Source organism: Bos grunniens, chromosome 11, assembly GCF_055505025.1.
Source record: "Bos grunniens cultivar Pamir isolate PY7600 chromosome 11, Bosgru_T2T1.0, whole genome shotgun sequence".
NCBI classification, from domain to species: Eukaryota; Metazoa; Chordata; class Mammalia; order Artiodactyla; family Bovidae; genus Bos; species Bos grunniens.
This window is the reverse complement of record NC_141175.1, coordinates 47,435,034-47,569,630: the sequence shown is the minus strand read 5'-3', so window position 1 is coordinate 47,569,630 and position 134,597 is coordinate 47,435,034. Positions and strand designations below refer to the sequence as shown.

Below are 134,597 nucleotides of genomic sequence, written 5' to 3'. Positions count from 1 at the left end.
GATTCTTTACCAGCTGAGCAATAAGGAAAGCCCAAGAATAGTGGAGTGGGTAGCCTATCCCTTCTCCAGAAGATCTTCCCAACCCAGGAATCGAATTGGGGTCTCCTGCAATGCAGGCAGATTCTTTACCAACTGAGGTATCAGGAAAGCCCTTTAGAAGACTTAATATTGTTAAGATGGCAATATTACCCAAAGAACTCTACAGATTCAATGCAATTCCTATAAAAATCCCAATGGCAGAAATGGAAAAGTTAATTCTTAACTTTGTGTATAATTGCAAGAAACCCTGAAATGACAAAACAATCTTGAAAAGCAAAACTGTTTTGTTTTTGTTTAAACAAAAACTTACATATAAATGTTAATAGTAACCCTATTCAAAATAACCAAAAGGTGTAAATGACCCAAATGTCCACTATCTGATAAATTGGATAATTCAGCCTTAAAAGAATAAAGAAGAATAAAGTAGTACTGGTACATGCTACAACATGGATGAAACTTAAAAAAGTTATGCTAAGTGAAAGGGGCCAGACACAAAAGATCATATATTATATGATTCCATTATATAAAATATCCAGAAGAGGCAAATCCATAGAAACAGAAAGCAGATTAGTGGTTGTTAGAGGCAGGAGGAAGGGAGATGGGGAGTGCCTAATAGATACAGCTTTGGGTGTAAACATTCTGTAATTAGATAGTGGTGATGGTTGAGGGTGATAAATTTAACATAAAATGTTCATGACTTGTACACCAAAAACTACAAAATATTGCTAACAGAAATTAAAGACTTAAGGAAGTAGAGAGAAATACTGTCTTATGGGTCAAAAGATTCCATTTACGATGTCGTTTCTCCTAAAATGACCTATATATTCAATGTAAGTTTTCTTAGCCGCAGAACAATTGACATGTGTTGTAAGAGGCTATCCTGTGCACTGTAAGATATTTAATAGCTCTACTGGATTCCAATAGCACCTCCTAGATGAGACAACCAAAAATGTCTCCAGACACTTCAGTTAGGACCCAATGATTCAATACAATTCCAATCAAAATCCCAATTGTGGAAATTGGCAAGGTGATTCCAAAGTTTTTATGAAAATGCAAAAGACCTAGAAAACCCAAAACAGTTTTTGTTTTAGTTGAATAGTTGAAGGACTTACAGTATCTATTTTCAAGACTTATCATAAGGTTGTGGAAGTCAGGACATTGTGATATCAGTAGAATGATGATTTGTTCAGTTGCTAATTCATGTCCGACTCTTTGCAACCCTGTGGATTACAGCACGCCACACTTCCCCGTCCTTCACTATCTCCTGGGGTTTACTCAAACTCATGTCCATTGTGTCAATGATGCCATCCAATCATCCTCTGTTGCCCCCTTCTCTTCTTGTTCTCAATCTTTCCCAGCATCAGAGTCTTTTCCAATGAGTTGGCTTTTCACATCAAGTGGCCAAAGTATCTTGCACTGTTGTAAAGGTTCTAGGCCTTGTATTGGACTCTCCAGGGATCCAGCAAAGGGACTGGGGATCCCCAGGGAATCTGACCTTGAAGGCCAGTGGGATTTGATTATAGAATTTCCATAGAACTAGGGGAAACAGAGACTCTTAGCGGGCACAAATAAAACCTTGTGTGCATCAGAATTCAGGAGAAAGAAGCAGAGTCCACAGGAGACTGAGCCAGACCTGCCTCTGAATGTTTGAGGGTTTCCTGTGGAAGCATGGGTCGACAGTGGTCTGCCTCAGAGACCGGGGCACAGGCAGCAACAGTCCTGGAAGGCACATGTTGCCATAAGATTTCTTGGAAATTGTCTACCATAGACCCTGTAGACTCCAGGACTGGGTCACCTCAGGACAAACAACAGGGAGGGAGCAGAGCCCCACCCATCAGCAGAGAATTGGATTAAAGAATGACGATTAATGGAATAGAATAAAGAGTCCAGACATAGGCCTACAGAAATATGGCTAATTAGTTTTTGACCAAGATTCCTAGATAATTCAATGGCAAATGGATAAATTGTTTTAACAAATGGTGCTAGAATAATTGGATATGTACATGAGAAAAAAATTAACCCAATTCTTACTTCATAGCATAAAAAGTATCAATGTGAAATTGATCATAATGTAAGAATTAAAACTATAAAAATTTAGAAAAAAAAAAGAGAATCTTAGTGACCTTGTATAAGGCAAAATTTCTTAAGTAGAACACAAAAAGGCAGAACTATAAAAGAAAAGAATGATAAATTAGGCTGTATTAGATTTCTAAGGCTGCCAAACAGGATGGCTCACAACAATAGAAGTGTGTTTTCTCACACTTCTGGTGGCCAGAAGTCCAAAATAAATGTGTGGCAGGGTCATACATAGTCTTTGAAGTCTCCAAAGAACACTCCTTCCTTGGTTCGTCTAGCTTCTGGTGGCACCCAGCTTGTGGCAGCATATGATATCGTGATTTATAATAAGAAATATATATTTGGTTTCTCTGCCATTTTTGGCATGAAGCTCCTAATGCCCTTGGAATTTCTTTCCTGAAAAGAGAGGGACAAAGGTATCTTTTGTTATGTTAATGAAGTGGCTTTTGAATGCCGCCTCCCCCTCAATGGGGCTGGTTGCCAGGAGAACCAATGATTTGAGGGTTAGATCTTTCAATCCCACTTGTCTGACCTCCAAGGAGAGAAGAGCAGCTTGAGGTTAAATCAATTGCCAATGGCCAATGAGTTAATCAATCATGTCTGTGTAATGAAACCTCCACAAAAAAAAACCAGACATCTTCTAGGTAGGAGAACCAGAATGCCTCCACAAGCCACCGTGCTGGGCCCAAAATCCTTTGTTTGGGACCTCGTCCTATGTATCTCTTCATCTGGCTATTGATCCTTATCCTTTAATATCCTTTGAGACAAACCAGTCATTTAGTGAATAAATGGGTTTTCTGAGTTCTATGAGCTGTTCTAACAAATTAATCAAACCCAAGGAGGGGGTTGTGGGGACCTCAGATTTATAGCCAGTCATAGAAATGCAGGTTATAACCTGGGCGTGTAATTAGCATCTGAGGTGGAGGGCAGTCTTGTGGTACTGAGCCCTTAACTGGTGGAATCTGATGTTATCTCTGGGTAGACAGTGTCAGAATTGAGTTATTGTAGGACACCCAGCAGGCGTGGGACCCCTCCCTCAATGGATTGGTACCAGAAACTATTTACAGCATAATCACAGTCTCTATCTTCATCTACACATGGCTTCTTCTCTGAGTCTTTGGTGCTTTTCTGTATCTTACAAGGACAAGTATCATTGGACTTCGGGCCTATCCCAATCCAATAGGATCTCATCTCAATCCTCACCTTGATTAAATTTGCAAAGATCCTATTTCCAAATAGGATCATTTTCTCAAGTTCTGGGTGGACATAAATTTTGGGGAAACAGTATTCAATCCCCTACATGAAACTCAACAAAATTGAAACTTTTGCTCTTCAAAAGACACTTTTAAGAAAAATAGCAATCCAGAGACTGGGAGAAAATATTTACGAAACGAAGGACTTGAATCCAAAATACATAAAGAACTCTTACAATCCTATAATAACAAGACAAACAGCCCAATAAAAACTGGGGGTAAAAGATTTGAATACTTTACCAAAGAAGATATACAGATGACAAGTAATGCTCATGAAAAGCTACTCAGTGTTAGTCAATAGGGAAATGCAAATTAAAACTGCAGTGAGATACCACTACACACCCACTAAAATGGCTAAAACTTAAAAGATTGCAACATCACGTATTAGTGAGGATGCACAACATCTGGAACCTTCAAATGATACTGCTGAGGATGCAAAACAGTATAACTACTTTGGAAAACAGTTTGGCAGTCTCTTATAAAGTTAAACACACACTTATCAGAGACCTGGAAACTCCACTTGTAAGTATTTATCCAAGAGAAATGAAAACAGAGTCACACAAAGATTTGTACATGCATGTTAATAGCAGTTTTATTCATAATAGCCAATAGTTGGAAATACCCCAAGTGTCCATCTTTTGGTGAATGGATAAAAATTTGTAGTATTTGATATAATGGAATACTACTCAACAACAAAAGAAACTACTGATATACACAACCAAATGGATGAATCCCAAGAGAATTAATGCCAAGGGAAAGAAGCCAGACACCAAAGACCACATGCGGTATGATTCTATTTATATGGAATTCTAGTAAAGGCAAAACTACAGTGATGGAAAGCTAATCAGTGGTTTCCAGGCACCAGGAGTTGGGAGCAGTGGGTTAACTGCAAAGGTGGACCTTTTTGGAATGCTGGAAATATTTTATATCATGATGTGGTAGAGATTATATGACTATACATGATACTGTGCAGGGCACCGTGGGGCTCCTCAGCACAAGGCTTTGTGTCCCCCATTTCTTTGATTATAGGAAACAGCCTTCATTCAGTCCCCATGACCTTCCCGGAGTTCCAATGGGCAGATTCAAGCAGTTGTTAATTAGGGAAAGGAGGGGATGGGAGAACAGGGGTAGCTGTTGGACAAGGTCCTGTTTCCCCATCAAAGGATACACACTGAAACCCCCTCCAGGTGGGAGAAGTTAACAATTAACAATGGTTATGCTGCCCCAAAGCATGTAGATCCCAGACTAGTTGTACCTGAAGGCTGATGATGCTGACTTCTACTTACCTTACCACCAGCCTCAGAAGAATGTCTACCAGCTGATCACAGCCTCTTTGGGCAATTAATATAAAACTTGTCTTTATATACTCCCCAAGTTGGGACACATGGTTTTGAGGGCATGAGCCCTTTATGTCCTCCTTTGCCTGGCAAAGCGATAAAGCTATCTTTTTCTACTTCACCCAAAATTCTGTCTCTGAGATTCAATTTTAGCACGGGTATGGTGGCTCAGACGGTAAACCATCTGCCTACAATGCAGGAGACCGGGGTTCGATCCCTGGGTTGGGAACATCCTCTGGAGAAAGAAATGGCAACCCACTCCAGTACTCTTGCCTGGAAAATCCCATGGATGGAGGAGCGTGATAAGCTACCCTTATGGCAGAAAGTGAAGAGGAACTAAAAAGCCTCTTGATGAAAGTGAAAGGGGAGAGTGAAAATGAAGATTCATTTTCATTCAGAAAATGAAGATCATGGTATCTGGTCCCATCACTTCATTGGCAAATAGATGTCAGACTTTATTTTTTTGGGCTCCAAAATCACTGCACATGGTGATTGCAGCCATGAAATTAAAAGACGCTTACTCCTTGGAAGGAAAGTTATGACCAACCTAGATAGCATATTCAAAAGCAGAGACATTACTTTGCCAACAAAGGTCCATCTAGTCAAGGCTGTGGTTTTACCTAGTGGTCATGTATGGATGTGAGAGTTGGACTGTGAAGAAAGCTGAGTGCCAAAGAATTGATGCTTTTGAACTGTGGTGTTGGAGAAGACCCTTGAGAGTCCCTTGGACTGCAAGGAGATCCAACCAGTCCATTCTAAAGGAGATCGGTCCTGGGTGTTCTTTGGAAGGAATGATGCTAAAGTTGAAACTCCAGTACTTTGGCCACCTCATGCGAAAAGTTGACTCTTTGGAAAAGACTCTGATGCTGGGATGAATTGGAGGCAGGAGGAGAAGGGGACGACAGAGGATGAGATGGCTGGATGGCATCACCGACTCGATGGACATGAGTTTGGGTGAACTCTGGGAGTTGGTGATGGACTGGGAGGCCTGGTGTGCTGCAATTCATGGGGTCGCAAAGAGTTGGACACAACTGAGTGACTTCACTATAGAGAGTAGCTGAGGTTTCAGCATCATATACATGTATTAAAACTCATCTAACTATATACTTAAAATGGGGTATATTTTACAATATGTAAATTACATCTCAATAAAACAAGACCCATCATTCTGAAACTTTAGAACCCTGGGGCTTCCATAGAGAAAACAGATAATCTCTAAAGGCTTGAGAATCAGGACAGCATCTGACTTTTTAAGAGTCATACTGGAATCTAGAAGGCAATTGAGAAAGGCAATCAAAATTATGAACAATTTTATAGTCAGCTAAACTATTAACTAAGTTTGAGGGTAAAATACAGCTGTTTTCACACATAGAAAGCTACAAATAAGTTACCTCCCACTTATCATTTCTCAGGAAGTTATTAGAGAATGTGTCCCACCAAACTGAGGGATTAAACCAAGAAAGAGAAGGAATCCAAGGAGCTAAACGCAGAAGACAAAATAATGTGTAGGAAAGTAGTGATGAAAAGTACCAGGAGGACAGATGAGTCTCAGGTGTACAGAGGAACTGTCCAGACTGAAGCAGGAGAATGAAAGGCTCCAGAAGGATGACTCCAAGAAAAAAATGTACCTGAAGTATCAATATGTGACTACATGAGAAGTTATTTTCCTGTAATGTCAGAGCTTGAGAATTAATCAGTAATAGGTATCTGGAAAACTAGTAATAGAGAAAATGAGGCAATTATTACTTCCAGGGAAAACAGTAAGTTGCCCAAGGTAAATAACTGTGTACTGAGTGACTCAGCAGAGATATTTACAGTGATAATGTTGACATTAAATATTAATTTAATTAAAAACAGCAATATAAGGTAGGGTTTTTAGCACCTTCACTAAAACTGTTCCAGTTTTCATCTTGAGGATTGCTTTCTAAGCTATTGTTGACTATCAATTCTCACTAGTGTCAAAATGTCTGTCCCTCCAAGATTCTGCTCTCCATTCCAGTTTCCTTCTTTTCTGCTGTGAACTTGGAAATCAGATAATCAAGCTTATTTTATTGTGTAACGGTGGACATGTAAAGTTTAACTTGCCCGAGTTTTACTGCACAGTCACGGTGACATTCATACTGGCTTTCTTGGAGCCTTTCTTGGTCTTTGTGACTGTGGATAAATTACCTAACCTCTCTGTGAGGGAAATGATAGGGCGTGTTTCAAGGGTTGCTGTAAAGATTAAAAGTGGTCGAGACTGGGACTTCCCTAGTGGTCTGGTGGCTAGGATTTTGTGCTCCCAGTGCAGGGTATCTGGATTTGATCTCTGGTTGGGGGATTAGATCCCACATGCTGCAGCTGAAGATCCCACATGCCTCAACGAAGACTTGCTGCAGCCAAAAATAAATAAATAAATAATAACATTGGTCAAGATTAATTGAAGGTAGATTTAATATAATTCTTTTTTTATTAATCAATTTTTAAAGTTAGGAAATCAAAGTAATAAATTAATATGCTATTCTTTATTACCTAATGTGTAATAATGCAATGTCATGAATAGCCAAATTATAAGCTATTTATAAAGATGTGTGTTTTGATGTCTGTTTCAAATTCTGAGGTTTGGCTTTGACAATAAATAAGTCTCAAATATAAAAAGTAGTGCCATTATTTCATTAGACATTATGACAAATTTTTTCCCATGATTTAATGAAATGGAAAGATATAGACTGTAAAAGTTATTTAATCTGGCAAGTAACATACAATTTCATTTTTGTTAATGAGAAATAGGCAATATTAAATAAAATAAGATGAAATAAAGATGAGAATTGATTAAAACTGGAATAAATATTTTATTATGATTTTATAAAAAAGTTTTAAACCATCTTATTGAATAACATATCAAATCTGAAATTTGATCATGTAAAAACTTGATTTATTTAGCTAGTGTATCATGAAAAATTTGGTGATCCTAGAAAATACTGTAATCGATCTAAAATGATCAACTACTTTGGCCATTTCAACATATTTCTTTTTTTTTTTTTCATTTCAACATATTTCTTTCCTGCTAATGACATGACTTTGGGATTGAGAATAGGTCAAAATAATTAAAGTATTTGAAAAACTGCTGTTTAGCATTTTAAAAAAGGTGCATTCTGTGCTTTTTTCCTTTAAAATAAATGCTTTCTTTGATAATTCTTAGAAGACAGAAGAAGGCTTAATCCCACCACCCCACTATACCACAAATTACATTCAGACCGTAAAAGCATGAGCCAAAATTCCCTACTTCTAAAGCCGTTTCATTCTTCACAGAGGTATGTAAAAGATAGGGAAAGATTGGTTCCTAGTTAATCATTGACAGAGACTTCCTCTTTGATGCTCTAGAGGATATTATTCACCTGGTGGTGCCATAAAATCAGATTTAGGAAGAATAATGTGTATGCCTTTCTTTTTGAAAAGTTAGAGAAGGACTATTGTGAACACAGATACTTTCCTAAGCAGGTTAGTTTTAGGAAAGAGGTCACATGCAAGTTGAGGATGGGAAAATTGATTTCCTCAAGGCTATCCATAATTAAGCATGTCTTGGAAAGCGTTTTGAACTCCCAGTGGTATGAGAATCCTCAGTTTGAAGGCCCATTAGGGTAACTGAAAAATCGTTCAATGTGCCTTAAGAAAACATTGCCATCTAGTGGCAACTATTTCTAGTCATAGACACAAGGACCTAAAGGTTCCCTTGACCCTTTGAAGGACACCTCTGATTCAGCCCCATGTTGCAAAATACCTTGCATGTATATTGTGCTGTATCATTCATTGTGTTACTTAACATTTCAAACAAGCCCTTAAGGTGGTGATGCTATTTTCTTTTGCAGATGAGGCCACTGAGAATCAGAGAGAGTAATTTATCCAAGATCATGCTTTCATTTGTTCATTCAAGATCCATTTATCAAGCATGAGTACGTGATTAACATTATTCCTGGCTTGGAGCAGGGGCATAGATTGTGAGTGAATTCAGAGATGACTAAGACACAGTGTCCTTATGGTCATTCTAGAGGAAACATGGAAATGTGAATGCTGGAGTCAGGATTCGCATCTAGGACTGTTGTGTATCGGTGTTCTCGCCACTGATCATGGTACACGGGAAATGAGTTGTAAGGGTGTTCTGAGGAATCCTGAAGTCCTTACAGTACAGGATGAAGACAGTCACCAGGAAAGGTGATTTCCAAGCAAAATGACTCACTGAATTAAAATGTCAGCTGAACAGAGTGCCTGCCCTTCCCTTTCCTTCTAATCTGAGGCTTGTAATCTGCTATGGGCTTGAAAACCAGCTAAGGAAACTTATTTACAGGGTATTTAACATGAAAGCAAAGGACCTGAGAGAAAATCCCAGAAGTTCCCTGAAGGGTGTTGTGTGAGCTTTAGAGCATAGACTTTATTACATCTGTTCTGGCCACTCTTGGGAGTTTCTTAAGATGTCCTCTCTCTGAATCAAAGCCAGGCAGCTGAGTTACCCAGTGAGTTCTGAGTGGGCTTCGTTACAGTAGAATAGATAATTGTGCCATAATGAGCACAGTGAGGTAGGAAAAAGCCACATCCTTTATCAAGGCATGCCCGCCTCCCCAGCTTTGTGTTTAGGATCTCTCCCCTAGCTTAGTGGACTGCAGAAATGGACCTTCTTTCTTCTTTTTGAACATTCCAAGATCTTGCCTAACTCAGGCCTCTTTTTCTCTCTCTCTCTCCCTCACTCTTCACAAGGCTGGCTCCTCATCTTTCATGATTCAGCTTAAATGTCACCTTCTCAGAAAGCTGTTCCATAATCACTCTACATAATACCTAATATAATAACTAATATCCACCTTACCTATGCCCTCTACCAACACCCACTTGTGTCCTAAAAATGTCCTAGACAATTTTCTACACTAAATGAAGCTGTAGCACTTACCACCCTCTAGTATTTACATATTTTGTCTCTTATCTTTATTGTCTATCTCCTGCCATTAGAATGTCAGCTTTTCATGGACGAGTTTTTCATCTAGTTGGCTCTTTTCCGTATACCCACTATCTAGAACAAGACTTGGCCGATGGTAGGCACTCAATAAATATCCGTGAATGGATGGAATGAAAACTCTTTTCCTCTTTGTCTCATGTAGCTATTCTCAATAAACACAGCCAGACTGGCCTGGTTTTCTTAAATAGATTCTGACAGTTTTACTTGGCAGCTCATGAAGCAGGACTGCTGTGGGGCTTTGTTCAGTAAATGGACTTCAAGTTACCTTCCCAGGGCCCAAGCTTCTCTGGGACGTTTATTTTCTGGGAAATCAGGCATCAGTCAGATATGTTAAATAGCGTTTCCTAGTGGTTTGTTCGTTAACCCTCTTGGCCAGGACACAGGGGCAATGGGGTCAGGGTCTTGTTCAACTATCAGGTTGGCTTTCCCCCACTCTTCACCATAAGCCACACCCTCGGGATAAACTGGCTTTCAGGCCAGCGTGCCGCAGATCTCACCGTGGGAGGATAGGCCTGGATAGAGTAGAGGTTTTAACCCTGTTCCATTCCTGGATTGCCAGGTTCATCCCTTGCTGTTATTAAGTCAAGTCCAGGGATGTCTTGAGAAAAGAACAGTATATGTAGTGAAGGACGGAAAACTGCACTGCAAAGTCACCAACTTCCAGGAAGAGCCTGGGAATGAAAAAGGAGCAGGTTTCCCAGCCCAGTGATCTCAAGAGGCATTTACGGAGGTCTGGTTTGCATACAGCACCACTCTGAAGGTAACAGTGGAGAATCCCTGTACCGCCCTTTGACTTAGAGAGAAACAGGTGGGGGCTGAATACTTCCTTGGAGAAGGAAACAGCACCAGCCCTCTTGAGCAGCCAGTCTTCCTGACAGAGTTGCTTGCATCCCTGGTCTCCACTGCCTCACTCTCTAGTCACCCTTCTGGACTCACTATCTTTCCAGCTTCCCATGCTCTCTCATTCTCCCTCAGTCCGCCGTGTGAAGGTCTTTCTGTTCTTGAATGCTACAGGTATTTGGAGCCCCAGACCTTTGCACGTGATGTGCCATCTGTACTCCCATAAAAAAGACACTCAGTTAATGTTATCTACTTCTCTTTTGCATTTCAGCCTCTCACTACCTTCTGGCTTCTGTTTTCACATATTGAGTTGACCCAAACTATGTTTGCCAATGTGATCAAAGATGTACTTGTTTCTAAATGCAGAGATTAATGTAGAGAGAATTGATACCTTGTGATTGAGTCCTCTGACTCCCTGTCTAAGAACACCATTGTCCTTTCCATTTCTTAAGTCTTCTTTTGTGTCCTTGAGGAACATTTTAAACTTTTCATCATATAGGTCTTGGGTATTTCTTAGTAAATTTGTTCTTGGGAATTTATCTGTTTTCGTTGCCCCTATAAATAGTGTTTTTCCCACTATACCTAATTGATTGCTATTTGTGTACAAAAAAGCTATTAATTTGTATACAATACTTGCATTCTTATTTTATTTCTCATGGATTTGTCATTTGATACTCTTGGGGTTTCCAGATACATGATCTTATCTACCAACAGTGATACTTTATAACTCCTCCTTTCCAGTTTTGACATCACTAACTCCCTCCCAATGCACTGACTAACACTTCTAGAACAATATTAGGTGTGTCGGCGGTGGACATCTTGTCTTGCTCTTACATCTAGTAAGAATGCTTCCATTGTTTCCCCACTGAGGGGGAAGTTGGCTTTTTGGTTGTCCATAAATTTCTGGAATCTGTCTACTTCCCTCTATTTCTACTGTCTATCTTGGTCCAAGACACTGTCATTTTCACCTGTAATAACCCCCAATTTCCATTTTCATTCTTGCTTTGACCACTTCACTCTCCACACAACACCTAGAGTTGAAATATAAAAACCTGATTGTGTTGTTTCTCTCTTAAAACACTCCAGTGGCTTCCTATCACTTTTAGGAGAAAGCCTAAAGTCCTGAACGAGACCCATAAGGCTCTGTGTGATTTGACCTCCAGTCATGCATTTCCATCTTCACTGTGTACCTTCTCTTCCTGACCACCGCCCTGCTCACACAGACCTTTCAGTTCCTTGAATGTGGTAAGTATTTTCACCTGCAGACTCTGCACATCCTGCTCTGTCTCTACTCCTCTGCTTCCATCATCCTACTTACTCTCTGAATTTGCACTTCTCACTGACTTGCTCAGGAAAGCCTTCCCTAACATGTTAGACCTAACATACTGTCACCGCACCGCTCCTTTTCTTCTACAATCCTTTTCACTGGAGCATATTTACATATAACTATTTATAGAACCTTTATCGTCAGTCTTTCCTGCTGGATTGAGAATTACCTTAGTGCCTAATGCACTGCCACTTCTCAACAATTATTTGTTAGGTAAATAAATGAATATAAATTATTCAAAATGTATTAAAGATATAAGGATTGCCTCTCTCTGTTCTTATATAAGAAATATCTCAGGTTCTGAGACTGGTGTATTTGCAGGAGAATATGGGATAATATCAAAGCAAACAGATTAGAAAGTGAGTACATAGTACATATGGTTATACTAGAGAGTAAAGAAATTATCAAAGACCACTGAGATCATGACTAAAGGGCTCCAGAATCAAGTTTGAAGATTTTCCCAATGGCTAAAGACGGAATAACTTGTGTAAAAAAAATAACTACAATAGATTAAAACACATCAGATATGTTTACCTCTTCTGATACTAAGAAAATAAAAATTAAAACTCACAGTTAATTTCGCGGACAATGGAAAGGAATCAGTTCACTCTTTGAAAACTGGTAATAAAGAGAGAAAAAAAGTTAAGCATTTATTCTGCCTTTCCTTTACCTATGGATAACTGAATAGTTAATGAGAGGTAATATCATTTTTCAATGCATATATTCCAACTAGTAAGAAGAAAATGATAGAATATCAGTTTTATAGCCTAAAATGAATTAATGGTTCTAGGCAATTATTAGCATCATTCTCTGATACTTCAACTAAATAGAAGGATACAATACAACATCTAAAAATATCTTTGGGGCTTCCCTGGTGCCTCAGTGGTAAAGAATCTCCCTACTAAAGGAGGAGGCAGATTCAGTCCTGATCCAGGAAGATCCATGTGCCATGGGGCAACTAATCCCGTGCACCACAACTATTGAGCCTGCGCTCTAGAGCTGGGGAGCCGCAACTTCTGAAACCCACATGCCTAGATCCTGTGCTCCACAACGAGAAAAGCCACCACAGTGAGAAGCCCTTGTACCACAACTAGAGAAAAGCCCTCACGGCAATGAAGACCAAGAAGAGCCATAAATAAATAAATAAAATTATTTTTTTTAAATGTCCCACAAGCCTCTAGGTCCAACTACCCAACCACAGGAGGTAAAGGTGACAGAGTAACATGTTAAATTTGCCAGGGGTATGCAATGAACAAAGTCCAGGCTCTGGAAGACTTTTCAGAACAGAAGACTTGATTTCCTCTACAAAAAGTTGTGAGGAATAAAAAGAGAGATGCAAGAGCACTTACAGATTTAGAGACTTCAAGGATACATCAACCAATGCATTGTACGGACCTTGTTTGGATGACTGTGTATTTGAAGATATTAAGGAATTGTTGGGGATTTGTTTAGACATTATAATGATATTGTGGTTAATATTAGTTTTTAAAAACATCATCTTTTAGAGATACATAGGAAAATATTTACAGATGATGTGGTGTCTGGAGTTTGTTTCAAGTTAATCCTGATGGAGAGAGTGAGTAGTGAAATAAATGAAACAAGACACGATCATTATTAAGACTGCTTGGTGAGTACTTGGGAATTCATTATATGAATCTGCTACTTTTGTATATGTTCAAAAACTTCAATAACAAAAACAGGTAAAAAAAATGATAAAGAAAGGGACATTACATCTGGGTTAATCCCTAGATTGTAGGAGGCATTTTAATGAATGAATGAATAAAGAGATTAATTTGGCTGCACCAGGCCTTATTTGCAGCACATGTGATCTTTGTTCTTTGTTGTGGCATGTGGGGTCTTTAGCTGCAGCTTGTGGGATCTAGTTCCCAGATCAGAATCGAACCCAGGCCCCCTGCATAGAGTGTGGAGTTTTAACCACTGGACCACCAAGGGAGTCCCAGAGGTATCTTACAAAGAACACAAGTCTGGTTATTGAATGTCTAAATCTTGACAGTTTGAGGCTTAAAAGAGCAGTTGTGCCTCGCTGCCTGGGGGAAACTAGGGGCAGAGCTCACTTCAGAAGCCCAGAGCCTTCCGTCCTGCTTACAACCAGACGATCCAGCTGGCAGGAACAGTATGAAATGACAACAAATATTTATTCCATTTTAGGATTGTCCTGTACTACTTGGATTTCCAAGAAGAAACTTGGATACGGGGCAATCCCCTTCACCCAAGCCTTTAAAACTTTTGGCTCCCTTTCCGGCACTGTCAGAATAATGAGCAGCAAAATTCATGAGAGTAAAATAGATTTTTATTGAATGGAGGAAAAGAAAACAACTATTCAGTGTAGACCAGTGATGTTCAATAGAACTTTCTACTATGATGAAAGTTTTGTATTGCCGCAGTTTAATGTGCTGGCCAATAGCCACAGATGGCTACAGAGCACTTGAAATGTAACTAGTGTGACTGAAGAAACAAATTTTATTTTTTATAAATTTTCTTTTATTAGTTTTTCCAATATTTATTTATTTTTATTTATTTGGCTGTATTGGATCTTAGTTGTGGCTCGTGGGGTGTTCTGTCTTTGTTGCAACATGTGGGATCTTTTTTTTTTTCCAGTTGCAGCATGTGGGATCTAGTTCCCTGACCAGGAATTGAACCCAAGCCCCCTGAATTGGGAGCATGAAGTCTTAGCCACTGCACCACCAGAGAAGTCCCAGGAAACAAATTTTAAATTTCCTGTGACTAGCAGCTACTGTATTAGAAGGCACAATTTGACTCTATGTTATGTCTGTATATAGAGGGATCTAAACTCATCTTTATTAAAAAAATATTTATTTATTTATATTTTTGACTGTGCTGGGTCTTTGTTGTTGCCTCAGGCTAGTTGCAGTGAGTGGGGCTACTCTCCACTTGGGGTGTGCAGGTTGCCCATTGTGGTAGCTTCTCTCGTTGTGGATTCCAGGCTCTAGGCGCACAGGCTTCAGAAGTTGCCCGACACGGGTTCAGTAGTTGTGGCACATGGGCTTATTTGCTCTGTGACATGTGGGATCTTCCCAGGTCAGGAATCAAACCTATGTCGCCAGCACTGGCAGGCAGATTCTCATCCACTGTACCACCAGGGAAGTCCTAAACTCCTTTTTAGGGAGATGAAGATTTTATTTTGGAAAGAATCTGAGAGAAAAGAGACCTCCCTGCAGAGAGAAGTGAGGACAGAAGCAGACAAAGTCCTGACTGCAATTTGTGTCTCTCTTTCAAGATATCCCTTGCCATCTCTGTACTACCCAAGGCTTGGTTACTGGAGCCAATGAATTTTTTCCTTTTTGATTAATCCAGTTTATGATGGATTTCTATCCTACTTTCTTACCATCCTAGCAAACTGATTCCACTTTTCCATTTAATCTTATCGTTTGTGTTTTGCATACCCATTTTTATATAGATTGTATTCTTCAGTGTACAACTTTGTATTCTGCCTTTTCACTTGTCAATACTTCATATTTCTCCACAGCTGACAGAATGGCTGCAAGTTAATAATTCTAAGTTAATATACCACAGCCCCACAGTTTACCAACTGTAGAATATTTAGATTATTTGCTTCCCCTCCCCTTTTTATTGTATTTAACATGACAGTGACCAAATTGGTGTATGTAGTCTTATTCTTCTGTTGAATTAATTCTCAAGTTGAATTCCCGGGAAGGGGATTGTTGAATCAAAGATCATGAATACTTTCATGGTTTTTGGTACAAAAATATGTATATTTTACATTTCAGAAAAAGTTTACTTAGTTGTCAAGTTTAAAGGAAATGTCAGTGTCTTTAATGGCGAGAGGCTTGAGTCACTTCCTCCTGACTAAATTTCTATCTCTTGGTTCTGTTTTCAGGGCAAGTGGGGCTTGTTGCTCATCTAGAACTTCTAGGGAGGGAGGAAGAGCCTGAGGCCACAGTACCTGGCTGTGTGGGGTTTTTCTCTGCCCAGGAATGGAGCTCTGAGGTATGGTATAGGGTTCTCATGAAAGAAAGAGAGGGTAATGGAAGGGACTGGAAGCATCAGGAGGGGATTTCAACATACCAAGTTTTCCCTACCCAAAGCCAGATTCAGAATCTCATCAAGGTGAGCAACCCTCCACAAGAGATTCTGGTGCCAAGTTCCTAATAAATCCTCTTATTTTTACCTTCCTATAGCACTTTGGATTTTTTCTTCATAGTGCTTATTATTATTGCAAATTATTAATTATGCAATTCATTGTCCCATTCCTGGTAATTTAACTTAAGAATTAATTCTTAAGAGGGAATTCACCTAAGAGTTAGGCTTCCCTGGTGGCCCAGCGGTAAAGAAGCTACCTATGATGCAGGAGGTACGGGTTGTTGGAAGATCCACTGGAGAAGGAAATGGCAACCACTCCAGTATTCTTGCCTGGGAAATACCATGGAGAGAGGGGCCTGGTGGTCTATAGTCCAAGGGGTTGCAAAGAATCAGACACGACTTTAGCAACTGGATAACAACAACAGCAAACCTAAGAATTAATTCAACAGGAGAAAGCTACATTCATTGCATTGTCTATAAGTTCCACGAGAGCACAGATATGTGACTTTGTTCACCCACGTATCCTAAGCCGCCAAAATGGTGCCTGACACATAGGTACTGATAAAAAAATTTTTAATGAATAATTGAATTAGCATAATAAAAGAAACCAGGTGAACTATGTTCCTTAAATTTAATTGACCATGGAACCATTTTTTTTCAAATCCAAGTTAACAGTCTAAGGTACACACTTGGGAAATGCCAGGTCCATGTATTAGAGAAAAGTATCAAGAGGAGGCGAGGAGAAGTAGCCCTGTGTATTCCACGGGAATTCTGTGCCCCTCTGAACTCCATTGAGCTGCTGCAAGCACTAGGAGCACAACAGAGACAAACCCTCATGATTTGACTGACTTGAAGGGAATTTTGTTGAAGTAAGTTGATCACCACAGCACTTTGATGATCAGGTGGAAGTTTAATAGTTCTGGTTAGTGTTCTCTTGAAAATTCGTAGCTTGTGGATCATTGAGCAGTTTTACAAGCCAGTCCGTTGAACTATTTTAGAAGACATCTCCAAGATGCTTTGTAGGGAAGTTTCTTTGTAAGCATGTTCCCAGTACTGATGTATACCGAAGTTAAATGAGTCTTCTGCATATTTTAAAAGATTAACATATCCAAATAAAAAGATTAATTAATTCATAGAAACTTTCTCTGACTATAAAAGTGAGAAATTATTCTGGCGTTGAGTCACTGTGAGTATAAAGAACTCTAGATTAGGGATCTAGATTAGTTGAGACACCTGGTTCTAATTTCAGCTCTGCTCCTAAAGAACCTGCTTGATCTTTCTGAGCCTCAGGGAACTCTCCTATAAAGCGATAGATTGAATTTAAAAGACTGTAATTTGCTTTCCTGCTCAGATAGTCCATGGTGCTTATCTGAAAGCACATTCGGTCTCTAGGAATGGCATAAGTAGCTGTGAACAGGAAGAACTGGTTAATACAGGCATTGCTTTGGCAACTACAGTCTCCAGAGCCATTACAGAGAAGTAGATGCTAACATACAATGTTCAGATTTCACGACTTAAATCACAGTTGCTCTTCAGCTGAGGGATTCCAATGGCTCTCACAGAATAGATCTGAGTAAGGCCCACCTGTGGTTAATGCTGGCTGAGAAGAAAAGTGAAATGTGATGAAAGATACACTGAAATTAACCTGAAGCAGTGTTGCTATTTGCAGGTCTCTAGTAGGACCACTTCACTTAGCAGCTTTGTTCTGTGACCTTATAAGTGTCTCTTGAGCTTCCAGCACTGGATTTTCCCCTCAGATACATTTCCCCTGTACTGCTTATCTTGTAAAATTAACTACTGTGTTACAGATGCATGAGCCAAAGCTAATTTTATAAGAAACTTGAGTGAGACGAAATCAATCTTTCAAGGTCCCTGAAGTCCTGAGATCACAAAGAAAGGGCTGAAGAAGTAGTTTCTGGCTTTTAGCTTTCGATTTCCTTTTTAGTTTCAGTTTTCTTTTTCTGAAACTCTCTCCCCAGAACTTCCATGGCATATATAGACGCTTATAAACAAAACAATGACGAATACTATGCTGTTAGAAAGGTCACAGCCCTCGCAGCCAGCAACCACTGCCAGGCTGGCTTGTTAGTGGAAATTTACAAATGATAATGGGGCTGCCACTTTAGCTTTAAGAGCTACTCCCCCTTGGGGACCTGAAACTATGTAGTCACCAAAACAGCAAAAAGTGGTAAATTCTTTGATTTACTGCAAGGAGCCCTATTATCAAGTTCATTTAAGGTAATCAGTTTATTTTACACATAATCATGGTTTGGCAACCATACACACTTCAGCACTTACAAGTGGTCAGATTTAATTATTGTTGAGTTATGAAATCATGGAGTATGCCCCTCACTGTAAGCCCAATCTTACAGCATGTACAAGCTTAAAATTCTAAGAATTGTTTTCAGTATCTCTCCTAGTTATGAGATTTTATGTGCATGTTTTTGTTATGTAAAACTCAAGTCTAACGACTGTTTTGAAAAGATCTAGGCAAAGGGTCATGACAACAATTCAGCTATTTAGCACAACTCTGTAAACAAATCACCAGAGAAAGGCTTAAAGTGAGGTAATAATTCCGGCTCATTGTCAATGAATAAACACCAGGCATCCATAGACATGTTTAATTAATTCTTGCACTCTTTTCAAATACAAATTAATACAAAATAACATTTTGTGACTTTGAGGTAATTGTTCACATGGCTGAGCTGTGTATCTTCAAGAGATGTGTAATTTAAGTGTGGATTTAGGTATGGAACATACAAGACTCTCAACAAATATTTTGAAATGAACATTTATTTCACAGAAAAAGCAGATGAAGTTGAGAATAAATGATGGCAAGGCAGACACCAGAAACAAGTAACAGCAACGCATGGCAACTGTGCCCTGCTAGAAGTATAAACAAAATCCCCTCTTAGCATCAGGGAGGGGCAATGTAAACCAGATGAGAGGACAAGCTTCACACAGACGGGGAGATGATCCTGAGTTCTTCTAGGAAGATGAGTACTGTTCTGATTAATAGAAGAGGTGGAAGGCAGAGGAAGCATTACAGTTAGAGGAACGTCAGAGGCAGAGAGGAGTAAAAAGCACTACCTGGGTGAACAGAAATGGTAGAAGGTGGGGCTGAAACTGAGCTAGGGACTCATTTTGAGCAGTCTTGAATGTTAACCTAAAAGTGTGAATCTATCAGAAAAAGATGATTTTTTTTCCTCCCATTTTGGGGTCTTCACTTTTTCAAATTGAAAAATAAAAAATAAATCATTATAAATATTAAATCTGTGAAAAGTAGTGAACAACACTGTGAAAAATAGAAAGTTAGCCTCTCATAATTCCACAGCCCCAGAGAGAACCATTGTTAGGGCAAATGGGTATTATTAAAGTCTTGACAAGTATTGCTAAGTTGCCCTCTGAGGTCTCTATCTATGAATACTTGCACCAATAATGGATGCAGACGCTTGTTTTCTCACATATTTGCCAACACTGGTTATTGCGAATCTCGTAGGGGAAAAAAAAACACAACATTTCGTTCTTGAGCATTGTTTTGTTTTGGCCATTTGATTTTTTCCCCTCCTGATTTGAAATGCTTCCTTTATCGTAACTCACCAGTGCATCTCCTGTACCTAGCCATATGAAGCACTGAATAAATGAAGACATGTAATAAATAAGAATGATGCATTTCTGCTCTTTTGAAGAGAAAAACAGTATGATCATACCTAGGCTTTAAGACCACAGTTCTGGTGGGATTATGGAGAAGGGACTGAGAGCAAAAAGCTAATAAATTCAGAGTATAGTTAGAAAATCATTAAAACATTCCAGGTAAGAAAATGATGAACACCTTACCTAGGGTAGTGCCAATGGGGATGAAAAATGGAAATGGATCTATGGAGTATTTCAAGAGTGGAACCAAGGACTTTGTATCCATTTAGGACTTCCCAGGTGGCACTAGTAGTAAAGAATGTGTCTGCCAATGCAGGAGACGCAAGAGATGAAGGTTCGATCCCTGGGCGGGGAAAATACCCACTCCAGTGTTCTTCCTGGGAAATCCCATGGACAGAAGAGCCTGGTGAGCTATGGTCCATGGGGCCACAAAAAGTTGAACATGACTGAGTGAATGAGCATACACACAAGCAGGAAAGGAGATGGAAGACGAGGCGGTAATAAAGAAGACTGGAATTTCTAGCTTGGGTGCTTGAGTGGATTTACATACAGTTAATGGGAATATGGATCCAATAATGAGGAGTAACTTTTTTGAAGAGAGTTGTGAATGAGTTAATTTTATATACTAAGTGGGACCTGCTTCCTTCTATTTTATCTATGACTCTATTCTCATCCTCATAATTGCCAGTTATGTAAGTGTTCCACCAGTTTCCACTATTTTTGCACTTTTGATTTCCACTGGAGTTCTATACCTAAAAGCATGTTAAGTTGCCCCTTTCCTCAACTATACCATTATTATAGTCTCTCCTTTATTACCCCCACTGACCTGACCTTTCCTTTGTAACCACCCTTATGCATGCATTAATTTATTCACTTATGTAATTAATATTTATGGAGAGCTTTCATACACCAGGCATGGTTCTACATGATGGGAAAGATCAGTAAATAAAAGAGACAAAAATCCTTGCTTCCTTGGAGGTCACATACTTATTCTACTTACTCATTATTTCCTTCTTATCTGCTTCCATCATTGTCCTGGAATTGTTCTGAAAGTTGACACCGATTTCAATGCTGTGAAACCCAAGTGCCATTTCTTGGTTTCTTTGATCTCTCTGCAGCACTTGACATTGTTGGCAGCTCTCTATTTAGTTTAACTCTTGTTATCTTTACCTCTTCTGCTTTTCTATTTCTTGAAATGCTTCATTTATGTTTCCTTCTCTGCCTTTCTTCCATTCTTTCCTCCACCCCTTCCTACTCATGTTTTAAGGACTTGCTCTTAAATATGACATTCTAACTTGTGCTATGCCATATACCCAAGTTTATGTTTTTTAAAAAAAATAAATGTATTTGTTTTTGAATGTGTTGGGTCTTGTTGCTATGCAGGCTTTTCTCTAGTTGCAGCAAGCGGGGCTATTCTCAAGCTACAGCGTGCAGGCTTCTCATTGCAGTAGTTTTTCTTGTTGTGGAGCACGGGCTCTAGGGTGCACTGGCTTTGATAGTTACAGCACATGGGTGCAGTGGTTGTGGTTCATGGGCCCTAGAGCATAGGCTCAGTACTTGTGGGGCATGAGCTTAGTTGCTCAGTGGCATGCAGGATCTTCCAGGCCCAGGGATCGAACCCTGTCTCCTGCTTGGCTGGCAGATTCTTTACCAATGAGCCACCAGGGAAGCCTGGGTATACGTCTTATCTAGACCACTGTTTCCTAAAATGTGTTCCATGGAACAGAAGTTCTTTGGGTTGTTAACAGATGTTGAAAGGTCCTGTGGTAAAATACTTTTGGGAAAACTTTGGGGTAAACACTGGGCTTCTCCATAGTGGTACTTCTTGGAGCAATTAATATGCCAATGAGAATTATGAATCACCTACGGAATGAATGTGTCTCCCTCATGTCTTGGAGCATAGAACATTATTTTTGAGTTGCATCTTGTAGGACTTCTGAAGAATACACTTTAGGAAATATTATGTTAGACAATAAGCTCTTTGAATGCCAAGACCTTATCATATATATTTGTTCATGCACTCCCCAGAGGGGATTCTCCCAATGGCTCCGTGGGTAAAGAACCCACCTACAACGCAGAAGACACAGGAGACACAGGTTCAATCCCTGGGTTGGGAAGATCCTGTGGAGAAGGAAATGGCAACTCACTCCAGTATCCTTGCCTGGAGAATCCTATGGATGGAGAAGCCTACAGTCCATAGGGTTGAAAAGAGTCAAACATAACTGAAGAGACTGAGCATGCACACGTGCACTGAATTCTACCAAGCATAGGTACGATAGGTACAGCCAAGCCTGATGTTGGAGGAGTTCAGACTTTACCTGATCAGTAATGGACAATTGAAGGTTAAGGACAGTTGCGTAATCTAGTAAGGACAGGATTAAATTCCTTTTTCCAAACAGAGATACTGCTGAACCACCTGTGTCATCCACACTCCTAAGCTGAGAGAGAACCAGGTTGGCTCTGAATCTACTCTGCACAGGTTCTATGACATTTACTACATGGTTGCATACGAATATTAAGGCTGTGGGGTAATCCAATAGTTCTGAGCTGGAATAAATATCCTAAATCCAAGAATCACCAGCAATAGACATTCACCTGTCTAGAAATTAGTGAAAGTAGGTTATGAAGTGGGCAGCTTACTATAGCCTCAGAAAATTTGGCTAAACCGGGCCAAACTTGCTTTTACAATCTTTAGTAAGGAATCAAAGCTACTCAGAAAAAATGACCAAAATTCATGTCACATCATGGCCATAACCATCACCCCAAATTGCCTTATATAAGATCCCAAAATGAACTTCCTCTCCATCCCTTTCTATTTTTAATTCCATATAAATACTTATTAAAAACATGAATACAGGTACTTTTCTCACAAAATTATCTTACTTCTGTACATTGTCTTACTTCTTTTAAAGATATTATAAGGCTGGGATTCCAGATCTTCAGCAGAGCAGGAACAAGACTCTGATACACAGCCAGCAGTAGACTCCCTTAGAGCACATTCAGTGCCTGTCAGTATGATTTTTCCTTCATATTATTCTTACTTATAGCTTTCTACTTGGCAATCACTAAGGAAAATCTAGTGTTAAATTTCCTCTATTATCTTAATTCATTCATTTGCCAAATATTTATTGAGCATCTACTTGAGAAGACTCTTGAGACTGCAAGGAGATCAAACCAGTCAATCCTAAAGGAAATCAACCCTGAATCTTCTTTGGAAGGACTGATGCTGAAGCTGAAGCTCTAATACTTTGGCTACCTGATGTGAATAGCCAATTTGTTGGAAAAGACCCTAATGCTGGGAAAGACTGAAGACAAAAGGAGAAGGGGGCGGCAGAGGATGAGATGGTTAGATAGCATTACTGATGCAATGGACATGAATTTGAGCAAATTCCAGAAGATACTAAAGGACAGAGGAGCCTGGTGTGCTGCAGTCCATGGGGTCGCAAGGAACTGGACATGACTTAGCAAATGAACAACAACAAAATGTTCCAAATGCTGACCTAGACTCTGGGGATTAAGCAATGAACAGAGTCCCTGCCCTCATGGAGCTTATATTCTAGTTCAGTTCAATCACCCAGTCATGTCCGGCTCTTTTTGAACCCATGGACTGCAGCACTCCAGGCTTCCCTGTCCATCACCAACTCTGGGAGCTTATTCAAACTCATGTCCATCGAGTTGGTGATGCCATCCAACCATCTCATCCTCTGTCGTCCGCTTCTCCTCCTGCCTTCTATCTTTCCAAGCATCAGGGACTTTTCTAGTGAGTCAGTTCTTTGCATCAGGTGGCCAAAGTATTGGAATTTCAGCTTCAGCATCAGTCCTTCCAATGAATATTCAGGACTGATTTCCTTTAGTATAGACTGGTTTGATCTTCTTGTAGTCCAAGGGACTCTCAAGAGTCTTCTCCAACACCACAGTTCAAAAGCATCAATTCTTCGGCTCTCAGCTTTCTTTATAGTCCAACTCTCACATCCATACATGACTACTGAAAAAAACCATAGCTTTGACTACATGGATCTCTGTTGGCAAAGTAATGTCTCTGCTTTTTAATATGCTGGCTAGATTGATCATAGCTTTCCTTCCAAGGAGCAAGTGTCTTTTAATTTCATGGCTGCAGTCACCATCTGCAGTGATTTTGGAGCCCCCAAAAATAAAGTTTGCCACTGTTTCCACTGTTTCCCCATGTATTTGCCATGAAGTGATGGGATCAGATGCCATGATCTTAGTTTTCTGAATGTTGAGTTTTAAGCCAACTTTTTCACTCTCCCCTTTCACTTTCATCAAGAGGTTCTTTAGTTCTTCTTTGCTTTCTGCCATAAGGGTGGTGTCATCTGTGTATCTGAGGTTATTGATGCATTCTGCATGATTTTTCAATTTGGAGACAAATTAAACCTGAGTTCAATCTTAAACTGGTTACTTATTGGTCATGTGACCATGGGCAGGTCACCTTAACTTCTCAAAGCCTAGATTCTTCTCTCTGTGAAATGAGGATAGTGGTAATTTCAGAGTTGTGAAAGTTCTCTGAAATAATGAGCAAGTGTCCAGCATACAGCCTATTCTTAATTCACCTTTCACTACTAGGTAGGATTTTTATTTGTTTTTTCTTCTTCCTTTAATTTTTTTTAAATCTTTTTTTTCTTGTTTTTAGGTAAGATTTTTTTTTTAACTTCATATTTATAAATTTCTATCTGGGTCTTCAAAATAGACATTTATGAATTCATTTCTTCCTCACTTCTGACTGTTAACCATATTCACTTATTCTTTGTCAGAGGCAGAAGAAACACTGGAGAAACACCCTGAACTTACATCTCGTTTGACCACTCAGAATTTTCAGTATGTCCTGGTCAGCAATGGCAGACATATATAATTGTGTGTACCTTTCACTCTGCTACCAACCACAGCTAAATAATTTCTAAAGGACAAAGTTTCACTGGGACTATGTGGTGACAAAGTATGTCTCACAACTACATATTTCCTTAGGCAAAAATTCACAGAAGTCAAGTGATGGCTTCTATAATTGTTCAAGTACAATGCTAAGCACTTGAAGCCTTCCCGACCCCCCTTTAAACTCCTTACAAGAGTGAAAAGCAACGTTCTTCAGTGTCTGAGAACACAGGCAAACAACTGTATGTGCTCAGTCACCTGACTTTACTTGAATCACAAGGGTTTACACCAGCCAGTGAATAACTCCCTGACTACAATCTGCTGTCAGACACAAAGAAATCCAGAAGGCAGACTTTAAATCATTCTTGATAATGTTGTTGATATATATTCATTGGATAGATCTTTCAGGCTTCCCTGGTGGCTCAGAGGGAAGTGTCTGTCTGCAATGCAGGAGACCTGGGTTCGATCCCTGGGTCAGGAATATCTTCTGGAGGAGGAAACGGCAACCCACTCCAGTATTCCTGCCTGGAAAATTCCATGGACAGAGAAGCCTGGTGAGCTACAGTCCATGGGATCACAAAGAGTCGGACACAACTGAGAGACTTCAGATAGATACTCTACTATTTTTCAGATATCTGGTGGGAACTCTGGAAGCACCAAGACCCCATTTTTGTGCCTTCATTTCTCTAAATATTGCCATCTGCACTTCATTTGCAAACATTAGGTCAGGCATCTCCTATAGTTAACAGACATCCTGTGAACTGTAATTAATTAGAAGGTAGTCTGAAATTAGTGATACTTTGATGGTGATTCTAGCCATTGGTATTTTCTTTAACAATAAATTCGATGCCCTGAATTTTAGTACTCTCGTGTCCTTGCCCGCGATTTTTCTTTGGCCAGTCACTTGGTAACTCGGTTGCATTCTTCACCTTTCAACAATCCACCTACTCCCCTTCCTATCACTTTCACTTGTGAGGCTTGGGACCGGTGAGCCAGGAGGAAGAAAAGCACAAGTAGGTCTTCAGGATACACCCTCCCCAACAGGGTCTCACTGCAGAGAAGCTCCTGAAAGAAGACTCAGCCTCAAGGCCTTCTGCCACGGCGGGATCCCCAGGGCTGGCCAGAGCCCTAAGCAGAAAACACCCTGGCCTCGCCTCGGCCCAGTCTCTGCCAGGACTTCTGGATGCTAAGACCCAAGGCAGCGCGGAGAAGGAGGAGGGACTAGAAAGAGGAGGAAGAGCAGGAGAGGAAAACGAAACTCTTTCTTTGAGGCTGACCCAGCCTAGTGGAACCTCAGGGGCTTGGGGTCCCAGGAGGCGTGGCCTTAGGGATGGAAGGAGGGCGGGGCTTCATGGGGCGGAGACTCATGGAAGAGAGCGAGAGAGGAGGGGCGGGGCAGCAGAGACTCCTCCAAGTGGGCGGTCGGGCTGCACTAGTCCGTCCGCGGTAGGAAAGGAGGGCACACCCTCTCCCCCCCGCACCCCTCTCCCCTACTCCCCCCTAGTGGAGAAGGCAAACTCTTAACAGGGTCGCCAGCCGCGATGTCGCGGCTCGTCCCATCCTCTCTTACAGCCTACGTGACCAGCGCAGGTCGTCAGCCCGAGAGCAGGCAATCTTTGCAGTTTCTGTTTTCATTTTCCGTTTCCCGCTCTGGTCGCAGTCTTGGAGGGAAGAGGCGGGGAGGCGGGGGCGGCTGGGGGGCGGGAAAGGGGGGCAGCTCCAGTGTCACCGCCCCCCACCCCAGGCAGGGAGTTAGGTAGTCTGCAGGGCTACACCATTCAGAACGTTATGATGCCCAGAGATTCCCACCATAGACGCAATCTAGGATAAAATGCTGCTGTACTGGGGTCATGATAAGAACTGACGTGTTTCTGGCCCACAACTATCTAAAACTATTCTATTGATTACGAGATTAACTGCTTTTTCTTCTATTTTTAAAGTAGAAAACCGGACCCTTAAAAACACCAGGTGTGGCGCCCTAGCTACTCTGCGAGCAACTGAGCACAGAGCACCTCAGGGGAAACAAAAGATTCTCCCTTCCTCCCAGTTGTTAATATGTGACATAGCTCCACTCTCAACTCCTTGCAAATGATTCGTGTTTTCGGAGAACTCAGTTTTCCTAGTTTTGCAATAACTTAACTGGAACTCCGGGAGTTGGTAATGGACAGGGAGGCCTGGTGTGCTGCGATTCATGGGGTCGCAGAGAGTCGGACAGGACTGAGCGACTGATCTGATCTGACTCTTGATTGTGTCATCTACTCCAGTGCTAGACCAAAGAGTTAAAAGACAAAAAGAAAGTAAGCTTCTTACAGAAAGGAAAAGCTGTAATACTTGCCTAAGCCAAACATACTTAAGCTTCCATAGCTGCAAAATATGTTTGGTTTAACCAGCCAAATTCTGTGCTGGACCCTGGGGAAAGTCATATATAACACAGATACTCTAATAGGGAAGATAACTGAATAGAAAAACAACTATAATTCAGTGTCACACAATTAATAAAAACATATACTAGATCCAAAAGTAGCATCATTGAAGAAGTGACTGATTCTATGGGACACATGGGGATGAGGGCATAAAAGGTTTCACCCAGGAATTACAACCATCTGAGCATAAGTAAGAATGTTTAAAACAAAAAAAAAGCTTATGAGATAGATATTAATAAATTACTACAAAACGCTGATTGAGTGGTGCAGAATTCTCTTAATTTTAAAATGTCGGCAAAGAAATTAGCTGGAAAATGGGGTTGAAGGGGGAAAACTCCTTTTACTCAAACCTTAAATGTTACAGAAATAACAGCCCTCCATAATTCCCATTCCAGGAAAGATCAGTGTTGTTGTACATTGTATACTCCTCCAGGTTATATATTAACAATGACACTGTATTCTACAGAAATGGAATCTCCAGAACCTGGCGGTGGTATAGGAAAGTGGTTAGTATGCTGGCTTTGGCAGGGTGGTGTCACCTGGGCTGGAATGCAGCATCTATCAGTTCCCAGTTCTGTCACCTTGGAAAGTTATTTCTCTTCCCCCCAGTTTCCCCTTTTGCAAACAGGACTACAATTATATCAGTTATCAGCTGAGATTTTAAATGTCAGAGGGGATTCTTTGTGCATGCAACCCATAAAGTTGCTTGTTTTATTTTTTTCAAATTAATTTATTTTTTATTGGAGTATAGTTACTCATTGGAAAAAGACTCTGATGCTGGGAGGGATTGGGGGCAGGAGGAGAAGGGGACGACAGAGGATGAGATAGCGGATAGCATCACTGACTTGATGGACATGAGTCTGGGTGAACTCCGGGAGTTGGTGATGGACAGGGAGGCCTGGCATGCTGCGATTCATGGGGTCGCAAAGAGTCGGACACGACTGAGTGACTGAACTGAACTGATCTGATAGTTACTTTACAATGTTGTGTTAGTTTCTTCTGTACAGCAAAGTGAATTAGCCATATGTTTACATATATCCCCTCTTTTTTTGGATTTCCTTCCCATTTAGGTCAACACAAAGCACTGAGCACAGCTCCCTGTGCTACACAGTAGGTTCTCATTAGTTATCTATTTTATGCATAGTATCAATAGTGTATACATGTCAATCCCAATCTCCCAATTCATCCTTTTCCCCCTTGGTATTCATATGTTTGTTCTCTACAAATTTCTTGTGTTTTAAATAATATTTACTTGAGTTGTAAAATTTAAATCTAGTCATTATTAAACACAAATTTCAAATTCATTTACAAATCTGTCAATTTCATGTTAAAATAAAACACTTTCACTGTTCTTTGATTAATGCCCAGTAAGCATATTAATTTGATATATTAAACTTCCCGTTTAAATGCATTTATCAATGGGATAGAATTTTCTTAGGCCATATTAACATCACAAAGCATGCAAATCTAACAAATCAAATTCTCTTGTACATTTACACAGTTTATAAATCTCATTTATTAAGTTCCCTTAAATATGTCAAATTCACATATTGCTGTACCTTATTGCCTCACATACTTCACACTCCTAACAAGGCAGATTTACACTCTGTAAATCATCTCAACCCATTCTCAGCCCAGTCCTGAGCACTTACAGAGTACTCTGTGAGTCTTCCTGAGCACTGAGGGGGGCAATGGTTAGGTTGCTGTGCTAATAACTGGCTGTGTGATCTTGGTTAAGCCACATAACTCTTTGTACCTCTGTTTTATCATCTGAATGGGGAGTAGCAATAATACCAAACTCATAGGGTTGTTATGAGCTTTACCTGAGTTAGTGCATGCAAAGCACTTAATACAGTCCTGCTAAGTAATAAGCACTCAACAAATGTGTTATTGTAAATCTAGTAAGTCATATTCTCTCAGGCATCTAGGCAGCATAAAAATCAAACCTATATATTAAATCAAATTCACAAGTGTAAAAATATTCACTGTATCCTTAGTCGGTCAAATCCTAAGTATTTCAACAAAAAATTACTTAAAAATGTCAATTTTTAGTACAACTTGCAAGATTCTTTAAAACATCTCAAATATCTTAAAAACAAAGAACACATACACAAACAGCACAGTGAGTTAAAAAATCTGTTAATATACCTTGTAAATATATCATTCAAATGATATTATCAGTTCAGTTCAGTTCAGTTCAGTCCCTCAGTCACGTCTGACTGTCTTGGACCCCATGGACTGCAGCATGCTAGGCTTCCCTGTCCACCACCAACTCCCGGAGCTGGCTCAAACTCATCTCCATTGAGTCAGTGATGCCATCCAACCATCTTGTCCTCTGTTGTCCCCTTCTCCTCCTGCCTTCAATCTTTCCTAGCATCACAGTCTTTTCCAATGAGTCAGTTCTTCACATCAGGTAGCCAAAGTATAGGAGTTTCAACATCAGTCTTTCCAATGAATATTCAAGACTGATTTCCTTTAGGATGGACTGGTTGGATCTCCTTGCTGTCCAAGGGACTCTCAAGAGTCTTCTCCAACACCACAGTTCAAAAGCATCAGTTCTTTGGTGCTCAGCTTTCTTCATGGTCCAGCTCTCACATCCATACACAACTACTGGAAAAACTACAGCTTTGACTAGACAGAGTAAAGTCTCTGCCTTTTAATATGCTGTCTATATTGATCATAGCTTTTCTTCCCAGGAGCAAGCATCTTTTAACTTCATGACTGCAGTCACCATCTGCAGTGATTTTGAAGCCCAAAAAGATAAAGTCTGTCACTGTTTTCCCATTTATTTGCCATGAAATGATGGGACCCAATGCGATGATCTTAGTTTTATGAATGTTGAGTTTTAAGCCAGCTTTTTCACTCTTCCCTTTCATCAAGAAGCTCTTGAGTTCTTCGTTTTCTGCCATAAGGGTGGTGTCATCTGCATATCTGAGGTTATTGATATTTCTCCCGGCAATCTTGATTCCAGCTTGTGCTTCATCCAGCCTGGCATTTTGCATGAGGTACTCTGAATATAAGTTAAATAAGCAGGGTGACAATATACAGCCTTGATGAACTCCTTTCTCGATTTGGAACCAGTCTCTTGTTCCATGTTCAGTTCTAACTATTGCTTCTTGACCTGCATACAGATTTCTCAGGAGGCAGGTCAGGTGGTCTGGTATTCCCATCTCTTTCAGAATTTTCCACAGTTTGTTGTGATCCACACAGTCAAAGGCTTTGGCATAGTCAGTAAAGCAGATGTTTTTCTGGAACTCTCTTGCTTTTTCCATGATCCAGCGGATGTTGGCAATTTGATCTCTGGTTCCTCTGCCTTTTCTAAATCCAGCTTGAACATCTGGAATTTCACAGTTCACATACTGTTGAAGCCTGGCTTGGAGAATTTTGAGCATTTCTTTACTAGTGTGTGAGACGAGTGCAATTGTGCAGTAGTTTTGCATAACCTTTCTTTGGGATTGGAATGAAAACTGACCTTTTCTAGTCCTATGGCCAGTGCTGAGTCCTCCAAATTTGCTGGCATATTGAGTGCAGCACTTTCACAGCATCATCTGTCAGGATTTGAAATAGCTCAACTGGAATTCCATCACCTCCACTAGCTTTGTTCATAGTGATGCTTCCTAAGGCCCACTTGACTTCACATTCCAGGATGTCTGGCTCTAGCTGAGTGATCACACCAACATGATTATCTGGGTTGTGAAGATCTTTTTTGTACAGTTCTTCTGTGTATTCTTGCCACTTCTTAATATCTTCTGCTTCTGTTGGGTCCATACCATTTCTGTCCTTTACTGTGCCCATCTTTGCATGAAATGTTCCCTTGGTATCTCTAATTTTCTTGAAAAGATCTCTAGTCTTTCCCATTCTATTGTTTACCTCTATTTCTTTGCATTGATCATTGAGGAAGGCTTTCTTATCTCTTCTTGCTATTCTTTGGAACTCTGAATTCAAATGTGTATATCTTTCCTTTTCTTCTTTGCCTTTAGCTTCATCATGTGTATATTATGTGGGACTGCAGTTATTATCCAATGACATTTTTATGGAGGGGAACAGATGTAGTTTGGGATTGGTAATATGATGTCAGGTATTCAGTCAAAGACAAGATTGGGGTTATGAATTCAAAATTCACTTTTGCCTAATTTTTATAGTACCTGCATGTGCTAAATTGCTTCAGTGGTGTTTGACTCTTTGAGACCCTATGGATTGCAGCCCACCAGGCTCCTCTGTCCATGGGATTCTCCAGGAAAGAATACTGGGGTGGGTTGCCATGCCCTTCTCCAGGGGATCTTCCTGACCAGGGATTCAACTCGCATCTCCTGCAGCTCCTGCAGCTCCTGCATTGCAAGTGGACTCTTTACCGCTGAGCCAATGGGGAACCAGTTTTTACAGTAACTACCTTCAAGTTTTCCCTGCTTGATTTGAGAGGATGGTATTATGCACCTCAGCACAGCAGAATTCAGCTAATTTCTTTGCTTATTAAATTCTTCACCTTTTTTGTATTTGCTTTGTTAGCTAATAAACAGATTATAGCTCTACATCATAGCTTTAAATGAAATTATGTAAATCACAACATCTGGTATATAGTTAGTGCTCAATTGGTGTTAACTATTACTATTATTATGTGGTTGCTTTTTCAGATTTTTTAAAAAAAATATTTCACATTCTTTAAATACTTGATTAAAATGCACAAAAACAATTGTCCTTCAAACAAAACTCAAACTTACACTGCCTTCTGGTAAGACACTGTTAGCTTCCTATTGCTGTTATAACAAATTACCATACATTTAGTGACTTAACACAAATTTGTTTTCTTACAGTTCTGGAGAGAAATCTAAAATGGTCTCTCTGGACTAGGATCAAAGTGTCAGCCGTGGGCTGCTTTCCTTTCTGAAGACTCTAAGGCAGAATCTGTTTCCTGGCCTTTTCCAGCCTCTAGAGGCTGCATGCGTTCCTTGGCTCATGCTTGTTCCTCAAACAACTGAATCACTCTGACCTCTGCCCTTGTTGTCATATCTCCTTCTCTGACTCTCTTGCCTCCCTCTTTTGCTTTTAAGGAGCTTTGTAATTACGTTGGGCCCATCTGGATGAGCCAGGCTAATCTCACTATCTCAGGATCATTAATTTAAACATATCTGCAAAGTCCCTTTTGCCATGTAAGGTAACATACTCACAGGTTTCAGGAATTATGATGTGGACATCTTTGGGCAGCGGTTGCTCTGCCTGCCCCAGAAACTTCCTGAAATTACTAATGATAAGACCAAAGTTGGCATTATATATCAGCAAAGGGAGGAAGAAAGGATACTTATTTCACTGTCCTTTAAATAGACCTTAGCCAAATGTTGATGGCATACCAAAGACAAACCCTTTGACTATTTGTTTCCTTAGAATTGGGCAATTTTTTTAATCTAATAGGTTCTGAATACCTTCCAGGATTTCAGTCTTAGCAATATTTTATATACAGTTGACCTTTGAACAATAGGAATTGAATTGTGCAGGTCCACCTATTTATTTTCAATAAATACTACTACAATACTGTACAATCTGAGGTTGGTAGCATCTGAAGATGCAGAACTACAGATTCCAAGGGCAGACTGTAAAGTTATACTCAGATTTTCGACTGTGAGGAGAGTTGATCAATGCCCCTAACTTCTGCATTGTTCAAAGATCAACTGCATATGTGTATATATATATACATACACACACACATCTGTATATTTACATGTATAGGATCCTCTCATCTACCCACAACATGGCAACATGTTCCTAAGCTAAAGCTTCGGAAATGCATATGTACCCACACATACACATACACAAAGTCACACACAAGCTGTCCTGAGTAGCCAAAATAGCTGATGAAAAATTATTAAGACTATTGTGTTTCACTAATAGGAAAATCTTAGACTCATTCTCAGATCCTATCGCTTGATGTATAGTTCTAATAAAATTGGCTATCTTGTTTTCAAACCTTGGCCAACTTCAAGTAGAAAATTAGAAGAGCAAGAAGGAAAGCTCTAGGCAGGTAAATTGACAAAACTAAGCAGACCTGAAGACCAATATCTCAGTCAACCATGTGCCTTGTTTATATAATATAGTCAAATGAAAAAAAATATTAATAAATCTGGGCATTCAAGAAAGGAAAGTGAGAAATAAGAGGTGTTTTCAGGAGAATCTATTAATTATCAAACCTTTGGATAATCACTAACTTTCTGGGCTTTCACTTCTTCATATAAAAAAAAATGCAGACTATTTGATGTCTAGGTTCCTGTCTACTCTAGAATTCTATGATTTCAAATGACAATAATATCTTGTCACAGAGGAGAAAATCAGAAGTGCTATGTATTATGGTATATATTATTATTTTTTAGTGTATTTACAATATGAACCTAATATGTTACCACACTTAAGGGATAACTTAAGTGTGTCTAGGATGATTAAGAGTGAGGCAGGCAGGGCAACGAACTTCAGTAGTGTCACAACCAGAACAATAAGTAATATTTATGATGCTTTAATCTAACTAGCAATTAACAGTTACTATGTGCCAGGCATTGTGCTTGCTGCTAAGTCTTCATGAGAAATTAATTTATTTTTGTGTTTCCTGGAAACAGGTGGAGAGCAATTTGGTAGTAACCAAATTAAAACTTTAGGGAATTCCCTGGCAGTCCAGTGGTTAGGACTTTTACTGCCGAACCACATGGTGCAGCCAAAACACAAAGCAAAACAAAACAAAACAAAAATCTCCAAAAATATGTAAATGTTTTGATCTAGAAATTCTTCTCAGATATTGTTCAACAGAAACTTTCTTTTTTTTTTTTTCGAACAGAAACTTTCATGCAAGTGCTCAACATATCTGTTCAAAGATGCTTACTTATGCATTGTTTGTAATAATAAAACCAAGGAAATGACCTCAATGTCCATTAATAGAATGAGACAGACCTATATATACCAACATGAAAACATGCCACAGACACAATACGAAATGACAAATAAATTTATGACAGTATGTTTTTCTGTTGTTGATATATAGATATAAGAATATGCATTAAAAAAGAATATGCATAAAAATACCTGGAGGATACACAACAAACAAGGGACAGGATGATGGAGGTTTTTTCTTTCTACATTTTTTATAATATTCACTTAAAAATAATAAACACATTACATAGGAAAAACAATACAGATAAAACAAATGTAATAATACAAAATAAGAGGTGAGACAAAAAACAAAATATTTTAGAAATATTTTCATGAGGGATTATTGAAACTTCATTTAAAACAACATGTTTTCCAAGAATTTGAAACAGGTAAGTTGTTTCACCTGCAGTTCTCTAACCCAGTAGCTAGAAGCTGTGAACTTTGACTCAGTTTACCCCTTTCTTCATCCTGGTTGGTTCCAGCTTTAAGTAAAGCTTTTCACCTGAACTTGCTCTTTAAGAGCCCTGGATTCAGAACAGGGGAGAATAGTGAGCCTGTGCATGCGAATTTGTTTACGGTGAGTCTCTCAGAGGAAATCATGTGCATGTCTGTTTACTTTTCCTTGGAACCTAGAAGGTCACCTCTAAAAATAATCTCGCTCAGTGTCAGAGCTTCCGTGACACAGAGGTACATGCCTCACATGCTCTCTGCAGTTAGTGCCCCATGCCAGGCCTATCCAGTTCCCCAAAGGACATAGACCAGAGAGGAGGGGAAAGCAAATGCCAGCTAAACTGTCCAGCTAATAATGGATAAGCTCTTTAAAAAAAACGGCCCATACTTATTCTCATGGCTGACATTCTAACTAATGACATTGAACTTTTAAATATTTATTGGCTGTTTGCATTATTCTTTTGTGAACTTCCAAAGGAAATACTAAGAGAATTTCTGAACCAGAGCACATGATTCTGGTTACTGGGCTTTGCAATAGACACATCTGAGATGGTTAACCAGCCTTTACTTCTTCCAGGGTTGCAAAGACTTGGACACAACTTAGCCACTGAACAACAACAACAACCTCTTCCAGAAGGGCTCTGAAGCTCATGTTAAATTGGTGGGCCTGAGAAACTATGCCTTACTTGGGAATATGTTCCCTTTGCCTCCGACCTCCACTTCACTCCTAACTGATTGAATATTCCCTTAACTCATGTTGGGCAGAGATCACATTGTGGAAGACTTTGAAAGCCAGACTATGCATTCTGAAGAAGGCAGCAAGATGATGAGAGCTCTGCTTTAAGATTAATCGGCATTAGTGTAAAACAGACTTGCAAGAGAAAAGTGAGAAGAAAGAGAGATCGGTTAGAGGTCTATTGTTTAAGTCAGAAACAATGAAAGTCTGAACTAAAGTCATGTGCAGGAGAGAAAAGGATAAAAAGATGGTAACTGAAGAAGCAGAATCTATGGAATTTTATGCCTGATTGGATCCAGGGTGCAAAAGGAATTCCACATGTTCTAGAAGACTCCAAGGCTTCTGTTAGGAAACTGGTGGTACCATTACGGAGATGTCCCACACGGGGCTCTGAACTCATCTTCTCACACCAACAACTGTTTTGTCATCTATCTTCAATTGTTCACGTTCATTTAAGCCTACTCAAGAGTCTCCCATATTTTAAAAACAAAATAAAGCAAACAGAAACAGACCTTTCCCCTTGAGAGGCAGAGGGAAAAGTAGGCTATTGACATCCTCACCTTAAATGTAAGGAGCCAAGACAAGCTATCTATGATTAAAGGAATGAAAAATAGAGCATAAGTATGTTGCGAAGGTGGCCAGCAGAGAAATAGAATGGTGATACAACCACTTTGGCTGAGAGAGGTATAAGAGAAACAAATTTTTATTTAGCATATCAGGAAATTAATAGATAATGTCTACTTCCTTGGTGGCTCAGATGGTAAAGTGTCTGCCTACAATGTGGGAGACCTGGGTTCAATCCCTGGGTCCTGAAGATCTCCTGGAGAAGGAAATGGCAACCCACTCCAGTATTCTTGCCTGGAAAATCCCATGGACGGAGGAACCTGGTAGGCTATAGCCCATGGGGTCGCAAAGAGTCAGACATGACTGAGCGACTTCATTTCTCCACTTCAAGGTAAATCAAGAAATAGTCATATTATGAGTTTAATTAGCCATATGGAGGTTACCACAACACAGAAGTAGTTCAAAGTAGTTGCCTCTGGGCAGGGGAGGGTAACTCAGAGGATTGTTGCTTTTTGAACCAACTGTATGTAATTCTTCAGTGTGGTTTTCTTTCTTTTCTTAAAATTTTTTGACCACACCATACAGCATGTGGGATCTTAGGTCCCTGACCAGGGATTGAACCTGCACCCCCTGTATTGGAGAGAGAAGTCTTAACCACTGGACTGGTGGGGATTTCCTTGATATGGTTTTTGAAGTTTTTTCCTTTTTTTCTTCATTATGACAAAGATAGAGGTCTTTTAAAAATCCTCCCTAAATTCACATTTTGTTATAATTACCATTAGCTCTTTTCATCCTTAAAATATATTCCTTAATATGTAGTAATAAAAGCCAACATTTATTGAATCATTGTTATGTGCCATCATTCTTAGCACTGCTTTATTTTCATCATCTCATTTAATCTTCACAGGTAACTTATTGTAACTAGACATCTTGAAAAAGTTGTCTGTGTTCACTATCCACATTTGTTTACCATCCAATCTCTCTTCAACCCACTCCAGACTGATTTTTGCCACCCAAACTCAGCTGAGACTGCTCTCAGTAAGTTCAGTTCAGTTGATCAGTCATGTCCGACTCTTTGTGACCCCATGAACTGCAGCACACCAGGCTTCCCTGTTCATCACCAACTCTCAGAGCTTGCTCAAACTCATGCCCATCAAGTCGGTGATGCCATCCAACCATCTCATCCTCTGTCATCCCCTTCTCATCCTGCCTTCAGTCCTTCCCAGCATCAAGGTCTTTTCCAGTGAGTCAGTTCTTCATATCAGGTAGCCAAAGTATTGGAGTTTCAGCTTCAGCATCAGCCCTTCCAATGAATATACAGGACTTATTTCCTTTAGAATTGACTGGTTTGATCTTTTTGCAGTCCAAGGGACTCTCGAGAGTCTTCTCCAACACCGCAGTTCAAAAGCATCAATTCTTCAGCTTTCTTTATGGTTCAGCTGTCACATCCATACATGACTACTGGAAAAACCATAGCTTTGACTAGACAGACCTTTGTTGGTAAAGTAATGTCTCTGCTTTTTTAATATGCTGTCCAGGTTGGTGATAGCTTTTCTTCCAAGGAGCAAACGTCTTTCAATTTCATGGCTGCAGTCACCATCTGCAGTGATTTTGGAGCCCAAGAAAATAATGTCTCATTGTTTCCATTGTTTCCCCATCTATTTGCCATGAAGTGATGAGACTGGATGCCATGATCTTAGTTTTTTGAACGTTGAATATTCAGCCAGCTTTTTCACTCTCTTCTTTCACCCTCATCAGAGGCTCTTAAGTTCCTCTTCACTTTCTGCCATAAGGGTAGTATTATCTGCATATCTGAGGTTATTGATATTTCTCCCAGCAATCTTGATTCCGGCTTGTGCTTCATCCAGTCCAGGGTTTCTCATGATGTACTCTGCATATGAGATAAATAAGCAAGGTGACAATATACAGCCTGATGTACTCCTTTCCCAATTTGGAAACAGTCTGTTGTTCCATGTCTGGTTCTAACTGTTGCTTCTTGATCTGCATACAGATTTCTCAGGAGGCAGGTTAAGGTGGTCTGATGTTTCCACCTCTTTGAGAATTCTCCACAGTTTGTTGTGATCCACAGTCAAAGGCTCTCCGTAAGGACACCCATGATTTCCCTATTGCTGAAACCGGTTACACTTTCAGTGTCTTAAATGTCACTTCTTTCCTCCTTTGCTTCCACAAGATCACACTGTTTTGGTTTTCTTCCTGCTTCTCTGGTTTCTTGTCAGCCTCCTTTAAGGTACTTTCTTCTACTTAGCTCCTAAATGTTGGTTATGCCTCAGAATTCTTTCTTCAGTCTGCTTTTCCTCTCACTTTATATTCCTTTGGAGTATTCATAGACTTATATTGCTTAAGTTACCACTGATGACACTCAAACCTCCATTTCTATCCCAACAGTTCTTTCTCCTGAACTACAACCACTGTGTACCTGACATCCTGTTTTGTGTGTCCCACTAGGACCTCAACTCAACATGTCCCAGGTGAAATACATCACATTCTCCCATCTCGCCCCTTATTCTGTGTTTCTCAATGACTCTACCACTATCCACATAGCTGCCCACTTCCAAATGTGAACATCATCCTTGATTCCTTAGCTGCCCTCCACATCTAACAACATCTAAGCATCCATTAAGTTCTATGCAGTCTCCATTTTGGATTTCTATTTATCCTCATCTAGGGGGCCACTACCTTAATTTGCTCCACGCCATCTTTTATTTGGACTATGGCAATGGTCTGCTGATTGGTCTCTCTGCCCTCCTGCTTTGGGCCCTTCCTGAGTGCATTCTTGATTTTGCAGCCAGAGAGATTCTTTTTCGTATGCAAATCTGAACCAGCCTCTTCTCTGCTAAAAATGTTCAATGCACCCTCAACCTGGATTCTTGCTGGCTGCTCACCTCTATCTCAGGCTATTTCCCGCTGGCTCCTGCCACACTGAACAGCTTGCAGCCTCCCCACTCTTTCTCCTGTTTCCAGGCATTTGCAGCCACTGCTCGCTCGGCCTGAGATCACCCCTCTCACCCGCTTCTCTCCTTTGCAGTTCCCATTAGTGCTTCTTGATTCAGCTTCCTCCTTGATTCAGCTTCCTCCTTGGTAGAGGTGTTTTCTGACCACAAAGGCTGTATTGGGTGCTCATTCTGTGCGTTTGCACAGGGCCCTATCATAGCACTTACCACACCACCATTTCTACCTGTATCTTCCCTGTTTCTCTCACTAAAATTGCAAACCTGTAGGGGGTAGATAGTAGATGATTCTTCCTGGCTGACAGCATCCACCCATTGAATGGATTATGGGAGGTGGTACTATGCATTAGAAAGAACATGGAGTCTGGATTCAGACCGACTAGATTTTGGCTTCTTCCTCTTGGTTTTTTCAGTTGTAAGATGCAGATCACAGAGCAGCTCACAGAGCTGCTAGGGAGATGAAATGAGGTACCTAGCACAAGATGTAGCACATTGGAGCCTGGAGTCAAGTGTGTGCTCCCTTACCCAACTCAGAGCAACCTGAGAACCCGGTTTGAGGGGAACAGGATGAATTCAGGGTAGGTCATGAAGAAGGAGAAGCCAGTGGGGAGCAGTGAGTGAGTCGGGCCTGAAGCTGGAGTGGGAGCTGGAGGTACAGGTTTAGGAGTCATCAGCACTCAATCCTGAGGCCTAGGAGTAAATGAGACTGTACATTGGGGAAGGCTTGGGCCTAGGTTTGCCTTCCCAAAAGAAGGAAGAAGTGTTCTGAGGAATGTTAGAGAAGAACTGGAATAATGAGAGAGAAGCAACAGTGTCACACACTGCAGAGAGGCTGAGGAGAATGTGTCCGTGGGCTTGAACTTAATGAGGTCATTGACGTCCTTGGAAAGACTGTCAGTGTCTGTTTTGTGTGGTTAATCATGTGGGACTTGGAGTTCCACAGCAAAAGCCATCGAACTGATAAGCAGGGAAGGAAGAGCTGAAGACAACAATAGCAGCAAAAACTGTTCATAAAGGCTGAGTTGGGGCACAAGCCAATGCCCAGATGCCAGGGCTCTTCCCCACCTCTCTTAGTCAATAGTCCTTTAAAATATCATTGGTTCATTAATATGAAAACTAAGGCTTAAAGAAGTTAATTAACTTTTTGGAAGTAAGTGACTTCACAGCCCTTGCTCTTAATTGGCCTGCTGGGGGTGGGACAGTTTGGGGGAGGGGACCTGGAGAAATCAGTCTGGGAGTCAATGGAGAGGTGTGGCAAGGCTTCTGGATAGTTAGGGGATGTTTTATATATATAACATAGCTTCCCTGGTGGCTCAGAGGTTAAAGCATCTGCCTCCAATGTGGGAGACCCGGGTTCAATCCCTGGGTCGGGAAGATCCCCTGGAGAAGGAAATGGCAACCCACACCAGTATTCTTGCCTGGAGAATCCCAGGGACAGAGGAGCCTGGTGGGCTACAGTCCATGGGGTCGCAGAGCTGGACACGACCGAGTGACTTCACTTCACTTCACTTATATATATAATATACTTCCCTGACACTGTGGGCCAAGTCGTGAGTGAAGTTTGCATGCACGCATGCGTGCTAAGTTGCTTACTGTACACCAAAGGCTACATCTAGAGCTGCACAGCTCCACAACATTTCTGCACTCATAGAATGTTCTCCATCTGTGCTGTTGAATACAGTAGCCATTAACCACATGTAGCTACTGAGCACTTGAAATGAGGCTGCTGTGACCAAGGAATCGAACTTTTAATTGTATTTAGTTTATTAGTTAATTTTAATTAGTTTATTTTTAAACATTTTTATTTATTTTCTATTTTTTAGCCACACCACGTGGCATGCAGGATCTTAGTTCCCTGACCAGGGATGGAACTGGCATCCCCTGCAGTGGATGTGCAGCTCCTTAACCACTGGACCACCATGGTAGGCCCTAATTTTAATTAAATTTTAAAACAACTCATGAATTTATTGGAAAATTATAAGTATATTTTGAAAAATAGTATTTGTTGCTGTTCAGTCACTAAGTCGTGTCCAACTCTTTGCAACCCCATGAACTGTAGCATGCCAGGCTCCTCTCTCCTTCAGTATCTCCTGGAGTTTGCTCAAATTCATGTCCATTGAGTTGATGATGCTATCTAACCATCTCATCCTCTGCTGCCTTCTTCTCCTTTTGCCTTCAATCTTTCCCAACATCAGGGTCTTTTTCACTGAGTTGGCTCTTCACATCAGGTGGCTAAATTACTGGAGCTTCAGCTTCAGCTTCAGTCCTTCCAATGAATATTCAGGGTTGACTTTCTTTAGGATTGACTGGTTTGATCTCCCTGCAGTCCAAGGGACTCTCAAGAGTCTTCTCCAGCACCACAGTTCAAAAGCATCAATTCTTTGGATAAAACTACTTTTTCAATTAAAATTTTTATTAACATTCAAACTGATATTTGTTGTACATGTAATAATATACACTAGATTTCTAAGACATATGAAAGAAATGAATGTGAAATAGCTCATTAATACTTTTTAATTGGCTACATGTTGAAATGTTAATGTTTTCAATTGTGCTGTGCTTAGTTGCTCAGTTGGGTCCGACTCTTTTCGACCCTTTGGACTGTAGCCTACCAGGCTCCTCTGTCCATGGGATTTTTCAGGCAAGAATACTGGAGTGGATTGCCATTTTCCTCCTCCAGAGGATCTTCCTGATCCAGGGGTCAAACTTGCATCTCCTATATTTCCTGCATTGGCAGGCGGATTCTTTACCTGCTGAGCCATCAGGGAAGCCCCAAAATTTTTGATGTGTTTATTTAAATAAGTATATTATTAAAATTAATTTCACCTGGTTGTAGAAAAAAATTTAATGTGGCTACTAGAAAAATGTTAATTGAACCTATGGTAGGTATTATATTTCCACTGGATAGCTTTGCTCTGAAGGTAGGGTCCTGGTACTAACAGAAGTTTCAGTCAAGTGGTGGGGTTGGAAGGCCTTTCCCCACCTTTTACTACGCTAGTTGTCTCCATTTGTTCTTTCTCTCCATCTTTATTTCTCAGACCCCTGAGGTAGGGAAGGGATTAGGTACCTAATCATACCTCTATAGGGTATTTAATTTTAAAAGACAGCAGAGGTCATGTAGCTGCTTCACATAAAGAAGTGGCTCACTGTAACTGGATTTAAGGCCTCTGAGGCGGGGTATTTGGCCTTCTAAAAGTCTCTGTTGATAGGTGTTGGTGGCATCCTTCTTAGATTTCCAAGATTGTCCCGATTTACAGGTTCTGACCATGTAAGTATTCACACTTGTCAAACTTTGAATCCCAGTTTAAAATTCCAAAATGTGTATCTATGGGAAATTATATGTTCTGCTTATCTATAATACCACTTTATTATTAAAAATGGGCTTTTCTGAGGAGTTGAAGGATACGTGTACTTGCAAACCTGTTTCGCTAAAGCCCCAAATCAGAGCTGGCATTTCTGGGTGACAGAATAAAACACTGACAATTGTACATCTCCAAAGTTGGCTCTTTGGAGCCTCTATTAAAAGGACATGGAGTAGAATCTCTTATTTATTTTTGATTTTAAAACAATGTAGCCTTGGGGAAAACAACAGAGAGAGGGCATTTGGGTACACTCACATTGTTGCTGAGAGGACTAAATGAACTCATATATGTAAGATGCTTGGACCAGTGTCTGAAATATAATGAACCCTCAACTCAGTCAATGTTAACTATTAATATAAAATAGGCACAGGATACTGCTAGCACACACACATTGTTAGAAAACATAAGGTTAGAACAGTCAGACTCCAGGGGGCTGGGTACAGCTGGACCTCAAGAACTTTGGATGCTGCAGGCACTCTCTGTCTCTCGTCTGTGCCTCTGTGTGTGCTGATTTCAGTCTTGCTCACTGAAGATGAGCTTCCTCACGTGGCCAGAAACCAACAACTCCCAAAACTATCTCTTACAATTTCTTCCAACTGGAGAGAGCTTCTTCTGAGTTATAGCTGGAAAAAAAAAAAAAAAATCCAAGGGAAAGGCTACAGGTGACTTTAGCTTAGCTCAGGTACACATCCTTAGACCAGCCTACTTTGGTGGTGGGAGTGAGGACATACAAGAGCCTGGTTGCTCCCATGGAAAACCAATGGTTGGAGTTTGGGTAGAGAAATTCCCCAACATAAAGGAGACTGTTGAGCACACCCCTGCCAGACTCAGACGTGTGCTGGGGACTGCCAGAGAAAAGCCTAGCCCCAGCTCAAAAACTGCAGCAAATTGAGCCTGTCATTTAACTGCTTCCATTGCAGCTCATCACTAAGTCCTTTCTTAAAGGGACATTCAAGCAACCTATCTCTCCATGGTTGCCAAGGTTTACCCTTTGTGCCATGGATTTACTTCTCCACATAACAGGTTCAGGGAGTAGCTCCTCCATGTTCCTCCATCCTGTAGGGTCTGAGCTTTTGTTAACCATACCCTTCTCTGGCTGGGATTACTGCACTTGTGCTGACCTTGGAACACCGGGTCGGAGTTAGGTATGAACACTGCCTATGCACTTGCTTATTGCTCTGGAGACTATCTCAGAAGGAACAGCCTGGGGGAAAACAAGGAGATCTGGACTATGTCATTGTGGTGTCTTGGGAAAGATAGATCAAAGAAAGTTTTGTAGTATGCAATCAGAAATAAAAGCTGGACTCAGAGTGGACTCTGCACCTCAGCCCAGTAGAGGCTGCAGGTCCCCTGACCCATTGCGCCAAATTTCGTGTTTCTGTTCCCATTCTTGTTGCTCACTCCCGGACCTTTAGGGCAACAGTTGGCGCCCAACATGGGGCTGGAGCGAAAGTGAAAATACAGCGACGCAGAACCTGGGACGGTTGAAAGGCCTCTGAAAATTCTCGCTGGTAAGTCTTCAGGCATTCAGGGTTAAAGTGGGAAATGTTGAGAGTGCAGAACACTATCGCCCATATATTTGTTTATTAAGACAGCTCTTGAAAGCGTGAGGAGCTTCTATTAGTGAAGGGCGATTATTAGAATTGTTACAAGCAGTGGATAAATATTGCTGCTGTTTCCCGTCAATAGGGACCTTAGATTTAAAAGTCTGGAAAAAAAAATTAATAAAAGTCTGGAAAAACGTTGGAGCCAAGTTAAAGAAAGAACATACAAAAGGAACTCTGCTCCCTGTTTATATTTGGAGTACATGGGCATTAATTAAGTCAGTACTGGGACCTTTGCAGACTTCTGATTCTTTTGATGAAAGACATGACAATTCTTTTGAAAAACCTCAAAATCAATATAGGGAGGCCAGTCACTAAATTATGTCCAATCAAGGTTATATACCAAGATTGGGACTGGGCAAAAAATCAACAAGGAAGAATTTATGCTTTGAATGCTCAAGATTTCAAACCTCCCCACCCCCTTTTTAATTGGTGGCTCAGATGGTAAGGCGTCTGCCTGCAATGCAGGAGACCTGGGTTCGATCCCTGGGTCAGGAAGATCCCCTGGAGAAGGAAATAGCAACCCACTCCAGCATTCTTGCCTGAAAATCCCATGGTCGATGGAGCCTCACAGGTTACAGTCCATGGGGTCACAAAGAATCAGACACGACTAAGTGACTTTACTTTCTTTCATTTTTCCTTTTCACTAGCGGTCACTGCTCCTATTAATCTTCCTCCACCCACACCTATATCTCTTAATTGGAAAATTGATCAACCTGTGTGGATAGAGCTACTGCTGCTAAGTCACTTCAGTCGTGTCCGACTCTGTGAGACCCCATAGACGGCAGCCCACCCGGCTCCCCTGTCCCTGGGATTCTCTAGGCAAGAGCACTGGAGTGGGCTGCCATTTCCTTCTCCAATGCATGAAAGTGAAAAGTGAAAGTGAAGTCGCTCAGTCTTGTCCGACCCTCAGCGACCCCATGGACTGCAACCTTCCAGGCTCCTCTGTCCATGGGATTTTCCAGGCAAGAGTACTAGAGTGGGGTGCCATTGCCTTCTTTGGTGGATAGAGCAGTGGCTTCTAAAACAAGAAAAATTGGATGCTTTACATAAATTAATTAATGAACAGCTTAGCAAGGGACATATTATTGAGTCCTTTAGCCCTTGGAATTCTCCAGTGTTCGTTATACAAAAGAAATCTGGTAAATAAAAAATGCCTACTGATTTGAGAGCTGTTAATGCTGTTATTGTTCCAATGGGTACTTTACAACCTGGTCTACCTAATCCTAGTATGATTCCAAGAAATTGGCATTTGTTTGTTACTGATCCCAAAGATTGTTTTTTCACTATTCCTTTATACCCTGATGATCAACCTACATTTGCCTTTTCAATTCCTTCCATTAATTTAAAGGAGTCACATAAAATATTTCAATGGACTGTGTTACCTCAAGGTATGCTTAACAGTCCCACTATTTGTTGAAATGTTGTAGCCAAGGCTTTACACCCAGATAGCAATTTCCTCATGTATATATCATTAATGATATACTGTGACTACAAAAAAGAGAAATGACATTTTTGACACTGAATGGCCATGATATTCTTTAGACTCTGAAGAAAACTGGTTAAAATAAAATCTTTTTTGAAATTGCAAAACTGGTTCTTCTTACACATGCAGTTAGGAAAAAGTTGACTTGTTAAAATACTTTTTTGGAGCTCCAATTCTGCCTGGGAAACAAAAACAGGCTAGGGAAAAAACCTGAAGTTAGCTCTTATCATGTCCTTGGGATACACAGCCCACTCTATCTGGGATTCCAGCCATAAACAAATTGGTAGAACTCAAACCAAAAAAAAAAAAAGATGGGGCAAAAAGATATTTTAAATTTCAAGCGAAAAACTGTGTCTGTCTGTCTAAATTTATCTGTGTCTCAGTGTGTGTCTTTGTTTTTGGATAATATGAAGTTAATTTATATATGAGCATTATTTAAATTCAGGTTCACATGAGCTGAAAAATATTCAATATTAAATATCTAACATTGATGTTTGTTTGCTAATCTAATTAAGACATGTCTTATGTCATCAACATTGTGTAATACTTTTATTGTCCCTAGGTTTAAGGTAAACTAAATTTGTCAACAAAAAAGTAATTCTTTATATATATAAACATATATAAGTGAGATGAAAACTTTTAGATAAACTCTATTAAAAATAATTATATTTTAGAAATGTCTATCTAAAATAATCTCTGAGGATTGAGGTAACTTAAATTTCTAGAGTTGTACTAAACTAAATGATAAAAGTTTATTGAATAGCTAGGTCATTTCCAAATAAAGTAAGATTTTAAAACATTAATTACTGAACACTAACTTCCTCTTACAGAAAGTTTCTCTTACAGAAAAACTAAAGAGATTTTGGACTACTAATAAATATGTTCGGTGCCTCCTGAGATGTTCTCTATTAAAAAAAAAAAAAGCAAAAAAGCAAATGTTAAAAAAAAATTAAAACTGGTATTTATGTTCACCAATCTATAAAATGCTAATATACAAGACAGTTCACGGTTGCTAAAGAAAAGTAAGATGTGTGTTTTTAATAAAAAGTTATAAGGAATGGAGTTACATTCTATTAAGGAAAAAGGAAGTACATCTAAACTGACAAGTGGCTGTTCTCTGAAAGGGCAAATGGAGTGATGAATACAAAAGTGTAAAAGAAGTTTGTGCAAGTGGAAGAGAGTTTTATGCATGATACAAGTTTCTTAAGACATTAAACTGCCTTTGAAATATTTTATTGTTACTTTGACTAAGTTAATAACTATTGTTTCACAATGAATATAAGCTGTTACCAATCTGAAATTTGATTTTTTCTTCCTTTGAAAAAAAAACCAAAATCTTCTTGGAATATGACTTTTGATAATAGACCATATAAATTTCCATCTAAGTGATTCCTAAATTGATGCTTTTGAACTGTGGTGTTGGAGAAGACTCTTGAGAGTCCCTTGGACTGCAAGGAGATCCAACCAGTCCATCCTAAAGGAGATCAGTCCTGGGTGTTCATTGGAAGGATTAATGTTAAAGCTGAAACTCCAATACTTTGGCCACCTGATGCGAAGAGCTGACTTATTTGAAAAGACTCTGATGCTGGGAGGGATTTATATGCTTGTTTTGCTGTTGTGTACCAAAAACTATTAAAAAACTGATAATGGCCCTGTTTATACCAGTAGAACATTCCAACAATTTCTTAAAATTTGATCTATAAAACATTCTACTGACATTCCCTATAATCCACAAAGTCAGGCCATAATGGAGAGGGCTAATTAATCACTTAAATATATAATCCAAAACCAAAAAGGGGGAAATGACATAGGATAATAAACAATATCAAATAAAGCTTTATTTACTCTCAGTTTTTGAATATTTCAACACAAGCTATGGAAACTGCAGCTGAGCGACATTTTCAGGCTAGATCCACAAATACAATTAAGACTGTGATTTGGTGGCAAGATCCACTAACAAATGCTTGGTCAGCAAGAAAGTTAATTACATGGGAAGGAGGGTTTGCTTGTATCCTCCCAGGAGAAGATCTAGAACCTGTGTGGATTCCAGCTCGTAGAGTAAAACTGAGCAGAAACAACCAGTGACTCCAGACAACCTCATCATGGTTATGTTTGCCCTGATAACCATCGCAGTGAGTATACCCCCGGTTTTAGCAAAAGCAAAGAATTATACTTATTGGACATATATACTTAACCCCCCATTACTAAAACCCATTGATTGGGGGGAGTCTATGATCCCCATTTATGTTAATGATTCTTCCTGGATACCAGGACCTGAAGATACACGCCTTCCTCTTGTTTAAAAAGAGGAAGGGGCTCCCTTCAGTGTTACTTATGGGTATGAATCCTGGCCAATTTGTGTAGGACCAGCTACAGGATGTGTTAAATTATCTATGCAAGCCTGGCTGTCCACTAATTCTTTAAATCATAACTACACTAGTGTTCAACTACATCTTCTCGCTGGTCTGAGTTTTGCTTACAACGACTTAGAACCCAGTAATGACACCAAATCAGACAGACCTTTCTGTGAGCATCGCAAGCTGTGGACTGAAAAACAAGATTGTATTCCGTGGGATAATTGCCGCGGGACTGAAGGAGTAATTTTGATTAATGGTTCCTATGGAATTGTATGGGACTGTCCTCTAAGGGGTATGCAGTCTCTAATTGCTCTCATCAAAATCAGTCCTACAATCCTCACAAAAGGCTGTGTTCAGTTCAGTTCAGTTCAGTTCAGTCGCTCAGTCGTGTCCGACTCTGCGACCCCATGAATCGCAGCATGCCAGGCCTCCCTGTCCATCACAAACTCCTGGAGTTCACTCAGACTCACGTCCATCGAGTCAGTGATGCCATCCAGCCATCTCATCCTCTGTCGTCCCCTTTTCTTCCTGCTCCCAGTCCCTCCCAGCATCACAGTCTTTTCCAATGAGTCAACTCTTCGCATGAGGTGGCCAAAGCACTGGAGTTTCAGCTTTAGCATCATTCCTTCCAAAGAAATCCCAGGGCTGATCTCCTTCAGAATGGACTGGTTGGATTTCCTTGCAGTCCAAGGGACTCTCAAGAGTCTTCTCCAACACCACAGTTCAAAAGCATCAATTCTTCGGCGCTCAGCCTTCTTCACAGTCCAACTCTCAAGGTGCATAAAGTCTTTGACCATACTAACATTACCACTCATTCAGATCATCCAATTATATGGCATGGTAATGACATGTCACCCCCCTTTTCCACAATTGAATCAAGAAGAGGGCAAAGGGAGATTTGGAAATTGACTTTAAGTCTTAAAAAATTCCAAGTTTGGGATGGACATTATTCCAATAAAACTAATTATTCATTGACATTTAATACCAGTACAAACTGGACATTTTCTATTCAGGCTTGTGTGAGAGATCTTATGTGCTCTTGAAAGGAACAGTTTCTATCAATGAAAGTGTACAGAAACTTTCTTGCCAGGATTGCAAATTATATACTTGCTTATATTCTTCACTTTATAATTCTAATCACTCATTTGTTGTATTAAAAAGGAGACTGGGAATATGGCTTCCAGGAAATCAAACCAGACCTTGGGAAGGCTCCCCTGAAATACATGCTCTTTTAAAGGTTATAAGGAAAGTACTGCAACATTCCAAAAGGTTTACTGGACTCCTTATAGCACTATTGTGGGAATTATTGCTATAGCCACAACCGTAGCAGTAGCCAGGGTGGCACTGCATCAAACTATACAAACGACTACATTTGTATAGTAGTGGCACCAAAATGCAAGTTCTGCCTGGGGAAGTCAAACGCACATCGACCAAAAAATTAATGGACGATTGACTGATTTAGAAAATACAGTTCTACTAGGGGACAAAGTGCAAAATTTCAAATTACAGATTCATCTTCAGTGTGATTGAAATATCTCTTCATTTTGTGTCACACATAAGTATAATCAAAGTACATATACTTGGGATCAATTATCTAAACTTTGAGAGGAAACATTCGTAATAATCTATCCACTTGCAGCTGTCTCAGACAGTAAAGAATCCACCTACAATGCAGGAGACCTGGGTTCGATCCCTGGGTTGGGAAAATCGATAGATTATTACAAATGTTTCCTCTCAAAGTTTAGATAATTGATCCCAAGTATATGTACTTTGATTATACTTATGTGTGACACAAAATGAAGAGATATTTCAATCACACTGAAGATGAATCTGTAATTTGAAATTTTGCACTTTGTCCCCTAGTAGAACTGTATCTTCTAAATCAGTCAATCGTCCATTAATTTTTTGGTCGATGTGCGTTTGACTTCCCCAGGCAGAACTTGCATTTTGGTGCCACTACTATACAAATGTAGTCGTATATATAGTTTGATGCAGTGCCACCCTGGCTACTGCTGCGGTTGTGGCTATAGCAATAATTCCCACAATAGCTGCTATAGAGTGCCTGATGAACTATGGAATGAGGTTAGTGACATTGTACAGGAGACAGGGATCAAGATCATCCCCATGGAAAAGAAATGCAAAAAAGCAAAATGGCTGTCTGGGGAGGCCTTACAAATAGCTGTGAAAAGAAGAGAAGTGAAAGGCAAAGGAGAAAAGGAAAGATATAAACATCTGAATGCAGAGTTCCAAAGAATAGCAAGAAGAGATAAGAAAGCCTTCCTCAGTGATCAATGCAAACAAATAGAGGAAAACAACAGAATGGGAAAGACTAGGGATCTCTTCAAGAAAATCAGAGATACCAAGGGGACATTTCATGCAGAGATGGGCTCGAGAAAGGAAATGGTATGGACCTAACAGAAGCAGAAGATATTAAGAAGAGATGGCAAGAATACGCAGAAGAACTGTACAAAAAAGATCTTCATGACCCGGATAATCATGATGGTGTGAACACTCATCTAGAGCCAGACATCCTGGAATGTGAAGTCAAGTGGGCCTTAGAAAGCATCACTATGAACAAAGCTAGTGGAGGTAATGGAATTCCAGTTGAGCTATTCCAAATCCTGAAAGATGATGCTGTGGAAGTGCTGCACTCAATATGCCAGCAAATTTGGAAAACTCAGCAGTGGCCACAGGACTGGAAAAGGTCAGTTTTCATTCCAATCCCAAAGAAAGGCAATACCAAAGAATGCTCAAACTACCGCACAATTGCACTCATCTCACACGCTAGTAAAGTAATGCTCAAAATTCTCCAAGCCAGGCTTCAGCAATATGTGAACTGTGAACTTCCTGATGTTCAAGCTGGTTTTAGAAAAGGCAGAGGAACCAGAGATGAAATTGCCAACATCCGCTGGATCATCGAAAAAGCAAGAGAGTTCCAGAAAAGCATCTATTTCTGCTTTATTGACTATGCCAAAGCCTTTGACTGTGTGGATCACAATAAACTGTGGAAAATTCTGAAAGAGATGGGAATACCAGACCACCTGATCTGCCTCTTGAGAACTTTGTATGCAGGTCAGGAAGCAACAGTTAGAACTGGACATGGAACAACAGACTGGTTCCAAATAGGAAAAGGAGTCCGTCAAGGCTGTATATTGTCACCCTGCTTATTTAATTTCTGTGCAGAGTACATCATGAGAAACGCTGGACTGGAAGAAATACAAGCTGGAATTAAGATTGCCGGGAGAAATATCAATAACCTCAGATATGCAGATGACACCACCCTTATGGCAGAAAGTGAAGAGGAACTAAAAAGCCTCTTGATGAAAGTGAAAGAGGAGAGTGAAAAAGTTGGCTTAAAGCTCAACATTCAGAAAACGAAGATCATGGCATACGGTCCCATCACTTCATGGGAAATAGATGGGGAAACAGTGGAAACAGTGTCAGACTTTATTTTTCTGGGCTCCCAAATCACTGCAGATGGTGACTGCAGCCATGAAATTAAAAGACACTGACTCCTTGGAAGGTAAGTTATAACCAACCTAGATAGCATATTCAAAAGCAGAGACATTACTTTGCCAACAAAGGTTCGTCTAGTCAAGGCTATGGTTTTTCCTGTGGTCATGTATGGATGTGAGAGTTGGACTGTGAAGAAGGCTGAGCGCCAAAGAATTGATGCTTTTGAACTGTGGTGTTGGAGAAGACTCTTGAGAGTCCCTTGGACTGCAAGGAGATCCAACCAGTCCATTCTGAAGGAGATCAGCCCTGGGATTTCTTTGGAAGGAATGATGCTAAAGCTGAAACTCCAGTGCTTTGGCCACCTCATGCGAAGAGTTGACTCATTGGAAAAGACTCTGATGCTGGGAGGGATTGGGGGCAGGAGGAGAAGGGGACGACAGAGGATGAGATGGCTGGATGGCATCACTGACTCGATGGACGTGAGTCTCAGTGAACTCTGGGAGTTTGTGATGGACAGGGAGGCCTGGTGTGCTGCGATTCATGGGGTCGAAAAGAGTCGGACACGACTGAGCGACTGATCTGATCTTATCCTTAGATATTACAAGGCTACTATTTCTATTATGCAAAACGTTCACTTTACAATTACTCCCAGAAACTGCTTTATTTAAAGAAATTGAGGAAAGCTTACATAAACTTAACCCCATGATGTGGATTAAAACTTTAGGGGGAGGATTACTTGGTACTATAATATCAGGATGTATATTTTTAACTGTTTTGTGTCTAGTCCTCAGATGCACAAGAAAAACCATCCGAGAACTGATGAAGAAAAAAGTTGTTCAGACAGCGTAAATACTCCTGCAAAAACAAGAAGGGGGAGATGTAGTGGGAATTCCTAATAATGTACTTTCACAGCCTTGAGAAATTTCACAGAAATAGCACCTAGAAAAACAGCATATATTAAGAAACTGTGTTGATGATTACTTTTCATGTTTTTCTTAGAATAATAGCCTTGTTACAAACCCCAAGGCCAGACCAGAAGGGAGTATGACTGGGATCATGAAATCATGGACCATGGAACACCAGGTTGGCGTTAGGTATGAACACTGCCTACACACTTGCTGACTGTTCCCAAGACTATCCCAGAAGGGAACGGCCTGGGGTAAAAACAAGGAGATCTGGACTATGTCAATGCAGTGTCTTGGGAAAGATAGATCAAAGAAAGTTTTGTAGTCTGCAATCAGGAATAAAAGCTGGACTTAGACTGGACTCTGCACCTCAGTCCAATAGAGGCTGCAGAGACCCATTGTACCAGATTTCGTGTTCTGTTTCCATTCTCGTCGCTCGCTCCCGGACCTTTAGGGCAACACTTACGGTTGCAGTTCAGTGACAGATTGCCAAGAGGCACCCATGTGGGTCCCCTGATTTCCACACATAGTCTTCCTCTCTACCATTGTATAGCGGCAGCCCTGCCTCCACTTGCTGATCAGGGACAATGACCACTCCCAAGATTGTGACTCTTCTTCCAGTCTGTTGCTCCTCAGACGCAAGAATCCAAAGTGCCCAGGCAGCAGCCATAGTTGGTCATTTGCTATGTTCAATGGCAATCGTACACTCCCTGACCAGGCCCTCCAACCCTGCAGAGTCCAGAGCTGCTGGAATAGGAAACAGAAAATCCTCCAGTGAGGTGAAGGTAAGTGGAGCTACTTCTGCTTCCACTTCTTGGTTCCTAGGCACAGATTTCCTTCCTACTGGGGACACAGCACTATATAGAGACCTCTGATTCAGTGCATATACTGCATCCAGGAGCAATGCCCAGTTCTTAAAAGTCTTGCCTCCAATATAGCATTTCAGCTATGCTTTCATCAGGTCATTCCTTCACTCTATCAGGTCAGCAGCTTCTGGTGCTGCCATGAATCACAAGGTCCTGGCCCAAATACCCACAGCTCATTTATTCAGAACAGGGTCCTCTGGTCATATCTTAGGTTGTGTGGGATACTATGCTTGTGGATCAAATACTCTGTAAGCCCCTGGATACCTGTGCAGTGGTAATGGCTGCAACTCTGATGTTAGGAAAAGCAAATCCATATTCAAATAAATGTCCATTTATGTGAGAATGAACTTGTCTTCTGGGATGCCAGGGACCCAATTATTCTACTTATAACTGGTCGGCCTCCTCAAGGAAGAAAGCCATATGAGAGGCTGGGCTTTGGTCTCTGACAGGTTGGATATTCAGAGGCAGTAACTATGAGGTCGTCCTTTGTGTGCATGCTAAGTCCCTTCAGTCGTGTCCAACTCTTTATGACTGCATGGACTGTAGCCCATGAGGCCATTGGGTCCATATGTAGCTTCTGTCTCTGCCATCGTGGCCACTCTGTTCATGCGCCCATTGTGCCAATTCCAGTGACAAAGCTTGCACCTACAATCAAGCTGATTCATCTGTAACAAGATTGGCCTTTTTCCTCCTCCTTTAGCTGATCATACTGGATGTCCCCCTGGCCACAGAGGTGAGCTAAGGGAGGAACACTATTGCTCTTAGCAGGTCCAGTATATCCCAGTCAAGTTATTTAACCACAAGTATCAATTTGGCAGCCAGAAGAGGAGGTGGCATAGCACCAGAGGAGGGATTGGTTGCCTGTGCCATCCTACACAGGGAGGGGCAGGCCACAGGAGGGGGCTCAGGAGAGTCTGCAGAGCCACTGTCTTTGAGGGTATCCACTGAGATGTTATCATTCCATGTTTCAGGACTGCACATTTTCTCAACCAGAGTATAATGGACCTGCGATGTCTGAGCATTCAACTGTTTGGGGGGCTCCTAACTATCAGATCCTGAGTTTACTCCTCGGTGTGCTAACTCTTCTACTTTCTAAGCTACCAAAGAGATCTTCTGGCTCTTGTATTTACCTGTAACTGTTTGTTAATTGCCCTCCATTTCCAATTATTCCTCTGTAAGATGTCAATGCAACTTTTTAATGCCCGACCAATTCCATTACCCTTATGCTTAATCACATGCATTTAAAAAGGCTTGAATCATCTCACCAGCCAGGGCATTCCGCACTGGGATGGCACTCTCTCAAGTCACTACTGGTGATATTTTTAGCAACTGGGCTACCACTTGTGGCTGAGACTATCCATGACCACATACCACTTGGACGGGGGAATCCTCCTTGACAGCAGGGAGGTATGTGGTCTAGTCCTCAAACTGAGTTTGTCATTTTAGTCCACTTCCAGAACCACTTGTGTCAGTGGGTCCTCTGGGCAGCAGATATCAAGGCAGGGTTAGAAACTCAAGAGGTTTATTGCTGATAACACCTATTAAAGGACAAAAGGGAAAAGGAGCAGGAGTAGTCAGGATAAATCTTTAGAGCGTGATACAGGTCTGACACCTGGAAAGGAGAAGGGAAAGGAAGAAAGACAGAATAGTAAGAGCCTTAAACTGAAGTATGGCTTTGACAAAATCTTGGCCATGCTTAGTTACCTATCTATCACCTCCCAGCCTATTTCAGGTGAAATAGACTGGGCGCTTCCTGGAGATGGTGGCTCTGGTGCGTAGTAACTGGAGGACAGAGGAGGGCTTCTGAGGTTTCGGTAATGATCTGTTTCTTAGTCTGGGTTTCATGTGTGTGGTCATTTTATAAAATTTTATCAAGCCCAGCTTTTATTTGTGAACTTTCATGAATATATGGTATATTTCTATTTTTTTTAAGTATTTTTTCTTAGGAAACTTAAGTTTCCATCGGTGTAGGACCTGTTACATAAATTATAGGACAGTCATACAATGGAATGATGAAATGGTTTTAAAATGATGATGAAAATCTATATTTACTGGTACTAAAGTATGTTTGTGATATAGCATTTTTAAATTTAAAAAAGTGACAAAAAATATGTTCAATATGAAGCCTTTTACCAAAAATGTAATAAGGCATATTTTTGTACTTAAAGGATTATGGGTATTTTACATAAAATATTAATAGTGGTTACTTTGGACAGTATATTAATGATTATTATTTTATCTTTTTAATGTAGTTTTTAAATTTTTATAATGAAAATTTAATACTTTTCTAGTCAGATCTCTTCCCCAAAAAGCATTTAAAAATAAATAAATTGGCCTATGTTTTAAAATAAGTAATGAATCTATCTTTCAAGGCTCACACTGAGCATCTACAATGAACAGAACTTTGTGCTAGATTTTTACAGAAATTAAAAAAAAATTTTTTTAAATTTTTTTATGAGGATAAACTTTGGGAGTTTATCGTCTTCTTAGAGACGTGACAGACACACACAGAATTAGAGAGTTAGTTTACAGTCAACAGCCAGGTTGTGAGATCCTATCCTTTAGGGTAGGGAACAAAAGCTTTTTTTTATTGGGACTTCCCTAGTGGTCCAGTGGCTAAGACTCCACACTCTGAGCGCAGGGGGCTGGGTTTGATCCCTGGTCAGGGAACTAGATCCCATATGCCACAACTAAGACCTGATGCAGCCAAATAGATAAGCTTTTTTTTTTTTTAAAAGCTTATTTATCTATGTGCACCCAGGGTCTTTTGGCATCACCTGGAATATGATATTGAAGTTCCATATGTATTGAAGATATTAATGAATAATAGATTAATTTAAAAAAAAGAATGTCAGATGAGTAAAAGGCATTTGGGACTAGGGAATTGTATGGGATGGCTACAGAACTGGCAATGTCATCCATAATCATGCTTCAGCCTGAATCCTTACCTCCTACCCTTACTTCTTTCATGAGTTTTAGACAAATATTTATAACAGCACACCTGATGCTGATACCTGGCTGTTACAAAGACTCCTGCAATGTTCAAGGTTGAACTCATTTCCCCACCAATCCTGTTCTTCCTTCTCCTGCTGCTAATGCCACTCAGACCAGAATCCATAGAAGTCATCTTGGACTTCATCTTCTCCCTCAGTTTTCACATTCAGTTTGTTATTAAAATGTTATTTCTACTTCTTGGATCACTTTGGAATTTCGACTTTCCTCCCCTCCAGTTTCTTCCCTCTGGTCATTCTACCTTATTATCTGTTGTCTCTGTCATTGCTAAGTTGATTTTTCTATAATAAAATGCAAATTTAATCATAATTCTCTTGCTTAGGGTTGTCTAATACCTCTTTGCTTCTGTTGTAAAACCCACACTCTTTGATTAGCTTGGCTTACACTGTCTTCCACAATTGGTCCTTTCTACCTTGTCCATCTCCCTGCAAGGCTGGGAGCTTCTGGTGTTGGGGATTATATTCTCTTCATCTTCATCATTCCAGTGCCTAACACAGCTTTAAGAACCCAATAAAGTTTTCCTAAATGAGTGGATGAAGAGGTAAGCCCTGAAGTAGGCTTTGAAGTTTGGGCTAAGTGGATAAAATATAGATAGAGGATCTAATCTGGATCCTTTACACAATTATTGAGTTCCTAAGGTGAGCTTATTGATGAAAGACATTCCTTGTCATTAATTTTTGTATCTCCATAACCTTGCAATGTTTAGCATATAATAGATGTTCAATACATATTGGATTAATTAATCAATAAATTGATGAATGTTATTGTGTATTTAGCCAAGTGAGTATTTCTTTTGGGAAATGTAATGCTTAATTAACTACAGAGCAACTTATTTGGGGAACAGATGAAAACTCCATTAATACTTTGTGACAAGGCTACTATGCTGGCCAGATATCTGAGCAAACAGATGGCCCTGAAGGCAATTTAATAGGGCATATTTTTTATTGACCAGAATAGGGACCTGCTGTTGAAGAGGACACCTGCCTTCCTGAGGTCAGCAGCTCCAGCATTAGATTTAATAACTGTAACCAGATCTGGCTACAGGTGCTGCCAGCACAGGGCTATCCCAAGGTGTCATTCAGTTCAGTTTAGTTCAGTTGCTTGGCCGTGTCGGACTCTTTGCAACCCCATGGACTGCAGCACGCCAGACCTTCCTGTCCATCTCCAACTCCCAGAGTTCACTCAAACTCATGTCCATTGAGTTGGTGATGCCATCCAACCATCTCATCCTCTGTCATCCCCTTCTCCTCCTGCCTTCAGTCTTTTCCAGCATCAGGGTCTTTTCAGTGAGTCAGTTCTTCGCATAAGGAGGCTAATTTTGGATAAATACCTCCTGGAGGCTTTTAGTATTTCAAAATGAAGACTGTATGCTCTAAGAAGTCATAAAAATTACTGGAGTTTCCATTTTCAGTAGATAGTTAAACTCATATCTTTTATAGTTTGGACATGTAATGGACATGTTGACATTAATACTTATATTGAGGTTTAGAAGTCAAATATTTTACTAAGAACTTGTAAAGGTCCTAGGAACTTGCTTCCAAAATACCGTGTTATAAAAAGTGACCCTGGTGCAATATAATCACTCCTTTCGGAGAACTTGCAAGTAAATTTAGTTAGTTAAAGCTTCTGCCAGCATGATTCTAGCCCAGGGAATAACAAGGATATCTTCGGTTGCCAGTTGATCTTATCTGCTGCTTCTCCTGCTGCCTAATTTGGAGAAACTCCATTTTGCTGCATGTTCAAGTCTCTGGATTATTGTACCCTTGGACTTTTTTTCTCCATGTATTTGTTTCTCTGGAGCTTTTGAGGAAACTTCGTGGTCTGTGATATAGTGCCTTTTACTCAAACTACAACAGGGTAAGCTGGTTAAAATATCAACAGTCAAGACTTTGTAAAGATTTTTTTTTTCTTGACAGAAAGGGTATTAATCAACTCATTAGTTAAATGAAGAGATTAAAACTTAATAACAGCCTTGGCTAATCTTCCATCATTAAGTTGGAATGTGGCTAAAGGCTTTCTATTGTCATGCCAACACAAAACGCTTTTCTTGCTTCCGGTTTAACTAGCTAGTAACTTCAACAAATAAAGCTTAAATCTTAAATTGAGATGGTTTTCTTTTGGCCCTCTAGGGCAGAAAATGGAGAAACAAAAAGGAAGAAGACCAATTTATTCATCCTGGTCACCAAGAGGCTTAGAGCTTTAGGGAAATATTTCCCCAGAGATGATATGATGGAAGGAAAGTTATGACTAACCTAGATAGCATATTCAAAAGCAGAGACATTACTTTGCCAACAAAGGTCTGTCTAGTCAAGGCTATGGTTTTTCCAGTAATCATGTATGGATGTGAGAGTTGGACTGTGAAGAAAGCTGAGCACTGAAGAAGTGATGCTTTTGAACTGTGGTGTTGGAGAAGACTCTTGAGAGTCCCTTGGACTGCAAGGAGATCCAACCAGTCCATTTTAAAGGAGATCAGTCCTGGGTGTTCTTTGGAAGGAATGATGCTAAAGCTGAAACTCCAGTACTTTGGCCACCTCATGCGAAAGAGTTGACTCATTGGAAAAGACTCTGATGCTGGGAGGGATTGGGGGCAGGAGGAGAAGGGGACGACAGAGGATGAGATGGCTGGATGGCATCACTGACTTGATGGACATGAGTTTGAGTGAACTCCAGGAGTTGGTGATGGACAGGGAGGCCTGGCGTGCTGCAATTCATGGGGTCGCAAAGAGTCGGACATGACTGAGTGACTGAACTGAACTGAACAGTCCTCTAGAAAATTAATAAGGCTAAGGCAACTTGATTTTTAATGCTTCTGCAGTCTTAGCATAGTGGCTTTGTATAGCCCTGAGCTATGTGTTTAAGTGCAAATTAAAATGTCAAAGTGGACCTCTACACATCACCCCTTCCTGCTGTTTTAAAAATCGTTTCTTTCTTAATGTGGCTAAAGGCTTTCTACTGTCATGCCAACACAAAATGCTTTTCTTGCTTCCGGTTTAACTAGCTAGTAACTTCAACAAATAAAGCTTAAATCTTAAATTGAGATGGTTTTCTTTTGGCCCTCTAGGGCAGAAAATGGAGAAGTTTCCAGACTAACAACTTTATTTGAAAACAATTTGAAATGCCTCTGAGTAATTATGAGCAAGGGCTTCTCAGGGGTAAAGGGGTTCAGTGGTAAAGAATCTGCCTGTCAATTCAAGAAGATGCAAGAGATGCGAGTTTGATCCCTAGGTTGGGAAGATCCCCTGGAGGAGGAAATGGCAATCCACTCCAGTATTCTTGTCTGGAAAATACCAAGGACAGAGGAGCCTGGTGGGCTACAGTTCCTGGGGTCACAAAGAGTTGGTCACGACTGAGTGACTAAGACTGCAGGCATGCAATTATGAGCAAAGCTGGTCATCTGGTACTCTCTCAACGTTAGTCAGGAGCAAATGCAGCCTTCTTGGAGTTTGATACCTATGAATATTCATGAGGAGCAAGGTATCCTAGTGGTTAAAAGCACCAGTTCTGAAATCTGATGTACTGGGTTTGAGTCCTAGGTCCACTGCTCACTAGTTATGACTTGTGTAAGTTAATTAAAATCTCATTGGTTAAGTAGTGAAAGTTTCTCAGTCGTGTCGACTCTTTGCAACCCCATGGACTATACAGTCCGTCGAATTCTCCAGGCCAGAATACTGGAATGGGTAGACTTTCCCTTCTCCAGGGGATCTTCCCACCTAGGGATTGAACCCAGGTTGGTGGATTCTTTACCAGATGAGCCACAAGGAAAGCCCAAGAACACTGGAGTGGGTAGCCTATCCCTTCTTCCCAACCCAGGAACCGAATCAGGGTCTCCTGCATTGCAGGCAGATTCTTTACCAACTGAGCTATCAGAGAAGCCCATTGTGTTAAAAGGGAACAATAATAGCACCTACTAGCCTAACACAGTGCTTGGCACAATAGCAAGTGCTTGGTAAATCTAATTAGCAATAATAATAATAAGCCATGGCAGCAGAAAAACCTTTCACCTACAAGATTTTGTACTAAGTTTCGAGAATACAAAAGTATGTAAGATACGTGTTCCATCCTTCTCAGGCTGATTAGAGAGAAAGGATACATATACACATATGTTTATTAGACATATATATTAATAATAAGTTGAGCGTCACAGCTGTGAGTGGGTGAAGGGAAGGTTTGTTGAGGAAGAAAGACAGGAGCTTGACCTTGGAGGAAGGGCAGGATCCAGATATGTTGACTACAAGACTGGGTGCATTCTCAGAGCTGTCAAAATTGCATAACTGACTCTTCTTGTCAATCTCCTTGAACATCTCAGGCACTTCAAAGGCTAAGAATAAATGGGGCAGGGAGGTAGGGGCAGTTAAAAGGTCTTTGGCTGTTTTTGTTTTTAAACTGGATGTTTTCAGTTTGGTCATTTGAAAACAAAGATTTGTTGCTAGCTTAAAAATACTACTTTTCCTTAAGTAAATATTTTCTAGAATGAAGAATGGAAATAATCCTCTGCCACAAGAAAAAAATATGCTATATTTTTGCTCTCTCGCCTCCCCGCTTCCAAGATGACCAAGAAAAGAAGGAACAATGGTCATGCCAAAAAGGGCCACGGCCACATGCAGCCTATTCACTGCACCAACTGTGCCCAATGCACGCCCAAGGATAAGGCCATTAAGAAGTTCATCATTAAGAACACTGTAGAAGCTGCAGCCATTAGGGACATTTCTTTCTTTTTTTTTTTAACTTTAAAATGTTTAATTTCATATTGGAGTATAGTGCCTTTACATTGTTGTGTTAGTTTCAGGTGTATAGCAAAGTCATTCAGTTATATATATATACATACATCTATTCTTTTTCAGATTCTTTTCCCATATAGGTTATTACAGAGTATTGAATAGAGTTCCTTGTGCTATACAGTAGGTCCTTGTTGATTATCTATTATATTTATTAGTGTATATATGTTAATCCCAACCTCCTAATTTATCCCTCCCCCTGCCTTTCCTCTTTGGTAACCATAAGTTTGTTTTCTAAGTCCGTGAGTCGTTTCTGTTTTGTAAATAAGTTCATTTGCATTATTTTTTAGATTCTACGTGTAAGTGATATCATATTGTATTTGTCTTTCTCTGTCTGACTGACTTCACTTAGTATGATAATCTCTAGGTCCATCCTTGTTGCTGCGTGCGTGCGTGCTAAGTCACTTCAGTGGTGTCTGACTCTTTGCAACCTTATGAGCTGTAACCTGCCAGCTCGTCTGTCCATGAGATTCTCTAGGCAAGTATGCTGGAGTGGGTTGCTGTGCACTCCTCCAGGGGATCCCCCGACCCAGAATCAATATAGTGAAAATGAGTATACTACCCAAAGCAATCTCCCTATCAAGCTACCAACGGTATTTTTCACAGAACTAGAACAAATAATTTCACAATTTGTATGGAAATACAAAAAACCTCGAATAGCCAAAGCAATCTTGAGAAAGAAGAATGGAACTGGAGGAATCAACCTGCCTGACTTCAGGCTGTACTACAAAGCTACAGTCATCAAGACAGTATGGTACTGGCACAAAGACAGAAATATAGATCAATGGAACAAAATAGAAAGCCCAGAGATAAATCCATGCACCTATGGACACCTTATCTTTGACAAAGGAGGCAAGAATATACAATGGATTAAAGACAATCTCTTTAACAAGTGGTGCTGGGAAAACTGGTAAAAGAATGAAATCACTTGTAAAAGAATGAAACTAGAACACTTTCTAAAACTATACACAAAAATAAACTCAAAATGGATTAAAGATCTAAACATAAGACCAGAAACTATAAAACTCCTAGAGGAAAACACAAGCAAAACACCCTCCAACATAAATCAAAGCAGGATCCTCTATGACCCACCTCCCAGTGTATTGGAAATAAAAGCAAAAATAAACAAATGGGACCTAATTAAACCTAAAAGCTTTTGCACAACAAAGGAAACTGTAAGCAAGGTGAAAAAGAGCCGTCAGGGACATTTCTGAAGCGAGTGTTTTCGATGCCTATGTGCTTCCCAAACTATATGTGAAAATACATTATTGAGTGAGTTGTGCCATTCACAGCAAGGTAGTCAGGAATCGCTCTCAGGAAGCCTGGAAGGACCGAACACCTCCACCCCGATTTAGACCTGTGGGTGCTGCCCCACATCCTCCACCAAAGCCCATGTAAGGATCCAAGTCCTTAAAGACTGAAGAAATACTGGTTTCTCTGAAAAGACAATAAAATGGAAATTATACTTTATGTAGCATGTTGAATATATGTTGCCAGATGGAGTGGGGGTTGTGTACATCTTATTTCGGTCTTTGGTCTCCCCAGTTTGCATAGCTTAGGGTGGGGGTGAGGAATTAGGGCATCTATGTTTGATTAATTTAGCCTGGCAAATGGCTTAACCTGGTGTCTTAAAAATGAGGAGGAAACTAGCAGAGTGAGGAGTGCATCAGGAAGTGACTTAGACTAAGGTGTACATTCCTCTTGTGGCAACATGTTCAAATCAGTCGCTCAGTCGTGTCTGACTCTTTGCGACCCCATGAATCGCAGCACGCCAGGCCTCCCTGTCCATCACCAAATCCTGAAGTTCACCCAAACTCATGTGCATCAAGTCGGTAATGCCCATCCAGCCATCTCATCCTCTGTCGTCCCCTTCTCCTCCTGCCCCCAATCCCTCCCAGCATCAGGGTCTTTTCCAATGAGTCAACTCTTCACATGAGGTGGTCAAAGTATTGGAGTTTCAGCCTCAGCATCAGTCCTTCCAATGAACACCCAGGACTAGTCTCCTTTAGGATGGACTGGTTGGATCTCCTTGCAGTCCAAAAGTCTTCTCCAGCACCACAGTTCAAAGGCATCAATTCTTCGGCACTCAGCTTTCTTCACAGTCCAACTCTCACATCCATACATGACCACTGGAAAACATGAAGACTTTAATAAAAGTCCACAACTTGAATAGCATAAGGGGATCTGTATTCAGGTCCTTAACCTCGTCAAGTTTACCTGCTTACCTTGATCTGCTGCTAAGCCAATCACTCAGCCTTCATCTTTCTGTGGTGCATTGCTCTATGGGGTGACAATGCCCTGAATGCCAGGCATTTGGAGAAATTTGTGGAAGTCCCACAAGAGGGGAAAGAGAGGAGTTGGTGCAAAAAGTCTGGTAAAAGGCTGGAGTCTGTGTGACAACCGCTCATTTGTTCCAGAATTCAGAAATTAGAGGGTTCCCAGCTAGGAACACACAGTTGACCCTTTAACAACATGGGTTTAACTGCAGGGGGTGGGGGTTGTTTTGTTTTCAGTAAATACATACTACACGATCCACAGTTGGTTGAATCCTCAAGTGTGAAAGTACAAACAGATACAAAAGGCTAACTCTAAAATTAATCATATGAGGATTTTTGAAGAGATGGTGCCCCTAACCAATGCTTTGTTTAAGGGTCAAATGTACGTGTATATTTGAAAAATTAATATGTAAATAGTTTGCTAAGGACTTTGCTGGTTAGGTTATATGATTTTTTCCTTAAGGTAAACGAGTAGCTTGGAAGTTTTGATTAAAGTACATATTGATCTGGGAAAGAAAGCTGAGTGCCAAAGAATTGATGCTTTTGAACTTCGGTGTTGGAGAAGACTCTTGAGAGTCCCTTGGACTGCAAGGAGATCCAACCAGTCCATTCTAAAGGAGATCAGTCCTGGGTGTTCATTGGAAGGACTGATGCTAAAGCTGAAACTCCAATACTTTGGCCACCTTATGCGAAGAGTTGACTCACTGGAAAAGACTCTGATGCTGGGAGGGATTGTGGGCAGGAGGAGAAGGGGACGACAGAGGATGAGATGGCTGGATGGCGTCACCGACTTGATGGACATAAGTTTGGGTGAACTCTGGGATTTGGTGATGGACAGGGAGGCCTGGCGTGCTGTGATTCATGGGGTCATAAAGAGTCAGACACGACTGAGCGACTGAATTGAACTGAACTGAACTGTTCTGGGGGAAAAAAATTATGCTATATTTTATAGTAAAAGTATAAACATGCCTACCTTTCTTTGAGATAACATAAGCAGATATATCCTTGGTCCTGAGATATAATAAAAACTCTGGACTATTCAAGTTTATGAACAGCTTAATAAATCATGCTTAAGGAAAAGTGTGTGGTCCAATTTAGTCCAGGGGAAATATGATAGTGTGTGATGAGGGTGACAGCAGTGAAGAGGGGGAGAAGTGTATAGATTCATTTTTACAGACAGCCTATTTTAGACATGATATATTGAAGCTAATAGATAATATTTTCCAAAAAGACTCTTCTCTAGAGACAATAAAGATATTTGGTGCTCTATCATAACCAGAAACTTAATCAAAAGATAGTAAAAAAAAAAAAAAAAAAAACAAATAATGACATGCTGCTGGTGGAGCTACTAAAATATCTTATCTTGAAACCATACTCATTCATTTATTCTTTTATTCATTAAAAAATTAATATATTATGTTTCCTTCTATGTGCCATGCAGTATGTGTTAGGTATTGCATATCCAATTGTGAATAAAATAGATGTTTCCTTCTCTCATGGAACTGGAAGAAGACAGACAATAAAATATCACTATATAATTGTATATTCATCCGTTTATTCCAAGAACTAATTCTTTTAAGACTTTTTCTGATGTGGATCATTTTTAAAGTCTTTGTTGAACTTGCTACAATATTACTTCTGTTTTCTATTTTTTGGTTTTTTGGCCCCAAGGCATGTGGGATCTTAGTTCCCTGACCAGGGATCAAACCCGTATCCCCTGCATTGAGAGGCAAAGTCTTTTTTTTTTTTTTTTTTCACACTATAGCATGTTTAATGAACTTGCAAAAGAGAAAACAGGTCAAAGGAAGGTGGAGAAAGTTTCCCTTTTCATTAGAACCGAGGGGCTCCGTAATCATCTGGCATCCGCTCAATGTTGTGCCTATGGTTAGAAATGTACATGATGGGAACTCCAGGGATCTTCCAGATTCTTCATTTAAGGTCCCGGTCAACTGTGGCCACAATGTAACACTTGTGCTGAGTTACTCTTTGTACTAAGCAGTCATCTGCATAGGTTCCTTTTTGTGTACACGGTAATCGTTCAAATCTTGGATCCTTGGCAATCCTTAAAGCCACTCTATATTTCTGCCCTAATTTCTCAGTTTCAGCCATTACACAGTCAGTTATACAAGGGATACACTTGGCATACAGACAGTCCATCATTGACTGCACTAAGTCCAGTTTGGCCTTAATGGAAAAGTTGATAAAGTTGGTATCGACCAGGATGTGGTAAGGTGGGCCCAGCTGTGTGTTATATTGGAAGCATAAGCAGGAAGGGTGTTGGGGGACTTCTCTTTCCTTGAGTGCACTGGGATCTTTCTTTTCTTTCTTTTTCGGTTTTAATCTATCCTTTTCTTTAAGCCTCTGATCTCTGAGACTAAGCATTCGCTTCATGGTCGCATACTTCCATGTTTTCTTTTGCTTCCCCATGTTCACGCCGCGCTCTTGTTTCTTCCCGGAAGACAAAGTCTTAACCACTGGACCACCAGGGAAGTACCAAGAACTAATTCTTGAGCACATATTCTGTGTTGGGGAATATTTAGGGTTCTGGAGATAAAATGATGAGCAAAAATAGACTTGTTTCTGCCATCATGGGGCCTACATTCTGAAGAAAAAGGCAACTTAGGGTTACACTAAGATAGTAAAGTTATAACTATGTAAGAGCTAAGAAGGAATACAGAATAAGGAAATCTGACCTCACGAGGAGGTCAAGGGAGGCCTTCCTGAAAAAGTGAAGAATGGATGGAGAACTCAAGGATGAGGAAGAGTTAGCTGGCAAGAGGGGGGAGGGAAGAACATTTCAGATAGAAGGAAAAGCATGTTGCTGAGGCCATGGTATGTTATAGAGGCTGAAAGATGTTAAATTTGGCTAGAAGATAAACATTAATCCACGCAAGAGACAGGGAGGGAAGTTAGAGGTGAAGGAACTAACCCACAGAAGCTGTGAGAAGACAGTGTTTCAAAAAGGAAGTCATGGACAACAGAGTCAAATGTTGCTGAGAGGTTAAGTAATATGAGAACTAAGAATGTCTCCTGGATGTCACAACTTGCAGGTCATTGGTGAGTCCAGTGGAATGATGGGCCAGAAGCCAGAATGGAATGGTTTGAGAGTGAGTCAAAGGTGAGTGAGGAAATGTAGGGAGCAAGAGTATAGATTAGGAATCATATTTGGTCACATGTAATGGAACCTGATGACAGTAGCTTAACTAAATAGAGTTATTTTTCTCACATAGCAAGAATGACAGAGGGTGACATTCAGGCTGGTGCATGGTTCCGTGATGTCATTAATGTCCTAGAACCTTTCTTTCTGTTCTGTCATCCTCAGTGGATGGCTTTTTTGTTTTTTGGTTTTTTTCCAATCAGGAATTCAAAATGGCTACTCACTATCAAGCCAGTGCTACAGACAGAAGGAAGAAAGAAACATCAGGGAAAAGGTCTGGTACCTATACCAGGAAAGCAAACATCTTCTATAAATCCACAGCTGACTTCACGTCATCTGTCAGAGCTGTGCCATGTGGACATTGCTAGCTGCAAGGGAGATTAGGAAATAAAACTCTTTAGTTTGACCCATGTACTTATACATACTTATATGCAGAGTACATCACGAGAAACTCTGGGCTGGATGAAGCACAAACTGGAATCAAGATTGCCAGGAGAAATATCAATAACCTCAGATATACAGACAACACCACCCTTATGGCAGAAAGTGAAGAAGAACTAAAGAGCCTCTTGATGAAAGTGAAAGAGGAGAGTGAAAAAGTTGGCTTAAAACTCAGCATTCAAAAAACTAAGATCATGTCATCTGGTCCCATCACTTCATGGAAAATAGATGGGAAAACAATGGAAACAGTGGCTGACTTTATTTTGGGGGGCTCCAAAATCACTGCAGATGGTGACTGCAGCCATGAAATTAAAAGACGCTTACTCCTTGGAAGAAAAATTATGACCAACCTTGACAGCATATTAAAAAGTAGAGACATTACTTTGCCAACAAAGGTCCATCTAGTCAAAGCTATAGTTTTTTCAGTAGTCATGTATGGATGTGGGAGTTGGACTATAAAGAAAACTGAGCACCAAAGAATTGATTCTCTTGAACAACAGTGTTGGAGAAGAGTCCTGAGAGTCCCTTGGACTGCAGGAAGATCCAACCAGTCCATCCTAAAGGAAATCAGTCCTGAATATTCATTGGAAGGACTGATGCTAAAGCTGAAACTCCAATACTTTGGCCACCTGATGCAAAGAACTGACTCATTGGAAAAGACCCTGATGCTGGGAAACGTTGAAGGTGGGAGGAGAAGGGGACAACAGAGGATGAGATGGTTGGATGGCATCAAGTTGGTGATGGACAGGGAGGCCTGGCGTGCTGCAGTCCATGGGGTTGCAAAGAGTCGGACACGACTGAGCGACTGAACTGAACTGAGTTTGACCCATTGCTGCCATGAGAGAATCAGCTTCTGTGGGAAGAATGGGAGATGGAGGTTGAGAAGGCAACCACTGCAGCTACACAGCATGTATGAATCACATGTTCAAAAAGTGTGTCACAGAGGGAAGGAGATAATAAGATGATAGGATGATAGTTGGAGGGGGAATGTGGGATTGAGTGACTTTTTCTTTTTAAATGGGAATGACTGGAATGTATTTAAAACTTGATAAGAAGGGTCTAATCAAGAAAGAGAAAGTTTAAACATACAAGAACAAAAAACTATAACTGACAGTGTAATGTTCCTTAGAAGGAGGGAATGGAATCTAAATGAGAAGTGCTGTCCTGTGCTTAATTGCTCAGTCATGTCCGACTCTCTGTGACCCAGTGGACTGTAGCCCACCAGGCTCCTCTGTCCATGGAGATTCTCCACACAAGAATACTGCCATGCCCTCCTCCAGGGGGTCTTCCCAACCCAGGGATCAAACTCAGGTCTCCCACATTACAGGCATATTCTTTACCGCCTGAGCCACCAGGGAAGGACAGGCTCTCAGTTTTAACAACAGGAATGAAGAATGGTTTACATGCTTTATATTCAGAAATGGTGCTCCTATTTCCTCTATAATGTTGGAGGTGAGGTTTGCTATTGCCAATGAGAAGATAGAAAGAAGTGACCAGGGTTTTGAGAAATTTGAGATGTTAAAGTTTGAAATACCTGTTTTAGAGCAAAACTGACTCAAGTATAAAGGGCACAAATAAACTGCTATCAGGGAAATGTTGTTCCCAGTGACTTTCCTGAGAAATATATTACAGAATGAGCTTTAGACAATCAGAATGAATAGAAAGACATCAACAAAAGGCCCAGCGTTGAGTATTAAATATACAATGATTTACAGAACTACCCACACTCATGCCTATGCTCAACTGAATATTGTCCCATTTCCATGATTAAACATCATTTATTCAAAAAAATATTGACTGAATATCCTCTACACACTAGATACTTATGCATGTTATGCAGCAAGCTAGGAAGAGTTGGGGTGGGTGAGAAATAGAGCCAGGGAGAGGGCAGCAGTGAGAAAGCAACTGTTTAAAAAGGTGGACACACTCTTAACTGGGGAGGAACATAGAAGCCTTAACATCCAGGCCTAGGGTGGGTGGTTAAACTTCACCCATGCAATGGCATGCAAGGGGTGGTCTGATCTGAGGATGAGATAGGCAATCGTCATGGTGCCAGGGGCAGACCTAGAGTCAGATCAATTGGAAATAAGGGTACCTGGAAGAGAGGGCTAGCTGTGAAGACAGTGGGTGCAAAGTTAGAGGGTGAAACAGGTTTTAGCAGGCCTGTTTCTTCTTGGTTGATGCTTCAAAATATCAGCTGAAAGGTGGCAAGAAACATAGATGTTAGATCCCCTTAAGTAAAGGAGCCTGAGAGACTGATACAAGAAAATTTCATCTGAATAATGTTGCCCATATCAAGAGCTAGGCTACCCTGCATATGTCTATCTTATACTGTATAGTGCAGTAAGATATTTCTACCTCTATATTCTACTTACCACTAAAAATATCTCTATTAATATATTCTACTATCACTATGGAGAGACTACATCATACTCAACAGAGCAGACAGTAATAATAACAACCACTGTTTACTGTACATATATCAGACACTGTTCTAGATACATAATGGGCTATATTTCATCTTATCCTTAAAACAACCTTCTCAGTTAGCTATTATTGTTACTGTTTACAGAGAAGAGGATGCTGAACCTGGTCCAGTAAGTTTAAGTTATTTTGCCCAGCATCAAATGGCTGTAAATGGCCAAACCAGGATTCTAGCCCATGTGTGACTCCAAACTTACCACTATCCCACAACTGTTACATCACGCTGTTCTGGTACCGTGCTGAACACTACATGTCACTTAATGATGTTAATGATTAATGATTTAATTGGTCTACATCTTTAGTAAGCAAAACTGGGATCTTAGCCCATTTCTCTGTTGCTAAAAATCACAAGACCATGCTGCCCTCTATCAGCTTCAGTGACATTGGCCACTGGTAATTTTCAGAATGAATTTGACTTACAAAAATACAAAAAACATTTTACTCAGCCTTACCACATATATTGGGCTTTGCTGGTGGCTCAGCTGGTAAAGAATCAGCCTGCAAGGTGTCTGAGGGAGACCTGGGTTCGATCCCTGGGTTGGGAAGATCCCCTGGAGAAGGGAAATGCTACCCACTCAAGTATTCTGGCTACCAACTCCAGTAGTCTGGTCGCAAAGAGTTGGCCACAACTGAACGACTTCATTTTCACTTTTACCACATATATTATGAGCACTGAAGCTGACACATTTATACACACAAAAATCAATGCAAAAATTTTAAATGACTATTAATTCAATTTATGGTTCAGTTCAGTTCAGTTCACTCGCTCAGTTGTGTCCGACTTTTTGCAACCCCATGAACCACAGCACGCCAGGCCTTCCTGTCTATCACCAACTCCCAGAGTTTACCCAAACTCATGTCCATTGGGTCGGTGATGCCATCCAACTATCTAATCCTCTGTCATCCCTTCTCCTCCTGCCCTCAATCTTTCCCAGCATCAGGGTCTTTTCAAATGAGTCAGCCCTTCAGTTTGTGGTAAGGTCTAGTTATACTCATTGCAGCACTCACTTTTTCCATAACCTGTCACTTAAAACTTTATTTTCACTTCTAGAGGAGTTAAAAAAAAAGTGATTCAGGTTCTTTTACACTTTTGTTTCCTTATCGCTTATTTAATGGAAATCTTCAAAGATATACAAAAGTAGAGAAAATAGAGCCTCCAAGTATAACTCAGTTTCAACAATGATTATTTTTCCAATAAGTTTGATAACATGATTTCCAATGAGAGTTATCTTTTAAATCCTTTCTAATCTAATTACTACTTCATTCAGATAGTATCTCAGTGTTTCCACATTAATAGTATAATTGCTACTGCTGCTGCTGCGGCGCTTCAGTCATGTCCGACTCTGTGCGACCCCATAGACGGCAGCCCACCAGGCTCCGCCATCCCTGGGATTCTCCAGGCAAGAACACTGAAGTGGATTGCCATTTCCTTCTCCAATGCATGAAAGTGAAAAGTGAAAGTGAAGTCACTCAGTCATGTCTGACTCTATGCGACCCCATGGACTGCAGCCTACCAGGCTCCTCCGTCCATGGGATTTTCCAGGCAAGAGTACTGGAGTGGGTTGCCATTGCCTTCTCCAAGTATAATTGCTACCTCATACTAATTAACTATGGCTGATGTAAGGGAGCTCTGATACATTGTCAAATGCTGTTGTTGAAATTAGGTAACTATAGCCCACAAAGTACTTCTGTCTTACCTGAGAAAATGATTGTTTTAAGTTTTAGCTTAGGTTGGCAGTGAAACTGATTCTGCTTGATACCTGTTGGCCCTGTTGGGTTAGTCCATGTTTACCACACTAACCATCCAATCTTAACCCTCTTTCTGTTAACACAGAAACTGAGAAGAAATTTATCCTATGCAAAGATGATCAGAACAGAAAATGCCACCACCTGAATAATGGCAGCATGCCTAATGTACTTCACAGCTATTTATAGTAGGTCCACTCAGAGAGTTACCAGATGCTCATAATCCTGAAAGTTTGATGCCAGTGTGGGCAGGTTGACTTTCCTGTTCTGATCCTTTGCCAGTCTTCTTCTTTTTTTTTTTTTTATTCTGAAGGAACAGAAAGAGCAAGAGCCACAGTGATGTAATGACCAAGGGTAGAAGAAAAAAACTAAGATCTGAGACAGAGAAGGTTTTGTTGTCTATGAACAAGGATTAAGTGAATGTGACCAGGACAGACAGACAATGAAAACAGGGTCAGCTTCCAGGATGAGGCTGGAGACACTGGCAGAGACCTGAGGATGACAAAGGGCTGTAGAGCCACCTGAGGAGTCAGGATGCTGCCCTGAGGACACGGGGAAGCAAGTGGAGGTGGGAGGCATCGCTTCATATTGACCTTTATTCACAGAAGACAGCTCACGATTGTCTCTCTGACTCTGAGCCTATGTTCCTGCTTCCATCCTACTGTTGTCCTTGCTTCATTGTGGAAAACTGATGTATTTCAAATTCTAAGGACAAGCGGCAACTCCCTCCAAGAACTGCCACACACAGTCACACACCCAATTTGGCCATCATTTCAGGGGTCACTGCTGCTCACCTTCTGGACTTGAGGAAACAGCATCAGATCAACTCATAGCTCACTAGTCACCAGACCACATAAAAGAGAGGAAAATGGAGCATTATACTGCCTGCTGAAACTAGGTCTTGATTCAATAAAAATTATCACTGACATCCTTACTAAGCGCTCATCAAAATAGTCTATAACTATTTATTAGTTACCAAAAAACATTTCCAAAATATAACATAAAGAGAAGACAGCAAAAGGGCCTCAAATAAACATGAAACAAACCTAAAGTTAATCAGCTTATTAAAAATTTTTCCTTGAATAATTCTGGTGCAAAGTGAAAAAACAACTGTTAATATAGCATATATTTAGAAAAGAATGATTCGAACTAATTATAGGAGACCACGAAATCTTATCAGAAGCAAATAGCTGTTGAAAAGAAAGTAGGTACCAAATGAACTAATTGTTAACCCAAGCTACAAAAAGAATTAAATGTAAACAAAGGAGAAAGCAAAAAGGAAAACCATCACTAAGAGCATGTTTAAAATTCCTTGAAAAGGTACCATGTAGTAACAGAGTCTGTCAATCCTTAGACCACTTTTCCTCTCCCACAACCTCTACTCCACACCAGGAAAAGGGTGGTTTTTGCCAGTCTTTGCCAGTCTTCTTTATGACATAATAAAGTAAATCAGGTAAAAGAGCATAAACATTTCAACCAAAACTTATCCTGGTACTGGATAACATAGATGAAAACAATAACAAAACTATACTCAACTCCTGGAATTCTTGACAGTGGAGCCATTATACTGTATTTTTATATAAATATAATAAACATGGTTCAAGTATTTTTCCCAGAAATTTTAAGACTAAAGTATTTTTTTACTCTTCTAGCTAGAAGACAAATATCTTGTTAAGATGTAGATTTATTGATATTAGAGATTTTTTCTTATATAAAAATTTCAAGCTAAATTTTGACCTTTTCCCAAGGCCTCAAATGACTTTTAAAATAGATTAAGCACATATCTTTCTTAAAATCATTTTTTAATTTCCACAATAGCTGTATTTCAAATCCCAAATAATCTGGAATTGGTCAATATGATCTGATAGTACTATTTGCTCCCACCTCTCTTTTTCTTCTGGTCACTTACAAGTAATCACAATTTTACAGATTCAGATTTAGTGAGCTGTATTTCAAGCTACTTGGTGAACTATTTGTTTTAACCCATCCAGTTATATAGTTAATATTTTTTAGTATTTTCTTATAATTGCTTCTTTAACATGCTAGAATCTTGACAGTTACTCATCTTCCTAATCAAAACACTGTTTTACATTTTGATATGTTCTCAAATCAAAATAACTATTTTCTATTTACAGGAGACACACGTGAATGTGAAACAACTTGTCACAGTTAAAAATAAAGGAATGGGAAAAGATTCAGTAGGGAAATGCTAATAAAAAGGTGAATATAACACTTTTATACTCATTATTCTACTTGGATATTATTTGGTATAGCATTTCAGTATTATAAGTATTTAACTTTTGTGTATAAGGAGTCTGAATGACATAGGCAGCAGTGATGACATCTTAATCCTATTGTATAGGTCTGGCCTACCCCACCCCACTGCCTCTAGGGTCCCCCACAATTCAGTAGGTGCCCAGTGTGCCAGATTCTCCAGTGCTTTTTCACTCACTCCCAATAAACTCCAGGTATAGCCTTTCATACCTTCAAAATCTAGGACTGAATAAACCTGGAGCTCAATTGACTACAAAGTCAACAACCTTGAAATTCTCCCAAGCCCAGTGACCTCTGCTTTCACTTGGCCTCTTGTAAGCCTGTCCACATCAGATTCCATCACAGGTTCAAGCTCACGTTGAATCTCCATTCAGTGAGAGACTTTTCAGGGCCCTGGGTCTCCCACCCATTCTGTGGAGACCTCCAGGCCTCAACTTCTGGCATTACAACCCAGGCTCTGAGCTTTTCCTCCTCTGTGCGTCATGTAAGGGCTGGCCCAACTGTGGTAGTCCTCCTCTTTCCTTTTCCCCTCAATCGAAAACAGTTACATTTCTGCCCCTAGGTTTATGCCCTCTAAATACATACTATGCTGAATGTTTTACTCTTATTCTGTTCTAGGCACTTGGTCACCAACCCTAGTTTAAAAAAAAAAAATGCTAGGGGGAGGGACAATATAGGGGTAGAGCATTAAGAGGTACAAGCTATTCAGTTCAGTTCAGTTGAGTTCAGTCACTCAGTCGTGTCTGACTCTTTGCGACCCCATGAATCGTAGCACACCAGGCCTCCCTGTCCATCACCAACTGCCGGAGTTCACTCAAACTCATGTCCATCAAGTCAGTGATGCCATCCAGCCATCTCATCCTCTGTCGTCCCCTTCTCCTCCTGCCCCCAATCCCTCCCAGCATCAGAGTCTTTTCCAATGAGTCAACTCTTCCCATGAGGTGGCCAAAGTACTGGAGTTTCAGCTTGAGCATCATTCCTTCCAAAGAAATCCCAGGGCTGATCTCCTTCAGAATGGACTGGTTGGATCTCCTTGCAGTCCAAGCTATTAGGTATAAAATAAACAACAAGGATATATAGTACAACACAGGGAATACAGTCAAGGTTTTATATTAATTATAAACAGTATGACCTTTAAAAATTTTGATTCACTATATTATACACCTATAACTTAAATAATATTGTGTATCAACTATACTTTAATTAAAAATATAATTAATTAATTAATTTTAAAAATCCTGACCACAATCCACCTTAAAAAATATAGATATTATGACAAGGTCTATCAAAGTTTTACCTAAGCAATACTTACTTCCCTTATCATGTGGCAATGCAATCTGATATTTTCTTTTTTATTATTCAGCCACTAAATTGATTTCACTAATCACTAATGGGTCAAGACTCTCAGTTTGAAAACCCTTGATCTAAAGAGTCTCTCCCGGGTTCCCTGGTGGGTCAGTGGTAAAGAATCCATCTGCCAATGCAGTCAAGACGCAGGTTTAATCCCTGGGTTGGAGAGATCCCCTGAAGAAGGAAATGGCAATGCATTCCAGTGTTCTTGCTTGGGAAATCCTATGGACAGAGGAGTCTGGTGGGCTATAGTACATGGAATTGCAAAGAGTTGGACATTCCTGCCTGCTAAGTCGCTTTAGTCATGTACAACTCTTTGTGATGCTATGGACTGTAGCCCACCAGGCTCCTCGGTCCAAGGGATTCTCCAGGCAAGAATACTGGAGTGGGTTGCCATGCCCTTCTCCAGGGGATCTTGCCGACCCAGGGGCTGAACCCACATCTCTTACGTTTCCAGTAGTTGGACATGACTTAGCGACTAAACAATAACAGAGAATCTCCCACCCCCAACTCCCCACCTCATCCCACCTCTGCAAGACTCTTCTGGCTTGTCTATCAGAACCAGGTCAGATAACATGAAGTCATATTTAAAACAATCACTGCCTTATTTCCTTGATATTCTAAAAAGGAATTCTTTTCCACAGAAGGACAGCAGTCTCTAGGCTATTAAAGGAGGTACTTTTTAGTGGTTAGAAATGATGAAGATTTATTTAAAGCCTTCTAGAAAATATCCATGATCTGAAATCTTATTAAAGAGCACATGAATGAAAGTTAGGCAACCTGAGTCCTTGTTTCACTCAGCCATTGAGTGTTGTGTGTGTTTGCACAGTCACTCAGTTGTGTCCAACTCTTTGTGACCCCATGGACTGTAGCCCACTAAGCTCCTTTGCCCATGGGATTTTCCAGGCAAGAATACTGGAGCAGGTTGCCATTTCCTACTCCAGGGGATCTTTCTGACCCGGGAATGAACCAGCGTCTCTTGTGTCTCCTGCACTGGCAGGCAGATTCTTTACCACTAGCAGCACCGCTTGGGAAGCCATGGAGTGTTAGGAGGTACATCACTCAGCCTCTCTGAACCAAGGGATCTCAATCTAGAGAATACTATGTAAATCTGATAATATATAAACCCTATACATCTAATGATTCGTTCATGTATTCATTTGCTCATTCTCCAGACAAATGCTTCATTGATTATGTCCCAGGTAGACCTCTCACTGCTCATCTGACAACTCAAGCTGGGCAGGCCAATGTTATAAATTTATCACACACCACATGTGATCATATGCCAGGACTCCTTCTCATCAAATTTGTGCATCATCAGGCACCACAGGGGAATGAGTTGCTTCATATAAGCACATTATCCAGAAAAAATGATGAACATTCATATAAACCACTTAATAAAATGTCTCCAAAATACTGTACCTAATTTCATTAATGGTTTAATTAGCTAATTCTAATAGTAAGGAGCTTTAAGATTTTTGAATTCTTAAACAAGTTTAATTTAAAATGTCAAAAATGTAATATTTGCTCTAATCCCCTCTCTGTTCTTTTTCCTTCCCACCACCTTTTAACTCTCGGTTTAACTGTCACAACACCTCGTGAGTTGGCACAATCAGTGGTAAGAGAATTACTAAAAGCCATTCCTACGCCAACATAGATAGCAGTTGGTTAACTGTACACAAAAGTGACTGTAAACTACATAAAATATCACATAGAACTCAAACTAAATATAGTCTCCAACTCCCAATTCAGCATGATCCCAAAAATGTCCACAGCCGCTCCAATGCCCCATGACGTGAGGAGGAGTTGGATTGAGAGACAGCAGTTTTAACTGATTGTTAATTTTACAAAGACATATCTTTGGAAGGCGCTCATACAAATGAAAAGGCCTGAAAGCTAAGCTTCACTAGATCATGGTAAATCTGCTTCCATCAAGTACCAATGACTGAGTGAAAATGTGAATATGGTGAGCCAGTTACGAGCCTGACAGTGGGGTTAAATGGGTTGGCATTTGATTTTTAACTTCACTGTTTACTAGTTTGTGACTGTGAGTGGGTTACTTAATTTCTCTGTGCCTCTGGTTTTCAATATTGGAAAGGGGATAATATCTAACACATAGGTCTGTTCTGAGATATTGAAAGATATTACATACAAAGCATGTGCTTTGGTGCCTGGAAGATGGTTAATGCTAATCATTAAGACTCAACATTCTTAACTATTAACTCAACATTAAAAAAGCTAAGATCATGACATCCAGTCCCATCATTTCATGGCAAATAGATGGGGAAACAATGGAAACAGTGACAGACTTTATTTTCTTAGGCTCCAAAAATCACTGCAGATAATGACTGCAGCCATGAAATTAAAAGACGCTTGCTTCTTAGAAGAAAATTATGACCAACCTAGACAGCATATTAAAAAGCAGAGACGTTACTTTACTGACAAAGGTCCATCTACTCAAAGCTATGGTTTTCCCAGTAGTCATGTATGGATGTGAGAGCTGGACCATAAAGAAAGCTGAGTGCCAAAGAATAGGTGCTTTTGAACTGTGGTGTTGGAGAAGACTCTTGAGAGTCCCTTGGACTGCAAGGAGATCCAACCAGTCCATCCTAAAGGAAATCAGTCCTGAATATTCATTGGAAGGACTGATTTTGAAGCTGAAGCTCCAACACTTTGGCCACCTATTGTCAAGAACTGACTCACTGGAAAAAACCCTAATGCTGGGAAAGGTTGAAGGCAGGAGGAGAAGGGGACGACAGAGGGTGAGATGGTTGGAAGGCATCACCAACTCGATGGACATGAGTTTGAACAAGCTCTAGGAGTTGGTAATGGACAGGGAACACTGGTGTGCTGCAGTCCACGGGGTTGCAAAGAGTCCGACACAACTGAGCGCCTGAACTGAACTGAATAATTAAGACAATAGTTATATAAAGATGATGATGACTATATTGACTATGATAAGGTGGTCAGAGGATGTTGAGGGGTATAATGCTCTTTGATGCAATAATAAATGCTTTCCAAACAACTGTGATTTTTAAAAAATTCCTTTGGTTGACTTGGTTTTAGTTTCCAAAATTTTGCAAGATTCTGCAATAAAATCTGATGAAAGATGACTTAAGGAATTTTCTCATTTAAACCAAGAAGCAGCATAAACAAAAAGGGAGTTAAGGTAGAAAAATGGTAAAACTTTGGGAAATATTTTCATATTCCTGGTATCCAGAGATACAACCAGTTTTAATACTACTGCCAATTTTTTCCAAGACTCCTGACTTCCCTCAGCTCCTCTTCTGCTCTGTGGCTTCCAATCAGTTTTAGCTGACCTACAGCTGTTCTTGCTCAATTTTAGCTCTAATTTCCATGTGGTTTAATATTCTGTGCCCCTCTATAAAATCTTTGTTTTTGTATAACTAAAGGTTATAGTAGCAGGGAAAAGTTCTTGGCTCCATTTAAGGTCACACTCTCACTCTTCTGTCAGTTTTACCAGTATTTGGAAATGACTAGATGCTAGGCTCACACATCTGGGAGCATCAATTCAGTTCAATTCAGTCACTCAGTCCTGTCTGACTCTTTGTGACCCCATGAATTGCAGCACGCCAGGCCTCCCTATCCATCACCAACTCCCGGAGTTCACCCAGACTCACGTCTATCGAGTCAGTGATGCCATCCAGCCATCTCATCCTCTGTCGTCCCCTTTTCCTCCTGCCCCAAATCCCTCCCAGCATCAGAGTCTTTTCCAAAGAGTCAACTCTTCTCATGAGGTGGCCAAAGTACTGGAGTTTCAGCTTCAGCATCATTCCTTCCAAAGAAATCCCAGGGCTGATCTCCTTCAGAATGGACTGGTTGGATCTCCTTGCAGTCCAAGGGACTCTCAAGAGTCTTCTCCAACACCACAATTCAAAAGCATCAATTCTTCAATGCTCAGCTTCCTTCACAGTCCAACTCTCACATCTATACATGACCAAAGGAAAAACCATAGCCATGACTAGACGAACCTTTGTTGGCAAAGTAATGTCTCTGCTTTTGAATATGCTATCTAGGTTGATCATAACTTTCCTTCCAAGGAGTAAGCGTCTTTTAATTTCATGGCTGCAGTCACCATCTGCAGTGATTTTGGAGCCCAGAAAAATAAAGTCTGACACTGTTTCCCCGTCTATTTGCCATGAAGTGATGGGCCCAGATGCCATGATCTTTGTTTTCTGAATGTATAGCTTTAAGCCAACTTTTTCACTCTCCACTTTCACTTTCATCAAGAGGCTTTTTAGTTCCTCTTTACTTTCTGCCATAAGGATGGTGTCATCTGCATATCTGAGGTGATTGATATTTCTCCCAGCAATCTTGATTCCAGCTTGTGCTTCTTCCAGTCCAGCGTTTCTCATGATGTACTCTGCATAGAAGTTAAATAAGCAGGGTGACAATATACAGCCTTGACGCACTCCTTTTCCTATTTGGAACCAGTCTGTTGTTCCATGTCCAGTTCTAACTGTTGCTTCCTGACCTGCATACAGATTTCTCAAGAGGCAGATCAGGTGGTCTGGTATTCCCATCTCTTTCAGAATTTTCCACAGTTTATTGTGATCCACACAGTCAAAGGCTTTGGCGTAGTCAATAAAGCAGAAATAGATGCTTTTCTGGAACTCTCTTGCTTTTTCCATGATCCAGCAGATGTTGGCAATTTGATCTCTGGTTCCTCTGCCTTTTCTAAAACCAGCTTGAACATCAGGAAGTTCACGGTTCACATATTGCTGAAGCCTGGCTTGGAGAATTTTGAGCATTACTTTACTAGCATGTGAGATGACTGCAATTGTGCGGTAGTTTGAGCATTCTTTGGCATTGTCTTTCTTTGGGATTGGAATGAAAACTGACCTTTTCCAGTCCTGTGGCCACTGCTGAGTTTTCCAAATTTGCTGGCATATTGAGTGCAGCACTTTCACAGCATCATCTTTCAGGATTTGGAATAGCTCAACTGGAATTCCATCACCTCCACTAGCTTTGTTCGTAGTGACGCTTTCTAAGGCCCACTTGACTTCACATTCCAGGATGTCTGGAATCACACCAGTGATCACACCATCATGATTATCTGGGTCATGAAGATCTTTTTTGTACAGTTCTTCTGCGTATTCTTGCCATCTCTTCTTAATATCTTCTGCTTTTGTTAGGTCCATACCATTTCCTTTCTCGAGCCCATCTCTGCATGAAATATCCCCTTGGTATCTCTGATTTTCTTGAAGAGATCCCTAGTCTTTCCCATTCTGTTGTTTTCCTCTATTTGTTTGCATTGATCACTGAGGAAGGCTTTCTTATCTCTTCTTGCTATTCTTTGGAACTCTGAATTCAGATGTTTATCTTTCCTTTTCTCCTTTGCTTTTCGCTTCTCTTCTTTTCACAGCTATTTGTAAGGCCTCCCCAGACAACCATTTTGCTTTGTTGCATTTCCTTTCCATGGGGATGGTCTTGATCACTGTCTCCTGTACAATGTCATGAACCTCATTCCATAGTTCATCAGGCACTCTATCTATCAGATCTAGGCCCTTAAATCTATTTCTCACTTCTACTGTATAATCATAAGGGATTTGATTTAGGTCATACCTGAATAGTCTAGTGGTTTTCCCTACTTTCTTAATTTAAGTATGAATTTGGAAATAAGGAGTTCATGATCTGAGCCACAGTCAGCTCCTGGTCTTGTTTTTGCTGACTGTATAGAGCTGCTCCATCTTTGGCTGCAAAGAATATAATCAGTGTGATTTCGGTGTTGACCATCTCGTGATGTCCATGTATAGAGTCTTCTCTTGTGCTGTTGGAAGAGGGTGTTTGTTATGACCAGTGAATTTTCTTGGCAAAACTCTATTAGTCCTTGCCCTGCTTCATTCCGTAATCCAAGGCCAAATTTGCCTGTTACTCCAGGTGTTTCTTGACTTCCTACTTTTGCATTCCAGTCCCCTATAATGAAAAGGACATCTTTTTTGGGTGTTAGTTCTAAAAGGTCTTGGAGGTCTTCATAGAACCATTGAACTTCAGCTTCTTCAGCGTTACTGGTTGGGGCATAGAGTTGGATTACTGTGATATTGAGTGGTTTGCCTTGGAAACGAACAGAGATCATTCTGTCGTTTTTGAGATTGCATCCAAGTACTGCATTTCGGACTCTTCTGTTGACCATGATGGCTACTCCATTTCTTCTGAGGGATTCCTGCCCGCAGTAGTAGATATATTGGTCATCTGAGTTAAATTCAGCCATTTCAGTCCATTTTAGTTCACTGATTTCTAGAATGTCAACATTCACTTTTGCCATCTCTTGTTTGACCACTTCCAATTTGCCTTGATTCATAGACCTGACATCTGGGAGCATCAGGAACCTTCAAAATGCTTATTCATTGATCCAGAGACTCCTCACCCCCCACCATAATAGAAATTCTGTAAAAGGGAGAGTTGCTTTGTGGAAAAGCTGTCAAAATGGGAATGACAAGCAGGAATCCATCAATTTTTGTTAGAGATGCTGTGAAGACAAACTGCTTGCAATTGTAAAGCATCTGAAAGCTTCAAATGTTAAGTCTTTCATTCAGGGATACAAATGTTAGTTAGCAGGACTATATGCCTTCCAGTAAAAGAACTGGTTTTGTTTTTTGTTTTTCTAATTACAGCAACTGATGATTCTTTTGTATTTTTGTTAAAGCATTCGCTTTCGGGAGATTGTAAGGCTAGACCGCAGGCACGTTACTGTGCGGGTTTGAACTTGTCTTCTCATGCTAGAAAAAGAGCCATGAAAAGAACTCAGAGTGCATGAAATAATAGAAGATGTACTTATTGGTCTCTGCCCCGGCTCCCTGCACAAAGCTCCTAAAACTCTTGCAATTTTCTAAGTGATAGGAGTGTCTATGTTCTAATGAGACAGTGGCTGGTGGGCTCCTGGATGGGGGCTGGTCATCAGAAAGACCAAACCATGATTAGAAACTTGGAACTTTCAGCTCCACCCCCTAACCCTTCAGGAAGGGGAGAGAGGCTAGAAAATGAGTTAATGATTAGTCTTCACTATGTGATGAAGCTGCCACAGAAATTCCCAAAGTACTGGGAACTTCCAGGTTGTCAACACATGGAGGATGGAGGTACCAGGAGGGTGGCATGCCTGACAAGGACAGAGAAACTCTGTGCCTTTCCCCCCGTACACTGCCTTATACATCTCTATCACACGGATATTCATCTGCATCCTTTATTGTATTCTTTTATAATAAATAGTAAATATGAGTTAAATGTCTCCTTTAGTTCTGAGAACCATTCTGGCAAACAATAAAACCTAAAGAGTAGGTTCTAAGTGTTTTAGCTGATCAGTCAGAACCACAGATGACACTCTGGGACTTGCGACTGGCACCTGAAGCTGTGTGTGTTGGCAGCGGGGGTGGGGGGTGGTCTTGTGGGACTGAGCCCTTAACCTATGAGATATGATACTATCTCCAAATAGATAGTGTCAGAATTGAGTTAAATTATGGGACACCCAGCTGGTGTCAAAGAACTGTTAGATGTGTGGAAAAGCTACACACCTGGTGGCAGAAGTAAAGTGTGGCACTAGTGTGACAGGAAAGGAGACACAGCAAATGTTTTTCCCCTACAGAGTGGTTGGGCCCAGTACTGCAAAGACTACATTGCAGGGTGGAGTAGAACATGTCTCACATGTGGCATTATTTAAGACTCAGTAATCAGCTTGGGAAATATTCTGTCATCCATAGTGATTGGTTTATCCTAGTTATATGGAACCAGACCACATCTGAGACTATCTAGAATCCATAAAGACTCTCTCAAAACTCAATAATAAGAAAACAAACAACAAATATTTAAACAAACAAATATTTTTAAAATGGGCAAAAGACTTGAAAAGATACTTCACAGAGAAGCTAAAAAGATGGCAAGTAAGCACATAAAAAGATACTTACATCATTAGCTATTAAAGTAAATCATAGTGAGATTTCACTATCCTTATTAGAATGGCTAAAAAAAAGGCTGACCATAATAAGTATTAGCAAGGATATAGACCAACTGGAACATTCATACATTGCTAGTGGGAATGTAAAATGATACAACCACTTGGGAAGACTTGGCAATTTCTTAAAAATTAAATATATACCTACCATCTGACACAGTAATTCTATTCTCAGGTATTCAGCCAAGAAAAATGAAAGCATATGTTCATACAAAGACTTATACGTAAATGTTCAGTGCAGCTTTGTAACACCCCCAAACTGGAAACAATCCAAATGTCTCTCAACAGTAGAATGGATAAGAGAATTGCAGCAGATCCATAAAATTGAGTACTATTTTATTTATACACACAACATGGATGAATCCTAAAATAACTGGGTTGAGTGAAAAAAGCCAGACAAAAAGTACATACTGTATGATTCCACTTATAGAAAAATTACAGAAAATGCAAACTAATTTATACTGACAGAAGGCAGATCAGTGGTTTCCTGGGGATGGGAGTGAAGGCAGGAGGGAGGAATTACAAAGAGGCAGGAGGAAACATTTAAAGGTGATGGGTTTGTCCATTATCTTGATTTGGTGATCGTTTTTCAGACTATCCATAAGTCAAAACTTACAAACTGTACACTTTAAAAATGTGCCTTTAGGGTATGTCAATAATATCTGACATTAAATCTGCTAATATCTGCAGAAGATATTAAGAAGAGGTGGCAAGAATACACAGAAGAACTGTACAAAAAAGATCTTCAAGACTAAGATAATCACAATGGTGTGATCACTACCCTAGAGCCAGACATCCTGGAATGTTAAGATTTCAAATCCTGGAAGATGATGCTGTGAAAGTGCTGCACTCAGTATGCCAGCAAATTTGGAAAACTCAGCAATGGCCATAGGACTGGAAAAGGTCAGTTTTCATTCCAATCCCAAAGAAAAGCAATGCCAAAGAATGCTCAAACTACCGCACAATTGCACTCATCTCACACGCTAGTAAAGTAATGCTCAAAATTCTCCAAGCCGGGCTTCAGCAATACATGAACCATGAACTTCCAGATGCTCAAGCTGGTTTTAAAAAAGGCAGAGGAACCAGAAATCAAATTGGCAACATCCGCTGGATCATCGAAAAAGCAAGAGAGTTCCAGAAAAACATTTATTTCTGCTTTATTGACTACGCCAAAGCCTTTGACTGTGTGGATCACAATAAACTGTGGAAAATTCTGAAAGAGATGGGAATACCAGACCACCTGATCTGCCTCTTGAGAAATCTGTATGCAGGTCAGGAAGCAACAGTTAGAACTGGACATGGAACAACAGACTGGTTCCAAATAGGAAAAGGAGTCCGTCAAGGCTGTATATTGTCACCCTGTTTATTTCACTTCTATGCAGAGTACATCATGAGAAACGCTGGGCTGGAAGAAGCACAGGCTGCAATCAAGATTGCCGGGAGAAATATCAATAACCTCAGATATGCAGATGACACCACCCTTATGGCAGAAAGTGAAGAGGAATTAAAAAGCCTCTTGATGAAAGTGAAAATGGAGAGGGAAAAAGTTAGCTTAAAGCTCAACATTCAGAAGACGAAGATCATGGCATCCAATTCCATCACTTCATGGGACATAGTTGGGGAAACAGTGGAAACAGTGTCAGACTTTATTTTTCTGGGCTCCAAAATCACTGCAGATGGTGACTGCAGCCATGAAATTAAAAGACGCTGACTCCTTGGAAGGAAAGTTATGACCAACCTAGATAGCATATTCAAAGCAGAGAGATTACTTTGCCAACAAAGGTCCGTCTAGTTAAGACTATGGTTTTTCCAGTGGTCATGTATGGATGCGAGAGTTGAACTGTGAAGGAAGCTGAGAGCCAAAGAATTGATGCTTTTGAATTGTGGTGTTGGAGAAGACTCTTGAGAGTCCCTTGGTCTGCAAGGAGATCCAACCAGTCCATTCTAAAGGAGATCAGCCCTGGGTGTTCTTTGGAAGGAATGATGCTAAAGCTGAAACTCCAGGACTTTGGCCACCTCATGCGAAGAGTTGACTCATTGGAAAAGACTCTGATGCTGGGAGGGATTGGGGGCAGGAGGAGAAGGGGACGACAGAGGATGAGATGGCTGGATGGTATCACCGACTCGATGGACATGAATTTGGGTGAACTCCGGGAGTTGGTGATGGATAGGGAGGCCTGGCGTGCTGCAATTCATGGGGTCGCAAAGAGTTGGATATGACTGAGTGACTGAACTGAACTGAACTGAAATCTGCTAAAAATAGCATACTTCCAACTTATCTTTCTTTTTAAAAAATGTTTTTGAAGAACCTATGTGTATAATATAGTATTTAGCCTCCTCTTAGCCAGATCCTATAAAAAGGCCCACAGCTGCTCTAGTACCACCATAAACAGGAGAATGTAAAGGAATGGAAACAGTAGAAAGAGACAGAAGTCAACTGGCTGCTATAAAAATATTTACAGATTTTATAAAAACATACACCCATTTCGAAAACACTGCCAGGGCTTCTCCCAGGGCCCTGGAGGAAGCTCATGCAAGTGAGGGACTGATGGAGATGAAAAGTAACTCCTAAATACTCCTTGGATTTGGGGGGAGGTGGGGAGGAACATGTGGATCCAGCAGAACACCACACTTTCCAACTTCAGGGGCTCACATCTGCAGTATGGATATTAAGCTGTGTGACCTAGTTCTGAGGTCACAAGGTGGTAAGGCCTGAGGACATATCAATTACTAAAGGAATGCGGCAAGTGTTGCAAGGTCAGTGGCACTATCCTCAGGAGTTTCTGCATGATCACCCAGCACAAACCTGTATAACTGCCCAAGAGATATACCAGTGTGCTGAGACACAGGAGTGTAAGACAAGACTTGGGGATTCTATTAGTATGCCGCTGTGGCTATTATTTGCTGATTTGTGACTTGAGGAGGTCATATAATATCTGGATGTTGATTTCAACACTAGTAAAACAGAACAACAGGAATTATCTTCTTGTGGAGTATACTGAGATCTTTCCATGGAAATACTTTTTACCCTTGTTCTGAAATCTGGCTGCTCTCTTCTAATATCTAAAATAGCCTTTGTAATGGGAAGAAGGAGAAATAAAGAGGTGAAAGAGAATTAGATAGCCTAGGCAGGTGACTCCAGGTAAGGCAGCATTCCTGCACTGGGCTGGGGCTGCTAACATCCTCCCCTTACTCTAAGAAGCCTGACTGAGCCTTTAGGAGCCTTGTCACTGAAGGTTCTAAAACTTAAGCCTTATTTGCTTGAAGTCCACCTCTATCTGGAACTTTTCTGTTACATCTCCCCCAACCCCAATTTTTTGAAGTTACTATTTATTGGATATTTATAGCCAACAAAATTTATGATTATATTTCTTTAAGAGAAGCCTGTTGGTGATGAAAATCTGAAGTACCATCTAGAATTGGAATGGGTCCTATTTGGTGTGGTGTTGGAGGTCCAGGATACAAGATCATTAGTAGTAGTCCAGAACACACTGTACCCCAAGCCTACCGAGTCTCCCCCTCACTTTAGTTACTAAATCTTACATTTTCCTTTTTCTTGGATTATTGTTCATTTTGCTATAGTACATACCCAAATGTTTATCTCAATAATGATCTGGGGGGCAAGGGATAAAAGTCCTGAATCTTTGGATATGAAAAAATATTCTATACTCTCACTCAAAAGCTAGTTGGTCTTATTTTTTTCTCGGATCGTAGAGGACACTGTTATGTCTTCCAGCAGTGCTGCCAATGAGGAATCTGATGCCACACTGATTCTCATTCCTTTGAGCTTAACCTGTTTGTCCCTTTGGAAGCTTTTAGGACTTTATCTTTATCCCTAGTGTTCTAAAATTTCACCATGACAAGTTTAAGTTTTGGTTCTGTTTTGTTCATCTTGGCTAATACTTTAAATTTAAAGACTTGAATCTTTCTTAAACTCCGAAAAATACACTTTTATCACTATTTTTTCCTCTGCATTTTCTTTTTCTCTCTTCTTAAACTGAAGAAAATAGGGAAAACCAATAGACCATTCAGTTCAGTTCAGTTCAGTTGCTCAGTCGTGTCTGACTCTTTGCGACCCCATGAATCGCAGCACGCCAGGCCTCCCTGTCCATCACCAACTCCCGGAGTTCACTCAGACCCATGTCCATAGAGTCGGTGATGCCATCCAGCCATCTCATCCTCTGTCATCCCCTTCTCCTCCTGCCCCCAATCCCTCCCAGCATCAGAGTCTTTTCCAATGAGTCAACTCTTCACATGAGGTGGCCAAAGTACTGGAGTTTCAGCTTTAGCATCATTCCTTCCAAAGAAATCCCAGGGCTGATCTCCTTCAGAATGGACTGGTTGGATCTCCTTGCAGTCTAAGGGACTCTCAAGAGTCTTCTCCAACACCACAGTTCAAAAGCATCAATTCTTTGGCTCTCAGCCTTCTTCACAGTCCAACTCTCACATCCATACATGATCACAGGAAAAACCATAGCCTTGACTAGACGGACCTTTGTTGGCAAAGTAATGTCTCTGCTTTTGAATATGCTATCTAGTTTGGTCATAACTTTCTTTCAAGAGTAAGCGTCTTTTAATTTCATGGCTGCAGTCACCATCTGCAGTGATTTGGGAGCCCAGAAAAATAAAGCCTGACACTGTTTCCACTGTTTCCCCATCTATTTGCCATGAAGTGATGAGACTGGATGCCATGATCTTCGTTTTCTGAATGTTGAGTTTTAGGCCAATTTTTTCCCTCTCCATTTTCACTTTCATCAAGAGGCTTTTTAGTTCCTCTTCACTTTCTGCCATAAGGGTGGTGTCATCTGCATATCTGAGGTTATTGATACTTCTCCCGGCAATCTTGATTCCAGCTTGTGCTTCTTCCAGTCCAGCACTTCTCATGATGTACTCTGTATATAAGTTAAATAAGCAGGGTGACAATATACAGCCTTGACGGACTCCTTTTCCTATTTGGAACCAGTCTGTTGTTCCATGTCCAGTTCTAACTGTTGCTTCCTGACCTGCATACAGATTTCTCAAGAGGCAGGTCAGGTGGTCTGGTATTCCCATCTCTTTCAGAATTTTCCACAGTTTATTGTGATCCAACAGTCAAAGGCTTAGGCATAGTCAATAAAGCAGAAATAGATTTTTTTTGGAACTCTCTTGCTTTTTCCATGATCCAGCGGATGTTGGCAATTTGATCTCTGGTTCCTCTGCCTTTTCTAAAACCAGCTTGAACATCTGGAAGTTCACGGTTCATGTATTGCCAAAGCCCGGCTTGGAGAATTTTGAGCATTACTTTACTAGCATGTGTAAGACCTAAATCAAATCCCTTATGATTATACAGTGGAAGTGACAAATAGATTCAAGGGATTAGATCTGATAGACAGAGTGCCTGAAGAACTATGGATGGAGGTTCATGATATTGTACAGGAGGCAGTGATCAAGACCATCCCCAAGAAAAAGAAATGCAAAATGGCAAAGTGGTGGTCAGAGGAGGCCTTACAAATGGCTATGAAAAGCAGAGAAATGAAAGGCAAAGGAGAAAAAGAAAGATAAACCCATTTGAATGAAGAGTTCCAAAGAACAGCAAGGAGAGATAAGAAAGCCTTCCTCAGTGATCAATGCAAAGAAATAGAGGAAAACAATAGAATGGGAAAGACTAGATATCTCTTCAAGAAAATTAGAAATACCAAGGGAACTTTTCATGCCAAAATGGGCACAATAAAAGACAGAAATGATATGGACCTAACAGAAGCAGAAGATATTAAGAAGAGGTGGCAAGAATACACAGAAGAACTATATAAAAAAGATTTTCATGACCTAGGTAATCACAATGGTGTGATCACTCAGCTAGAGCCAGACATTCTGGAATGTGAAATCAAGGGGGCTTTAGGAAGCATCACTATGAACAAAGCTGGTAGAGGTGATGGAATTCCAGTTGAGCTATTCCAAATCCTGAAATATGACACTGTGAAAGTGCTGCACTCAATATGCCAGCAAATTTGGAAAACTCAGCAATGGCCACAGGACTGAAAAAGGTCAGTTTTCATTTCAACCCCAAAGAAAGGCAATGCCAAAGAATTTTCAAACTACTGCACAATTGCACTCATCTCACACGTTAGCAAAGTAATGCTCAAAATTCTCCAAGCCAGGCTTCAATAGTATGTGAACTGTGAACTTCCAGATGTTCAAGCTGGATTTAGAAAAGGCAGAGGAACCAAAGATCAAATTGCCAACATCCAACTGGATCATCGAAAAAGCAAGAGAGTTCCAGAAAAACATCTACTTCTGCTGTATTGACTATGCCAGTCTTTGACTGTGTGAATCACAACACACTGTGGAAAATTCTGAAAGAGATGGGAATACCAGACCATCTAATCTGCCTCCTGAGAAATCTGTATGCAGGTCAAGAAGCAACAGTTAGAACTGGACATGGAACAATAGACTGGTTCCAAATCAGGAAAGGAGCACGTCAAAGATGTATAGTATATATTGTCACCTTGCTTATTTAACTTATATGCAGAGTGCATCATGAGAAATCCTGGGCTGGAAGAAGCACAAGCTGGAATCAAGATTGCCAGGAGAAATTTCAATAACCTCATATACGCAGATAACACCATCCTTATGGCAGAAAGCGAAGAACTAAAGAGCCTCTCGATGAAAGTGAAAGAGGAGAGTGAAAAAGTTGGCTTAAAACTCAACATTCAGAAAACTAATATCGTGGCATCTGGTCCCATCACTTCATGGGAAATAGACAGGGCAACAGTGGACACAGTGTCAGACTTTATTTTTTTGAGCTCCAAAATCACTGCAGATAGTGACTCCAACCATGAAATTAAAAGACGCTTGCTCCTTGGAAGAAAAGTTATGACCAACCTAGACAGCATATTAAAAAGCAGAGACATTACTTTGCCAACAAAGGTCCATCTAGTCAAAGCTATAGTTTTTCCAGTAGTCATGTATGGATTGAGAGTTGGCTATAAAGAAAGCTGAGCACCAAAGAATTGATGGTTTTGAACTGTGGTGTTGGAGAAGACTCTTGAGAGTCCTCTGGACTGCAAGGAGGTCCAACCAGTCAATCCTACAGGAAATCAGTCCTGAATATTCATTGGAAGGACTGAGGTTGAAGCTGAAACTCCAATACTTGGCCACCTGATGTGAAGAACTGACTTATTTGAAAAGATCCTGATGCTGGGAAAGATTGAAGGCAGGACGAGAAGGGGATGAGACGGTTGGATGGCATCACCAACTCAATCGACCTGAGTTTGAGTAAACTCCAGGAGTTGGTGATGGACAGGGATGCCTGGGATGCTGCAGTCCATGGAGTCGCAAAGAGTCAGACATGACTGAGCGACTGAACTGAACTGAACATGTATATTGAATCTTCTAGATCTTTTAACTTTTGTCTTTTGAAATGAAAAAGGGAAAATTTCTCAGCCTCTATCTTCCACTCACTAATTTATTCTTCAACTACCTCTCTTCTTTTAACAGATCATCAATAAACTCTTTCCTTGAATATTTAGCTCTTCTCTTTGTTGAGATCTGTGGTTTTCTTACATAGGATTGATTTTCCACAAAATTTTGACGATTTTTATATCTGTTTATCTTGTACCTGTTAATCCTTAGTTTCCTGCTCAATATATGTTATAATAGCTTGCCCCTTTTTAACTAAAGCTAAGGGATATGCTACTAGGAAGAGTATCTTAATGATTTCTCTTTTGAGGAATTTCCTGTCTCTCTTGGGGGTCAGGAGCTGGTTCAGAGAGCATCACTCCCTCTCTTCAGCTTCAGGGTCCATACTTCTTTAGCCAATAAACAAGCATTGCTGCCACTTGCTGTTTAGTGGAGGAGTGGGAGACAGGTTGATGGTCAACCAACCTAGTTACTTTGTTTTATTTATGTATTTATTTGGCTGTGCAGGGTCTCAGTTGTAGCACTTGGGATCTTTAGTTACAGCCTGAGACCTCCCAGTTGCAGCATAATGGATCTAGTTCCCTGTCGAGGGATGGAAACAGGACTCCCTGTATTGATAGTGCAGAGTCTTAGCCACTGGACCACCAGGGAAGTCCCAGCCTAGTTAATATATTCCCTCAATTAATCACTTTAATGAATGTCCAGGGCTTGTCCATCTCATTTGTTTTATCCATTGAGTCCAGAGTTGGTATGACACCAAAGTCATCTTTCTATAACCCTCCTCTCCTACAAGTTTTTGGGTTGTGGTTTCATTTAGTTTTCATTTACAAGATCTGTCTTAGATCTTGTAGGGATTTCCCAATGTTTCTGATAAAACTCTTTCTTGTTTTTCCAAGCTGTTATAAGTTGACATGCACATGCGCGCGTGTGTGTAGCATGTAGAAATGTAAAACAGTCCAATGGAAATAGCAGGTATCCAATAGGGGCCTGGTGGGCTGCAGTCCATGGGGTTGCTAAGAGTTGGACACGACTGATCGACTTCACTTTCACTTTTCACTTTCATGCATTGGAGAAGGAAATGGCAACCCACTCCAGTGTTCTTGCCTGGAGAATCCCAGGGATAGGGGAGCCTGGTGGGCTGCCGTCTATGGGGTCCCATAGAGTCGGACACAACTGAATCGACTTAGCAGCAATAAATACTGTATATTTTGAATGCATTAAAGAATGAATGCATGTACATGTTCAGTGTGTTTTACACACACACACACACCTTTCTGAATTTTAGGTGAGAGGTGATGACATGAATGTTCTCAGACTACTATCCATAATTGTGAATTACTTTAAGACTTGGGGCATGTGGAGAAGAGGTAAGTTATTTCTTTTTTGTGTTTAAATGAAAAATAATGTCAAATTGAGAAGGAATAATGCTTTAGTTAGCCAAAGTAACTAATTTATCTAAACCAATTGGAAGTTTTATTTATTACGCATTTGTTTCATAATTATATTCTCAGTGTTTATGTGTAAGACATGGGTTTGATACTGTGGACAGATACAGTTGTATTTTTCTCTTTTTCTTCTACTCTAGCTTACCTTGCCTCCAACATATGCAGCAGCCAGAATAAGGTCATTTCACACAGAAAGATATGTGTTAAAATCCTTTCTCTGTCACTTACTAGTTATAGAGCAAGTTTGTCTGAGCCTCAGCTTCCTTATTTAAACAATATAAAGATATCAGCCACATAGGCTTGTATTAAATATAATGATACACAAAATGCCTCATATAGTGGGTAATAAATAAATAAAATGCATAGTACATGGACACAACAAACATCAGTAACCTTTCTACTCCTCTACCCTTCTCTCCAAGAAGTTTATTTTCTCACATTTATAATTGCAGGCTTTTAAACTAATGTTCTGATTATCATTCAGTTTCTTATGAGTTTGCTTAACATGAATTTATAAACCATGTTTTTGTATATTAAAAAACGATAGAAAGCAGCTTCATCATATATCTCAGAGAATAAACTTTTCAATTTATTCATAAATCTATTTGTTTTGCAAACACTTATTGAGCACTTACTTTGAGCCAGACACCATGTTAACCTCTGAAGTAAGTTGACTCCTCGTAACAGGGTCAAGACTAAGGTCAGGAAGCCAGGCAAGTGAGACATCTGCCTTTAATGCAAATTTTAAGGGATGCCAAAAAACTGAAAAATCAAGATAAATAATATTTTAATGAAATATTTTAAAAATCAAAATTAATAGAAAAAAATCCATGATGAACCCATCAAGATTTTAAATAAGGACAGAATCTATTTTAATGAATTTTTTCTCTTGTCTCAGGCTACAATACGATTTACTGATACTATTATTTTTGTCTGTACATCCTTTGAGGAATGTAGCCTTCTTCACTTCAACATGTTCTTCTGGTGGGATTATCAAGTAAACTCAGACCCTTAAGGCCACACAGATGGACAAATAAACCAAGCTGAACTAAACAAGAGTATCTCATTCTCTTGACCATATTGATTGATACAAAACAGGATAGGTAACCCATCATGGTAGTATCTTTATCTAGGAATGAATGAGGTCAATGCAGAGAGCTAAGTAGAGCCAAGAGTTGTGGAGGGGGAGGGATACAGATAAAAAAAGAAATCTAGAGGATGATTTCATTTGAATGAAAATAAGAGAAGCTATATCCATCTCTTAACTTGCCAGGGACATGCATTTATTTGAGTTGGGACTGTCCACACTTACAAACAGAGGAAGCCTGACTAACACAATGTCTAAATAAAGAGTATTTCAAACCTTGAGGAGGATTGGTCATCACTAAGTTTAGAAAACATCTTAAAAGCAGTACGCCTTCAGTATTATACAGGGAAATGGTTGCCACAGACATAACCTTATAGTGTAAATGGAATCAGAAGGTCCTTAAGATCAACCAGCTAATTCCCCTTGATCTGATTCCAAGCAAGCCAACAAGCCTTTGCCTTCCTAGGTTGAACTGCCTAGAAAAAGCATAATAAACAGAACAAGTGTATCCAGTCTACTTGATAGTTACACTGTTCATTGTTAAGCAATAAGATGGCACCTAATGAGTCAACACCCTAGAATCAGATCACTTTGGTGGATGCTAACATTAATTTTTCTGAGCTAGAAAGGTTTAGAGGCAACAAAGTCTAGTGATGGAAATACAAACTCTTGAGCTAGACTTCTTGAATTTGAATCCTAGCATTGCCACTTACTACTGTGTGACTTTGGATAAATTATTTAACCTACTTGTACCTTATTTTCTCACCTGTAAAATGGGAATATAATAGTGACTACCTCATAACATTATTAAATGAGAATTATGAGTTAATCTTTATAAAGAAAGTAAAACTTACAAGTACTATAAAATAAAATAATAGGGTTTCCCTAGTGGCTCAGATGGTAAATCTGCCTGCAATGCAGGATACCTAGGTTCAATCCTTGGGTCAGGAAGATCCTCTGGAGAAGGGCATGGCAACCCACTCCAGTATTCTTGCCTGGAGAATTCCATGGACAGAGGAGCCTGGCGGGCTACAGTCCACGGGGTCACAAAGAATCAGACACAACTGAGAGACTAATACTTCTTCTTCTTCAGACTAAAAAAGAGACCTGGGATATGACATCTACCTTATGCTGCAGCTACTCCAGGAGACTGGATAACTCTAGCACACAGAGTTAGAACTTACTTCAACTATATGCTTACATTTCTAACTGACTGGTTGGCTTCTAAGCTTCTAGAGGGCAGGGACTGTGCCTTACTCATCTTCGTGTTTCTTTGTGCTTCTAATGCCTGGGACTGGGCAAGCACAAGGAGACAGTTCCCTGTTCACAGAATCCAAAGACATGGATTTGAATCTTCACTGTATTACCTACTACATATCCTGGAACAATTTACTTTATTTCCCAGACACTCAGTTTCTGCAGTAGTAAATGTGGACTCCACACAAAAACTACTAGAACTGATAAACAAATTCAGCAAAAACAGGATACAAGATTAACATACCGAAATCTGTTGCATTTCTTTACACTAACAATGAAATATCAGAAAGGGAAAGGAAAAAATCCCTTTTAAAATCACATCAAAAGATAAATTAGGAACAAATTTGACCAAGGAGGTAAAAGGCTTATATGATGGATAAAGGAAACTGAAGATGATTCAAACAGAAAGATCTTATGCTTTTGAATTGGAAAAACATTTTTAAAATGGTTATACTACCCAAAGCAATCTATAGATTTAATGTAATCTCTATCAAATTACCCATGACATTTTTCACAGAACTAGAACAAATGGAGAAGGAAATGGCAAGCCACTCCAGTGTTCTTGCCTGGAGAATCCCAGGGATGGGGGAGCCTGGTGGGCTGCCGTCTCTGGGGTCACACAGAGTCGGACATGACTGAAGCGACTTAGCAGCAGCAGCAGCAGCAGAACAAATAACTCAAAATTTTATGTGGGGCCATAAATGACCCAGAATTGCTCAAACAATCCTGAGGAAAAACAACAAAGCTGGAGTCATAAATCTCCCAGACTTCAGACAATGCTACAAAGCTACAGTAATCAAAACGGTGTGGTATTGGCACAAAAACATACATCTCAATCAATGGGACAGAATAGAGAGCTCAGAGATAAACCCACACACCTTTGGTCAACTAATCTTCAATAGAGGAGGGAAGGATATACAATGGAGCTCCTGGTTCCAGCTTTGCAAGAGCATGTAACATAAACATGAAGCTGCTCACCCACAATCTGCTGAGCTTGCATGTGTGGGGAGTGAGGCCCTGTGGCTTCCCTCTGCATGGCCACTGAGGTCCATATCAACCCTGTGGAGTTCAACCCCAACTTCATAGCATGTATGATACTCAAAGTGGAGTGGGAAGTGCTTCTGGAGGCTGCCAACAGCCTGCATCTGATCAAGGTGCCCAAAGAGACGATTCAGGGATATAAGCATGACAAGAAATTTCTGAGAAAGAGGCACCATATACTGCTGGAGGTGGATATGTTGGAGGGCATCCTGCAATGCCCAGAGTCAGGATGTCTATTCCCCATCAGCCATGGGATCCCCAACATGTTGGTTGCTGAGTGGTGAGGAAAGTATGTTAGTTGCTCAGTCATGTCTGACTCTTTGTGACACCCTGGACAGTAGCCTGCCAGGCTCCTCTGTCCATGGAATTCTCTAGACAAGAATACTGGCGTGGGTTGCCATTCCTCTCTCCAGGAGATCTTCCCAACCCAGGGATGGAACCTGGGTCTCCAGTGTTACAAGCAGATTCTTTACCAATTGAATCACCAGAGAAGCCCGTGATGAGGAAACTGAGACTTAAACTTGTGCCAGGCACCGGTTTTTCACTCTATGATCATGTGTACCTTTGTTTACATGTATCTTGTTTGCTAGTCCTATCCTATGTATCCCTAATTCTTGGCCTATTGACACAACAAACACACTATGTTTTTGAGCTTGATATTATATTTTTTTCTCATTAAAGGTTCAAAAAAAAAAAGAATATACAATGGAGAAAAGACAGTCTCTACAGCAAGTGGTATTGGGAAAATTGGGCAGACACATATAAATTAATGAATTTAGAACATATCCTCACATCACACACAAAAAATTAACTAATAATGACTTAAAGACTTAAACGTAAGATATGACACCATAAAACTCCTAGAAAAAAAATAGAGAAACATTCTCTGACATAAATTGCACAAATGCTCTATAAGTTAATCTCCCAAGGCAATACAAATAAAAGCAAAAATAAGCAAATAAGACCTAACCAAACTTAAACGCTACTATGCAGCAAATGAAACCATAAAAGAAAATGAAAAGACAACTGGGGAATGGGAAAAAAACTTGCAAAAGATGTGACCAGCGAAAGCTTAATTTCCAAAATATACAAATAGCTCATATAACTCAAGAACAACAATAAACCCAATCAAAAAATGGACAGAAGACCTAAATAGCTGGGCTTCCCTGATAGCTCACTTGGTAAAGAATCCGCCTGAAATGCAGGAAACCCTGGTTTGATTCCTGGGTCAGGAAGATCCACTAGAGAAGGGATAGGCTATCCACTCCAGTGTTCTTGGGCTTCCCTTGTGGCTTAGCTGGTAAAGAATCTGCCTGCAATGCAGACCTGGGTTCAATCCCTGGGTTGGGAAGATCCTCTGGAGAAGGGAAAGGTGACCTACTCCAGTATTCTGGCCTGGAGAATTTCACAGACTGCATAGTCCATGGGGTCTCTAAGAGCTGGACGCAACTGAGCAACTTTCACTTTCTGAAGAAGATACACAGATGGCCAATAGGCACGTGAAAAGATGTTCAACATTGCTAATTGTTAGAGAAATGCAAATCAAAACTACAATGAAGTACCACCTCAGACTGCTCAGAATGGCCATCGTTAAAAAGTTTACAAATTATAAATGCTGGAGAGGGTGTGGAGAAAAGGGAACTCTCCTGCATTGTTGGTAGGAATATAAATTGGCACAGCTACTATGGAAAACAGTATGCAGTTCCTTAAAAAACTAATTGTAGAGATGCCATATGATCACCAATCCCACTCCTGGGCATATATCTGCAGAAAACTCTAATTCAAAAAGATACATACACCTCAAAGTTCACTGCAGCACTATTTACAATAGCCAAGACATGGGAGCAACCTAAATGCCCACTGACAGACGAAAAGATAAAGATGTGCCATATAGACATAATGAAATACTACTCAACCATGGAAAAGAATGAAATAATGCCATTTGCAGCAACATGAATGGCTCTACAGATGACCATACTAAGTGAAGGAAGTCAGAAAGAAAGACAAATCCATATGCTTATCACTTATATGTAGAGTTTAAAACATGACACAAAAGAACTTACTTATGAAATAGAAACAAACTCACAGACATAGAAAACAAACTTTTGGTTGGCAAAGGGGAAAGGTGGTAGGGGAAGAATAAATTAGGAGTTTGGGATTAGCAAATACAAACTACTATATATAAAATAGATAAACAACAAGGTTCTATGTATAGCATAGAGAACTGTATTCAATATCATGTAATAAACCATAACGGAAAACAAAAAAGAATATGTACATCAGTTCAGTTCAGTCGCTCAGTCGTGCCCAACTCTTTGTGACCCCATGAATTGCAGCGCCAGACCTCCTTGTCCATCACCAACTCTCTGAGTTCACTCAAACTCACGTCCATCAAGTCAGTGATGCCATCCAGCCACCTCATCCTCTGTCATCCCCTTCTCCTCCTGCCCCTAATCCCTCCCAGCATCAGGATCTTTTCCAATGAGTCAACTCTTCTCATGAGGTGGCCAAAGTACTGGAGTTTCAGCTTTAGCATCATTCCTTCCAAAGAACACCCAGGACTGATCTTCTTTAGAATGGACTGGCTGGATGTCCTTGCAGTCCAAGGGACTCTTAAGAGTCTTCTCCAATACCACAATTCAAAAGCATCAATTCTTCAGCGCTCAGCTTTCTTCACAGTCCAACTCTCACATCCATACATTACCACTGGAAAAACCATAGCCTTGACTAGACGGACCTTTGTTGGCAAAGTAATGTCTCTGCTTTGAATATGCTATCTAGGTTGGTCATAACTTTCCTTCCAAGGAATCAGCGTCTTTTAATTTCATGGCTACAATCACCATCTGCAGTGATTTTGGAGCCCAGAAAAATAAAGTCTGACACTGTTTCCCCATCTATTTCCCATGAAGTGATGGGACCAGATGCCATGATCTTCGTTTTCTGAATGTTGAGCTTTAAGCCAACTTTTCCCCTCTCCACTTTCACTTTCATCAAGAGGCTTTTTAGTTCCTCTTCACTTTCTGCCATAAGGGTGGTGTCATCTGAATATCTGAGGTTATTGATATTTCACCCGGCAATCTTGATTCCAGCTTATGCTTCTTCCAGCCCAGCGTTTCTCATGATGTACTCTGCATAGAAGTTAAATAAGCAGGGTGACAATATACAGCCTTGACGCACTCCTTTTCCTATTTGGAACCAGTCTGTTCCATGTCCAGTTCTAACTGTTGCTTCCTGACCTGCATATAGGTTTCTCAAGAGGCAGGTCAGGTGGTCTGGTATTCCCATCTCTTTCAGAATTTTCCACAGTTTATTGTGATCCACACAGTCAAAGGCTTTGGCATATATATATAACTAAATAACTTTTCTCTACACCAGAAACTAACCCAACATAGTAAATCAACTGTACTTCAAAAAAAAGAGTAAACAACTTTATTGAGGTATAATTGCACATTTAAAGTGTACACTATTTTGACATATGTATATACCTGTGAAACCAACACTGCCACCAAGATACTAAACATATCAAGCGTACTCTATCACTCCTCAAAGTTTTCATGAACATTTATGTTCCATGAATGTTTATGAACAAAATCCAAATCTTCAGACTCCTAGGCTGGTGCTGCTTCTTTTATACCTGAAGGAAATTTGTGTTATTGACTGATATTTATGCTACTGTACATTTATGGAAAAGAACATAATTGAAAATAAAAGATTTTATTTATAGAAGCCCCAATATATACTACAGACACTACGAATTCTGCCATCCAGTGAGACATCCTGCCTGCTTCCTGATGAATCATCAATTCAAAGTCCTTCCAGAGACCTTGCCCTTGGATTCTGGGAGGTAACCAGGTTTATTGTGTCTTTATAATAACTTCCCTTTTTGCTCTCTGCTTATGTAACTTTAAGCAGAACTCTTGCCATTTGTTATCTCAATTTCTTCCTCTTTATCTCAGTTTTATTCCTTTTTTTCTGTGAGGATGGAGGTGAAGTTCCTGTGCTTCTAATATAAACTGTCTGGGTTCAAAACCCACTTCTCTTACTTACAAACTACAGAGCTTTGGGCAGGTTCAGATTAGATCAGATCAGATCAGTCGCTCAGTTGTGTCCGACTCTTTGCGACCCCATGAATCTCAGCACGCCAGGCCTCCCTGTCCATCACCAACTCCCGGAGTTCACTCAGACTCATGTCCATCGAGTCAGTGATGCCATCCAGCCATCTCATCCTCTGTCGTCCCCTTCTCCTCCTGCCCCCAATCCCTCCCAGCATCAGAGTCTTTTCCAATGAGTCAACTCTGCATGAGGTGGCCAAAGTACTGGAGTTTCAGTTTCAGCATCAGTCCTTCCAAAGAAATCCCAGGGCTGATCTCCTTTAGAATGGACTGGTTGGATCTCCTTGCAGTCCAAGGGACTCTCGAGAGCCTTCTCCAACACCACGGTTCAAAAGCATCAATTCTTTGGCGCTCAGCTTTCTTCACAGTCCAACTCTCACATCCATACACGACCACAGGAAAAACTATAGCCTTGACTAGACGGACCTTTGTTGGCAAAGTAATGTCTCTGCTTTTGAATATGCTATCTAGGTCGGTCATAACTTTCCTTCCAAGGAGTCAGTGTCTTTTAATTTCATGGCTGCAGTCACCATCTGCAGTGATTTTGGAGCCCAAAACAATAAAGTCTGACACTGTTTCCACTGTTTCCCCATCTATTTCCCATGAAGTGATGGGACCGGATGCCATAATCTTCGTTTTCTGAATGTTGAGCTTTAAGCCAACTTTTTCACTCTCCACTTTCACTTTCATCAAGAGGCTTTTTAGTTCCTCTTCACTTTCTGCCATAAGGGTGGTGTCATCTGCATATCTGAAGTTATTGGTATTTCACCCAGCAATCTTGATTCCAGCTTGTGCTTCTTCCAGTCCAGCTTTTCTCATGATGTACTCTGTATATAAGTTAAATAAGCAGGATGACAATATACAGCCTTGACGAATTCTTTTTCCTATTTGGAACCAGTCTGTTGTTCCGTGTCCAGTTCTAACTGTTGCTTCCTGACCTGCATACAGATTTCTCAAGAGGCAGGTCAGGTGGTCTGGTATTCCCATCTCTTTCAGAATTTTCCACAGTTTATTGTGATCCACACAGTCAAAGGCTTTGGCATAGTCAATAAAGCAGAAATAGATGTTTTTCTGGAACTCTCTTGCTTTTTCCATGATCCAGGTTATCTCTCTGCAAAGCCTGGTAGTTTGATATTAAATTCTTGGTGAATGTTACATACAACTATTTTCTCTGTAAACTGGCTTATATACTACTCAGCCCACATGGCAGAGATGTCCAAATCTCCTGTCTCATAGGTCATCCCCTCCCCAATCTCTAGGTTTTACATCTATATCTTTAAGAGACTAGTTTATTAAAAGCAGAATCCTAGCCAACATAATGTTCTAAATTGGAAAACAATTACTAAAACTGATTTTACTTCTATATTTCTTTCTGGAACCAAGTAATATTTTCATGTAAATCTACATTAAAGGGTTTTTTTTTTGAGATATGTATATATATGGGAACATTAGATGTGAACTAGTTAGTTGTGAAAGAATTAGTTTTGCTTTTAAAAAATCAAATCAAATGTACCTTTTGTTACTGCTGTATAATAAATCCTTAATGTATAATATTTCATTTAATCCACATGTCTCCCCACTGAGTAAGCTGAGGAGGAAGAGGATGCATTGGTCTTGCTGTCTTATGTGGCAGAGGTGGATGAGGTAGAAGGGGAGGCAGGAATACTCAATGCAACACAAAGGAAATACATCATAGTTTCTGTCTGACTTTTTTGGTTTTTCCTTTCTCTAAAAACGTTCATATACCACAAACCACATGATATTCTGTAAAATGAACACTTAGGCAATAATGATGGAGACACAAAAAAAGTCTCATACAGTTTTTGCCCCACAGTTTTTAGATTTTCACACGAAGACACATACACAAGTTTACTACTTCAATAATGATTTACTATTAGCATGATGATTTACCACTCACTAAGTGAGAGTGAATCATAAAGATCTTCATTCTTGTCTTCACATTGAGTAATCTGGGAAAGAGCAGGAGGAGGGGTTGCTCTTGCTGTCTTAGGGGTGGAAGAGGTGGAGAAGATGGAAGGGGAAGCAAGAGAGACAGGCACACTCAGTGTAACTTTAAGGAAATATTGTAATTTCTGAATGACTTTTTTGCTTTTTCATTTTTCTAAAAATGTTTCTATATGGTAGCCACCACTATTTGCTTTAGTTTCAGTGCCCATATGATAGAAGTCCTGAGGTCATAAAAGAAGTCAAAAGTAGCCTTGAATAATTGGGACCTTTCTGCCAGATTGTCTTATGTCAATTTGTTTTTTGGCACTGCTTCTTCTACATCTTCCTCATTTTCTGGTCTTGGTTCAGAAGCACTCTTCTCCACCAAGTCATCTTCTGTTAATTCCTCTGATGTGGTGTCTACTAGCTCTTGAATTTCTCCAAGATCTAGATCTTGAAACTCTTCACTCCCCCTCGCTACCTTTGTTGCCATATCCATAATCTCTTTCACGATCCCCTTGACTGGTTCTGTTGTAAATTCTGTGAAGTCATGCATAACAGCTAGACACAGTTTTCTCCAGCAGGAATTTATCCTTTCAGGTTTGATGGCTTTCAGTGCTTTTTGTACAACAGTGATGGCATATATTCAATGGTATAATCCTTCCAGACTTTTATGATCTTCTATTGGGTTTCTCTTCCATAGCACTGACAATCTTTTCCATAAAGTACCATACATAATGAGGTTTAAAGTTCCTTATAACCCCTTGATCTGGGATTCCTTGGTGGCTCAATGGTAAAGAAACTGCCTGCAATGCAGGAGACCTGGGTTTGATCCATGGGTCAGGAAGATCCATTGGAGAAAGGAATGGCTACCCACTCCACTATTCTTGCCTGGAGAATTCAATGGACAGAGGAGCCTAGCAAGCTCCATGACAGTCCACGGAGTCACAAAAAGTCAGACACGACTGAGCAACTAACACTTTCACATGACCCCTGATCTAGAGGCTGGATTACAGACATTGTGTCTAGTGGCAAGCAACCACTTCAACACCTTTGGAGTTGAACTCTTGAGGTCTGAAGTGGCCAAAGGCATTGTCCAGTATCAAAAGAAATTTAAAAGGCAATTACTTACTGGCAAAGGTACTTCCTGACTTTAGAGACAAAACGTTGACAGAACCAATCAAGAAAAAGTGTTCTGGTAGTGCAGGCCTTCTTATTGTAAAACCAAAAGACTGGTGTTATCTTTTCCCTTCATGGTTTAGGAGTTAGCAGCTTTATAGATAAGGGCAGTCCTGATCATAAACTGGACTGCATTTGCACAAAATAGTAAAGTTAGCTTATCCTTTCCTTAAATGCTGGTGCTCACTTCTCTTCCTTACTAATAAATGTCTTTTGTGGCATGCCCCTCCCCCCGCCAGAACAGAATACTTTTGTCTGCATTAAAAACTTGTTTAGGCAGACATCCTTCCTCCTCAAGGATTCTTTTAATGACAACTTTTCTGCTGTCTGTTGCTGAGCAGAAGCTTCTTCTTCTATTATCTTGACATTTTAAAGCCAAACTTCTTTTTAAAATTATCAAACTATTCTTGCTGACATTAATTTTTCCAGCTTTAGGTCTTTCACCTTCCTTTTAAGTTGTCATATGACTTCATTTTTTCTGGAATCATATTAGACTCCATAGATAAGTCTTTCTTACAACAATACTTCACCCACACAAAAGGGTTACATTTTCAATATGAGATAAAAAGGCATTTCATCAACAGTGCAAAGTTTTGCAACAGTTACAAGTTTCTGTAGCTGCAGCTATGGTTTCATTTTCCTTTTCCCTTTTAAACAATGGTCTTTACACTGGATTTCTATATCTTGAAATGGTGGGTAACCACAGCTGCAGATCAAACAGATCAATCTATGCTGCATATCAAACAGTTCAAATTTTTCTTGTAATATAATGACTCTGCTTCTTGTAAGAACTTCCAGGATCATTAGCAGCACTTCGTATGGGTCCTTGGTGTTATTCAAAGTTTATGGCATTGCACTAAACATGAAAAATCTTTGAAAACCATAAGAGATAATTTTTTACTGCAATATAGAATTTACTAGAGACACAACTGCTCACATGGAGATATTTAGTGTCACATAGAGTTTTACTTGCAACACGAAACACTAGAGTTCATTGTTATAGCAACAGGAGGTAGCTATGAAATTATCAAAGTAGTACGCTATGTGTCATAGTTAATTTTATGCAGTTATGATTTAGTACTGCATCTTTATGTTTGTTTATCTTTTTCTTAACTGGGAATGTTTCCATGTATGGTCTGTAAGTGTCTGTGTAAATTTTGAAAAAATTTGAACTTTTTATAATAGACTTGTATATATTTTATAGTTGTTGATGTTCAGCCAGTAAGTCAAGTGTGACTCTTTGCGACTCCATGAACTGCAGCACGCCAGGCTTACCTGTCCTTCACTATCTTCCGGAGTTTGCTCAAACTCATATCCATTGAGTCAATTATGTCATCCAGCCATCTCATCCTCTGTCACCCCCTTCTCCTCCTGCCATCTATTTTTCCCAGCATCAGGGTCTTTTCCAGTGAGTTGGCTCTTCACATCAAGTGGCCAAAGTACTGGAGCTTCAGCTTCATCATCAATACTTCCAGTGAATATTCAGAGTTGATTTTTTTTTCGGTTTGACTGGATGATCTCCTCACTGTCCAAGGGTGAGGACAGTGAGTGCGTTCACTGTCCTTAGAGTGTGTTCTCTGGCACCACAATTTGAAAGCATCAATTCTTCAGTGCTCAGCCTTTTTTATGGTCCAACTCTCACATCCATACATGACTACTGGAAAAACCAGTTTAGACTATAGACTTTTGTCAGCAAAGTGATGTCTCTGCTTTCTAATATGCTGTCTACGTTTGTCAAAGGTTTTCTTCCAAAGAGCAAGCGTCTTTTAATTTCATGGCTGCAGTCACCATCCACAATGATTTTGGAGCCCAAGAAAAGTAGTCTGTCGTGGTTCCCACTTTTCCCCCATCTATTTGCCATGAAGTGATGGGACCAGATAGCAGGATTTTCATTTTTTGAATGTTGAGTTTTAAACCAGCTTATTCACTCTCCTTTTTTACCCTCATCAAAAGGCTCTTTAGTTCCTCTTCACTTTCTACCATTAGAGTGGTTTCATCTGCATATCTGAGGTTGTTGGTATTTCGCCCAGAAATCTTAATTCCAGCCTGTGAGTCATCCAGCCTGACATTTCTCTTGATGTTCTCTGAATATAAGTTAAATAGGCAAGGTGACAGTATACAGCCTTGACGTAGTCCTTTCCCAATTTTGAACCAGTCTGTTCCATGTCCAGTTCTAACTGTTGCTTCTTGATATGCATACAGGTTTCTCAGGAGACAGGTAAGATGGTCTGGTATTCCCATCTCTTTAAGAATATTCTACAGTTTGCTGTGATCCACATAGTCAAAGGCTTTAGCATAGTCAATGAAGCATATATATTTTTTTAATTTTCTTGCTTTTTCTATGATCCAATGGATGTTGGCAATTTGATCTCTGGTTACTCTGCCTTTTCTAAATCCAGCTTGAACACCTGGAATTTCTTGGTTCATTTACTGTTGAAGCCTAGTTTGAAGGATTTTAAGCATTACCTTGCTAGCATGTGAAATGAGCACAGTTGTACAGTAGTCTGAACATTCTTTGGCATTGCTTTTGGGGACTGGGATGAAAACTGACCTTTTCCAGTCCTGTGGCCACTGTTGAGATTTCCAAATTTGCTGGCATATTGAGTGCAGCCCTTTCACAGCATCATCTTTTAGGATTTGAAATAGCTCAGCTAGAATTCCACTACCTCCACTAGCTTTGTTCGTAGTGATATTTCCTAAGGCCCACTTGACTTCGCATTAAACAATGTCTGGCTCTAGGTGAGTGATCATACCATCGTGATTATCTGGGTCATTAAGACCTTTTTTTGTACAGTTCTTCTGTGTAGTATTGCCACCTCTTCTTTATCTCTTCTGCGTCTGTTAGGTCCTTGCTCTTTCTGTCCTTTATTGTGCCTATCTTTGCATGAAATAGTCCCTTGGTATCTCTACTTTTCTTGAAGAGATCTCTAGTCTTTCCCATTCTATTGTTTTCCTCTATTTCTCTGCATTGTTTACTTAAGAAGGCTTTCTTATATCTCCTTGCTATTCTCTGGAACTCCACATTCAGTTAGGTTTCTCCTTTCTCCTTCGCCTTTTGCTTCTCTTCTTTTCTCAGCTATTTGTAATACCTCCTCAGACAAGCACTTTGCCGTCTTACATTTCTTTTTCTTGGAAATGGTCTCGGTCAGCACCTCCTGCACAATGTTATGAACTACCATCCAGTAAATGATACTTCAGCAAATGATAAAATACTCTAGTACCTGTGTATATTTTATGCATTCATGACACACCTTACTTCTTTTTGATATTTCTAGGCTACACAATTTTTGAGTTATTTTCAAACTGTCACAAATCTAAAAAAAGTTTTGAATATATTTTTTGAAAAATTACGCGTTTAAACTGCCTTCACAGTTCAGTCCCAAGTTGTTCAAGGATCAACTGTATATATACATATGCACACGCACACACACACAGAGACATAGAACAAATCTCTTATTACTTAAGGCAGACAATCAAAACCTGACATCCAATATTCTTTAAAAACTTGAGTTATTTACTTTCAATGACATTGTTTCATAGGACATAAAATTAAGATGTTAGCTAACTTTTTCTTGCATGTAATAGCTAATGAAAACACATTAACAAAGCAGTCATGTCAAGTATTTTAAACTGTCCTTGAAAGGGTAGACACCAAGAGTTCTCCATGGACTCCCCACTGTTCTTAGGGTAGAGTTTCTGCCTCTTCTCTTTGCACCTTCTCATCCCTGATCAAAGCACTTTCAAAGAATTGTTTACACTTAATTTTTACTGACTCTCCTTTCTCTCTTGAGCCTACTCCAATCAGATTTTCCCCCCACTGTGTCATAAAAACTGCACTTACCAGAATCAACAATGACCTCCATGCAGTCAAATCTCAAGGAGAAATCTCAGTTCATATCTCATACCACCTAACACTAGCATTTGATTTATTGGTTGGCTTCTTCTTGAAATAGTTTTGTCACTAAATCTCCAAGTCACCTCCCTCTTCGGTTCTCCTTCTACATCAACGGCCATTCTTTCTCAGCATTCTTTGCTGAATTCTCCTTTATCTTCTTAACCTCTAAAAATTCAAGTGTCCAGGACTCACTGCCTAAACTTCTTCTCTTCCTATCTACACACTCACTCATTGAAGTTTTCATCTAGTCCATGACTTTAAATGCCATTTACATGCTGCTGCCTCCGAAATTCCTATGTCGGGTTCAACTCCTATGCAAACTACATATCCCACAGGCTATTTCCCATCTCCATTTGTATGTCCACAGGCATTTCAACAAGCCCAAAACTAAACTGCTAATCTTCTGCCCTAGAGTGCTCTTCCTTCAAATTTACCACTTCATAAAATAGTAACACCATTCTTCACTTGCTCAGGCCCAAATCTTAGAACCACACTTGACTCCTCTCCTTCTCACACATCCCACATCCGATTCATTAGAACATCCAGTCAACTGTACTACAAAACTTATTCACACTACCAGTCACACTACTTCTCACTACCTCCTCCTCTTGCCACCTTGGACCAAACCTCGATAATCTCATGTTCCTTTCACTTAGTCAATTTTTCACCCTGTGAAGCAAAGCATTTAAAAGGTTAAGTTGGATTGTTACTTTTCCTACAGCTTCCCATTTTACTCAGAATGAAAAGTCTTTGTGACTATAACCCCTTATATGATGTTTCCACCATTACCACCTCCACCAACTCTTTGATCTCATTTCCTACTGCTCTCCCTCTTGCTCACCTATCATATCTACAATGTTGTCCTTACTATTCCTCACACACACCGAGCACACCCTATCTCAGGGTCTTTGTATTTCTAACATTCTCCAAGTATTCCTATGTAATGCTCTACCTTCGTCACCTAGGTCTTTCCTAACTATCCCATATAAAATAAATCCCCTCATCTTTTCAATACTCTATCCTGATTTAGTATTCATAAAACCTTTTTTATTTTGAAATAATTGTAGATTCATAAGCACTTGCAAGAAATAATAGAGATCCTGTGTACCCTTTACTCAGTATCCCCCAGTGGCCACATTTTACAAAACTACAGTGCAATATTGCCGTTGATACAGCCAAGATACAGGACATTTCCAGTTCTATCAAGGCTTCATGGTGCTCTTTTACAGCCACACCCATGACCCTCTAACCTCTACTCCCTTCTAACCCTCAGCAACCACTAGCCAGTTCATTTCTAGTTGTTTTTATTTCAAGAATGTTATATAAATGTAATCATATATATTAACTTTTTGGGATTGGCCTCTTCCACATAACATTATTCCTTGGAGATTCATCCATGTTGTTGTGTCATGGCATTTTTTTACCACCTGATATACAAATATATATTTTTATTTGCTTCTTAGGCTAAGTGAAGGACAGGGAAGCCTGGCATGCTGTAGTCCATGGGGTTGCAAAGAGTTGGAAACGACTGATCGACTGAACAACAAGGCTAAGTTTCCTGAGAGCAGGGAATCTATTTTGTACACTGTACTATAGTGTAGATATAAAATAAACATTTGTTGAATAAATTAAGTCCAGACTCTTTAACATGACTGATAAGACCCAAATGAAGCATGCTTATCTTTCCAACCTTATCTTTCATTTCCATGACTCCTCCACACTGCCACACCACTCCCATCCAGACACACTAAATAGTGAATAATGCCATTCAATTACACTAAACATCTTGCCATTTATAGCAGATTGCGTATGTGCTCTGATTTTTTTCATATTTACTATTCATAACAGTGGGTCTCAAACAGTAGTGTACCTCAAAACCACAGGGATGATCAGGTTTATTAAAACAGACTGCTAGGCTCCAACTTCGGAGAAGGCAATGGCAACCCACTCCAGCACTCTTGCCTGGAGAATCCCATGGACGCAGGAGCCTGGTGGGCTGCCATCTACGGGATCACACAGAGTCAGACACGACTGAAGCGACTTAGCAGCAGCAGCAGCAGGCTCCAACTTCAGAGTTTTAAATTCAGGAAGTCTGAAATAAGTCCTGAGAATCTGCATTTCTGACAAATTCCCAAGTGATGTTGATTCAGCTTGTCAATGAATTGTATGTGGAAAATCACTGTCTCAGAACATTTTAAAATTTCCCTCCCCATTTCACATGCCTAATTTCATTGTTAACTTCTAGTCCTTCCCTTACCCTAGAACATGGTGTTCATGGTACACTGTACTTACCCTATCACATCACTTATCACAGGATATTATAATGTCCTATTTATGTGTGCTTCTTTTCCACCAAACGATATTCTCAGCACTTAGTACAGTCTGATACAGACTAAGCACTCAATGTATATGATGACTGAATAGGTTCCTTAATTTTGACACCTTAAAAGACTCAACTGAAATAGTATCTTTACAGTCGTAGGATATTTAGAAGGAAGTGCTTCTATATGCTAGAAATAAAAGATGAAAACACCAAGGATCATTTAAGGCAATTTTTAATATTAAGATTTTATAGAAAGTATTACTGTTTATTGCAGTTCTTTTCAACCAAAAAAATACACCACACATTGAAATAATGACTGATGACAAAGGTTAAGAATGCAAGTTAAGGTACTTTAAACATTATTTTTTCAATAATTACTTCAAAGTCTGTATTTTGTTTTTCTAAAAGTGTACTCTCTTGCTTTCAGACTAAACACCCAAACCACAGACCATCTAACCCAGCCAGGACTTCAAAGAACACTGTAATTGACCCCCAGTGCTCACCAGATGTTGAAATCAGAACATATTCACTTGTACAGATCTATAGACTATTACTAAAATTCCAAAATCCAAAAAATCTTTAGAAACCTAAAGTTTTTCACAAGTTTGAGTCAAATTCATTTAGCAGCAAAATCTTACCTGAACATATATGTGGTTACTATACAGGTCATATAGCTTTATCCAAATTAGTGTTAATACTAATGCATTTTTTGTGGCATGTTTGATGTTTGATTTTAAGATGCTGCTCTAGACCCCACTGAAGTGTTACAGAAAATATGGTATATACACTATATTCCTGCCTAAAATCCCAACAATTTTGAATTCTGAAACACACTTGACCCAGAGGGTTTGGATAAATTTACATGACTATATTAAGAATGAGAAGTCAATTTCTCTAACCCTTACATTTTTGTCTACTATATTTGAAATATTTATCCAAATAATGTCCCCTACTGTTTTATCCAATTTTCTGTTGATGGGTGGGGCTGTGTTCCCTCCGTTATTTACCTGGGGCCAAACTATGGTGGAGGTAATGAAGATGATGGCAATGGTGACCTCCCTCAAAAGGTCTCATGCAAGCGCTGCTCATGACGGTGTGATCATCACCTAGAGCCAGACATCCTGGAATGTGAAGTCAAGTGGGCCTTAGGAAGCATCACTACAAACAAAGCTAGTGGAGGAGATGGAATTCCAGTCGGGCTATTTCAAATCCTAAATGATGATGATGTGAAAGTGCTGCACTCAATATGCCAGCAAATTTGGAAAACTCAGCAGTGCCCACAGGACTGGAAAAGGTGTTCTCCTTCCAACCTCAGAGAATGCTCAAACTACCACACAATTACACTGATCTCACACTCTAGTAAAGTAATACTCAAAATTCTCCAAGCCAGGCTTCAACAGTATGTTAACTGTGAACTTCTAGATGTTCAAGCTGGTTTTAGAAAAGGCAGAGGAACCAGAGATCAAATTGCCAACATCTGCTGGATCATCAAAAAAGCAAGAGAGTTCCAGAAAAACATCTATTTCTGCTTTATTGACTATGCCAAAACCTTTGACTATGTGGATGACAACAAACTGTGGAAAATTCTGAAAGAGATGGGAATACCAGACCACCTGACCTGCCTCCCGAGAAACCTTTACACAGATCAGGATGCAACAGTTAGAACTGGATATGGAAGAGGAGTACATCAAGGCTATATATTGTCACCCTGCTTATTTAACTTATATGCAGAGTACATCATGGGAAATCCTGGGCTGGATGAAGCTCAAGCTGGAATCCAGATTTCCAGGAGAAATATCAATAACCTCAGAAATGCAGATGACACTGCCCTTATGGCAGAAAGCGAAGAACTAAAGAGCCTCTTGACGAACGTGAAAAAGGAGACTGAAAAGTTGGCTTAAAGTTCAACATTCAGAAAACTAAGATCGTGGCATCCCATCCCATCGCTTCATGGCAAATAGATGGGGAAGAAATGGAAAGTGACAGACTTTATTTTGGGGGGCTCCAAAATCACTGCAGATGGTGACTGCAGCCATGAAAAAGACGCCATTAAAAGACACTTGCTCCTTGGAAGAAAAGTTATGACCAACCTAGACAGCACATTATAAAGCAGAGACATTACTTTGCCAACAAAGGTCCATCTAGTCAAAGCTATAGTTTTTCCAGTAGTCATGTATGGATGTGAGAGTTGGACTGTGAAGAAAGCTGAGCAGCCAAGAATTGATGCTTTTGAACTGTGGTGTTGGAGAAGACTCTGGAGAATCCCTTGGACAGCAAGGAGATCCAACCAGTCACTCCTAAAGGAAATCAGTCCTGAATATTCATTGGACAGACTGATGCTGAAGCTGAAACTCCAATACTTTGGCCACCTGATGTGAAGAACTGACTCATTGGAAAAGTCCCTGATGCTGGGAAAGATTGAAGATGGGAGGAGAAGGGGATGACAGGGAATGAGATGGTTGGGTGGCATCACTGGCTCAATAGACATGAGTTTGAGTAAACTCTGGGAGTTGGTGATGGACAGGGAGGCCTGGCATGCTGTAGTCCAGGGGATCTCAAAGAGTCAGACATGACTGAGTGACTGAACTGAACTGATTGTTTTATCGTTTTGTATCTGAAAGACTGGTCTTAATAAAAAGAGTTTTCAGAGCTGTGGTACATATACACAAAGGAATATTATTTGGCTATTAAAAAGAATGCATTTGAATCAGTTCTGATGAGGTGGATGAAACTGGAGTCTATTATACAAAGTAAGTCAGAAAGAAAAACACCAATACAGTATATTAACATACATATATGGAATTTAGAAAGATGGTAACAATGACGCTATGCAAGACAGCAAAAGAGACACAGATGTAAAGAACAGACTTTTAGACTCTGTGGGAGAAGGCAAGGGTGGGATGATTTGAGACAATAGCGTTGAAACATGTATATTATCATATGTGAAATAGATTGCCAGTCCAGGTTCGATGCATGAGACAGGGTGCTCAGGGCTGGTGCACTGGGATGACCCTGAGGGTGGGATGGGGAGGGAGGTGGGATGGGGGTTCAGGATGGGGAACACATGTACACCCATGGCTGATTCATGTGAATGTATGGCAAAAACCACCACAATATTGTAAAGTAATTAGCCTCCAATTAAAATAAATTTTTAAAAAAGAAAAAAATAAAAATAGTTTTCAGGAAATTGCTGGTGGTCCAGCAGTTACGACTCTGACTCTCACTGCTGAGGGCCTATGTTCAATGGCTGGTCAGGGAACTAAGATCCCACAAACTGCATGGCACAGCCAAAAGAAAGTTTCTTCATTTTATCTAACATTAGCTAAATACTGTTGGGAACTCAATGTTTCTATTCATATATGATACTTTCTTTTTAAATCAAGGAAACTCTATACTTCTTTGGGATCCTCGTGGCTCACTACCATCAGATGAATCATCATCATCCTCAAATGAATCATCACCAGCACAACTGAAAGTATAGAACTAAAAAAAAATGCCTTGTGGGAAACATATCATTTTGAAATCCACCTCAAAGGCTAATGTCACATTTACAAGTCATTGACATTTGGCAGACTCAACTGATGAAAGTAGAATTTTTGTAGATTAAAATGTAAAGGGGACAACAACAACAGATTTATCACTGTAAAGAGGAAAACACCTTAAATACATTTAGGAATGAACTGAACAAAAAATATATAGATCTATGAAGAAAATGCCACTGGGAAACATTAAAAGAAAGCTTGGGTAAACAGAGGGCCACGTACTTCTATTCAGCATATTTGGTTTCAAAAGAAAGAGGAATCATTTAGGTGACTTTAAATTGAAAGAGAAGTTTATTTGAAGAGTAGTACCTTGTGTAGATAGGTTTAGTAGGGCAAACCAGGACCCGGAAAGTTCCAGAACCCCAGGCAACTAACTTCCCTACCACTCACTTCTAGGAACCCAGGGCTTTGTAACTCTTCTGCTCTCTATCTGTCGCTCTCTGCAGGCCTATTTGGTCTACACACTTGCATGTGGGTCAGACATCTCTCCCTCCCTTATGTGCTAGTATCATCACTTTCTAGGTTGAGACCAGGTAAGACTAATTGCAAATTTTTCAAGAGAGAATCTGATTGGGCCAGTTTGAATCCTACTCCTGGTCCAATCAGCTATGGTAGGGGAAGGAAGAGGGTTAAGTGGGTACCTGCTCACTAACAAAAGATAAAGACTGGAACATGAGGAAGTGGTGCAGGCAAATTGAATGGCATGTCTCTTATAGATGAGCAGACTGCATACCGTGGAGAGGCAATACAACATAAGAGGTTAACAGCACAGGCTCTGGGACCAAACTGCCTGAATTTGACTTTAAGTCAAATTAGTTGCTTGACCTTCAACAAGTTTCTTGACCTTCAACAAGTTATTCAATCTCTTTATGCTTCAGTCTTCTCATCTGTAAAATGAGGATGATGATAATAGGGTTGCTGTGGGGATTGAATGAATGAACACAAAGAAAGCACTCAGTTAAAAACTACTTATTTATTATTTTTATAAAGATACCCATCTCCCCTAAATTAATCTATAAAATTAATGCAAGTCCAATCAAAATCACAACTCTTTAAATCTGACAAAGCAATTTTAAAGTTACTATGGAAGAAATATCTATGGAGAGGATGGCATAAGTAGAATGGGAGGAATATACAGACTGATGCAAGCTCATGTCATAGATCTTATGATGATTGTTTCACATTATATTTTTTAATGTACATATATGACAAAATTTTCTTTTATATACATCAAAAATATTTTTAAGAAACAATTCTTTAAAAATATATTCCAAAAAAGAAGACTATTAACCATGGATTTACCCTACCAGCAGTTTAAAAATAATTTAAAAGTATATTAAAACAATATTATTATCCAATAACAAGTCAATGGAATAGAAAATAAAGTATATGTGGAAATTTAGTACAGTATAAACTTAGAATTTTAAATCAGAGAGAAGACTGGGTGGTGTTCAATAAATAGTGTAGGGCAACCAAGTCATTTAGGGGGAAAAAAAAATCATGCTAGATTCTTCCCTTCTTCCTCCTAACTAAACTTCAAAAGGACTAAATATTGAACTATTTTTAAGAAGATATCTAAAAATGTTAAAAGAAAATACACAGGTAAGCATGACATTAAAGCTGGAAACAGAAAAAGACCTACCTAAAAATGTCTTTCTTCACAACAACCCCATCAGCTTTAACTTCTACTCATTTGCACTTATTTATGGATTCTGAGAAGGCAATGGCACCCACTCCAGTACTCTTGCCTGGAAAATCCCAGGGATGGAGAAGCCTGGTAGGCTGCAGTCCACGGGGTCCGGAAGAGTCGGACATGACTGAGTGACTTCACTTTCACTTTTCACTTTCCTGCACTGGAGAAGGAAATGGCAACCCACTCCAGTGGTCTTGCCTGGAGAATCCCAGGGACAGAGGACCCTGGTGGGCTGCTGTCTTTGGGGTTGCACAGAGTCGGACACGACTGAAGTGACTTAGCAGTAGCATGGATTCTGATTCTGATTAATTCTATATAAAATTTTTACATAATACAAAATTGAACACATAAAATTTTGTTATATATTTTATATAATCTTATCATGTACTTTTCTTGTACCTCTTGTCTTTCTACTTAGCCCACACATCATTGGCATAGTCCATTCTTCACTCTGCTTCTCTCTCCTCTCTTAAAATAACTTTCTTTTAAAGTTATAAACATGTAGTTTTTAAGTGAATTTTAGTATTGTTTTCTTGAGCTCTATCTATAAAGTATCTTTTTTTGCATTTTAATTGAAATTGATAATGTACAAATAATTTAGAAATGAATTGTATTCTTTGCTATTTTAGTTCATCTGGCATCATATGTTATTTTCCCTAGACTGCCTTTTTTCCTTCAATAAAAGTTTTATTGGGGGGTGGAAGCCATACATAGAAAAAGAAGACAAGAAAAACTTTTCAGCAAATAAACACCATAAGCTATATTATAAAAGACAAATTTAAAAAGGTAAAAATATTTGTGATTACATTCAGACAAAAGTTAATATTCCTAATTTACAAAAAGCTCTCATAATTTAAAAAAAAACGTTAATATTCCAGATAGGCAGAAATCATGAACTGGCAATTCACAAAAATAGAGCCAATAAATATATGTAAGATGCTCAGTTTTACACTTGGTCAACCAGATGCAAATCAAAACAAGATGAAAAGGTGATAAGAGATATTTTTTAAGGTGATAAAGATCACAAAGATTAACAATACTCAAGATCTGCAAGAAGACCACCTAGCTATCGTTCACCCACTATGTTGGTGGAAAACTACTACTTTTCAAGGGAAGAGTCTGGTAACAACATATAGAACTTTCTAAATGCGCATTCCCTTTGACCCAGTAAATGTATTTCTATGAATTTATGTTAAGGAAAATCAGGGAAATGTACAGGTTTATGTATAATAATCATCTAGTATTGTTTGTACAACTGAAAAACTGTAAATACCTTAAAAGTCCAACAATCTAGAAACTGATTGAACATATTAATACTATATCCATATAGCCATTAAATCCATACAGCCATTAAAAACGCGAATGTAACCTACTTTATCTGGAAAGATATAAGGCATTTGGAAAACAGAATATGCTCATATTTTCCTATTAAGAAAAAAAAGTTTATGTGTATGTACGAAAACTCTGTTTATACAGAACTAAGTTAATACGTTATTTCTGGGTGACGAGATTGAGAGTTTTTCTTTTACATACGTTTATGTACTTACTATTGGACAGTTTTGCAGGGAGCAGGCATTTTTAAAAAAAGCAGTATTCTTCTTACAATCACAGAATACAAGGACACTTAATTTGCGGAGGTAAATGGGCCTCGGGTGAGACGATCCTGCTACAGCGGGAGCGGAGGGAAAAGTTCCCAGACCGCCGAGCCTCGCCCTACTGCTCAGGCGAGAGCACAGCGACCGGAAACACGCCACGCGAGATCTCGGGGATTCTGGGTATGGACGTACCCGCATTACCTCTCAAGGAAGAAAGTGTTACCGTTTGAAAACTATTTATCTCTTTCCTTTAACACAACACCTATCACTGCAGTCAAAGGACGTTTCTATCCTGAGAGGGGTGCGGGGGAGGTCGGCAGAGTTAAAGTTTTTCCTGAAAATGAAAGGCTCCCCCTCTCCCATCCACCCGCCTCTTCCCGTCATTCTGGAGGCGCTTAGAGGCCGCCGCGGGGGAAGGCCGTTTCTCTGGGTGACGATTTACAAGAACGCTGCCAGCGTCAACAACGCTGGCCGACGACTGTGTGTTACTGCTGCCTAGAAAGGTGGACGGTGCACAGCGCAGCGTGGGACGTGGAGGCGAGGTACACACTGATTGGCCCGCGGCTGCCCAGGCCGCTGCTGGGGGCGGGGCGGCGTGCCAGGCGGGGTGGCGCGCGTGCGCAAAGGCTTCCCCTCGAGCCGGACAGTTTCCCGGGTGCCACTGTGGGTGTTCCAGTCGCGGAACTGGGCGGAGCGAGGGGTTTGATTTTGGCCTGGCCGCGGGAATGGGGGCCGTTAATCTTTCACACACGCATAATTAGCAGGGCGCATAAATGAGCGAGGCTTTCCTTTGAGGCCTGGCCCACTGCAGGCGAAGAACTGCCGAGGAGTGAGAGGGGAGGCCCAGGCCAAAAGATGGGATCACATGCGGGCCACTGCCTGCGTAGCGTAGGGCGGGGAAGCCCTGCGGAAAAGCCAGAGTGGAAGGACCGACAGCCCAAACACTACCGCTCCCTTTGGCTAGGTACCTAACTTTATGGTGATAAATTAGTAGCTTTGTTATAGAAGTCTAGTTTTACGTCCCAGAGAGTGGACAAGAATCACATACTGTTTTGAGAGAGTAATACCTCCATGGGAGACCTCGAAGCCCAGTAAGGCTTCCAGATTTCCTGACCATTTGGTAAATGATGTTCAAAGGAAAAATTAAGATATGTCCATCTATGTAACTCTTCAGGCTTAAATACCTGTTTATCTTGAATTACAAAATTAAGTGAAGGAAACTTTGTAGTAGGTTATAGTGACCCATTGGCTACTATTCATTATCGTTTAAAATTTTTCTTAATTTGTAGGTATCAGAGAGCCTTTTGCTATTTTATTCTTGGAATATTGTTGTAAATGAAAAATTTTACATCAAACTGCACCAAAAAAAGCTTAAATATAATTACATATATATTAATAAAACTCAGAGGAAAACGTAGGCAGACCACTCTGTGACATAAATCACAGCAATATCGTTTTCAATCCATCTCCCAGAATAGTGGAAATAAAAGCAAAAATTAACAAACGGAACCTACTATAACTGAAAGGCTTTTGCACAGCAAAGGAAACAATATTCTTACTGCCTGAGCCACCGGGGCATCCCAGTAAGCAGAGAAAGTACGGAAATCACATGTGATTTCTTTCATTTCTTTTCCCAATTCTCTAGCACCCAAGCCACCATGAAAAACTATAGAGGTAAGCTGTGCATGTGTGAATCTGACCTTCCGCATCATAGCAAATGCTTTGGGAACTAATTTTACAAGATAGATTACTGCCCAGGAATTTTACTGGCCACTGGGTGGCAACATACAGTGCAGATGCAAATAACACTGTAATGTGTTTGCAAACACAACTGATATTGAAATCAAGACCTAGAAATTTTGGTGAAACTTACAGTCTAATCCCAGCCAGATGAATTGACTACTAAAACCAAACAAAAAAATCAACATTTTTATAGGATTTAAATAAGACTCAGTATTTCATAGCACAGTTTTCAAAATATCCAAGCTATGACCTAAAATCTAGCATTCTAAAAACCGGGAAAATCTAAATTGAGAAAAGACAATCAAGAGACACCAATGCCAAAAGGACACAGATTTTGGAACTATCCAACAAAGATTTTAAAGTAGACATTGGAAAAATATTCCAGACACTCTTGAAATGAATGGAAAGATAGTCTCAACAATGAAATAGACGAATTCCACTTGTGGAAATTGGAGAAAAACACAATAACCAAAAACCTGAAAAATACAATAACCAAATTTAAAAGTTCACTAGATAGCTTCAAGGACATAGTGGAGAAAGCAGAAGAAAGAGTTAATGATCTTGACTGCTAAGTCGCTTCAGTTGTGTCTGACTCTGTGCGACCCCAAAGACGGCAGCCCACCAGGCTCCCCCGTCCCTGGGATTCTCCAGGCAAGAAAGTAGATCAATAAAAATTAATGATTTAAAAGATCTAAAATGATCTAAAATAAAAAGGATAAACCCAAAGAACACCCAGACACATCATAATCAAACTGCTTAAAACTAAAGGCAAAGAAAAGTTATCAAAAGAGATTTTTGTCCAGAAATCCAGAGAAGGGGAGGGAAATGTGTGTTATATAGGGGAACAATTATTCAAATGAAGATGAATTTTTCATTAAAAAACATAAAGGCCAGGAAACAGAACATTTTGAAATGCTGAAAAAAACAATGCAACTCAGAATTCTATATCCAGCAAGAAAAATCCTTTAGGACTAAAGTGGAAAAAACAGACATTCTCGGGTAAATGAAAATGAAGAGAATTTTTGTTTCTAGCAGACTTGCTTTAAAAGAATTGCTAAAGGAAGTTTTTCAGGCAAAAGAGATATGATACTAAAGGGAAACTTAGAACATTGGGAATGAGGAAAGAGCAACATAAATTAAATATAAAATTACTCTTCTTGTGTTCTATAAAGTATGTTTCATTGTTAAAAGCAAAAATAATAATATCTGATGGGATTTTCTTTGTATAGAGGTGTTATATATAGGACAACTACAATACTCTACAAACGTGTGGCTATATGATGGTATTCTTTTTATAATCTACTTAGAGTAGTAATATGTTGATTTTATCTAGGCAGTGAAAAATTAAGTATGTATATTATAATCCCTAGAGCAAACACTAAAAATCTGGATAAAGAAATATAGTAAAAAAAAAATCTCAAAACATTAAAATGGAACACTAAAACATGTACAAATAAAGAGCAAAAGAGGCAGGACAAGGAAAACAAAGGAACAAAAAAAGAAACAGAAAGCAAATAATAAAATGGTTAGCGTAAATTTAAACACATCAGTAATTACATTACGTGTAAAGGACCTATATGTGCTTGTGTGCTGAATCATGCTAAGTTGCTTCAGTCGTGGCCTACTCTTTGCAACTCATGGACTGTAGCCTGCCAGGCTCCTCTGCCCATATACCAACTGAAAAACAGAAATTATCAAAATTGACCAAAAAAATTCATGACCCAACATGTGCTGTATATGAGAAACTCACTTCAAGTATGGTTTAGAGATTAAATAGTAAAGAATTTTAAAAGATATATTTTAAAAATTCTAATAAAAAAATTGGAATGGCTATATTGCTATCAGACAAGGCGGCAGAGGATGAGATGGTGAAATAGCATCACCAACTCAGTGGACATGAACTTGAGCAAACTCTGGATGATAGTGAAGAACAGGGAAGCCTGGCATGCTGCAGTCTGTGGGGTCACAAAGAGTCAGACATGACTTAGTGACTAAACAACAACAAAAACATAAAGGTAGACTTCAGAGCAAAGGAAGTGACCAGGGTAAAGATTATTTCACAGCAATAAAGAAGTCAGTTAATTAAGCAGACATTGTTTATGCACCTAACCACAAAGCTTCAAAATACATGAAGCAAAGCCTGTCAGAAGTAAAAGAAGAAATATACATATCAACAATCATAGTTGGGGACTTCAGTACTTCTCTCTTGGTAATATATAAACTAGGGAACAAAATCAACAAGAACATAGAAGATATAGATATAAAAGAACACCAGATCTTATAAATTTATCATTCCAAAACTACTGTAATTCAAATAGAATTTGGAAGGATTTGCCTAATAATCATTGTAATCAAGAATCCAAGAAGTAAAGATGCAATATAATAGTGCTAATGAATTTTTTTAAAAAGAATATCAGTTAGATCTAATTGACATTTATACAGCATTCCACCCAAAAACACAATATACATTGTTTGCAAGTGCCCAGGGAAGATTTACCAAGATTGACTATATCCTAGGTCATAAGTCATAATAAATTAAAAGAATTAGAAATAATGCAAAGTATGTTCTCTGACATAATAGAATCAATAGCAGAAAGATAACAAGAAGCTCTCAAAACACTTGGAAATTAAGCAATATACTTTTAAATAATCCCTGGGACAAAGAGAACGTCTTAAAAGAAATTAGAAAATGTTTTGAAGTTAAAAGAGAAAATACAATCCAACAAAATTTGTGAGATGCAGCTAAACCAGTGCTTAGAGGAAATTTTACAGCATTAAAATGCTTATATTAGACAAGAAGGAGCGTCTCAAATCTTTGACCTCAGTTTTCATTTTAAGAAAACTAGAAAAAGAAAAGCAAAAATAAGCCCAAAACAAGAAGAAAGAAGGAAAAAATAAAGATAGGGGCATAAAAATTAAGTTGAAAACAGGTAGAGAAAATCTATAATCAAAAAGCCATTCCTTTGAAAGAATCAATAAAATTGATAAAACTTTATCAAGACTGACCAAAAAAAGAGAGAAGACACAAGTTACCAATATCCAGACTGAAAGAATGGATATTACTAGACTCTACACACATTGAAAAGATAATAAGAGATGGTATGAACAAATCTGTACATGTAAACTCAACAACTTAGATGGAATGTACCAATTCCTCAAAAACCAAATATTACCAAAACTCATCCAACATAAAACAGAGAGGCATGAAGAAAGAAAAAGCTTGAACTCATTTTATAAGGCTATCGTTATCCTGATTTAAAAGCAAAGATATTACAAGAAAAGGAAACCAGCTCATTGCCCCTCATGATCATAGAAAAATCATCAACAAAATATTTACAAATTGAATTCAGTAATATAAAAAAAGAATAATACATCATGACCAAACAAGATTTATTCTGGGAATGGAGGGGTTGTTCAGTATTGACAATTTAATCTGTGAACTTACTAGACTAAAGAAGAAAAACTACATGACCGTTTAATTGATGCAGAAAAATAATTTGAGAAAGTTAAATTCCAATTCATGATTAAAAAAATAACTTTCAGGAACCTAGGGATAGAAGGGACTTTTCTCAACATGATGAAGGGCATCCTCAAAAAAATGTACAGCTGACATACTCAGCAATGAATGGCTAACTGCTTCCCCTTAAGATCAAGGCAAGGCTATCTCTCATCGCTCTTATTCAACATCATTGTGGAAGACCTAGGCATTGGAAACAAGAAAAATCAATAAAAGGTATATGGATGGTAAAGGAAGAAATTTGAAGATGATTTGATTATCTACAAAGAACATTCCAAAGAATCTATCTCCTCCACCCCAACAAATGTTCTAGAACTAGTGAGTTTAGCAAGGTTATAAAGTCAAGACACAAAAAAATCAGTTGTATTTTTTTGTAATGAAATGAAAAATCAAAAGTTTTAAAATAATATTTATAAAAATTCCACAAAGTGAAATATTTAGGTATAAGTTTATCAATATATATGCTCTAAAGTGGCAACTATTTTAATTTGTCTCAATCCCCTCTCATAAATGATTTTAGGATCATTGAACATTTATGTTTTTATATTATGCTTCATTTACATTTTCCTTTTTCACTTACATTTTGCTTCATTATCCATTTTCTTCAAAATGGATAGAGTCATCATGTTTATTATTTTAAGGGCTGCCTGAATGCAATTCATGGGGTCGCAAAGAGTCGGACACGACTGAGCGACTGAACTGAACTGAACTGAAGGCCAAAGAATGCTCAAACTACCGCACAATTGCACTCATTTCACACGCTAGTAAGGTAATGCTCAAAATTCTCCAAGCCAGGCTTCAGCAGTACGTGAACCATGAACTTCCTGGTGTTCAAGATGGTTTTAGAAAAGGCAGAGGAACCAGAGATCAAATTGCCAACATCCGCTGGATCATCGAAAAAGCAAGAGAGTTCCAGAAAAACATCTATTTCTGCTTTATTGACTATGCCAAAACCTTTGACTGTTGGATCACAATAAACTGTGGAAAATTCTGAAAGAGATGGGAATACCAGACCACCTGATCTGCCTCTTGAGAAACCTTTACACAGGTCAGGAAGCAACAGTTAGAACTGGACATGGAACAACAGACTGGTTCGAAATAGGAAAAGGAGTCCGTCAAGGCTGTATATTGTCACCCTGCTTATTTAACTTCTATGCAGAGTACATCATGAGAAACGTTTGGCTGGAAGAAGCACAAGCTGGAATCAAGATTGCCAGGAGAAATATCAATAACCTCAGATATGCAGATGATACTACCTTTATGGCAGAAAGTGAAGAGGAACTAAAAAGCCTCTTAATGAAAGTGAAAGTGGAGACTGAAAAAGTTGGCTTAAAGCTCAACATTCAGAAGATCATGGCATCCAGTCCCATCACTTCATGGGAAATAAATGGGAAAACAGTGGAAACAGTGTCAGACTTTATTTTTCTGGGCTCCAAAATCACTGCAGATGGTGATTGCAGCCATGAAATTAAAAGACGCTTACTCCTTGGAAGGAAAGTTATAACCAACCTAGATAGCATATTCAAAAGCAGAGACATTACTTTGTCAACAAAGGTCCGTCTAGTCAAGGATATGGTTTTTTCAGTAATCACGTATGGACGTGAGAATTGGACTGTGAAGAAAGCTGAGCGCCGAAGAATTGATGCTTTTGAACTGTGGTGTTGGAGAAGACTCTTGAGAGTCCCTTGGACTGCAAGGAGATCCAACCAGTCCATCCTAAAGGAGATCAGTCCTGGGTGTTCACTGGAAGGACTGATGCTGAAGCTGAATCTTCAGTACTTTGGCCACCTCATGCGAAGAGTTGACTCATTGGAAAAGACCCCACTGCTGGGAGGGATTAGGGGCAGGAGGAGAAGGGGACGACAGAGGATGAGATGGCTGGGTGGCATCACTTACTCGATGGACATGGGTTTGGGTAAACTCTGGGAGTTGGTGATGGACAGGGAAACCTGGCATGCTGCAATTCATGGGGTCACAAAGAGTCGGACACAACTGAGCGACTGAACTGACTGACTGAATATTTTATCATATTGCTATAGCAGTATAATATAAAAAGAAGAATGTGAGCTTTTTAAACAAGTCTGAATTCAGATTCTAGTTTCTAAAAAACTAGCAGTGTGACTAGAGGTAGGTGACCTTTCTCAGCTCAGTCATGATAAAATGCCGACTTTTCAGGAGCATTAGGAGTTAAATACAATGATATGTGTAAAATACCTGATACATGGTAGGTTCCCAACAAAGTAGTCATTATTAATATCTTAATTTTAATCTTTCTCCTATTTTTCGACTTTTCAGATTGTTTCTTAGCAGAGTCTTTATTCTGGAGTCCAAGAATTATTATTACTCCCTTTTTCAGGATCTTGGTTTTCAGGTTTTTAAATCTTCAAACATTATGCCAGTTTATTAATAAACTGAGCAATGCTTGTAAGCATGTTTGCCTGTAGTTTAGTTGAAGATATAGGCAGCCCTACAAAGACAGGTGAGGAAACAGAAGCATAGACCTAAGAGGCAGCCCTTCCCCAAGTGGAAAAAGTTAGCATGCAGCAAACCCATGGTGGGGAAGGGGTTGGGGGGTGCAGTGGGGGGATGGGGGGTGCGGTTAGCACTCAGCCTTATTCTGCCCAACTAGATAGAGGCTACATTCAAATTCAAACTGGAGCATAGCTATCAGAAGATAATTAAAATCATCGAAATGGAAGTAATAGTCTATTGGCAGCTTTCTGCTATTGTTTTGTTTGTTTTTACTTTTACTTTCTTGCATTTTAACACTTTTTGACCCTGGCAGAGTAAACGATACTCTTTTTTTGGTAAGATAAATTTTGGTATAAATTTTGGTAAAGAACAAGCTAAGTATGGTACTGGGCTTCCCTGGTGGCTCAGACAGTAAAGAATCTGCCTGCAATGCAGGAAACACAGGTTTGGCCCCTGGATTGGGAAGATCCCCTGGAGAAAGAAATGGCAACCCACTCCAGTATTCTTGCCTGTGAAATTCCATGGACAGAAGAACCTGGTGGACACAGGTTCATGGGGTCACAAAAGAGTCAAACAGGACTTAGCAACTAAACAACAAAGTATGTTTCTAATACATTAAAATTGCCTTTAGCAATGCTTTCATAGGCTATTAATATAAAGAAGTTAATCACACTATTATTATTTGTTCTACAACCATAACAATTAATTGGTTTTTATTAAAAACTTTTTATATTAATAGCCTTTGTGCACATTTTCAGTGAACACAATATACAATTTTTCTAATTCTTTTCATCTTTTCTATGTTATATTTGCTCTGGTTACATTTATGGAAATGTAGAAATAAAGGTACAGCTGATGCATTGTACATGAGAATTTGAAGAAAATCGTAAGGTGTTTCTGATACCTGTTCAACATTTTGAGTTGTATTAAACAATGTTTAAGAATTTTAATTTACAAAGGTAGATTAATTTTACAAAGCCAGATTAGAAAAAGATAATGTTTAAGATATAGTCTTTCTAGTGACTTTCAGTAGTTTTAACTAAGGGTAATTTTTTATAGTGCTTAGGAAAAAATACATTTCTCAAATCATAAATCAGAAAGATTTATAGCACTAGTGAGTAAAAAATATTTTAAGCTTTGAGTTTCTTTCCATATGTTTTAAGCAAACTGTCCTTATTTGATTAGTCATATTTCAAATCAAAATTGTTAGATATCTAATTGCCAGACAATGAATCTAGTCTAGAAGGTTTTTTGTACAAATAGCTGAATGATATCCAGAAGAAATCATTTTTTTCTAGGGGACCAAAACAGCATGATCCCCCTTTCCATGATGAGCATTTAATTTCTTTCCCTAATGGACTAGCAAAGAGGCAAAGGGGTATTTTACATGGTGATACTAATGTATGAGTCAAGAAATATTTGAACTTTATATTATCTTCATATACTAAAAAAATCTTTAAAACTCAGAGCAGATATTATCATTTTTATAAGCATTAAATATTATGTCTTCACTTAGGTGGTTTTCAATTATACTTTCCCTGTGCACTCAAATATTTAGCACAAATAGCTCCATGGAGATGACAAAATGCAGATCAAACACAATTCAGTTCTTTCTTCTCCAGTATGTGTGATCTGTTTCCATGGAAATTTCATGTTGACCAGGAATTGTAGAAATACTATATGCAAACATATCTAAAAAGCAAACCTTTTTGGAGAATATTTGTGATTTAATTTGAGTCACTCCATTAAAACTGTTCAAATAAAAGAAGACTTTTTTTCTTTAGCATAGACCATTTTACAATTTTCCTTAGCTTTAATGTATTAGTCTAATAGATTTGGAGACTACAAGGACCTTAATTAGTCTTCTGATGAGAGTAAAATTAAATCTTATTTAGGTAAATGTATTCATTTGAAAAAGATGATGGACTTATTATGAGCAAGGTATTGTTGGGATGCTGAAAGGAATACAAAGATGTGCATAATATGGTATAAAATGAGATGTCTGCAGTAAAGTTGACAATGTACTTTGGTGTGTAGAGGAGGAAGGGAATGTTTCTGATTGGGAAGATCAAGGAACTCTTCTTGGATAACACAGCATTTGAACTGGGTGTCTTGACCAATTGAGAAATTAAGGAGAGAGTCTTCCTGGTGAGGGAAACCACCTGAGCAACGGCACAAAGGTGGGAAAGCAGAGGGTACAAGTGGGGAATGATCAATCCAACTGGCTGAAGTGTAAATGAAACAGGGAGGTAAAATGAAAAGGAAAGTTGCAGGTAACTTTTGTAGGGCCTTGAATGCTGTGCTAATTTGGATACTGTGTTCAATAGCAGTAGTGTTCGTTTAGGCGCTAATAATCTGGACTATCAACAATAATTGAATATTGGGTAATGAGAAACTAAGAAACGGAGTAGATCACTATATTGAGAACCATGGTACTTGTAAGAACAGCAAAGTAGCTTGAAGAACTAGCAGGCTAAAAAATGGTGTGAGAGGACATCCATGGTGGTCCAGTGCTTAAGACTCCAAGTTTCTACTGCAAGGGGCACAGATTTGATCTCAGGTCAGGGAAATTCCAAATGCCACGCGGAACAGCCAAAAACAAAACAAAACAAATGAAAAAAAATGGTTTGAGAGATATAGTAGCTTTAAAACATGTTCACAAGTTTTTTTCAAAATTCCTTTCTTTTAAAGATGGACACTCCCAAGGAAATGGAAATAAAAAACTAAAACAGATAAATGGGACTTTATCAAACTTACAAGTTTTGCACAACAAAGTAAACTATAAAGAAAACAAAAAGACAAACAACAGACTGGGACAAAATATTTGCAAATGATGCAACTGACAAGAGCTTCATTTCTAAAACATACAAACAGCTCATACAACTTAATAACAACAAGAAAACAAAAAACTCAATCAAAAACTGGGCGGAAGACCTAAATATACATTTCTCCAAGTAAGACATGCAAATGGCCAACAGGGACATGAAAAAATGCCCAACATCAGTAATTGTTGCAGAAATGCAAATCAAAACTACAGTGATTCACACTGTTGTACAACAGAAACTAACACAATATTGTAAAGCAATTATACTCCAATGAAAAATTAAAATTTTATTTAATTGCAAAAAAAAGTGGCTGGACATAAAGTCTAAAGTAGGTAAAAGGGCATGTGAAACTATAAGGGGGTTAATGAACTAAGACTCTGAAACTGGGTCTTCTATAGCAACCATAATCTGTATCACACATTTCACATTTTATTCATAAACTACTGAAATTATCATGTAACTTTTTTTAGGGTGTGAGCCTAGTTGCCCTGACAATATCACAAACTCTGAGTAGTGATCATGGTTTATACTTTTTGTACTCTCTTAGCAACTAGCACATTGCTCCATTCTACATTTGTTGAATCAATGAATACAATCATTCCAGTATTCTGTGTATTTTCTACTGAATTTTTTTCTTCCTTCACAATAAGCCTCTGATTGAGGCTACAGATCTGCTCCTTTTAGAGAGTTGAATGTGTTCCAGCCTTGTCTCTAAGAGCCAGTATTTCTGGATGTTTTTAAGAAGCACTACATAGTGATGAAAAGGGGGACAATACCTAGTTGGTTAAAAATAATAAGCCTAATTATGCCTATGTGAATTAACTTGAAATAAATCTTGGATGATTTCTCTTCATTCTGACAAAAGTCACAATAAAAGTGAAACGGTTTGGGGAAAAACGGATAGATGAGCATTCTCTGGAAAACCAGGGGAGGCAGAAGCCCCCGTTAGAAGAATCTCACAGAAGCTAGGATTTGAAGTGGCTCCCCAGTTGAATGGGACATTTCTGTATTCTTTACCTGGTGCACTCTTCTTTCAGTTGTTTTCCTGGAAGCAATAAGCTTGTTAAAGTCTGATAAAACTGTTGCAAATAGGCAAGAAGAAAAAAATGCAAGTAGGTTTCTAAATTACTGAATAGAGTCAGTGATTGCAATGATATTAGTATGTAAGTGGTTCTTCAGATCTTTACCACCTGCCTTTCTGCTCACACTCCAACTCACCTTTCCCTCAGTTCACATTTTTCTCTATCAGTTAGTGAATGAACATTTTGATGATAGAACCAAGAGGTTCAGTTTTGGAAGTCACTACCTTTGTTGATAGTTTACATAATCATTTGAAGGTTTTATTCAAATATTAAATATTTAAAATCAAATATTTGAATATTTATTTTTATTAAAAGGAAGAGAAATTGGACTTCCCTGGTGGTCGAGTGGTTGGGAATCTGCCTGCCAATGCAGAGGACATGGGTTCAATCCCTGGTCCAGGAGGATTCCATGTGCTGCAGGGCAACAAAGCCCAAGTGCCGCAACTACTGAAACCCGCACACCTCAGATCCCATGCTCCACCACAATGAGAAGCCTGAGCACCACAAGTGGGGAGGAGCCCCCACTCACTGCAACTAGGGAAAGCCTGTGTGCAGCAATGCAGGCCCAGCGCAGCCAAATAAATAAATTGGAAAAATTAAAAAAATAAAATGCGGACAAACCAAAAATGAATGTGTTGATTCCAGTGAGAGCAAATTTAGGATTTATACATTCAGTACAATTTAGACAAAGGTGTAAATTATTTGACTGTCTAAAAGGACCAGAACTTTGCCACAAACAGGGGCTCATTGTAAAGAAAAAGAAACCAATGAAAGAACACATAAAAAATGCTGGGACTAAATTACTAAAAATTGGGTCTGAAATTGAAGTATAATTAGGGATTGTATAATTTTTAAGTCTTCTATCATGTTAGTCCTACTTTCAGCCAAATAATATTTGTGGACAAAGAACTGTCTGTATTGTGTTGTTCTGTGTTCCAGGAGGTCACACTGGAGGGACCACAGAGACAGGTAAGCAGAACTGCAGGCCTCCCACCTCTGTTTTAGCTTCTGCCAAAATGAAGCTCATTTTCTGATTTACATTCTGTTTTCTGAAAAAGATGTCTTTCAAAGAAAGAGTTTCCGTGCAACAAAACTCTGAAAATTATGGCCCTATCCTGATACAGTGTTTATACAAGAACATATAGTGGTTCAGTTTTTTGGAGGGACTACGTAGCTGCTGCTGCTAAGTCACTTCAGTTGTGTCCAACTTCTAAGCCATCACATTGTTTGACTCAGCAATTTTACCTCTAGCAATTGTTGTTGTTCAGTCACAAAGTCTTTGCGACCCCATGTACTGCAGCATGCCAGCTTCCCTGTCCATCACCAACTCCCGGAGTCCACCCAAACCCATGTCCATTGAGTTGGTGATGCCATCCAACTATCTCATTCTCTGTCGCCCCCTTCTCCTCCTGCCCTTAATCTTTCCCAGCACCAGGGTCTTTTCCAATGAGTTGGCTATTCATATTAGGTTGCCAAATTATTAGAGCTTCAGCTTCAGCATCAGTCCTTCCAATGAATATTCAGGGTTGATTTCCTTTAGGTTTGACTGGTTTGATCTCCTTGCTATCCAAGGAACTCTCAAGAGTCTTCTCCAGCACCACAGTTTGAAAGCATCAATTCTTCAGCATTCAGCCTTCTTACCGTGCAACTCTCACATCTGTACATGACTACTGGAAAAACCAAGCTTTGACTATATGAACTTTTGTTGGCAGAGTGAAGCCTCTGCTTTTTAATATGCTGTTTAGGTTTGTCATAGCTTTCCTTCCAAGGAGCAAGGATGTTTTAATTTCATGTATTTCATACAAATAATCATTCAAGGATAAAAAGATATATGTACAGGATTTTTATTGCAGCATTGTTCATAATAGCAAAAGGTTGAAAAATTGCAAGTATTTATACATATGGAATTGGTTACAGGAATAATGATATTCATGTATTGGGATATTACATATTCTTTTGAAAGAATGACATGGAAAGATGTCCAAGATATATTAAGCCTAAAAAGCAAGTTATAAAACATTATGTTTCCATTTGTAAGTCCAATAATGTCAACAAATAAAACCATTGCTTTGACATGTGCAAATGGGTAGGTGTTACCTTACTTCTCTCTCTTTTTGTTTGGCCATGCCCAGTGGCTTGTGGGATCTTAGTTTCCTGACCAGGAATCAAATCCAATCTATTTGCAACAGAAGTACAGAGCCCACCAGAGGGAATTCCCTTTACTCCTTAAAATTACTGAAAAATCATAAGTTTACTTATTTTAGTATCTTTATCATTGGGCTTCCCAGGTAGTCAACTGGTAAAGAATCCACCTACAATGCAGGAGACCCTGGTTCGAGTCTTGGGTTGGGAAGTTCCCCTAGAAAAAAGGGATAGGCTACCTACTCCAGTATTCTTGGATTTCCCTGGTGATGTAGATGATAAAGAATCTGCCTGCAATGCAGGAGACCTGGGTTGGAAAGATCCCCTTGGAGGAGGGCATGGCAACCCACTCCAGTATTCCTGCCTGGACAATCCCCATGGACAGAGGAGCCTTGTAGGCTACAGTTCATGGGATCGCAAAGAATTGGGCACGACTGAACAACTAAGCACAGCATATCTTTCTCATTGGCAAGATATTTTCTTATTTAAGTACAAGATTGTGCATGCGTGCTAAGTCGCTTCAGTTGTGTCCGACCCTTTGAGACCCTTAGGAATGTAGCCTACCAGGCTCCTTTGTCCATGGGATTCTCCAGGCAAAAATTCTGGAGTGGGTTACCGTGCCCTCCTCCAAGGAATCTTCCCAACCCAGGGATCTGAACCTGTGTCTCTTAGGTCTCCTGTGTTGAGACGTAGGTTCTTTACCACTAGTGCCACCTGGAAGGTCCAAATACAAGATTATCTTTATTCAACTTTGGAACCATGTTGGGGTTTTCCATAACCGCTCTGTCTGAAAGTCTAATTTCTTGTTATGAAAGAGTGATTAATTAAACATAGTATTGTGGGTTTTAGAGAGTGAGAAAAATAACTTTAAAGAGTTTTTGTAATTCTATAGGTTAAGAAGATTATCAACATCAACTTATGGAATTTAGTGACATGGTGTAACAAAAAATAAGTTGACCCCTCAAGCCCTCACAAACACAATATCTTAATCACATTCAAGACAACAGTGATTTTTGCAAATTGGCGCAAAAGGGAGTTCCATAATTTAACCTTAGAGAGCTGCTCTGTCTTCATTTTTCAGTCATTAATTGGGTTGACCAAAGATAACAAATTTTGTTCATACAAACATATTGCAAGGAACTGTGAAATCATGAGACTTTGTTGTTGTATGTGTGATAGTCTTTCATGCCTTAATTTCACATTGGAAGATTTCCTTTTCTCTGCCTCACTACCTCCATCACAGAAAAACACAGGAAAAAGGGGTGTTCAGAACACTGGATGTTTCCACAGACATGTGGGGCAGAATTGTCAGGATAAATTTTACAAATCAATTAAACCAACACTGTCAAAAGTAATAACAGAGAAATGAAAAGTATACATTCCTTGTCTCATTCCAAACCCTAACAGTGCATTGTAAGTGCTTTAAAGACAGTCCATTAGAAAACAGACCATGGTTTTACTTGCCTTATTTTAACTAGGAAGATTGCTATCTCACTCTATACATTTTGCTCCCTGGAGAGGTCACAATGGTGAGACCATGGAAGGCATAAGGAACGCTCATCATCTGGAAAGCAATTTAAAGCATAGGTTGTTGTACAACAGAGCTCAGGCAAATTCACAACGTCATAGACAGGAACAGGCTTAAGTAGGAACTTTACCAACCAAGAATCTGCAAGAGAAGGTATAGACAGAGGTCACACAGGGGCAAGGTGCTCTGTGGGACATGTCATAAGTGAGCATTCCGATGAAGGGACATCCTCTCTTCTTCCAGACCAAAGCTGTAAACATTCTTGTCAGTGGGGTTCATGCAGACCACTTGCTATCAGACTATGTAGATGTCAACTGTCAAGAATTATCTGAGAGAGCCAGCTGCTTGTGTCTGGACTCCTTGGGTGTCCATGGGAAGCTGTGACCCCTCCTGCAGGGAGGGAGGAAGTCACCTGTGCCAAGGAAAGGGGAATTTGGAAGAAATAGGGAGACTGCTGGACACAGCTGGTCCGTTGTCCAGACAACCCAGAGTGGTCTCCTGAGGTCATCTGCAGGCTATTCTGTTTCACCATTGGGACTGGTCAGACATCTCTTTACATTAAAAGACACAGAGTTTAGAATTCTGTTTTTATTAAAAATTTAAAATGCTCGTTTCTGACACAATTGTTTGTAATCCTGAGAACCTTTTGAGGGGCTTCTGTTTTATGCCAATTTAAACAAAATTTAAATATTTTAAAAACTGGCCTTTAATTACGAATTTTAAAGACTCTTAAAGATTTCAATGCCCTTCTGGCTTTGGCTCTCAATATTTCTCCTTGGAGTTTTGTCACTTACTCATTGCCACCTGCTGGATAAAAAAAGAAGTGCAGCTGAACATTTGCCTTTTCCTTAACATACCTGTCAGCCCTTCTCAGTTTATAAATCAGACCCTGTCCTCCAAGGAGTGGCCCCTTTTTGCCCCAGGTGAAGGCAGAGGAATGTAGTTCGGACTCAGGAAGGAAGAGGTTCTCTGACCTTTCCACTCCTGAGTGTGTTCTGCAACCTGCATTCATCCCTTCATCCCAGGGGTTGGGGGTGGGTAACTTGATGAACGGGATAGCAGCAGGTAAGTTCACTGACTGCTCCCGAAGAGAAGTGCCTGTGGTGATAATACTGGCTGCTCCCATACATCCGCTGTTGAGATCAGAGCAGCTTTGATAGGTTTCTGTACCCTGTGGACAGGTTGCTGCTGCTGCTGCTAAGTCGCTTCAGTTGTGTCTGACTCTGTGCGACCCCATAGACGGCAGCCCACCAGGCTCCCCCGTCCCTGGGATTCTCCTGGCAAGAACACTGGAGTGGGTTGCCATTTCCTCCTCCAATGCATGAAAGTGAAAACTGAAAGTGAAGTCGCTCAGTGGTCTCTGACTCTTAGTGACCCCATGGACTGCAGCCTACCAGGCTCCTCCGTCCATGGGATTTTCCAGGCAAGAGTACTGGAGTGGGGTGCCGACAGGTTAGGTTATTTAGGCTAATGTCAGATGACCTTAGGAATAAAAATTAGAGAAAGCTATTTTCAAGGCTATTCTTAAGATATAAAATTAGGCTTAAACAAGAGATTTGAAAACTTGTTCACCACAGACCACTAAAAGTTTTCATGGCTCCATGAACACCTTTAACTTTTTGTTTCAAGAATATTGTTGTTCAGTCACTAGGTCATGTCAGAGTCTGCGATCCCATGAACTGCAGCACGACTGTCTTCCTTGTCCTTCACTATTGAAAATTATTGTTCAAATCTGTCACCTTTCCTATTGAGCTCCAGTTCAGGTAACCACAGTGTGTCCCCCGGACCTCTCTCATCCCAACCTGACAGGTCTCTGCTTCTGTCTTAGCCACCGCCAATCCATTTTCTCGCTGCAACCAGAACAATCATTATAAAATGCAGACGTAAGCATACCATTGCCATTTTTGAAGTCACGACTTTAATAAGCTTGGTGTGGGGGGTGGGGGCGCGTCCCTGGTGGCTCACTGGTAAAGAATCCACCTGCCAATGCAGGAGATACGGGTGCAATCCCTGATCTGGGAAGATCCCACATGCCTCAGAGCAACTAAGCCTGTGTGCCACAACTATTAAGCCTATGCTGTAGAACCCGAGAACAGCAAATACTGAAGCCCACATGCCACAGAGCCCAGGCTCTGCAACAAAAGCCACTGCAATGAGAAGTTCACGCACCACGTCTAGGGAGTAGCCCCCACTCGCCGCAACCAGAAAAAAAGCCCGATCAGCAGTGAAGACCCAGCACAGCCTAAAGTAAATAAGTAAATAAATAATTTAAAAAAAAAAACTTTGGGGGCCACTCAGAGGCTGTCTTAGTCTCCCTCTTTCTTTTATTTTAACCTTTTCCTGTCATTTTCAATTCTTGCCATGTTAACCCACGTCCATTTCCCAAGCACTAGCCTCTCTGTCATTTCTAGGCCTTCACATGCGCATACTCACACACACTGCAGACTCTCTGACCAACTGGCTGACCTGTACTCACTCTTTAGACCTCAGATTCCTTTCACAAGAGGTGTCTGATCTCCCAAGGCTGGTGGGGCTCTGCTCCCAGTCCACACCAGGAAAGCTCCATTTTCACACTGTCTGTGAGGAACCATGTCCTCGTCACCACTCCATTTATACCGCACAGCTCTGGAGGGCAGGGAATGGGTCTTGTTTACGTTTGTATTCCCAGTGCCTAGTACTGTGCCTGGCAATAGTAGGTATTCAAAAAACAAATGTTGCATGAATACATGAAATAGCATATTTGAGACACTTTTAATTTCCAAGAAAAAAAAATGTATGCTGTCAATTATACAGAGTAAATCAGAATCAATGTCTTTCTTTAAAACTAGGTTTTCTAATTAAAGGGAAATTCACAACTTACTCTCATAATTACTTTAAAAATACTGAGGCAAGAAATAAAAACGTACCCTGAGCCCATCATAAATGAAATGACTCATGAGACTCATTTAAATCTTTCTTTCCCCAAGACTTAATCAACAGAATGTATTACTTAAGAATGAGATTTTCACAAGACCAAATACTATTATGAAAAATAAGTGTGATTTTACACACTGATTAAAACTGGCCATATTTATCTAATCCATAATACTCTTTCCCACTAAAGAAACTGTCAAAATACTTTGAATAAAGTTGTAGAACACTTGTTTCTTTCTTTGTTTTTTAGTGGTTTTTTTTTGAGCTTTTCTCCTTTTTTAATCAATGACCACCTTATACAGCTTTGGAAATCTGGACAAAGAAGAGGCTGAGAAGAGGCCTGGTTCCGTGTCTGAGGGTCTCTGAGTGAGTCTGCATCAGCCAGTGGGCCCCAACTAGGCCTGTCCATGGTTTGGGCACAGCAGTTTCCTGAGTAAGGGCCTGCCCCACCCTCAGGGTAGCACCCCAGTCAAAAAAAAAAAAAAAAAAATCAAGGCCCTCTAGGCTTCAGCCTCTTTCTAAGGCCCTCAGGAAATTGGTTAGATTCTGAGCCCAGCCTGGGAGGAGGGAGTTTACAAAGGGCAGGCAGGATCAAGTACCCAGGGATCCCAGTGATTCCCAGGCACTCTCCTGCCCTTTCCTGACAAGGGAGCAAATAAATAGACCTCCAACTCAGGAACAGAGGTTTTGGAGCAGGGACACCCTCCCCTGGGAGTTAGTAATTAAGTCTCATGTTAAAAACAAACCATCCCCAGCCCCTGCCAGTGTCTACAAAATCCTAAAGGATTGGGTGAAGGGCTAGCCTGCCTGGGTTATACAGCACCCAGCCCTGCAGGCTCGTGGAGGGGCTCTTATGTCTGTTTTGCAGCTCCTGGGGCTCCCGCCTCTTTGGGGGTGGCTCCAAGAAGACTGATTGGTGGCTTCTTCATTGAGTAGGGAGAGGCAGAGACACCCACCACCAGGAAGTGGTTCTTTTTCTGAAACAATCTCCATAGGCCCCGGTGGTTGCCACGCACATCCAGGTCCCAGATAATGGAGGCACTTGACAAGCTGTGTCCAGGTGATGAAGTCATCATCTTTCTCAATTCAGATAAAGGCCGTGTAGGTGTGGCCCTCTGTGCCTGGCAGGAAAAGAGTCTTCACAAGGGTTCTTGCTGTGGTCGAGAACCTTGGCTTCATTGAGCAGCCTGTGAACTGCCACTACATAAGCGTGCTTCTTCAGACTGTCCATGTTCCTGAGCTGGACACCTGGAACTGTGTTGAATTGTGCTTCCGGAAGTAATCCTCATGGAAGCAGCTGTTCATGTTGAGGCCAATGATGCCCAAGTGGTAGGATCAGGACACATAAGGGATGTTGCACTCTGTACCTTGGCATTGTTCCAGCATTGGCATCCACATATCCCAAGCCCAGAGCTTTTCCAGTGTGGACCCCTGGGGCTCAAGCTTCTCCTTGTACAAGGATTTCTGAGCACCCAGCCCAGCCTAGGCATGGTCTCCATATGGTACAGCAGTGCTGGGTCCTCAGCTGTGTGCTCATAGCCCTGGTCATTCCAGGGAGAGATCCAGTACAAGCTGTCGTCCTCCTCTAGCAGCTGGATGGATTGGCTCAGGAAACTGAAAATATCCACAGCAGTGTCCAGGTCCTCCTTCCAGAACCACAGCAAACCTGGCTTCCGGAAACAGGTTGAAAGTGGCAGTGAGGCTGGCCTCGTTGTGCTGAGACACAAGGGTATTCTTGACACCGACAGAAGTGTGCTGGATGCCCCTTGGACCAAACAGTAGCCACCACAGCAGTCGGTTCCTCATAGTAGCCATCGAT

General features: G+C 40.0%; 3 long non-coding RNA genes and 3 pseudogenes across 5 annotated transcripts; 3 read left to right on the top strand and 3 right to left on the bottom strand.

Annotated features, from left to right (window-relative positions):
- The first annotated feature begins 34,319 nt into the window (after positions 1 to 34,319).
- LOC147363063 (uncharacterized) lies at positions 34,320 to 36,398 on the top strand. The gene is made up of 2 exons (XR_015136754.1): positions 34,320 to 34,383; positions 34,834 to 36,398. It is a non-coding gene; the product is annotated as an uncharacterized LOC147363063 (long non-coding RNA).
- A 5,662-nt stretch (positions 36,399 to 42,060) lies between these two features.
- On the bottom strand, positions 42,061 to 114,973 carry LOC147363060 (uncharacterized). 2 transcript variants are annotated; one of them, XR_015136753.1, is made up of 2 exons: positions 114,509 to 114,708; positions 42,061 to 42,510 (listed from the first exon to the last, which is right to left on the bottom strand). It is a non-coding gene; the product is annotated as an uncharacterized LOC147363060 (long non-coding RNA). The 2 variants fall into 2 exon arrangements; XR_015136752.1 differs by lacking the exon at positions 42,061 to 42,510 and adding an exon at positions 111,537 to 112,186 and having other exon boundaries at positions 114,509 to 114,973.
- Positions 64,363 to 65,220, bottom strand: LOC147363062 (rRNA-processing protein FCF1 homolog pseudogene; annotated as a pseudogene).
- LOC147363061 (multifunctional methyltransferase subunit TRM112-like protein pseudogene) lies at positions 94,161 to 96,757 on the top strand (annotated as a pseudogene). Its single transcript, XR_015136751.1, has one exon. The product of XR_015136751.1 is annotated as a multifunctional methyltransferase subunit TRM112-like protein pseudogene (transcript).
- Positions 114,727 to 126,822, top strand: LOC147363059 (uncharacterized). Its single transcript, XR_015136755.1, has 2 exons — positions 114,727 to 115,098; positions 126,511 to 126,822. It is a non-coding gene; the product is annotated as an uncharacterized LOC147363059 (long non-coding RNA).
- Positions 126,823 to 133,521: 6,699 nt separating this feature from the next.
- The window catches only part of LOC147363058 (protein O-linked-mannose beta-1,2-N-acetylglucosaminyltransferase 1 pseudogene), a 1,739-nt pseudogene continuing 663 nt past the window's right edge, over positions 133,522 to 134,597 (bottom strand).